This window comes from Phocoena phocoena, chromosome 11, assembly GCF_963924675.1.
Source record: "Phocoena phocoena chromosome 11, mPhoPho1.1, whole genome shotgun sequence".
NCBI lineage: Eukaryota > Metazoa > Chordata > Mammalia > Artiodactyla > Phocoenidae > Phocoena > Phocoena phocoena.
In genome coordinates this window covers 74801696-74945874 of record NC_089229.1, presented here as the reverse complement: position 1 = coordinate 74945874, position 144179 = coordinate 74801696, and the positions used below count along the sequence as shown (strand labels likewise).

The following is a 144179-nucleotide window of genomic DNA, read 5'->3' as shown; positions in this document are numbered from 1 at the left end:
TAGTAGGATTGCTGGGTCATATGGTAGTTCTATTTGTGGTTTTATAAGGAACTCCCATACTGTTCTCCACAGTGGCTGCATCAATTTACATTCCCACCAACAGTACAAGAGGGTTCCCTTTTCTCCACACACTCTCCAGCATTTCTTGTTTCTAGATATTTTGATGATGACCATTCTGACTGGTGTGAGAGATATCTCAATGTAATTTTGATTTGCATTTCTCTAATGCTTAGTGAGGTTGAGCATTATTTCATGTGTTTGTTGGCAGTCTGTATACCCTCTTTGGAGAAATGTCTATTTAGGTCTTCGGCCCATTTATGGATTGGGTTGTTTGATTTTTTGTTATTGAGTTGCAAGGGCTGTGTAAAAATTCTGGAGATTAATCTTTTGTCAGTTGCTTCATTTGCAAATATTTTCTCCCATTCTGAGGGCTGTCTTTTGGTCTTGTTTATGGTTTCCTTTGCTGTGCAAAAGCTTTGAAGTTTCATTAGATCCCATTTGTTTATTTTTGCTTTTATTTTCATTTCTCTAGGAGGTGGGTCAAAAAGAATCTTGCTGTGATTTAAATCATAGAGTGTCCTACCTATATTTTCCTCTAAGAGTTTGATAGTTTCTGGCCTTACATTTAGGGCTTTAATCCATTTTGAGCTTCTTTTTGTGTATGGTGTTAGGGAGTGATCTAATCTCATACTTTTACATGTACCTGTCCAGTTTTCCCAGCACCACTTATTGAAGAGGCTGTCCCTTCTCCACTGTACATTCCTGCCTCCTTTATCAAAGATAAGGTGACCATATGTGCGTGAGTTTATCTCTGGGCTTTCTATCCTGTTCCATTGATCTATCTTTCTGTTTTTGTGCCAGTACCATACTGTCTTGATTACTGTAGCTTTGTAGTATAGTCTGAAGTCAGGGAGCCTGATTCCTCCATCTCCGTTTTTCGTTCTCAAGATTGCTTTTGCTATTCGGGGTCTTATGTGTTTCCATACAAATTGTGAAATTTTTTGTCCTAGTTCTGTGAAAAATGTCAGTGGTTGTTTGATAGGGATTGCATTGAGTCGGTAGATTGCTTTGGGTAGTAGAGACATTTTCCCAATGTTGATTCTTCCAGTGCAAGAACATGATATATCTCTCCATCTATTTGTATCATCTTTAATTTATTCAGTAGTGTCTTATAATTTTCTGCATACAGGTCTTTTTTCTCCTTAGGTAGGTTTATTCCTAGATATTTTATTCTTTTTGTTGCAATGGTAAATGGGAGTGTTTTCTTGATTTCACTTTCAGATTTTTCATCATTAATGTATAGGAATGCCAGAGATTTCTGTGCATTAATTTTGTATCCTGCAACTTTACCAAATTCATTGATTAGCTCTAGTAGTTTTCTGATAGCATCTTTAGGATTCTCTATGTATACTATCATGTCTTCTGTAAACCGTGACAGATTTACTTCTTGTTTTCCAAATTGGATTCCTTTTAATTCTTTTTCTTCGGATTGCTGTGGCTAAAACTTCCAAAACTATGTTGAATAAGAGTGGTGAGACTGGGAGACCTTGTCTTGCTCCTGATCTTAGTGGAAATGTTTTCAGTTTTTCACCATTGAGGACGATGTTGGCTGTGCGTTTGTCATATATGGCCTTCATTGTGTTGAGGAAAGTTCCCTCTATGCCTACTTTCTGCAGGGTTTTATCATAAATGGGTGTTGAATTTTGTCGAAAGCTTTGTCTGCATCTATTGAGATGATCATATGGTTTTTCTCCTTCAATTTGTTAATATGGTGTATCACGTTGACTGATTTGCGTATATTGAAGAATCCTTGCATTCCTGGAATAAACCCCACTTGTTCATGGTGTATGAACCGTTTAATGTGCTGTTGGATTTTGTTTGCTAGTATTTTGTTGAGGATTTTTGCATCTATGTTCGTCAGTGATATTGACCTGTAGTTTTCTTTCTTTGTGTCATCCTTGTCTGGTTTTGGTATCAGGGTGATTGTGGCCTCATAGAATGAGTTTGGGCGCGTTCCTCACTCTGCTATATTTTGGAAATATTTGAGAAGGATACGTGTTAGCTCTTCTCTAAATGTTTGATAGAATTCGCCTGTGAAGCCATCTGGTCCTGGGGTTTAGTTTGTTGGAAGATTTTTAATCACAGTTTCAATTTCAGTGCTTGTGATTGGTCTCTTCATATTTTCTATTTCTTCCTCGTTCAGTCTCGGAAGGTTATGCATTTCTAAGAATTTGTCCATTTGTTTCAGGTTGTCCATTTTATTGGCATACAGTTTCTTGTAGTAATCTCTCATGATCTTTTGTATTTCTGAAGTGTCAGTTGTTACTTCTCCTTTTTCATTTCTAATTCTATTGATCTGAGTCTTCTCCCTTTTTTTCTTGATGAGTCTGGATAATGGGTTATCAATTTTGTTTATCTTCTCAAAGAACCAGCTTTTAGTTTTATGGATCTTTGCTATTGTTTTCTTCATTTCTTTTTCATTTATTTCTGATCTGATTTTTATGATTTCTTTCCTTCTGCTAACTTTGGGGTTTTTTTTATTCTTCTTTGTCTAATTGCTTTAGGTGCAAGGTTAGGTTGTTTATTTCAGATGTTTCCTATTTCTTAAGGTGGGCTTGTATTTCTATAAAGTTCCCTCTTAGAACTACTTTTGCTGCATCCCATAGGTTTTGGGTCGTCGTGTCTCCATTGTCATTTGTGTCTAGGTATTTTTTTATTTCCTCTTTGATTTCTTCAGTGACCCTTTCGTTATTAAGTAGTGTATTGTTTAGCCTCCAGGTGTTTGTATTTTTTACAGATCTTTTCCTGTAATTGATATCTAGTCTCATAGCGTTTTGGTCGGAAAAGATACTTGATACAATTTCAATTTTCTTAAATTTACCAAGGCTTGATTTGTGACCCAAGATATGACCTGTCCTGGAGAATGTTCCATGAGCACTTGAGAAAAATGTGTATTCTGTTGTTTTTGGATGGAATGTCCTATAAATATCAATTAAGTGCATCTTGTTTACTGTATCATTTAAATCTTGTGTTTCCTTATTTATTTTCATTTTGGATGATCTGCCCATTGGTGAAAATGGAGTGTTAAAGTCCCCTACTATGAATGTGTTACTGTTGATTTCCCCTTTTATGGCCATTGGTATTTGTCTTATGTATTGAAGTGCTCCTATGTTGTGTGCATAAATATTTACAATTGTTATATCTTTTTCTTGGATTGATCCCTTGATCATTATGTAGTGTCCTCTTTTGTCTCTTCTAATAGTCTTTATTTTAAAGTCTATTTTTTCTGATATGAGAATTGTTACTCCAGCTTTCTTTTGGTTTCCATTTGCATGAAATATATTTTTCCATCCCCTTACTTTCAGTCTGTATGTGTCTCTAGGTCTGAAGTGGGTCTCTTGTAGACAGCAAATATATGGGTCTTGTTTTTGTATCCATTCAGCCAATCTGTGTCTTTTGGTGGGATCATTTAGTCTATTTACATTTAAAGCAATTACCGATATGTATATTTCTATTCCCATTTTCTTAATTGCTTTGGGTTCCTTATCGTAGGTCTTTTCCTTCTCTTGTGTTTCTTGCCTAGAGAAGTTCCTTTAGCAGTTGTTGTAGAGCTGGTTTGGTGGTGCTGAACTCTCTCAGCTTTTGCTTGTCTGTAAATGTTTTAATTTCTCCGTCAAATCTGAATGAGATCCTTGCTGGGTAGAGGAATCTTGGTTGCAGGTTTTTCTCCATCATCACTTTAAATATGTCCTGCCACTCCCTTCTGGCTTGGAGAGTTTTTGCTGAAAGATCAGCTGTTAACCTTATGGGGATTCCCTTGTGTGTTATTTGTTGCTTTCCCCTTGCTGCTTTTAATATGTTTTTTTTTTGTATTTATTTTTTGACAGTTTGATTAATATGTGTCTTGGCATATTTCTCCTTGGATTTATCCTGTATGGGACTCTCTGTGCTTCCTGGACTTGATTAACTCTTTCCTTTTCCATATTAGGGAAGCTTTCAACTATAATCTCTTCAAATATTTTCTCAGTCCTTTTCTCTTCGTCTGGAACCCCTATAATTCAAACATTGGGGTGTTTAATGTTGTCCCAGAGGTCTCTGAGACTGTCCTCAGTTTTTTTCATTCTTTTTTTCTTTATTCTGCTCTGCAATAGTTATTTCCACTATTTTATCTTCCAGGTCGCTTATCCGTTCTTCTGCCTCAGTTATTCTGCTATTGATCCTATCTAGAGTATTTTTAATTTCATTTATTGTGTTGTTCATCATTGTTGTTTCATCTTTAGTTCTTCTAGGTCCTTGTTAAATGTTTCTTGCATTTTGTCTATTCTATTTCCAAGATTTTGTATCATCTTTACTATCATTATTCTGAATTCTTTTTCAGGTAGACTGCCTATTTCCTCTTCATTTGTTAGGTCTGGTGGGTTTTTATCTTGCTCCTGCATCTGCTATGTGATTTTTTATCTTCTCATTTTGCTTATCTTACTGTGTTTGAGGTCTCCTTTTTGCAGGTTGCAGGTTCGAAGTTCACGTTGTTTTTGGTGTCTCTCCCCAGTAGCTGAGGTTGGTTCAGTGGGTTGTGTATTCTTCCTAGTGGAGGGGACTAGTGTCTGTGTTCTGGTGGAAGAGGCTGGATCTTGTCTTTCTGGTGGGCAGGTTCACGTCTGGTGGTGTGTTTTGCAGTGTCTGTGGACTTATTATGACGTTAAGCAGCCTCTCTGCTAATGGGGGGGGGGGTGATGTTCCTGTCTTGCTAGTTGTTTGTCATAGGATGTCCAGCACTGTAGCTTGCTGGTCGTTGAGTGAAACTGCGTGCTGGTGTTGAGATGGAGATCTCTGGGAGATTTTTGCCATTTGATATTATGTGGAGCTGGCAGGTCTCTTGTGGACCAGTGTCCTGAAGTTGGCTCTCCCACCTCAGAGGCACAGCACTGACTCCTGGATGCAGCACCAAGAGGCTTTCATCCACATGGCTCACAAAAAAGGGAGAAAAAGTAGAAAGAAAGTATTGGTAGAAGTAGAAAGACAGACAGAAAGAAAGAAAGAAAGAAAGAAAGAAGGAAAGAAAGAAAGAAAGAAAGAAGGAAAGAAAGAAAGAAAGAAAGAAAGAAAGAAAGAAAGAAAGGATGAAAGAAAGGAGAGAGGGAGGGAAAGAGGGTGAAAGGAAGGAGGGAAGGAAGGAAAAAAAGAAAGAAAAATAAAGTAAAATAAAGTAAGATAAAATATAATAAAGTTATTAAAATAAAAAAATAATTATTAAGAGAAAAAAAAAAAAAACAAATAAACGGACTGATGGAACCCTAGGACAAATGGTGGAAGCAAAGCAATACAGACAAAATCTCACACAGAAGCATACACATACACACTCACAAAAAGAGGAAAAGGGGAAAAAATCAAATCTTGCCCTCAAAGTCCACCTGCTCAATGTGGTATGATTCCTTGTTTAAAGGAGGGAAGGAAGGAAAGAAAGAACTAAGATAAAGTTAAATAAAGTTATTATAATAAAAAGTAACTATTAAGAAAAAAAAAAAAAAAAACAAAAACAACGGACAGATAAATCCCTCGGACAAATGGTGGAAGCAAATCTATACAGAGGAAATCTCACACAGAAGCATACTGGTACACACTCACAAAAAGAGGAAGGGGGAAAAATCATAAATCTTGCTCTCAAAGTCCACCTCCTTAATTTGGGATGATTCGCTGTCTATTCATGTGTTCCACAGATGCAGGGTACATCAAGTTGATTGAGAAGCTTTAATCCGCTGCTTTTGAGGCTGCTGGGAGAGATTTCCCTTTCTCTTCTTTGTTCTCACAGCTCCCAGGGGCTCAGCTTTTGATTTGGCCCTGCCTCTGCTTGTAGGTCGCTGGAGAGCATCTGTTCTTCACTCACACAGGACGGGGTCAAAGGAGCCGCTGATTCAGGGGGTCTGGCTCACTCAGGCCAGGGGGAGGGAGGGGCACGGAGTGCGGGGTGAGTCTGCGGCGGCAGAGGTTGGCATGATGTTGCACCAGCCTGAGGTGTGCCATGCATTCTCCCAGGGGAGTTGTCCCTGGATCCTGGGACCCTGGCAGCGGTGGGCTGCACAGGCTCCCCGGAAGGGGGGTGTGGATAGTGACTTGTGCTCACACAGAGTCTTCTTGGTGTCGGCAGCAGCAGCCTTAACGTCTCATACCTGTCTCTATGGTCCGCGATTTTAGCCGTGGCTCGTGCCCATCTCTGTAGCTCCTTTAAGCTGCGTTCTTAATCCCCTCTCCTCGCGCACCAGGAAACATAGAGGGAAGAAAATGTCTCTTGCCTCTTTGGCAGGTCCAGAATTTTCTCCGGACTCCCTCCCGGCCAGCCGTGGCGCACTAACCCCCTGCAGGCTGTGTTCACACCTCAACCCCAGTCCTCTCCCTGCGCTCCGACTGAAGCCCGAGCATCAGCTCCCAGCACCGCCTTCCCCAGAGGGGGGGCAGACAAGCCTCTCGGGCTGGTGAGCGCTGGTTGGCACCGATCCTCTGTGTGGGAATCTCTCTGCTTTGCTCCCCACACCCCTGTTCCTGTGGTCTCCTCTGCAGCTCCGAAGATTTACCCCTCCGCCACCCGCTGTCTCCGCCCATGAAGGGGCTTCCTAGTGTGTGGAAACCTTTCCTCCTTCACAGCTCACTCCCACTGGTGCAGGTTCCATCCCTATCCTTTTGTCTCTGTTTATTCTTTTTCTTTTGCCCTACCCAGATACGTGGGGGGTTTCTTGCCTTTTGGGAGGTCTAAGGTCTTCTGTCAGCGTTCAGTAGGTGTTCTGTAGGAGTTGTTCCACGTGTAGATGTATTTCTGTTTTTTCTGTGGGGAGGAAGGTGATCTCCACGTCTTACTCTTCCACCATCTTCCCGGAAGCCCCCATGCTGTCTGGATTACTGTAGCTTTGTAGTATATTCTGATGTCAGGGAGCCTGATTCCTCCAGTTCCGTTTGTCTTTCTCAAGATTGCTTCGGCTATTCGGGGTCTTTTGTGTTTCCATACAAATTGTGAAAATTTTTGTTCTAGTTCTGTGAAAAACGCTGGTAGTAGTTTGAAAGAGATTGCATTGAATCTGTAGATTGCTTTAAGTAGTAGAGTCATTTTCCTAATGTTGATTCTTCCAATCCAAGAACATGCTATATCACTCCATCTATTTGTATCATCTTTAATTTCTTTCATCACTGTCTTATAATTTTCTGCATACAGGTCTCTTGTCTCCATAGGTAGGTTTAGTCCTAGATACTTTATTCTTTTTGTTGCAATGGTAAATGGGAGTGTTTTCTTAATTTCACTTTCAGATTTTTCATCATTAGTGTATAGGAATGCAAGAGATTTTGTGCATTAATTTTGTTTCCTGCTACTTTACCAAATTCATTGATTACCTCTACTAGTTTTCTGGTAGCATCTTTAGGATTCCCTATTTATAGTATCATGTCATCTGCAAACAGTGACAGCTTTACTTCTTCTTTTCCAATTTGGATTCCTTTTATTTCTTTTTCTTCTCTGATTTTTGTGGCTAAAACTACCAAACCTATGTTGAATAACAGTGGTGAGAGTGGGCAACCTTGTCTTGTTCCTGATGTTAGTGGAAATGGTTTCAATTTTTCACCATTGAGGATGATGTTGGCTGTGGGTTTGTCATATATGGCATTTATTATATTGAAGAAAGTTCCCTCTATGCCTACTTTCTGGAGGTTTTTTATCCCAAATGGGTGTTGATTGTTTTCAAAAGCTTTCTCTGCATCTATTGAGATGACCATATGGTTTTTCTCCTTCAATTTGTTAATATGGTGTATCACATTGATTGATTTGCTTATACTGAAGAATCCTTGCATTCCTGGGATAAACCCCACTTCATCATAATGTATGATCCTTTAAATGTGCTGTTGGATTCTGTTTGCTGATATTTTGTTAAGGATTTTTGCATTTGTGTTCATCAGTGATATTGGCCTGTAGTTTTCTTTCTTTGTGACATCTTTGTCTGCTTTTGGTATCAGAGTGATGGTGACCTTATAGAATGAGTTTGGGAGTGTTCCCCCTTCTGCTATATTTTGGAAGAGTTTGAGAAGCATATGTGTTAGCTCTTCTCTAAATGTTTGATGGAATTCGCCTGTGAAGCCATCTGGTCCTGGGGTTTTGTTTGTTGGAAGATTTTTAATCACAGTTTCAATTTCAGTGCTTGTGATTGGTCTGTGCATATTTTCTATTTCTTCCTCATTCAGTCTTGGAAGGTTGTGCATTTCTAAGACTTTGTCCATTTCTTCCAGGTTGTCCATTTATTGGCACATTGTTGCTTGTAGTAGTCTCCCATGATTCTTTGTATTTCTGCAGTGTCAGTTGTTACTTCTCCTTTTTCATTTCTAATTCTATTGATTTGACTGTTATCCTTTTTCATTTTTGATGAATCTGGCTAATGGTTTAACAATTTTGTTTATCTGCTCAAAGAATCAATAATTTTATTGATCTTTGCTATTGTTCCCTTCATTTCTTTTTCCTTTATTTCTGATCTGGTCTTTATGATACTTTCCTTCTGCTAACTTTGGGGGTTTTTTGTTCTTCTTTCACTAAGTGCTTTAGGTATGCATTTTGGTTGTTTATTTGAGATGTTTCTTTTTTCTTAAGGTAGGCTTGTATAACTATAAACTTCCCTCTTAGAAATGCTTTTGCTGCATCTGTTAGGTTTTGGGTCATTGTGTTTTTATTGTCATTTGTTTCTAGGTAGTTTTTGATTTCCTCATTGAGTTTTTCATTGATCTCTTGGTTATTAAGCAGTGTGTTGTTTAGCCTCCATGTGTTTGTATTTCTTACAGATATTTTTCCTGTAATTGCTATCTAATCTCATAGCATTGTGTTTGGAAAAGATACTTGATATGATTTCAATTTTCTTAAATTTACCAAGGCTTGATTTGTGATCCAAGATATGATCTATCCTGGAGAATGTTCCATGAGCACTTGAGAAGAAAGTGTATTCTGGTTCGTTTGGAAGAAATGTCCTACAAATATCAATGAAGTCTTTCTTGTTTAATGTATCATTTAAAGCTTGTGTTTCTTTATTTTCATTTTGGATGATCTGTCCATTGGTGAAATTGGGGTATTAAAGTCCCCTACTATGATTGTGTCACTGTCGATTTACCCTTTTATGGCTGTTAGCATTTGCCTTATGTATCGGGTGCTCCTATGTTGGGTACATAAATATTTACAATTGTTACATCTTCTTCGTGGATTGATCCCTTGATCATTATGTAGTGTCCTTCTTTGTCTCTTCTTTGTCTCTGTCCATTCAGCCAATCTATGTCTTTTGGTTGGAGCATTTAATCCATTTATGTTTAAGGTAATTATTGATATGTATGTTCCTATTACCATTTTCTTAATTGTTGTGGGTTTATTATGGTAGGTCTTTTCCTTGTCTTGTGTTTCCTGCCTAGAGAAGTTCCTTTAGCAGTTGTTGTAAAGCTGGTTTGGTGGTGCTGAATTCTCTTAGCTTTTGCTTGTCTTAAAGTTTTTAATTTGTCTGTCAAATCTGAATGAGTTCCTTGCTGGATTGCATAATCTTGGTTGTAGGTTTTTCTCCTTAATCACTTTAAATATGTCCCACCACTCCCTTCTGGCTTGCAGAGTTTCTGCTCAAAGATCAGCTGTTAACATTGTGGGGATTCCTTTATGTGTTGTTTGTTGTTTTTCCCTTGCTGCTTTTAATATTTGTTCTTTGTATTTAATTTTTGATTGTTTGATTAATATTTCTTGATGTGTTTCTTCTTGGATTTATCATGTATGGTAGTCTCTACACTTCCTACACTTGATTGACTAATTCCTTTCCCATATTAGGGAAGTTTTCAACTATAATCTCTTCAAATACTTTCTCTGTTCCTCTCTTTTTCTCTTCTTCTTCTGGGATCCCTATAATTCAAAAGTTGCTGTGTTTAATGTTGTCCCAGAGGTCTCTGAGACTGTCCTCTCTTCTTTTCATTCTTTTTTCTTTATTCTGCTCTGCAGTAGTTATTTCCAGTATTTTATATTGCAGGTCACTTATCCATTCTTCTGCCTCAGTTATTCTGCCATTGATCCCTTCTAGAGAATTTTTAATTTCATTTATTGTGTTGTTCAACTCTGTTTGTTTGCTCTTTAGTTCTTCTAGGTCCTTGTTAAATGTTTCTTCTATTTTCTGCATTCTATTTCCAACATTTTGGATCATCTTTACTCTCATTATTCTGAATTCTTTTTCAGGCAGACTGCCTATTTCCTCTTCATTTGTTAGGTATGATAGGTTTTTGCCTTGCTCCTTCATCTGCTGTGTGTTTCTCTGTCTTCTCCTTTTGCTTAACTTACTCTGTTTGGGGTCTCCTTTTCACAGGCTATAGGTTCGTAGATTCCATTGTTTTTGGTGTCTGTCCCCAGTTGCTAAGGTTGGTTCAGTGGATTGTGTAGGCTTCCTGGTGGAGTGGACTAGTGCCTGTGTTCTGGTGCATGAAGCTGGATCTTGTCTTTCTGGTGGGCAGGTCCATGTCTGGTGGTATATTTTGGGGTGTCTGTGTCCATATTATGATTTTAGGTAGCCTCTTTGCTAATGGATGAGGTTGTGTTCCTGTCTTGCTATTTGTTTGGCATAGGGTGTCCAGAAATGTAGCTTGCTGGTTGTTGAGTGGAGCTGGGTCTTGGCCTTGAGATTGGAGATCTCTGGGAGATTTTCACCATGTGCAATTTTGTGGAGCTGGGAGGTCTCTTGTGGACCAGTGTCCTAAACTTGGCTTTCCCACCTCAGTGACACAGCCCTGACACCTGGCTGGAGCACCAAGAGCCTGTCCTCCACATAGCTCAGAATAAAAGCGAGAAAAAAGAGAAAGAAAGAAAGAAGAAGAGAAAATAAAATAAATTAAAATAAATTTATTAAAATAAAAAATAAAGTATTATTAAGAAAAAAAATTTTAGTAATAAATAAAACAAAAACCAACCAACCAAACAAACAAAAAAACATGGACAGACAGAACCCTAGGACAAATGGTAAAAGCAAAGCTATACAGACAAAATCACACACAGAAAAATAAAGATACACACTCACAAAAAGAGAAAAAGGGGAAAAAAAATATATCGTTGCTCCCAAAGTTCACCTCCTCAATTTGGGATGATTCATTGTCTATTCAGGTATTCCACAGATGCAGGGTACCTCAAGTTGATGGTGGAGATTTAATCCACTGCTCCTGAGGCTGCTGGGAGAGACTTCCTTTTCTCTTCTTTGTTCGCACAGCTCCTGGGGTTCAGCTTTGGATTTGGACCCCCCTCTCCATGTAGGTCGCCTGAGGGCATCTGTTCTTCACTCAGACAGGACAGGGTTAAAGGTGTCGCTGATTTGGGGGCTATGGCTCACTCAGGACCTGGGGAGTGAGGGGTACGTTTGTAGGGTGAGCTTGCAGTGGCAGAGGCCAGCATGACGTAGTACCAACCTGAAGTGTGCCATGCGTTCTCCCGGGGAAGTTGTCCTTGGATCACGGGACCCTGGCAGTGGTGGGCTGCACAGGCTCCCGGGCGAGGTGGTGTGGATAGTGACCTGTGCTTTCACACAGGCTTCTTGGTGGCTGAAGCAGTTACCTTAGGGTCCCATACCCGTCTCTGGGGTCCACACTGATAGCCGTGGCTCGCGCCCATCTCTGGAGCTCCTTTAAGCGGCGCTCTTAATCCCCTCTCCTCGCACACCAGGAAACAAAGAGGCAAGAAAAAGTCTCTTGTCTCTTCGGCAGCTCCAGAGTTTATCCCGGACTCCCTCCCGGCTAGCTGTGAGGCACTAGCCCCTGCAGACTGTGTTCACACAGCCAACCCCAGTCGACCGAAGCCCGAACCTCAGCTCCCATCCCCCACCCATCCCGGTGGATGAGCAGACAAGTCTCTCAGGTTGATGTGTGCTGGTCGGCACTGATCCTCTGTGCAGGAAACTCTCCGCTTTGCCCTGTGCACCCCTGTTGCTGCATTCTCCTCCGTGGCTCTGAAGCTCCCTGCCTCTGCCACCCGCAGTCTCTGCCTGCTAAGGGGCTTCCTAGTATGTGGAAACCTTTCCTCCTTCACAGCTCCCTCCCACTGGTGCAGGTACCATCCCTATTCTTTTGTCTCTGTTTATCCTTTTTTATTTTGCCCTACACAGGTATGTGGGGAGTTTCTTGCCTTTTGGGAGGCCTGAGGTCTTCTGCCAGAGTTCAGTAGGTGTTCTGTAGGAATTTTCCACATGTAGATGTATTTCTGATGTATTTGTGGGGAGGAAGGTGATGTCCGCATCTTACTCTTCCACCATCTTGAAGCTCCTCCTCCCACAATTAATTTTAGAACATTTTCATCTGCTCAAAAATTAATCCTGTTCCTTTTGTAGTCACTCCCAGTCTCCTCATCCAAGGCAGCCCCAGTCAACCACTAAACTGCTTTCTGTCTCTATAGGTTTGCCTGTTGTGTACCTTTCATATAAATGGAATCATTATAATACATTATCTTTTGTGATTGGCTTTTTTCAATTAGCATAACGTTTCCAAGATTCACCATGTTGTAGTATGCACCAGTACTGTATTTTTATTTTTTGCCAAATAAAATTCCATATGTGGATATACCACATTTTACCTTTATATTCGTCAGTTGACAGGCATTTGGATCATTTCCTCTTTTTTGCTTATTATGAATAATGCTGCTATGAACATTCATGTACAAGTTTTTGTGGACATATGTTTTTATTTCTTTTGTGTATATATTTAGGTGTGGAGTTGCTGGGTAATGTGGAACTTTATGTATAACATTTTGAGGAACTGCCAGAAATTTTCCAAAGTGTCTGGCCCATTTTACATTCCTACCAACTGCCAATGAGGATTCCAATTTTCCTACATTTTTGTCAACATTTGTTCTTATCTGTCTTTTAAATTATAGACATTTTAGTGGGTGTGAAGTGGTATCTCATGGTTTTGATTTCTATTTCCCTGATGACTGATGTTGCTAAACATCTTTTCCAGTGCTTATTGGCCATTTGTACATCATTTGGAAGAAATGTCTTTTCATATTTTTTGCCTGTTTAAAAAAATGGGTTTGTAATTTTTATTATTGAGTTATAAGAGTTCTTTATATATTTATTAATAAGATCCTTATAAGATATATAACTGGCTTATAGTTTCTCACATTAAGTAAGCTGTCCTTTTAGGCTCTTGATGGTATCCTTTGAAGCATAAAAAGTTTTAATTTTGGTGAAGTTCAGTTTATTATTTCCTTGATTGTCAATGCTTTTGGTTTCATATCTCAGAAACCATTGCTAAATCCAAGGTCAAGAAGATTTACCCCTATGTTTTCTCCTAAGAGTTTTATCATTTTAGCTCTTACATTTATGTGTCTGATCCACTTTGAGTTATTTTTTTGTATATTGTGTGAGCTGGGGCTCCAGCTTCATTTATTTGGATGTGGACATCCATTTGTCCCAACACTATTTGTTACAAAGGCTATTGTTTCCTCATTGAATTTTTCTGGCACCCGTGTCAGAAATCAGTTGATCATAAGTGTGAGTGTTTATTTCTGGACTCTAATTTCTGTTCCATTGATTTATATGTATATACTTAGTCAGTTATCACAGTTTCAATTTTATTGCTTTCTTAAATTAGTTCGTATGTAGTTTTTGTTTGCAATGATACATCCTTTCAAGATTAAAAATTATACAAAAGTGTACACAGAAATTCTTCAGTTTTAAGGTTTCCAGTCAACATTTTGTTACTAAGATTTATCTATGTCATTGGTAACAATAATTCAGTTATTCCATGGTTATGTATCATTTTTTGTTGAATATGCCATACTTTTAAAATCCATCACTTTTCTATAGGTGTGCAGGTCATTTCCTATTTTAACCCCCCCCCCCCCATTTTGTACAGTGTTTCAATGTCAATTCTTGTTCCTATCAACTAATACACATGGATGAAGTAGTTTCCTCTGGGTATATACTCAGGTGTGGAATTGCTCCAACCTGGATATGTCAGTGTTTAATAGATACTTCCAAATTGTTGGGGTTTTTTTTTGTTACTCTCCAATCAGAAATGTATTGGAAATTCTATTGGTCTATTGGTCTTCAGAGTTGGGATTGTGAGACTTTGTGAGTTTGTCAATTAATGCCATATTACAAGCTTGATTTACATTTCTTTGATTAATGAGGTGGAGAATATCCATAAGTTTATTGCCATACATATTTCCTCCTCCATAAAATACCTCTCATGATTTTCATGTTTTTGCCCATTTTAAATTGGGTTATTTAAGCCCTTATGATTGATTTGTAGGATTTATTTATACAATTTGCAGCTCTTTCTTAATCATATGTGTTGTAAATATCTTATCCTTAATTTGTAGCTTGACTTTTCACTTTTTAAAGGTAATTTTTGATAATGAAAAGTTATTTAAGTTTTTTTTTTTAATTGAGGTGTAATAGACATATATTAGTTTCAGAGGTACAACATAATGTCTTGATATTTGTAATGTATTACAAATTCTTCACCACAATAAGTCTAGTTAACATCTGTCACCACACATAGTTATATAGGTTTTCTTGTGATTAGAACCTTTAAGATCTCAGCAACTTTCAAATATACAGTACAGTATTAACTATAGTCACCATGCTGTACATTACACACCCATGACATTGATTTTATAACTGGAAGTTTAATATCTTTTGATTCCCTTCATCAGTTTGACACCCCTTTACCACCACCCCACACCTTCCCCACCTCTGGCAACCACCAATCCCTTCTCTGAGCTTGGTTGTTGTTGTGTGGTTCTTTTTTGTTTGTTTTGGTTTGGTTTGGCTTTAAGATTCCACACATAAGTGAAATCATATAGTATCATTTACCATAATATCCATGAAGTCCAGCCATGTTGTCACAAATTGCAAGATTTCCTTCATTTTTTTATGGCTGAATTATATCCATCTGTCTGTCGATGAACACTTAGGTTGTTTCCATATCTTGGCTATTGTAAATAATGCTGCAAAACATGGGGGTACATGAACTTTTCGAATTACTGTTTTTTCTTTGGATAAAAACACAGAAGTGGAATTGTTGGATCATATGGTAGTTCCATTTTTAAGTTTTTGAGGAACCTCCATACTGTCTTCTATCATGGCTGCACCAATTTATATTCCCACCAACAGTGTATGAGTGTTCCCTTTTCTCCACATTCTGGCCAACACTAGCTATTTGTTGTCTTTTTGATGATAACCATTCTAACAGGTGTGAGGTGATACATCATTGCAGATTTGACTTGCATCTCTCTGATGATTAGTGATGTGTGTGTCTTTTCATGTCCTTTTTGGAAAATTGTCTGTTCAGGCCCTCTGCCAATTTTTTGATTGGATTTTTTGTTTTTTGCTATTGAGTTATATGATTTTTCTCTATATTTTGGATATTAACCCTTTAGATATATGATTTGCAAATATTTTCTCCCATTTAGTAGGTTGCCTTGTCATTTTGTTGTTAATTTCCTTTGCTGTGCAGAAGGTTATCCTTAATGTAGTCACACTTGTTTATCTTTGTTTTGGTTGCCATTGCTTTTGGTGTCAAATTACTTAATGTAATACAATTGGTCTTTTGTTTTAATTTGAACATATTTTGTGTCTTAAGAAACCATTCCCTCCCTCTAAATATTTTATAATAGAATTTTGAAAGTTTTTGTTTGATATTTAATGCCATTTGAAGTTGAATTTAGTACGTGAACTGAAAAGGGGATTGGTATTTATTATGTTTTTCCCTAAAAATAATCATTCTTACAGCTGCCAATTATTAAATAAATAATTCCATTTGTTTTTCCACAACCTTGTATGTCCCTTTTGTCACATATCTAATTTCCATATGTATTTGACATATTTTTACTCTATTTATTTTGCCAATTTTTCTATCCTCACACAAGTGTCACACTCTTTAAATTATTATAAGTTCAGAATAAACCATATTTTTAGAGTAAGTCTCACCTCTTCCTCTTCCTCTTTCTCTTTCTTTTTCAGCAGTATGGCTGTTCATAGACCTTTACTTTTCCATACACTTTTAAGAATCAGCTTGTCAAATTTCATAGAAAGAAAAATTTTAAAACTCATTGGGGGGATTTCCCTGGTGGTCCAGTAGGTAAGACTCTGTGCTCCCAAGGCAGGGGGCTTGGGTTTGAGCCCTGGTCAGGGAACTAGATCCCACATGCATGCCACAACTAAGAGTTTGCATGCTGCAACTATGAGCCTGCATACCATAACTAAAGATCCTGCATGCTGCAACTAAGACCCAGCACAGCCAAAATAAATTAATTTAAAAAATAAATATTAAAAAAAAAACCTCATTGGGATTTTAATTGGAGTTGTTTTGAAAAGTTGAGTTGGTTTAGATCAATTTGGAGGAATTTTAAATCTTTACATTTTTAAGACTTTCTATATTTTTCCTTGGCTACTTTTAAGAAACAACATCTCAGCCAGGTGTGCCTATACCAAGATCATGAAGATATACTTGGTCTTTCAGAAGTTCTATAGGTTTAAGATTTATATTGAGGCCTGATGTATCTGAATTTAACTTTTATGTATGATATGAGGCAGGAGTCAAATTATTATTTTTTCCTTATGGATTTGCAATTGATCCAGTACAATACTTTTCTCCTTTAAAATTCATTTAGGGATTTGTGTAAGGACATGGGATGTACAGAGTTGCATTTCTAGTGGTGGATCTAACAACACTGGATAGTAGAGAGTGACAGCTGTGAGAATCTGGAGGTTTCTAAACCAATTATCAAGATTTATAAAATGTAGATAACAGGGTTCATGGCCTGAACCAGAATAGTGCCAATGGAAATATAATTTTTATCTATTTAAAAAAATTTTCTTAACATCTTTATTGGAGTATAATTGCTTTACAATGGTGTCTTAGTTTCTGCTTTCTAACAAAGTGAAACAGCTATACATATATCCCCATATTTACCCCCTCTTGCATCTCCCGCCCATCCTCCCTATCCCACCCCTCTAGGTGGTCACAAAGCACTGAGCTGATCTCCCTGTGCTATGCAGCTGCTTCCCACTAGCTATCTATTTTACATTTGGTAGTGTTTATATGTCCACACCACTCTCTCACTTCATCCCAGCTTACCATGTCCTCAAGTACATTCTCTAGGTCTACGTCTTTATTTCTGTCCTGCCCCTAGGTTCCGCATGACCATTTTTTCCCTTAAGATTCCATATATATGTGTTAGCATATGGTATTTGTTTTTCTCCTTCTAACTTACTTCACTCTGTATGACAGCAGACTCTAAGTCCATCTACCTCACTACAAATAACTCACTCTCGTTTCTTTTTATGGCTGAGTAATATTCCATTGTATATATGTACCACACCTTCTTTATCCATCCATCTGTTGATGGACACTTAGGTTGCTTCTATGTCCTGGCTATTGTAAATAGAACTGCAATGAACATTGTGGTACATGTGTCCTTTGAATTATGGTTTTCTCAGGGTATATGCCCAGCAGTGTGATTGCTGGGTTGTATGGTAGTTCTATTTGTAGTTTTGTAAGGAACCTCCATACTGTTCTCCACAGTGGCTGTATCAATTTACATTCCCACCAACAGTGCAAGAAGGTTCCCATTTCTCCACACCCTCTCCAGAGTTTATTGTTTGTATATTTTCTGAGGATGGCCATTCTGACTGGTGTGCAATTATGATTTGCATTTCTCTAGTGATTAATGATGCTGAGCATCCTTTCATGTGTTTTTTGGAAATCTGTATATCTTCTTTGGAGAAATGTCTGTTTAGGACTTCTGCCCATTTTTGGATTGGGTTGTTTGTTTTTTTGATATTGAGCTGCATGAGCTGCTTGTATAGTTTGGAGATTAATTCTTTGTCAGTTGCTTCATTTGCAAATATTTTCTCCCATTCTGAAGTGTGTCTTTTTGTCCTGTTTATGTTTTCCTTTTCTGTGCAAAAGCTTTTAAGTTTCATTAGACCCCATTTGTTTACTTTTGTTTTTATTTCCATTTCTCTAGGAGGTGGGTCAAAAAAGATCTTGCTGTGACTTATGTCGTAGAGTGTTCTGCCTATGTTTTCCTCTAAGAGTTTTATAGTGTCTGGTGTTACATGTAGGTCTTTAATTCATTTTCTGTTTATTTTTGTGTATGGTGTTAGGGAGTGTTCTAATTTCATTCTTTTACATGTAGCTGTCCAGTTTTCCCAGCACCACCTATTGAAGAGGGTGTCTTTTCTCCATTGTATATTCTTGCGTCCTTTATCAAAAATGAGGTGACCCTATGTGCATGGGTTTATCTCTGCGCTTTCTATCCTGTTCCATTGATCTATATTTCTGTTTTTGTGCCAGTACCATACTGTCTTGATTACTGTAGCTTTGTATTATAGTCTGAAGTCTGGAAGCCTGATTCCACCAGCTCAGTTTTTCTTTCTCAAGATTGCTTTGGCTATTCGGGGTCTTTTGTGTTTTCATACAAATTGTGAAATTTTTTGTTCTAGTTCTGTGAAAAATGCCAGTGGTAGTCTGATAGGGATTGCACTTAATATGTAGACTGCTTGGTGTAGTATAGTCATTTTCACAATGTTGATTCTTCCAATCCAGGAACATGGCATATCTCTCCATCTGTTCATATTATCTTCAATTTCTTTCATCAGTGTCTTATATTTTTCTGCATACAGGCCTTTTGTCTCCTTATGAATGTTTATTCCTAGTTATTTTGTTCTTTTTGTTGCAGTGATAAATGGGATTGTTTCCTTAATTTCTGCTTCAGATTTTTCATCAGTAGTGTATAGGAAAGCAAGAGATTTCTGTGCATTAATTTTGTATCCTACTACTTTACCAAATTCATTGATTAGCTCTCACAGTTTTCTTGGAGCATCTTTAGGATTCTCTATGTGTAATATCATGTCGTCTGCAAACAGTGACAGCTTTACTTCTTCTTTTCCATTTTGGATTCCTTTTATTTCTTTTTTTTCTCTGATTGCTGTGGCTAAAACTTCCAAAACTATGCTGTATAAGAGTGGTGAGGGTGGACAACCTTGTCTGTTCCTGATCTTAGTGGAAATGATTTCAGTTTTTCACCATTGAGAATGCTGTTGGCTGTGGGTTTGTCATACATGGCCTTTATTATGTTGAAGTAAGTTCTCTCTATGCCTACTTTCTGGAGGATTTTTATCATAAATCGGTGTTGAATTTGTCAAAAGCTTTTTCATATTTTGAGATGATCATATGGTTTTTGTCCTTCAGTTTGTTAATATGGTCTATCACATTGATTGATTTGTGTATATTGAAGAATCCTTGGATCTCTGGTATAAACCCCACTTGATCATAGTGTATGATCCTTTTAATGTGCTGTTGGATTCTGTTTGCTAGTGTTTTGTTGAGGATTTTTGCATCTATGTTAATCAGTGATATTGGCCTGTAGTTTTCTTTTTTGTGACATCTTTGTCTGGTTTGGGTATCAGGGTGATGGTGGCTTCGTATGATAAGTTTGGGGGTGTTCCTCCCTCTGCTATATTTTGGAAGAGTTTGAGAAGGATAGGTGTTAGCTCTCATCTTAATTTTTGATAGAATTCACCTGTGAAGCCATCTGGTCCTGAGCTCTTGCTTGTTGGATGAATTTTAATCACAGTCTCAATTTCAGTGCTTGTGACTGGTCTGTTTATATTTTCTCTTTCTTCCTGGTTCAGTCTTTGAAGGTTTGCTTTTCTAAGAATTTTTCCATTTCTTCCAGGTTGTCCATTTTATTGGAATATAGTTACTTTAGTAATTCTCATGATCCTTTGTATTTCTGCAGTGTCAGTTGTTACTTCTCCTTTTTCATTTGTAATTTTATTCCTTTGAGTCTTCTCTGTTTTTTTTTTCTTGATGAGTCTGGCTAATGGTTTGTCAGTTTTGTTTATCTTGTCACAGAACCAGCTTTTAGTTTTATTGATCTTTGGTATTGTTTCCTTCATATTTTTTTCATTTATTTCTGATCTGATCTTTATGATTTCTTTCCTTCTGCTAACTTTGGGGTTTTTTGTTCTTCTTTGTCTATTTGCTTTAGGTGTAAGGTGTTTACTTGAGATGTTTATTGTTTCTTGAGGTAGGATTGTATGGCTATTAACTCCCCTCTTAGAACTGCTTTTGCTGCAGCCCATAGGTTTTGGGTTGTTGTGTTTTCATTGCCTTTTGTTTCTAGGTATTTTTTAATTTTCTCTTTGATTTTGTCAGTGATCTCTTCATTATTTAGTAGTGTATTGTTTAGTCTCCATGTGTTTGTATTTTTTACAGATGTTTTCATGTTAATAATATCTAGTCTCATAGTGTTGTGGTCAGAAAAGATCCTTGATACGAATTCAATTTTCTTAAATTTACCAAGCGGTTAATTTTTGACCCAAGATATGATCTATCCTGGAGAATGTTCCATGAGCACTTGAGAAGAAAGTGTGTTGTGTTGCTTTTGAATGGAATGTCCTATAAACATCAACTAAATCAATCTTGTTTAATGTATCATTGAAAGGTTGTGTTTCCTTATTTATTTTCATTTGGATGATCTGTCCTTTGGTTAAAGTGGGGTGTTAAATTCCCCTACTATGATTGCTTTACTCTTAATCTCCCCTTTTATGGCTGTTAGCATTTGCCTTATGTTTTGAGGTGCTCCTATGTTGGGTGCATAAATGTTTACCATTTTTATATCTTCTTCTTGTATCAATCCCTTGATCATTATGTAGTGTCCTTCTTTGGCTCTTTTCATAATCTTTATTTCAAAGTCTATTTTGTCTGATACAACAAGCTGCTACTCCAGCTTTCTTTTGATTTCCATTTGCATGGAATATCTTTTTCCAACCCCTCATCTTCAGTCTGTTTGTGTCCCTAGGTCTGAAGTGGGTCTCTTGTAGACAGCATATATACAGGTCTTGCTTTTGTATCCACTCAGGCAGTCTATATCTTTTGGTTGGAGCATTTAATCCATTTACATTTAAAATAGTTATTGATATGTATGTTCCTATTACCATTTTCTTAATTGTTTTGGGTTTGTTAATGTAGGTCTTTTCCTTCTCTTGTGTTTCCTTCCTAGAAAATTTCCTTTAGCATTTTTTTTTAAAGCTGGTTTTGTGGTGCTGAATTCTCTTAGCTTTTGCTTCTCTGTAAAGATTTTAATTTCTCCATCAAATCTGAATGAGTTCCTTGCTGGGTAGAATAATCTTGGTTGTAGGTTTTTCCCTTTTGTCACTTTAAATATTTCCTGCCACTCCCTTCTGGCTTGCACAGTTTCTGCCGAAAGAGTATCTGTTAACCTTATGGGGATTCCTTGTATGTTATTTGTTGTATTCACCTTGCTGCTTTTAAGATTTGTCCTTTGTATTTAATTTTTAATAGTTTAATATGTGCCTTGGCATGTTTCTCCTTAGATTTACCCTATGTGGGACTCTCTGCCCTTCCTGGACTTGATTGACTATTTCTTTTCCCATATTAGAGAAGTTTTCAACTATAATCTCTTCAAATATTTTCTCAGTCCCTCTCTTTTTCTCTTCTTCTTCTGGGACCCTTATAATTCGAAAGTTGGGGCATTTAATGTTGTCCAGAGGTCTCTGAGACTGTCCTCTCTTCTTTTCATTCTTTTTTCTTTATTCTGCTCTGCAGTAGTTATTTCCACTATTTTATATTCCAGGTCACTTATCCGTTCTTCTGCCTCAGTTATTCTTCCATTGATCCCTTCTAGAGAATTTTTAATTTCATTTATTGTGTTGTTCAACTCTGTTTGCTCTTTAGTTCTTCTAGGTCCTTGGTAAACGTTTCTTGTATTTTCTGCATTCTATTTCCAACATTTTGGGTCATCCTTACTATCATTATTCTGAATTCTTTTTTAGGTAGACTGACTATTTCCTCTTCATTTGTTAGGTATGATGGGTTTTTGCCTTGCTCTTTCATCTGCTGTGTGTTTGTCTTCTCATTTTGCTTAACTTACTGTGTTTGGGGTCTCCTTTTCATAGGCTGCAGGTTCGTAGTTCCCACTGGTTTGATCTCTGCCCCAGTGGCTAAGGTTGGTTTAGTGGGTTATGTAGGCTTCCTGTTGGAGGGGACTTGTGCCTGTGTTCTGGTGGATGAGGCTGCATCTTGCCTTTCTTGTGTGCAGAACTGCATCTGGTGGTGTGTTTTAGTGTGTCTGTGACCTTATTATGATTTTAGGCAGCCTCTCTGCTAATGGTTGGCATTGTGTTCCTGTCTTGCTTGTTGTTTGGCATAGGGTGTCCAGCACTGTAGCTTGCTGGTCGTTGAGTGGAGCTGGATCTTAGTGTTGAGATGGAGATCTCTGGGAGAGCTTTCCCTGTTTGATATTACATGGAGTTGGGAGGTCTCTGTTGGACCAATGTCCTGAACTTGGCTGTCACCCCTCAGAGGCACAGGCCTGACACCTGGCCAGAGCACCAAGATCCTGTCAGCCACACGGCAATGTATGTGGAGTGTTGCTTGCCTTTTGGGAAGTATGAGGTCTTCTGTCAGTGTTCAGTAGGTGTTCTTTAGGAGTTGTTCCACATGTAGATGTATTTCTGTTGTATTTTGGGGGAGGATGGTGATCTCCACCTCTTACTCCTCTGCCATCTTGAAGCTCTCTTCCAAAAACTAATTTTTAAATGAGATATTATTAGCAGGATTCTATGCTCCTTCTTTTCCCATCTTTGCTCTTGTTTCATCAGGTCAGGGTAAATTCAGTATCAGAAGAGAGTTCCTTCTTCTTAGCAAATTGATCTGCAGATAATGCTATCTTATGGCACTTGAAAATATTTACCCCATTCATGGGTTTTAGGTATTAATGATGAGAATTATGTTGGTGATAAAACTAGTGCTACTATTTGCATAGTGGTTTACATGTTATAAAAATGACATATACTTTAACTAATTGGTAGATCAGGCAGATACAACTGATCTCAATTTAGGGAAGAGTAAAGGTAATAAAGTTTATACATCTTTCATCTTGGTGATTTATCTAAGAGGCACAAAATCCAATTAGCTCTCTTTTTTATTTTTAAAGTGTTATACTGAAAAGCATGAAGTTGCTTATGCTTGTAATTTGAGGCCCAAAGATCTAGATTTGAAGCCCAGTCTCACCATCTACTTTGTGACCTTGGGCTTTCACTTAATCTTTCTTAACCACAATCACCATCTCTGTAAAATTGGAGTGATACAACCCACATGACTTTGGTAAGAATTAAGAAACAGCAAATGTGAAAATATTTTAAAATTGTGTAAATATAAGCTTTTACATTTCATGATATGCAGAAAATAAAAGCCCAGACTTACCATTTGATCAAAGCTGTGCTCTGCAGTTTAAAAAAAAAAAAAAATCTCCCCAATTCTTAACTCTAGATTTTAATTACTGCTTCTGGTTAAGGTACCTCTATAGCTTTCAGTATGCTTTTTCCTTGTTATTCACTAATTTAAGGTGGTTAGATTCATGTGCTGCTGCAGGCACCATTTACATAGAGTAGTGTGATCAATACCTCTAGAAGTTGTACAATTTGGTGGCCTGTTTGTACCTTGTGTTCTCAGTATAATTCTTATCTATTAGTTCCTTTACATCCTGGTTTAAGTTCCTGTCACTGACTCAAGTCTACCTTCTCATTTAAGGTACAATTTTCAGTCATATATATCCTGGAAATTATAAAAAGCAAACAAACACCACCTCCCCTCAAATCTTGCTCATGAAATGCATACAAGCTAAACAATTAGACTTGCTAAGTTCATTCACAGTTGGGGTTGATTCTGTCCACATAATTTATACTTGTATGTAGAATTTTGGATGATTTTTTTTTCATTTGAAGGAAAAATGAGGTTAAAAAAACATGAAAACTGTTTGGCAAGTGTCCTATTGTGGTTACAGTTCACAGTTTTGGTTTTATTTTCTATAGACATTAATGGATATATCTTCCCTTCATTCTGTATTATTTTATGAAAGTGGATAGATTTGAAACTGTTCAACTCTAACATAAAAATTAATTTAAAAAATAGCATAAATAATGGCTTATCCATGAACTGGATGTCCTTAAATTCTTTCAGATACACTGGTAGTGACAGCACAAAATGATCTAGTATACTGTCAAGATAATAACTCCTGCTTTTTAAGATAAAACATGGTAACTTTTGATTGCACTTTGTATCTCACATATATTTTTATTTTATATTTTTCATTTGTATAGATTGTATAAACTGCCTTTACAGAGTATAACCTAATATTATATGCCTTCAGCTTTGCAGAATGGAAATCAGTTTGAGATGTGGTCCTATGAAGAATATGTTTGCATTAAAAAAAAAAGGAATAAAAACCTCTAAAAAATGAATAAAGGGCTTCCCTGGTGGCACAGTGGTTGAGAGTCCACCTGCCGATGCAGGGGACGCGGGTTCATGCCCCGGTCTGGAAAGATCCCACACGCTGCGGAGCAGCTGGGCCCGTGAGCCATGGCCGCTGAGCTTGCGCATCCGGAGCCTGTGATCTGCAACGTGAGAGGCCACAACAGTGAGAGGCCCGTGTACCACAAAAGAAAAAAAAAAAAGAATAAAGAAGACAATTCCAACAGAAGAATGAGAAAAGTCTTAAGCAATAAAATTCAAATTTCCAATCAAAATATATGAAAAATGTTTAATGCCACTGGATAAAAAAGAAATAAAATTAAAACACTGATGAAATATCATTTTTGTTGTGTTTAAATTGGCAAAGATTCAAATAATAATAATGCCAAGTACTGACTAGGGTAACTGGAAACTCTCATATATTGTTAGTGCAAATATAAACACTTCCTGGGGAGACATTTAGAAATACTAACAAAAAGTCTTTAAGAGTTGCCATTTGACTAATATTTTTAAGAAGCAACTTAAAAAACTAATCTAAACAGCTTAGATTTCATGTTGGTTCCTCAAACTTTTTGGATGTAGGAACTTAAGCAAGGCCAGACAAGTCAGATCATTGACTTCATTATCCTGCATTCTAAACAGAGGCATAGACTTGTTTATTTGCTTCTTCTTAGGAGTTGTATTTTTTTTTAAACAGTGACTCTAGGTACAGAGCATCTGTTTTATCAATGATTATGATTTCCTTTGATTCACTGCTGTGTTGCTTGCTTAAAACTAGTTGCTGTATGTATAATCCTTATGAAAATATTTTTGAAAATCTGAGGTAAAACAGAACCAAACAAAATAACTGGTATTCCCAACTACTGAATCACCTGCTAAGTTATTTATAGGGAGTTTTTGCAGATGAAAAAAATGTAGCTAAGATGTGTAAATGGCATTTACCTCTCTTAACACTTGACTAATGATTGTTTCATTATACCTTAATGGAAATAATCCAGGACCTTAAGTTTATAATTTTGTTAAAATAATGATATGTATTAGTGAGGTTTTTAAAGTATATTCAGTTGCTCTAGTTACTGAATTACTGATAAATGAATTACTCTGCTCTCTAATAAGTGCCAAAAATAATGACTATTAAAGAAAGACTTAGCAACATAAAGGTCTCAAAATTAGATCTGAAAAAGATGTTTTCTTCAAAGGCAAGAAAAAATAATTTATAATCACTTTATTTTTCAAAATACATATGAAACAGTAAAATTATATTTCAAGTGCTTTCCCTTTTTCTTTTACAAAAGTAATCTCATAAACTGTACACTTCACAACAGCTTTGAGGTTTCATTGTTTCATAATTCATCTGAACCTAACAAATATGTTCACACATTTTAAAGGAGACATTGTAAAAATACTGAAATGTGTAACATCTTTTAAAGGTGGTTGCAAAACATTTGTTCTAAGTAATACAATTATATGCTGTCAAATTTCACAAATGGCTGGTTACCATGTACAAAAGCCAGAAACATGAATTTCAAAAGATTAAAAAATTTTTGTTCTATAATACAGAAGTCAAATATTTTGATTTGAACAAAGGCTACATATTATATCACAAACTTCAGTTAAAAAGCCACCTTATGAACAATGACTGAAGGGTACAAAAAAAATCAAATATGATGGATCCAAATTATTCAATATCATGTATGAAATGAAGAATTTTCATGTATTCTGCCAGTTTAGAATAACTGGCAAATATTTTGGAATATTCATTAGTGGAATCATCATATTTACAGTGTGAGATATTTCTATTTGACTTCTTCATTCTTCAATGAGGATCTCACTTCATGTGTTCCATAATTTATCTATATTTTGCAGATGAACCCAATAATTTATCTCAATTGGAAGGGTCAATAAAAAGTTAATGACATAAACTTAAGTTGGACTTTTTGTTTATAAAAAAGTATAAATGCAAATATTTTGTATATATAATTGAAATCCACCATCCTGTACAGTAAATAGGGATCCTGTGCATAGCAGATGAAAATCACAACAAAATTTCTGAAGAAAATGATCTATTTTTACCCTTTTATGACAAAATCAGGCATAGTTTGTTCTTTGGAGAGGGTATTCATGACCCAGTTGAGCTTCAAAGAAATCATCATCAGTTTGAGATTAAAACATTTCCATATAAATACTATCTGCAGCTTTAGATCCATTAATGGCAAGTCATTTCCAGTGTTTCAGAAGAGATAAAAATAGGACTATTGTAATCAATTCTCCTTATAGAAGTGTTTTTAAATCATTTCAAGCATGAAGAAACCTATCTTTTCTCATATATATCTTCTACTTATTTTTTCAATCACCATTTCTAATATCCAAAATGTTTGCATTCAATAATCTTTAAGTCCCACCTCAGCCCTTAATTTACTGCTCTCTTTTTAAGGTCTCTACAGCATGATATTATCATGCTATTAAGTCAAACCCTGGTTACCAATCTTCATAATGAACAGGGTGGAAATAAAAACAATTTCTTGCTTTGATGAGAAAACCTTTGAACTGAATACTAATTAATTGCCACTGTTCAAATGTACATCCTTTTGGTTAACTGTAATTGCCAGATTACAGGTATTACCAATGCATCTTTAACTAAATTTCTGTTCACTTTAATATAAGATTGAACAAATATAGGAAGTCTTTTAATGAAATAGAAAATTCTTATCTTAAAGAGTATCACTGAATAACATATTGGAAACATTTAGTTTAATTAACTCTCTTTCCCATATAAAATAAAAACTCACTAGTTTCTTTTAAATAATGGGTCTTAGTAGGTTCAGATGAATCACATCCTGAGCCATATCACTGAGTAACTATTAAAATGCTATGCCATGGGTTTTTTGAACAGTGTTAGAGAATTTACTTTCTCCTAAAAGTTAAAATACAAAGGTGGTTTTTGATTTTGCATTCAATATCTTTATTTCCATATGCTTTAACATCTGCATTTAACTGCCATTTAGTTATATAGATTCTTAATTTAAATTATTTTACTTTCCATGCTTTTGTATCATTTCTTTTTGGCAGCCTACAAACTACAAAAGTTTAAATCAATTAAAGTACATCAGAACAACCAGAGCTGCTTCAAGAACAGATTTAGTTGGACGATGAATGATTTTCTTAAATCCTCATCACCTCTAGTTTTCTTTCTTTCATTTTTTAAAATTATCAGGTAATTAAATTACTTGGTCATAATTGCAACTAAAGTGGCAAAAAAATCATATGGAAATCCATTCCATGAAAATATATTTGAGATGATATCAAATATTGTTTTTAAAGAGGTAAAGAAATAACAATGTTTTCAATGTTAAGATTTTGTGTCCCTTTATTTGCAATAGTCTCTGGCTCTTCTGATAACTCATTCTGAAATGAGTTATATTTTGTCTCATGGATAGTAAAAGTTGAGAAAGAAGTGAAAGTTTGGATTTTTCATTTTTGAAGCAATTAATCATTAAATTAAAGCCTTAAGAGGCTGATAGTTTTTATTGCATTTGCAATTTTAAAATAACAGACATTACAGAAGAATAAAGACAGGTGTCAATTAAATATCACAACCAAGTAGGTTCAAACATATTTTGCTTTTATCTAATACCTGAGTCAGTAGCAATCAGTTGTGAGCTCCCTCCAGTAACTAGAACATGCAATCACTCCCAAAAACTGCATAAGAATGTGGGTGCTTGGTTCTGTGTTCCATCTCTAGTTCCTTGGAACTAGTCCTGATGATATTTTTTACTGAACTATGAATGTATTAACATCATAAGTTTTATATGTAAAATAAAGTACTAGAAACAGGGCTGACCTGACAAAAAAATTTAAATTGTCCATAAAAGTATTAAGAAACCAGGGTAAAAAAAGCATCAGCTGTTCAGATTTTTGTGAGAAGATTATATACTCCACAAACATTAATATTTTTTCATACTCAATTTCCTCATTCACCTGATTACTTAGTGAATCAGGTAAAATAAACAAAACCAAAAAGAACATCAGTATTGTTATGCTAATTAGTCAACACTTGTTCCTTTTTCTTAGATTTATGTTTGGCAAGTCCCTGAATAAGTCCCTGGAATTAGGTATTCATTATATACCTAAATTGTAACTTCATAATGTGTCAGTGCTGTCATTAAAATGTGGTGTTCCACACAAATTAGTGGAGGATATCTGTAACATCAAACCTTACTTTAAATACTGAAATGAAAAACATTCCATCTTCAACCACAGGTAGAAAGAGGATAAGTTATGTTTGTATGGATGCACGACTGTGCAGAGTGTTGGTGTATTGTATTGAAAATGGTAGAATTACATTTTTATAATATGAACTACCATTTTAAATGATGCATGAGATCTGAGTTACTAATTTTCTCTCCTTAATCTCTCAAAGATTAACAAATGCTCAGTCATGGTGAGTTTATTCTAATCCCTAGGAAACATTAAAAAAAATTACCTTAAACATTTAATCTACAATAGCCATATTAACGTCTCCTGTCTGGCTGATTGTTTGCATTTTTCATCATAAACATTGACTTTATCTCCATAGGAGGCAAAGAAAAGCATGAATATAAAGCCCTTAAAATATATTTTCAGGTGAAAATAATTATGATACTAAGGAAATAGAATTGCTAATTAATTGTAAGTTGCAGCAATACCTATAAACAATTGTCTCCAAATATGTTATTTCATTGAGTCTTCCCATTTGACAATTTTATTTTCCAGTAAAACAAAGACTTACAAAATGGAAGTGTCATCCTCATTCTGTCTATAGCAAGTGGTTCTTTTAGGCTTGATAAGGTAACCAGGTATGTCCAACAGGTTTCTTTAGTTATTTTAAATTAGAAAATGTTAACCAGGAATAGTTTTCATTAAGATGGCACAAGCATTTTTGAAAAATTTTAGGGAACTGTGTTTGACTTTAAAATGTTAATGTGTAAAATAGTTACATCTTAATTAATAGTAATACCATCATATGAGAGATGCCAACATACAAAATTTCAAGATTTTTGAAACTTTGTATTTTTAATATTTAAAAATAAAGGATTTTACTAAAATCAAAACTTTGTAATTGCTGATAAAATTTTCTCATTCTGATGAATATGTTTTTATAGCCTACCTGCAGATTTTCTTGCTTTTCAGTTTTTTTTGGGGGGGTGGGGTTTAACCTTCTCTCTTGGGATAAGCTTGAAATATGCACTATCTATGGTACACATCTCAAAAGTAAGGTTGGGGGTCATTCAATATAGATATATTCCAATAAGGCCCAGAAACAAGACAATAAAAAGTTGACATGATTTAAAAGAAAGTTCTGTCATGTAAAAACATTTGCATAGTTTTTACGACTAGTGACCTGATCCTTGATCCTTATGAAGGCAAATGCCTTTCACAAAAGACTGTGGGTCTGGGCCTTAAGAATTATTTATTTTTATTAAATGTTCAAGTTGTATTATTTATGGTATAGTTTTATAATTTGCTGAAAAATGTCATTTTTTTCTTTAAGAAAATACCCACTTCTAAAAATTACTTCTGTTTGAGTTTAAAAGTCCCCATTACTCTGTACAATCCAAACGACAATGAGCACAGACATTTATTGTACCTTTGGTGTCAGTATGCCTATCAGAAATACAGGATCTATGTGATAGCTTTATGTCACAAAATAAACATGTCACAGTACTTGAGAACCTTATGAAGACTCATGAGTTCTGATTCTATTCACTTAGGAATACTAATGCTACATTTGAGATTAAGAGTAATAGAATTTTTAAAATAGGAGTTAAATAGTGCTACAGATGTTTGAACTAATGTAACTTTAAGACAATAGAATATAGTAGCCCAAATAGCTTAATCTCCGTTTTCCAGCTACTAAATATTACTCCTTAAGTTTATACTCAAAGAGGTTCTTCAAATTATAGTTTTGTTTCTCTATATATTAAAGAACAAGCTTGAAAGGAAAAGTTTTGAGTTTAGCAGAGCCGAACTTCACCAAGAAAAGATTTTGTTGAGAATGAAAGAATATATTATCAGATAAGTAATATTAATTTGATTATTCAAGGATTTAATGCTGTGAGTAAAGTTCAGAATTTCCCTTAAAGTATATATAGAAACATGTGCACAGCTAGAAATGAACATAGTTTTAATAAAGTCAAAACCATACATATGTGACATGTGCTTCTTTATACAATAGCAGCATTAACTATTTAATTTTAGATAAGTATGGATTATTTTCAAAAAATGTATTCTTTGCTTATGCAAAGAATTTACAACTCAGTGAAAACATTCTTTGTGCTAATTGGCATATGACACAAAGAATAAAAAGCCTTATGTAAGGACCATTTGTATTCAAGTAAAATACATCAAGATGTCCAAAGTTAATAAACAGACAAAAAAGGTAAATAAAAATTGCACATCATTTGTTCATTATCAGGATATATTTTAAATGAGATCAAATCTTCCACTTTTTTTTTTTTTTTTTGATCTGATGAGTACACGGTCCTGGGTCCTTATTATAATGGTCTTATTTTGAAAGCATTATGGTGTGGAAGGTGGTTTGGGAGATGGACAGGATCCTTGACTATCAAAACTGGTTGCCCGACCAGGTAACTGAAAGATAATAATTTCATAATATATGATCTAGTGTAAAAAATAATAAAGTGGGTAATTGTTGTTACCTTTTAATAGTGAATATTCACCCCTGATATGCAAGCCTCTGAAGAGAAAATGTACATAACTCCCCATGCCTTTCAGAACTCACCTTCTCAGGTATCATGAGGGGACACAAACATCTAACAGAGATGTAGGTAGCGCATGGTACATAGATGGCATGCAGAGCAACTGCAGATTCATTTCACATTCTATCACAGGATTTTAGTTCTTATTGTAAAATAACTAATGGTTTACTACAGTCGGGGGCAATTGCTGGGTAAGAACAAGAAGGTTCAAGACACAAGAGACTGCATTCCACTTGCTCTAAGGCAGGAGGTGATTTTTATAGGAGCAATTAATGAGATGAGAGGGACTGGGAAAATGGGAGCCACGAGTGATAAAGAATAATTTCTCATGGTCTTTAAATATTATGTGTCTTTTAAAAGTTTAATTACAATAGAATAAACTTTTGTATCTAGGTACAAGTAGCCAGATTTTCCAAGTGATGCTTTAGTCTCCTCTTACTAACTTACTCAGCTCTTGAATAATTGTTCCCTTCTCATTTTAATCCCTGCTGTGGCAACAAAACATAATTACACATGTACCACATGTACACTTTCCCACAATTCAAAATCCAGCCAGTTGTTAGGTCTCCAGTCCCTATGTTCTGTTTGATCAGTGAATGTAGGTACAGGAGTTGGAAAAAAAGAAGCTATTTGCTAGAGAAAGTATATTTACATAATCTTTTTGGCCCACTTGTCCTCTGATAGTGAGCTGCTAGAAAAATATATCTGGGATATTCTTCTGAGGCCCATATTGTAGCTTATTCTTCCTATATATTCTACGATGACTGAAAAATATTCACAAGTTCTCAGACAAAAACACATGCCTATTTCATAGCTCCTCTTCACCATATAAATGTATAACTTCTTATTAAACAGTCATAAGTATAATATGCCTTGGGTCATACAACATCTGTCCTTTCATTAGTTAAAAGTTGTTGGCCACATTATGTCACTTCTCCCTACATCATTCCTATGAACTCCGTAGGGGTGGGCATTTCTATTTTCATTAAATATGGGAGAATGTAGCTGCAGACAGAGTACGTGGTCTGCCTAGGATTAGACAGCCAGAGGAGGAGCAAGGGTTAGAATCCATGTCTCCCTTCAGTGTGGTTCTCTGCCCAGAAAAATTTACTCTCATGTCTAGATTCTTAGATTTAATATTCACTTTTCAAACTTTACATGAAAACAAAGATGAGAATCAGGAAATGGATAGTAAAGCAGTAGACTATACTTTAGACAATACACATTGTTGAAATGAAACAACCTTCTCAGGACTCGTTGAGCTATTACTTAGGGGAAAGTGCTGTGTGAATGTGCATTTGCATGTCTGTCTGTCTTTTATGATTTACATTAAATGATGAAGAGAGGTAAAGATTTGGAACATTAATATAATAAATCAGATATCTTTTCTATGGTGACAGTTCACCTCTGTTGTCTGAGCATGTGCTGTTTATACAGTGTTCATCGAATTTTCCCTATAGAGTATTGAGTAACACAGCCAAGGTCACATTTTTGTGACTAAGCTGAGCTTAGAACCAGGGCTCACTGACATTTAATTACACTGCTCTGTCTCTCCTATTCAACCCTGTGCTTAGTGACAGAACAAGAAGCAGAACCTTATCCATGGGAGAGATGGCAATGTATCCTTCACTTACTATGTGGCTATCATAACTTTTTATTAAATTGCATGAATTCCACCCTCTACCATACAACCTTTTATCAACCTGCATTACCTCTCAGTTAATCAGGTCATATAAATGATTTATTTTGAGACTCTTCTCTATTTATTTATTTTGAGACTCTTCAAGAGACTCCCATAGTATCTGACAACTGCCTTCATGGCTAAAAATCCTGATAGAAACTGGTATTGATACTTCTTCTGGTTAATATAACTATTAATATTAGTTATAATTAGAGCAAACACTGTGCCATACTCTGTACTAAGCACTCAGCATTTTATTTAGTTTTACTCTATGAGTTTACTGCTATTACAGAGTGTAATATGTAGTCACACAGCAGAGCCAGGCTTTCAACTCAGACAAAAAATATTTTTAAAAATCTGTGAACCGTTTTACTTCCTGACCAGAGTCAGTGGATGTATATCTGTCCCCTTACATAGATGAGCTGTATTAGGTGATAGTACCCCTATTTAGGGATTCTGGAGAAGTTTAGGTGAGGTAGCTGTTTTCACAAAAAAGAAGCTGGAAAATTCAGTTTCCAGTTAGTAATGAATTTACTTGATTGCTCCACCACTCACTGATATGAGTTTTCAGACAATGCAAAGAAAATAATAGGCTTGCAGTTTTTATGGGCTTACTGTAAAGGAATATCAAATTCAGAAAGTTTAGTGGTTTTTAAAAACCAACAAGGCACACAGAACTTTTCATACTGGATGATAGAGTCTGTGGGACAAAAGCAAGAACAATATCTATTTTAAAAAATAGGTGAATATATAAAACATTAGTGAAGTGTTAGCAGATAAATAACATTTAAGCAAGAGATAAAGAAGAGAGTAGATGTGAGAGAGTCCCAGAGCTTACCTCCAGCAAGGGGTGCCAATGTGTTATTGGTTTTCGGTGATAGGCCAGCATTTCATTCCAGTGGTCTCGCCCAAGACCCTCAGTGTCCAGTCCTGTTCTACACACTCCTATGACTTCATTGTGTCCTACCCTATGATTTGGAGAATATTTTGCTTTCATTCCAACATTCAAAGATAAGTTTCACACACCTTAAACAGAATTTTAAACTTATGATTAAAAGAGTAGATTTTGTGGTAAATTCTAGATAATTTTACATATTAAACTACTTCAGATCAAATGAAAAGTCTTAAGTAGGCTAAAATTTACTAAACAGGATCAGCATTCAAAAATGAATCTGTAAAAGGATCACACACAAACCATTTTTGTGCTCTGTAAATTGAGAACATTTCACAATAATAAGAATAGTGTGAATGAGAAATGCCAGCTGGCCCTTACCTATGTGATGAGTTTCTTTCTTGGTAGCAGACCTATTAACTTTAAGTGATGTAACTCTAATCTCCTTCTTTCCAAAAGGTTTAATGTTTTATATTGATGCCTACATTTCTTACCAAGAGCTCAATACCCACTTTCTTGTATAAATGACCATAATTAATTGATTCTAAATGATATGTCAGTGAACATTACTGCTTGTATTACAATTAAACAGGACAGGGCTACATTTTGAACCATGGCATTTGACTTATTATTGCATAGTATCAGAGCAACATTCTTATTTTCTATTCATACTTTGTTTTCATAGCAACAAATCAAAATAATAATGATATTAATATTTTTTAAGAGCTTGTTATGTGCCAGACACTGTTCTAAGTAATTTAAATGCACTGACTCACTTAATCCTCACACCATGACCATGAATATCATTATCATCATCTCATTTTACAGACAAAGAAATTGAACACCCAGAAGTTAAGGGACCTGCCTGCCTTTGTACATTTAGTAAGAGACAGAGGCAGGACTTGAATCAAGACAGTTGACTCAAGCATACATATGGTAAGCTGCTTTTCAAGAATGGAATGGAATTTAAAGGCATTTTCTTGAGGATTATTTTGACATACATCTATCTATAAGGAAAGTTTTGAGATGATTTTAGGACATTTCATTACTTTCTTCCTGTCACTGATGTATTAATAGATATGTAGGCTTAGTATCTTTTCTTTTAATATGAAGTTTCCCAAAAAAGCATATTTTAGAAATAACTTTTAATCTTTCTATTATATATATTGTCAGGGTCCATTTCCCTAAAATTATTTGGGTGACGAATCCTCAATTGTATTTATCTGCAATCTATGCTGTGAGAAATCAATAGGAGTAATTTTTTGGTAAAGCAGAATAAGGGCTTCTGATGAAAACATTACAACATTTTTAAAGTTTGCCATTTTAACTAATTCAAGATTTCTCTCTCTCTCTCTTTAAATTGTATCAACTTGTTTTGTTAACTGTGATATAAACTAATTTCAAATAGATGGTATAAATCATTGTATTTTTCAGCGCTTCATTTTTCTAGCTCTCATTCAGAGGATACCATTTTTAATGTCTCTATGTTATAGGGTCTTGGTTACTGCCATTTGCATAATGATATAAAATAGACACTCTTTGAATATTTGTGTATGTGTATTCTGTCCCACTTGTGTTATCATTAGAACAAAATAAGACATTGCCTATGTGCTGATAATTTTGTAGGTTAAACATACAGGATTCCTTTCTGAAAGTCTTATAAATATAAAAAGCAAAACAATAAAAAGAAGTATATAGCAAGGATCAAGTAAGATATATAAACCTTTAGTAGGACAAAAGTTCAGAGGGAGAAGAGATTGGTTAGCCAAGAAAGACACAGAAGTGGTGCCTTGAGCAGGGCTGTAAAGCATGGGTGAAATGAGATACACAGGTATCTCGTGTAAACGAGATATCTCGCATACACGAGATACCTGTATCTGAAATGTTGATACAGGGCAACATTTCAGAAAAGGAAGGAGTGGGTGCTGCAGCAGGAAGAAGCTTCAGAGCTTCAGTAGGGAGTTTGCCATTTATTTTGTGAAAGGAGAAGTAATCAAAGTGTGTGAACTGAAAGAACTATCCACAAAGCAATGATTTAAGACTGGTGTGAAAGCCTCAAGGCATAACGCTATGGACACTATTCACCTTCTACCGTTAATACTCACTGCTCACAGCTGCACATTACACTGATGTTTTACAAATGGAAAAGTGAATTTCTAAGAGATAACTTGCCCTTTCACAGTGCTAGTTAATGATAGAGCTCAGTATCATGATATTCATATTCCAGCCCAGCTGGGAAAGCAAAATACGTTGATTGTAATTTATGTTGTTACTGTAAAAGACTTCACAAAAGTGCTTCCTATAATGTATCCCATTCTTTCACCATCTGCAGGTATCCTGTCCTTCAACTTAAGAATGATGTCTTTTGGAAAAGATAAAGGATAAATAATAACATAGAATAAAATTAATTTTGAATGAATAATTTTTATTCATTCCAGTTTAAATTAAAACTCTTGTAGCAGTAAATAACCTGAAAAGCTGAATTTGGTCTGCATATGACTAAATGTAGCTGTTACTCAGTGAGTAGAGGGATGAACGTACCTGTCATAATCCATGACTGCAATGGAGAGGCTGACCTGGTCCACATTCTCCGGAGGGATATCAAAAATAATGGCCTCATTGTACACAGGGTTTAGAGTGTTTTTCTTTGTAGTCGTTTTCCTCTTTTTTAATCTTCGACCCTCACACATCAGAGACACTTTGACATAAGGATCTATCACGGGAAGGCAATTTTATTAAAATGAAAGTAATAGTACAAATCATAAATAAAACTGTGGTTAATTGTTACTAAATAAGAAAAGTAGTGTATTAAGCCCTTTAGTGTTACCGGTTTTAAATTCAAATGGCATAATTGGGGGCAATAGACTCTCTAGGACTTCTTACTGAATGGACTAGAAAAGAATTAACTTGATCACTGTGTTTAATACAACAGAGAAAACTCACTAGTTTATCAAGAGCCAGTCTAAACTATAATGTGTCTTTTAGTCAGAGCTATTTGAGGACATGTTTTGTCCCAAGTGATTTCTAGGGAATGTAATCCTAACAAGTAAAAATAATTGTATTAAATTTAATTTCCTTCAAAATGATTTAGAATAAGAAGGCTAAAATTTATGAAAGAGCAACATTGTATCTAGATAAGTATATATAATCACAGTGAATTGAAATTAGCAAAAACTATGTGGGAATTGTCTTGAATTGTTGGAAAAAGTACTAATCTTAGTAACTTTTTAGTCATAGTGCTTGATAAAGAGTTTGATTGAAGAAATGATCACTACAAATCATTTATTAAATGCTCAACAGTATACAATGAAAAGGTGATATTTGGTTTACATATGTTCTCAGGGAAGTTTCCTCATATGAATTGTCTGTATAATGTCAACTGGAAAGATAAAATTTTAGTCGGGCTATATTTTTATGGGCCAAAGAGGTCAACTAATTGTTAACAAGTTCTGCCTTAGCTGACTGATCTCTACTTTCTTACCCCTGCCACCTTAAGTAGAAAAACTGTTACAGTATTGTAGAAAATTATACAATATTTATCAAAAGTTTCTTTAAAAAGCCTTACTTCTTGTATCTTTTTTATAAAAAGGAGGCATGGTTTTGGGAGAGAGTATTGGCATTGGGGTGAGTATGCTAGGTGGTCAAAACAATCAGTGTCTGCTCTACCTTCATTTTTTTTTTCATTATAGTTACCCTCCAACTGTAGCACCACAACCATCTTTTCTCTCTTTCCATCAATGTAACAAAGCAACAAAACTTATTTCCTTAGAATAAGCCAAAAACATGGCAACATTAATTTATTTGAGCAAATGAATGAAATGGATGATTTTTAGGCTCTAGAAAAATGTTTCTGTATATTTCATAAGCATTTGTATCAAGGGGGAAAAACACATTTTATGGCTGGAAATAGGGTATATAGAGGAAAACAAGGTAAAAGGGAAATGTTCAATGGCTGTTTCCTATTTATTTATTTATTTTAACATTTAATTTTATACTGGAGTACAGTTGATTAACAATGTTGTGTTAGTTTCAGATGTACAGCAAAGTGATTCAGTTATACGTATACCTGTATCTACTCTTTTACAAATTCTTTTCCCATTTAGGTGTCCCATAATATTGAGCAGAGTTCTCTGTGCTATACAGTAGGTCCTTGTTGGTTATCCATTTTAAATATAGCAGTGTGTACATGTCAATCCCCAAATCCCTAACAATCTGTCCCCCCAACCCTTCCCCTCTGGTAACCATAAGTTCATTCTCTAAGTCTGTGAGTCTGTTTAAATAGAAATATAGATCAATGGAACAGGATAGAAAGCCCAGAAATATACCCATGCACCTATGGTCAATTGATCTATGACAAAAGAGGCAAGACTATACAATGGAGGAAAGACAGTATCTTCAATAAATGGTGCTGGGAAAATTGGATAGCTACATGTGAAAAAATGAAATTAGAACATTCTTTAGCACTGTACACAGAAATAAATTCAAAATGGATTAAAGACCTAAATGTGAGACTGGAAACTATAAAACTCTTAGAGGAAAACATAGGCAGAACACTCTCTGACATATCACAGCAATATCATTTTTGATGCATCTCCCAGAGTAATGGAAATAAAAACAAAAATAAACAAATGGGACCTAATTAAACTCAAAATCTTTTGCATAGCAAAGGAAATAATAAATAAAATGAAAATATAACCCACAGAATGGGAGAAAATATACACAAATGATGTGACCGACAAGGGATTAGTCTCCAAAATTTACAAACAGCTTGTGAAACTTAATAACATCAAAACAAACTGCCTGATCAAAAAACGGGCAGAAGAGCTAAATAGACATTTCTCCAAAGAAGACATACAGATGGACAAAAGGCACATGAAAAGATGTTCAACGTCACTAATTATTAGAGAAATGCAAATCAAAACTACAATGAGATATCACCTCACACCAATCAGAATGGCTAACATCAGAAAGTCCACAAACAATAAATGCTGGAGAGGGTGTGGAGAGAAGGGAACCCTCCTACACTGTTGGTGGGAATGTAAATTGGTACAGCCACTATGGAGAACAGTATGGAGGTTCCGTAAAAACTAAAAATAGAGCTATCACCTGATCCTCCAATCCCACTCCTGGGCATATATCCAAAGAAAAACACGGTCCAAAAGTATATATGCACCCCAGTGCTCATTACAGCACTATTTACAATAGCCAAGACATGGAAGCAAGCTAAACGTCCATCGACAGAGGAATGGATAAAGAAGATGTAGTATATATATACAGTGGAATAATACTCAAAAAAGAATGAAATAATGTCATTTGCATCAACATAGATTGACCTAGAGATTATCATACTAAGAAGTGAAGTAAATCAGACAGAGAAAGAGAAGTATCACATGATATCACTTATACGTGGAATCTAAAAAAAGTGATACAAATTAACTTATTTATAAAGCAGAAACGGACTCCTATTTACTTTTCAATGTTTTAATAATAGGAAATATGTTCTAAGGAAGAAGCTTATTTTTGTGATATAATTCTATGTATGAGCTTCCAGGCCTAGGCCTCTCATTAACAATGAGAACGAGTCCTAGTTTATTGTTTGCTACCCCCATCATGTCTCTGATGACATTTCTCTACTAGTGACAAGGACAATTTACTGGCTCCTTAGTTGATTCACAAGGCTGTTGTGAGAATTAATGAGGTGATGTTCTCAAAACATGCGCTCCCCTGATGAGAAGCTTCATATAAATAAAAAGTAGTCTTGCACCTAATTACAACTTTGATGTTGTTTGCTTGTCTTGAAATTTGGTTCTCTTTTGATACATGGTAGAAAGAGTAAAATAAACAATAATTTGCAGTGTTCTGTTTAAGTTCGTCAGCATTTACTTACCTATGACCTTTTCACCAAAATGATTGTGGAATTTATTTGCTTTTTTTCTATCTTTATATTTCAACTATGCATTGCAAATTAAAAAAAATGAATAGAAAATTCATGACATAGTTCAAAAATGAGATAGAGAAAGATGTGCAGTGAGAAGTCTCCCTCCCATCTGTCCCCATACCTCTCCACCACTCAGTTTTTGTGTATCACTCAAGTATTTCTTCATGCAAATATTAGCAACATGCTATATATTCTAAGATTCCTCATTCTTACATAGGAGGGAGCATGATACCCATATTTATACTGTACCTCTTTTTCTTTTTTTTCTTTTTTTGTGGTACATGGGCCTCTCACTGTTGTGGCCTCTCCTGTTGCGGAGCACAGGCTCTGGACGCGCAGGCTCAGCGGTCATAGCTCACGGGCCCAGCTGCTCTGCGGCATGTGGGATCTTCCTGGACCGGGGCACGAACCCGTGTGCCCTGCATCGGCAGGCGGACTCTCAACCACTGCGCCACCAGGGGAGCCCTCTTGTACCTCATTTTTTATTCACTTAGTATATCCTGGAGTTCTCTCTACATTAGAACTGAGAGTTTCCTCATACTTTTTGTGATGCAAATTTAGTTTATTTCTTTGTTCTGAAGAACCAGAAAGTTATAGATTCTACTCCCCATGTCATCTTTTACTATATCTCCATTACTATTTCTTATTTGTTTAATTCAACAAATGCTACTGAACTCCCTACTCTGTCTTTATCATTTTTTCTTCCACAGAGCTGTGCCAGAGTTTACCTATTAACTTACAAATAACCCTTCAGAACTGTGGTGATTTAAATGAAGGGATTAAAGAGAATGATGTGATTTTACCTCTTTAACAAAGTTAGCACAAGAGAAATTTCTTCAAGAATATCTTTAAGAAACTTTAAGGAGTATTTATTTACTTTATTATTTCTTTCAGTCCCTGTTGTTGTCCAAATTTTTAGTTAGAAAGGTGGTAAGAGAGCAAATGCAAATGGTGGTCTTGGAATGTTGTTATTTCTTTGCAGATCAGGTGAGGGAGATAAATTCAGTCTAAATATGTCTTCCTAGGACTCTTACTTGTAGAGTAACACAAGTTTAAATTGAATAGCTTAAAGTCCAAGGATATTCCTTTATAAGAAACTGACTAGTTGGAAGCAGGGAAGTGTATAGTAAATAATGCATGTTTGAGAAAGAACTAAATCAGTAGAGAAATAAATAAAAATAAAAACCCAAGTTCAAAGTCTATCTATTTGATAATACTTTTTAAAAATTTCATAATGATAATGTAAACTAAAGAGGTGTTTGGAGCACTTTATTTGGTAATCTCTTTTTTCTACTTTTATAGTGTCCCACGACAGACAAATGAACTCAGTAATTCAAGAGCCATATATAACTTTGTCTATGTAGAATATTTTATTTGGGAATGAACCCACTAGCCAATTGTGTGCATACCTGATGAGCCAGTGATATCCATAGCTTTCAGATTTCTGCACTTGATGACTGTCAATGTCATACGTCCAGCAGTTGGCAAATAACAAAGGGAAAACATGATTTCACCCAGGTCTATACTTTCCTAGAAAGGCAATTGGTAATGTTAGCAATTTCATATACCAGATATTGAAAACAAAATATAATAGAGTGAAAAATCGCTTTAGTGGAATATTTGAATGCCATTTTAAATTGTTTTATTGAGGATACAGATTGCATTGCAAAAAAGCTGTAATAGAGTAAGAAAAAAGAATATATCCCAGTTGCTCATTTGATATATCCACTTGTATTTCTAATAGGAAACTCAAACTTAACACAGTCAAAATCAAACTGCTGATTGTATTCATTCCCAATCATCTTCTGAAACCAATTCCTCTGTCATCTTTCCAAAATCAGAAAATGATATCATAATTCACCCAAAGGCTGTAGGCAAAAACCTAGCAATCACTTTCATTCTTCTTTTTCTCTCACCCTTAACACATCGAACGCATGTCTTGTCTACATTATCTACAAAACATATACAAAATTACTGACTTTCTTTTCAGCTCTATTACTTTCATTGAAACCAATATCACTTCTTGCCAGGATTAATTCAGTAGTCTCTAAAACTGATCTCAAAAGCAAAGTGATCACTTATGAAATGCAAATCACATCATTTCACTTTCCTGCTTAAAACCATCTAAAGGCTCACAACTATATTGGAATAAAATTCAAATTCTTTACCTAGGCATATAAATGGGGTAATTATAAATCCTGGTAATCTAAGAAATTCCAAATTTATACCTACTGCCCTGATATAATTATTAAGAATGTCTATTTCCATTATTAAATATGTGTTTGTTTAGATAATACATTACAAAGTCATACATATAAGGAGGCCCCATGTGATCTGGACCCACCTATCACTCTATTAATCTCTTGCCTCTCCCTCAGCTCACTCTTATGCAGGCACAAGAGATTTTTTTCTGTTATTCAATCAAATGACATTTGTTCCTGCTTTTGACCTTTGCATTTTCTTTTTCTCTCTCATATCTTTACATGGCTGACTCCTCCTCACCATGTAGGACTCAGCTCAAACAGCGTCTCTTCAGTGAGGCCTTCCCTCTTCCTATCCTATACCCACCTCATTCACATATCCTTCACATTTTTTTCATAGCACTTCTCATCACCAGAAATTACCTTTTACATTTATTTTTTGTTTCCCCAATTCCAATATATAAGGTCTAGGAGAGCACGGCTCTTATTTATCTTATTTTTACATCTTAATGAAGGTACATAGCTGGCTCTCCGTGCAGTTTTTGAAGAAACGAAAAGATTATTAATTAATCTGGATAAAAGCTGACCTGCTTTGTTTCATTTGTAAAATAAAACTGTCCACAGTACTCAAGTATAGATAAATTTGCTGTGTGTGGCTGCATAGATGGTGGACAAATGAAAATGAGTGTGAACAATGCACATTTAGGATGCTTTTCAAAGAGCTGTTTAATGGAATTAAATCAAATTATTCCTGGTAAGAGCTGGAGGAACTGGGCTCTGGGACTTCAGACTATACTACAAAGCTACAGTAATCAAGACAGTATGGTACTAGCACAAAAACAGAAATATAGATCAATGAACAGCATTGAAAGCCCCGAGATGAACCCATGCACATATGGTCACCTTATTTTTGATAAAGGAGGCAAGAATATACAATGGAGAAAAGACAGCCTCGTCAATAAGTGGTGCTGCGAAAACTGGACAGCTACATGTAGAAGAATGAAATGAGAACACTCTCTAACACTATACACAAAAATAAACTCAAAATGGATTAAAGACCTAAATGTAAGGCCAGACACTATAAAACACTTAGAGGAAATCATAGGCAGAACACTCTATAAAATAAATCACAGCAAGATCCTTTTTGACCCACCTCCTAGAGAAATGGAAATAAAAACAAAAATAAACAAATGGGACTTAATGAAACTTAAAAGCTTTTGCACAGCAAAGGAAAACATAAGGAAGACGAAAAGACAACCCTCCGAATGGGAGAAAATATTTGCAAATGAGGTAACTGACAAAGGATTAATCTCCCAAAACTACAAGCAACTCATGCAGCTCAATATCAAAAAAACAAGCAACCAATCCAAAAATGGGCAGAAGACCTAAACAGACATTACTCCAAAGAAGATATACAGATTGCCAACAAACATATGAAAGCATGCTCAACATCACTAATCATTAGAGAAATGCATATCAAAACTACAATGAGTTATCACCTCACACCAGTCAGAATGGCCATTATCAAAAAATCTAGAAACAGTAAATGCTGGAGAGGGTGTGGAGAAAAGCGTACCCTCTCGCACTGTTGGTGAGAATGTAAATTAATACAGCCACTATGGAGAACAGTATGGAGGTTCCTTAAAAAACTAAAAATAGAAATACCATACGACCCAGCAATCGCAATGCTGGGCATATACCCTCAGAAAACCATAATTCAAAAGGACACATGTACCACAATGTTCATTGCAGCTCTATTTACAATAGCCATGACATGGAAGCAACCTAAGTGTCCATTGACAGATGAATGGATAAAGAAGATGTTGCACATATATACAATGGAATATTACTCAACCAAAAGAAGAATCAAAACTGAGTTATTTGTAGTGAGGTGGATGGACCTAAAGTCTGTCAAACAGAGTGAATAAGTCAGAAAGAAAAAAACAAATACCATATGCTAACACATACATATGGAATCTTAAAAAAGAAATGGTTCTGAAGAATCTAGGGGCAGGACAGGAATAAAGATGCAGACATAGAGAATTGACTTGAGGGCACAGGAAGGGGGAAGGGTAAGCTGGAACGAAGTGAGAGAGTGGCATGGACATACATACACTACCAAATGTAAAATAGATAGCTAGTGGGAAGCAGCCACATAGCACAGGGAGATCAGCTCAGTGCTTTGTGACCACCTAGAGGGGTGGGATAGGGAGGGTGGGAGGGAGACACAAGAGGGAGGAGATATGGGAATATATGTATACATATAGCTGATTCACTTTGTTATACAGCAGAAACTAACACAACATTGTAAAGCAATTATACTCCAATAAAGATGTTAAAAAAAATAAAATAAAGTGACATCCTTCAGATAAAAAATATATATACATATTCCTGGTAAGACAAACTGTGGTAGATTTAATATGGGGGGAAATAAGTTTCTATGCATCCAGGTCCATAAAACTGTTTTTTAAAAATTCTTCATGAAGAATTATTAACATTTATTGGACTTATCCTTACAGTTTAACTTCTGATTTATGTAATTCCCATTTCTTTATTCATGGTCTAGAAGTAGTAGAGCTCAGCAATTAAGAGTATAAATTTTAGAGTCAGTTAAACTTGAGTTGATTCCTGTTTTCTGCTTCTTGGCTGTGAGATCCTAGGAAATTTAATTAAGCTTTGAATCTCTGAAACTTCATTTTCAGATTGTGGAAAATGCTGTCTCCCCAGGGGTTTTCAATTGAGATAATGTAAATAAAGTCCAAGGCACACAGTATCTGGCATATGATAAGGCATGCTGTTTTGTTCATTGCTATCACATGGAGCAGGGCCTTACACATATCAGGTGCTCAGTAATACTGGACAAGTGAAAAAATAATAAAAAGCATTATTTTTTGAGAAAAAATAGTAAGAAAATAATTATTTTAAAACAAAAGTATATCCAAATGGGTCTCCTCTGGGCTGTTTGATTGCTGCAGATCCAAAATAGCGAGAAAGATCCAAAAGGATAAGAGGCCTGAGAAAAAACAGGAAGAGTACAACCTCCTTCTAGTACTCATTCTTTTCATCACCAAGTAAATATTAAGTATTATTTGCTAAGTGCACTGGTAGGTGCTATAGATACCAAAATAGAAATGGCATGATTCTGCCCTTGAAGATCTCAGTTGAGGAGGAAGAGAGTAGGCTATAAAGAGCTAAGAAAAGAAGTCTGAATTTTATTTTTATCTGATTCTTTATTTCTCTTTCTCTTTTTCCAAGTGTTTCTTTAGGCTCAGTCAATGGACTGAAGTTCTCTATCTGGTAGCCATCCTTCTTTCCCTTACTGGACATTTCACCTCCCTGGAACTATCAATCAGAGTAGGCATATTTTGTTGAAAGCTGGTAAAATTTAAGGGATCCCTTTATAAATGTAGAACAAGATACCAGTCCCACCAAGAAACATGGTGGGGATGGTGATGGAGAAGCTAGGAAAGAAATAGGAGACATGATCTCAGAGATGAAATACTTAGAAGTCAACAGGAAATGAACTACATATAAGCAGAAAAAAGTACACAAACATCTAAAGGGATTAGTAAATACAACATTTTCACATGTCTGACAGATATGGTTTTATTTTTACACATCACACCATCTGTAGAAGTAATTTTTCTGTTTCTTTAGATGTATCACATGTTTACTGGCTGGAACAAAGAAAGTTTGCTATCTTTAGTCTCATCTCTCAAAGATCCTTTCTATGAATTCAGTTTCTACATAATTTTGACTATTAATGAGTATTGGCAAATATAAAGAGGTTAAACTGGGGAGTGACCAAAGAACTAGCCTAAATAAATTGAAAGCAAAGAGCATGATTAAAGGACATCTCTGAGCAACTTCGTATGACAAGCTAGTTGGCTTTTTGTTACAGCAGTAGTAAGAAATCTACTTAAATATTTAAATTCCATATAGTCAGGAGTTTTAAGGAAACTAGAATGATGAACTGAGTAGGGAAAATTAATGTAGAGTATGCATGCATAATAACTGCACAAAAATTTGAATCTTCATTAGAATAATTTTTTTTTCCTTCAGGAAGTATGAATGTGAAAGAACTAAAACTGCCTACATATGGAAAAGGGCAAAATACTCTCTAGGATAAATACTAATATCCTTCAACTTTTTAAATCTGGAAGAAATATAAGAGATAACTATGAGAAATGAATTTAACGAAGGTAATGGCTGTATGACCTTTAAAAAGGTCCCATCACAAAAGTAACATCAGAACTCCAGATTCTGGTGACAGTTTTCTGAGCTACAATGTGCACTGATTTCAGTACCCACCACTGAATCTGTCTGTGTGTTTATAGCTCACCTCCAAGAATGAGGTTGAGTTTTATTTGCCTCTGTCTGCCCCAGATCACTGAAGTTTATAAGGAAAGTCTTAGTTTGAACAATCTGAACCCTCTAATGCCCAGCAAAGAACCAGGAAATAAATTGAAAGTTCTCTGAACATACAGCATAAATATAACAAAGTTATGCAATAAAATTCTCTTATATAAGGAGACTACATCTTCTCTTATTCAACACCCATTTACTACTATTTTAGACAAAATTCTAAGAAGAATGTTTAATTGGTATATCAGTCTATAGCAGTTCAAAACACACATGTGAAATGTAAAGATGGGGAAACTAACAGCACTAGGTCTAGCAAAGGCAGAGATAAATGATAGCTACAAAGACACAAAGCGTATAAAAAAGAAGCAAATACTGTATTCTAAAAAGGATAGCAATCTAGAATCATTTTGTATCAAGGGTAACTAACACTAATAACTACTCAGTAACTTAAAAATGATATTTTATTACAGACTGGAAGAGTAATTGATGTTCAAAATGATGACTGAGTCATCAAGCTAGGGATAATTATCCTATATGTTTTGTTTAAGAAGGTAGAGAAGTTTACACTATTTTTTAGAGTTATTTTTATCTAAAACCCTTAAAATGTTTGAAGTGATAATTTTGGCTTAAAATGAGAAATGCTTTGAGTTTCTGAAAATTTTATTTATGGGTAATCTCATTTACTGTAATTCGATATAAAAATGAAATTCCCATATTAACCTTTGAACAACTTTTGTGCCTTTGGGCAAATAATTATTTGAAAGCCTACTATAAAGTCTAGAATATCATGTTTCATAAAATTTCTTTCAAGTAGGATGACTTTTATTTCATTCTTATACACACCAATGTAATTGGTGAAACATTCACAGTGACAATCTTCTGAATCCATACTTGGAAAAAGGGCTCATGAAAAAAAGCTAACACTGAGGTTAGGTCAGGCACTATATATTTGATTTCTTCAACCTGGTTCCACAGACATAGAGCTGCGGAGATAAAGATCATTTTCTGATGACTGGCTACAGTCAGCCTCACAAACATATTCACAGTTATAAAGTTTTTACATGTACTGTCTCTCCAAAATTAAAATGAAAATCATTGGAAAGATAAATTGATATGCAAATAGTTGCATTACATATCTTATTTCAGGACTAACTGAACAAATAGTGAGCTCAAGATATGGAGAGGAGGCAGTTTAAAGGCTCAAAAACTAGTTATTATAATAACCAAGGGAAGCACTCCCGGAGGGAAATAATCATTACATTGGGCTTTGAAGGATTAAAGAGATTGGATTTTACAGGGGAAAAGAGGAATGAAGCTCTATGTGTGTACTACGATTAATACTCAGAAATAAGAATGGGCAATTTATGTTGAGAAATATGGATTTTGGTGACTTGTTGGGGGAGGTTTAAGGCTAGATGCAGTTGGCTTGGTGACTTCTCTGGGCAATAGGGATCCAAAGATTTTGTAACATGAAAGACTGGGAGCTTGGCAGAATGGAAAGGGCATAGGTTCCTGAGTCAGAAAAGCCAGAGTTGAAATCCTATATCTTCCATGTACTACTTCCCAAGCACATGGCAAAAATACATGACCTCCTTTAACTTCAGTTTGATCACAAGTAAAATGGGGATAATAACATCTGCCTCGCAAGGTAGGTATCATGCATCTAAAATGCCTGGTATGAACAGACACTCAAAAAAAATAATGATGCTAATGAAAAGGATAGTTTAAAAAATGTTTCTTTATTTTGAGTAGGCTAGATTAGGATGGAAAAAGACAGAAGAGAGGGACCATTGAAATAAACAGGCATAGGAAGGTGTTGGCTGAAGACAGGTTTGAATTCGGAGATATATTAGGAAGAATCACCAAGACTTATTAAAAAATCTTTAAATGAACAATTGGTTGCCATGGTGACAGCAGTCATCACATCCACCTAGCACCCTAAATGCAGCCTGCCTTCCTCATTTCCTGGTTGGTAAGAAAACATTTTTTCTCACATCGTTAAATGATACGTTATTGGCTAAAATGAGCTTCTTCATTAAGTTACTAAATTACTTCATGAAATGAAGCTACAGTGAAATGAAGACTCAAAGTGGGTCTTCTGAATTCAAACTACAGTAAAATACTTATTTCTCTCTGACCCACACCTCTCATCCACCTGAGAAAATCATGGAACTTAACCTCAATCAATCCATTTAAACCCCATTTGGCCTCAGTTTCTTTGGTATAAAATGAGGGTGTTCAAAGAGATAAACTAGTTTATTTTCCAGCTCTAAAACTTTGTAGTCTTAAACACCAGTAAAATGAGGACTAAATAGTATACATAGCTCAGATATATGTTCAGGAATGTATGGACAGGCCCTTTTAGTCTTTGTGTGCTACAGAGCTGGCAAAGCCTCGTTGGAAAGACCAGAAAGGATCAACTGGTGCCAATAGCTTGATTTCAAGTTCAAGAATAAGTGGTCATAAAACATGGCTATCAATTAAATTTCCAGACAATGTGGCTTAGATGAGGAAGGATCCAATCCTTAAGGCAGAGAGCATAGGGTTGATTTTGTTGGAGATTCGTGAGAAAAGACCATACTGGACAATTAATGTGCAGTGTCATTTATATTGTCCCCTGGCTTTGCTAAAAATTTCAATCGGATTGTGTTTAACTCTCTGATACGTGTTGGGCACACAGGACCTACAATACAGTCCATATTCCTCAACATGACACATTTGGTCCCTAACAATTTTGTCCCTATGTTTTTTCTACCTTCGTTTTACAAATTTCTTGTTATACACAACAAACCCCCAAACTCTGCACTCCAGCTGTATCAAATACCTAGTCAATCTGTAAACATTCATTCATTTATTAGCATGCTTACGTTTATTGAGAACATCCAAAATGGCACACACTCTTCTAGCATTGAGGGAACACTGATGATCAAGACAAAATTTTCCTCCTCATAGGGCTTACATGGGATTTTAGACAAGTCACATAACCTCTCAGAACACCACACAATTAACTAGGGGACAAACTGGAATTTGTCTGCTTGATTTTGAAGTACATTTTTTAAAACCAGTGTTGTAAGCAATTTTAAGAGGGATTCTTAAGTTCTAATTATGAGAATAGAGATGAAAAATACTTCATTCTTCCCATGAGGATCTAGGAGGACTTCAGGGGTGGGTGACTTTTAATCTGAATCTTGAGGAATGATTAATGGTAAAGGGAATTAAAAATAGAGGGAGCAGCATATAAAGAAGCTGTGGGGTGAGGCTTTGAAGTGTCTAAGCATGACCAGAAGGTAAACAGAGATCACTGGCTCAGGATCCCTTCTCAGGAATACTTACTCAGATCAACCCAGATTTTCTCTGCAGTCAGGATGAGATCCATTTTCATGGCTAATAATAATTACCTGGAGAGGTTGCATTTAGATTTAAAGGGGATAATAGACAAAGATAATGTATGCCACGGGTCCAGTTTGCAGACTGACACATAGTAGATGCTCAAAAAATACTATTTTTTCTTGTTTATAACAATCTTTCTAGGGTCAGTGACTGGTATAAGGTTGATGCTCAATAAACAAGCATATTGAATGAATAAATCATAAAAATATCAGGCCAGGTCATGACCTCAGGGACAGCAGGGACATCTACTGTTTGAAGAACTGAAGACTACTCAGTAATCAGAGATCAACTGAGCAAAGACACTGTTCATGAATGTTGAGGGCTTTGTGAGTGAAACCCCTAGAAGTGTGCAAGGGCATGTCCATATATGGCTCAAAACACTTTTGAGCCATTTAAAGGCACACTAAGGTTTGGGGGGCTGAAGTTACATGATACTTATCTACTAGTATTATTGAACTTATTTCTTTGTAGATCCCTCTACGCTAGTGTGATCTGGTATTATGTTTGCTATAATTTTATAGTGCATTGGAATTTCAGAATTAAATGTATCCCTAAGGTGGACAAATTCCTTCATTTCTTTGTACATCTGGACATCTCTTCCACTCAGCCAGCACAAGCAGTCTAGTGACTATGGGAAGCAAACAAGAAGGAGGAAGAAGATTTTTGAAAGAATAAAATTAGGGAACGTAATTAACATTATAATCCTTTTGCAGTTTCTAGCCCACTTCCCTCATTTTCCTCCAAAGAACCAAAATTTTCACACAGCACTTCCTCCCTGCCCTTTCTATTTCTCCCAGTGATGCTGATTAAACCAGATTTCATCATGTTCAATGAATGTGGGGAAGAAACAGCCAGAGGAGAGTCCTATCACAAAACCTAGTTACATTCCTGGATTTTTCCCATCATCTCCACTTAAAAATAGAGAAAATGCTCACCTGGTGTCCTTTAGCAGGATCTGCTAGTATTTCTGCAAGAAGGAAGGAATGCCTTTGTATTAAGCATATAATATTAAGCACTGTGCTTGGCCATGGCACAAAGATAAGGTGAAACATTGCTGATGTCAGGGCAGGAATGGGCAGAGAGTGTGGCAGTGTTAGAGATGAGACCATTAGAAACCCTACTGAGCATTAAGTGCTTAATGGTCACAACCAAGAACTATTATTGCCGGGGATGCTATTTAATAGTGCTATTGATTCTTCTAAGTGGAAGAATTCTTTTCAGCCCTCAATCTAAGCAGGAAATAACTCTACCTGACACACTGGTTTAGCTCTTATCCTATCCAACACAGCCATAGACTTAGGTACCAGGAGTCATTAAGTGCTCAGGTTGAAGAGATAGAGCTGAGGCCTTAAAACAACCTTTCCTGGGTTTAACAAATCAAGTCTTCTAACCATCTGCATAATAAGGACCCTGAAGCAAACAGGTGGTAGCCTCATATAGACACTGGGACAAGAAGAACTTGGGACACAATAAGAGGATACAAATTTGATAAGAACTCCTCATTGTACTTGGTTAAGAGATATCATAAGTTTCTTGCTGAGAGGAACTAGAGACTTATTCTCAAACCTTAATCACCATTTATAGATGGGGCATAGAAACTTGTGTAGTAAACTGTGTACTGCAGTCCTTAGAGTGTTTGATGCTTTTAAATATCATTACAAAATTCCTAATTGAAGGAATTCCTCTCAGTATTGCTCTATGTAGATACTTGAACTGGATGGATTTTAAAGAATAAGAAATTGGTTTACTTGGTTCCTCCCCTCCCCCACAAAGTCTATTCCCCACATAGTAGCCAGAGACCTTATTGATAATAAATGAAGCCATGGCTCACCTCTAATCAAAAGCCATCAATGGTCTCACATGTCACACAGAATAAAACTCAAAGTTCTTTCCATGACTTGAAGTCTCTAGATGATCTGGCCCTCATCTATCACTCTCATCAGAGAGGCCTTATCTGACCATCCTATGAAGAGTGGCCGCACCTAATTGCCACTTCTTGTCTTTTACCCTGCCTCATGTTTCATATAGCATTTCCATTCATTGGACATATTAATATTTCTTTCATTATTACCTGTCTCCTTTTTCTACAAAGTAAGCCTTTTTAGATTGGGGACATTTTATGTCCTAAAACATCCAGAAAAGTGCTTGGTAAATAGGAGAACTAAATAGAAATTTTTTGAATTGATAGATTTAAGATCCTTGGTCTACAAATAGGCATAGCAGGTAACCAGCCTGTGTTACAAAAATGTTCTCCTAGTCATTATTTTTCACTGGATGGGCAATATATCATACTTGTTTCTCTATAAATAAATAGATTATAAATGAAAACATTTTCAGTATACTTGGTATGATAACAGCCCATTTGGACATAATTTTCTGCTTCTGGTTATCTAAGCTCTTCTCTAGGCTGTTATTTCATAGGTGTCTACACTTGTAAAGGATCCCTTTACTTACCATGGGGTGTGGAGTTATGCATAGAATATATAAAAATTTTAAAGTACTCCAAAAACATAAATAAAATTGGTATTCAGTCAGTAAGATCCTTGGTTTAGTGAACTAATTAAATTTATAGAAAGACTTAATGCAGTGTATGCCATAGCACAGTCTTTTATAACTTGTCATGTTTTATTCAATTTAAGATTGAGGATAACAGTAAAGAATATCTCATTCATTTAAAAAATTGTGATGGTAATACATTTAAGAAAGTTAAATATTAAGGTAAGACATTTAAAACATGGAAGGAATTGGGATATTAGTAACCAAGTGGATAACAAATAGCTGTTTTCTTTGTTTGCAAGATTACAGCATGTTGGGGATAACTGACAATTAGCAACTTTAAATTTTACAGGAACTGCATATTTATTATCTTATTTTATTTTCAAAATTATTCCTGTGGGGTTGATGTTATTATAAGCCTCTTTTTTTTTGGTTGTGGAAACAAGTTCAGAAATGTTAAGCAATTTCCCCAAAGTGATATGACTTGATGGTAGCAAATCCATGATTCTAAAGGGCACTCACTTTGAGTTCCTGTAGTTTTCTGCTTTCCTCTGTGACTTTCCCAAATGGAAATACTGCTTCCCATTTTACTAGCCAGAAGAACAAACTCAAATTTGTTTTCATGGCCTTAGATTTCAGAGCTAGCGAATGAAGTACTATATTTCTTACAAAATTTTGTTAAAAACTAGAAAATCAGTTACCTGAATTTTACTAAGCTATTTAATGCAGTCTATCATAGAGGAAGAGGAGAATATTTTGAACATTCACATTTAAAAATCAACTGCTTATCCTTTTCACTATGTAAGAGAATGTTAAAAATTGAACTAGTTAAATGCAAGAGAAAAAGGAACAGTTTTAACTCAACACTACCTGTAGAATTACACTAAATTCCTAAAACTTGCAACAGACTCACGTATATTGCTAGGACATCATGGGGATAAAAAGCTTCTCTCTATGTCCTATAACCTCCAAGCATTACAATACAGAAAGAAACAACTGATCCAATTAAATTATACTTCTAATATGGATTTTTCACCAATTACATCTAAGAAGAAAATTAGCCTAGAAATTTCCTGAAATAACACTGATTCTGACTGCTGTTTTGAATAAGGCCAAGAGTCATTGCTTAGTTCTTCATGCATTTTTGATAAAAGTTGTTAATAAGATGGATCTGACAGGATTATAAATTTTAAAGGTTTTATACATATATTTTTATCATAAATATCTTTTTAAAATGTCTTCAATTTATGTATTTTGAGATTTTAATTTTGTAAACCAAAAGTGAACTTCCATGTTAAAAAAATTAATTCTTTTCATATCTTTTTAGCATGTTTCAAGCATGGTAAAAATCTAACATAGTTCAGGGCAAACTACACTGAACTAAGAGTTTAAATCTAGTTTTGAACCTTCTATTAATCAGTTGTGTGAATTTAAGTGATTTTATTATCACTGGACTTCCATTTCTTAACTATAAAATGAAAGGATCACTTGAACTCTCTACAAATTCTAAAATAATATGATAATAAGATCTAGACTTTCAAAATCCTACTCAGAACATACCCATGAACTTTTATGTTAATATAAAAAGACTTCTGACTTATTATAAGTCTCATGCGGTTTACTCTGAGAACAAAATCTCAGATCACTATTTAACACATATTGATTTTACTTATATATAATTCTTCCAACCTAGATATTTATTATACAACCTAAAAGTAACAAAATTGGAGAAGTAAGGAATGCAGGAAGCACATATACTTATATGGAGAGAAAATAGTGTAATAGAAGAACAATGGACAAAAATTAAAATCTGCTTTTTAAATTTACTATCATAATTAATGGTCACAAAGATCACCACTAACAAGGAAAGGTTAAATTATATTCAGTAGTTTCTACTTAAAAAATAGGGATGTGTAGAGCATTTTATGTGTTTCTAGGTTATATTTCTAAAGAAACTGGATGCACAAATATATGTTTTGAGACCTATAAAATTATCATAAATTGGGGCAAGTTTTAGACTATTCTAAATAAACGATTATTATTAACACTGAAATATTGATTTTTAAAAGGCAGAAATTCAGTTGCGATGAAATGTGAAATTCCAGTGTAAGGAAGCCCTTAGAAATTCTCAGTGTAAAAACGATTAGAAAATGTTAGGGTGCCTGCCAGCACCGCCTTCCTCACAGTAGAATCAGATCTTAGGAATGGCCGCTGCTGGTGTCTATGTACCCAGGGTGAACTGCAGCAGTAGCTTTCTTCCCTAGGAGACTCTCCAAGGCCAGCAACCGTGTGGCTGACAGGATCTTCGTGCTCCAGCCTGGTGTCAGGCCTGAGCCTCTAAGGCAGGAGAGCTGAGTTCAGGACACTGGACCACTAGAGACTTCCCAGCCCCACATAATATCAACTGGCGAGAGCTCTCCCAGATATCTCCATCTCAGCGCTAAGACCCAGCTCCACCCAATGGCCAGCAAGCTCCAGTGCTGGATGGCCCATGCCAAACAACTAGCAAGACAGGAACACAACCCCACCCATTAGCAGAGAGGCTGCCTAAAATCATACTAAGTTCACAGACACCCCAAAATATACCACAAGATGCAGTCCTGCTCACCAGACAGACAAGATCCAGCCCCACCCACCAGAACACAGGCACCAGTAACCTCTACCAGGAGGCCGACAAAACCCACTGAACCAAAATCACCCATTAGGGGCAGACACCAAAAACAATGGGAACGACGAACCTGCAGCCTGTGAAAAGGGGACCACAAACACAGTAAGTTAAGCAAAATGAGAAGACAGAGAAACACACAGAACATGAAGGAGCAAGGTAAAAACCCACCAGACCAAACAATAGAAGAAGAAATAGGCAGTCTACCTGAAAAAGAATTCAGAGTAATAATAGTAAAGTTGATCCAGAATCTTGGAAAGAGAATGAAGAAAATAAAAGAAACATTTAACAAGGACCTAGAAGAACTAAAGAGCAAACAAATAATGATGAACCACACAATAAATGAAATTAAAAATTCTCTAGAAAGAATTCACAGCAAAATAACTGAGCAGAAGAATGGATAAGTGACCTGGAAGATAAAATAGTGGAAATAACTACTGCAGAGCACAATAAAGAAAAAAGAATGAAGAGAATTAAGGACAGTCTCAGAGACCTCTGGGACAACATTAAATGCACCAACATCAAATTATAGGTGCCCCAGAAGAAGAAGAGAAAACAAAAGGGTCTGAGAAAATATTTAAAGAGATTATAGTTGAAAACTTCCCTAATATGGGAGAGGAAATAGACAATCAAGTCCAGGAAAAGCAAAGAGTCCCATACAGGATAAATACAAGGAAAAACATGCCAAGACATATATTAATGAAAGTATCAAAACTTATATACAAAGAAAAAATATAAAACCAGCAAGGGAGAAGCAACAAATAACATACAAGGGAATCCCCCTGAGGTTAACAGCTGATCTTTCAGCAGAAATTTTGCAAGCCAGAAGGGAGTGGCAGGACATGTTTAAAGTGATGAAAGGGTAAAACCAAGATTACTTTACAGAGCAAGTATCTCATTCAGATTCTATAGAGAAATTAAAATTTTACAGACAAGCAAAAGTTAAGAGAATTCAGCACCACCAAACCAGCTTTACAAAAAATGCTAAAGGAACTTCTCTAGGCAGGAAAGACAAGAGAAGGAAAAGACCTACAATAATAAACCCACAACAATTAAGAAAATGGTAATAGGAACATACATATTGATAACTACCTTAAATATAAATGGATTAAATGCTCCAACCAAAAGATATACACTGGCTGAGTGGATACAAAAATAAGACCTGTATATACATATATACTGTCTACAAGGGACCCACTTCAGAGCTAGGGACACATACAGACTGAAAATGAGGGGATGGAAAAAGATATTCCATGCGAATGGAAATCAAAAGAAAGCTGGAGTAGCAATTCTCATATTGGACAAAATAGACTTTAAAATAAAGACTATTACAAGAGAAAAATGACACTACATAATGATCAAGGGATCAATCCAAGAAGAAGATATAACAATTGTAAATATTTATGCACCCAACGTAGGAGCACCTCAATACATAAGGCAAATATGAACAGCCATAAAAGGGTAAATTGACAGTGACACAATCATAGTAGGGGACTTTAACACCCCACTTTCACCAATGGACAGATCATCCAAAATGAAAATAAATAAGGAAACACAAGCTTTAAATGATACATTAAACAAGATGGACTTTATTGATATTTATAGGACATTCCATCCAAAAACAGCAGATTACACTTTCTTTTCAAGTGCTCATGGAACACTCTCCAGGACAGACCATAGCTTGGGTCACAAATCAAGACTTGGTAAATTTAAGAAAATTGAAATCATATCAAGTATCTTTTCTGACCACAACGCTATGAGACTAGATTTAAATTACAGGGAAAAAATCTGTTAAAAATACAAACACATAGAGGCTAAACAATACACTACTAAATAACTAAGAAATCACTGAAGAAATCAAAGAGAAAATCAAAAAATACCTAGAAACAAATGACAATGAAAACACGACAACCCAGTACCTATGGGATGCAGCAAAAGCTGTTCTAAAAGGGAAGTTTATGGCAATACAATCCTACCTCAAGAAACAAGAAACATCTCAAATAAACAACTTAACCTTACACCTAAAGCAATTAAGGAAAGAACAAAAATAACCCCAAGTTAGCAGAAGGAAAGAAAACACAAAGATCAGATCAGAAATAAATGAAAAAGAAATGAAGGGAATGATAACAAAGATCAATAAAACTAAAATCTGGTTCTTTGAGAAGATAAACAAAACTGATAAACCGTTAGCCACACTCATTAACAAAAAAAGGGAGAAGACGAAAATCAATAAAATTAGAAATGAAAAAAAAATAACAGCTGACACTACAGAAATATAAAGGATCACGAGAGATTACTACAAGCAAACATATGCCAATAAAATGGACAATGTGGAAGAAATGGACAAATTCTTAGAAAAGCACAAACTTTCAAGACTGAACCAGGAATAAGTAGAAAATACAAACAGACCAAACCCAAGCACTGAAATTGAAACTGTGATGAAAATCGTCCAACAAACAAAAGCTGAGGACCAGATGGCTTCACAGGTGAATTCTATCAAACATTTAGAGAACAGCAATGACCTATTCTTCTCAAATTCTTCCAAAATATAGCAGAGGGAGGAACACTCCCAAACTCATTCTGCTTCGCCACCATCACCCTGATGCCAAAACCAGACAAAGATGTCACACACACACACAAAACTATAGCCCAATATTACTCATGAACATAGATGCAAAAATCCTCAACAAAATACTAGCAAACAGCATCCAACAGACATTAACAGGATCATACACCATGATCAATTTTTTTTTTTTCCCCAGGAATGCAAGGATTCTTCAATATACGCAAATCACTCAATATGGTACACCATATTAACAAACTGAAGGATAGAAACCATATGATAATCTCCATAGATGCAGATAAAACTTTTGACAAAATTCAACACCCATTTATAATAAAAACCTCCAGAAAGTAGGCATACAGGAAATTTACCTCAACATAATAAAGGCCATATATGACAAACCGACAGCCAACATCGTTCTCAATGGTGAAAAATGGCAAACATTTCCTCTAAGATCAGGAACAAGAAAAAGATGCCCACTCTCACCCCTATTATTCAACATAGTTTTGGAAGTTTTAGCCACAGCAATCAGAGAAGAAAAAGAAATAAAAGGAATGCAAATCGGAAAAGAAGTAAAGCTGTCACTGTTTGCAGATGACATGATACTATATAGAGAGAATCCTAAAGATGCTACCAGAAAACTACTAGAGCTAACCAATGAGTTTGGTAAAAGAGCAGGATACAAAATTAATGCACAGAAATCTCTTGCATTCCTATACACTAATGATGAAAAATCTGAAAGAGAAATGAAGGAAACACTCCCACTTACCATTGCAACAAAAAGAATAAAATACCTAGGAAAAAACCTACCTAAGGAGACAAAAGACCTGTATGCAGAAAACTATAAGACACTGATGAAAGAAATTAAAGATGATACAAACAGATGGAGAGATATACCACGTTCTTGGATTGGAAGAATCAATATTGTGAAAATGTCTATACTACTTAAAGCCAACTACAGATTCAGTGCAATCCATGTCAAACTACCAATGGCATTTTCCCCAGAACTAGAACAAAATATTTTACAATTTGTATGGAAACACAAAAGACCCCAAATAGCCAAAGCAATCTTGAGAAAGAAGAATGGAGCTGGAGGAATCAGGTTCCCTGACTTCAGACTAACCTCTAAAGCTACAATAATCAAGAAAGTATGGTACTAGCACAAAAACAGAAATATAGATCAATGAACAGAATAGAAAACCCAGAGATAAACCCATGCACATATGGCCACTGTACCTTTGATAAAGGAGGCAAGAATATACAATAGAGAAAAGATACCCTCTTCAATAAGTGGTGCTGGGAAAACTGGAGAGCTACATATAAAAGAATGAAATTAGAATACTCCCTAACACTATACACAAAAATAAACTCAAAATGGTTTAAAGACCTCAGTGTAAGGCCACACAATATCAAAATCTTAGAGGAAAACATAGGCAGAACACTCTATGACATAAATCACAGCAAGATCCTTTTTGAACCACCTCCTAGAGAAATGGAAATAAAAACAAAAATAAACAGATGGGACCTAATGAAACTTACAAGCTTTTGCACAGCAAAGGAAACCATAAATAAGACCAAAAGACAACCCTCAGAATGGGAGAAAATATTTGCAAATGAAGCAACTGACAAAGGATTAATCTCCAAAATATACAAGCAGCTCATGCAGCTCAATATCAAAAATACAAAGAACCCAATCCAAAAATGGGCAGAAGAGTAAATAGATATTTCTCCAAAGAAGATATACAGATTGCCAACATGGGAAAGGATACTCAACATCACTAATCATTAGAAATGCAAATCAAAACTGTAATGAGGTATCACCTCACACCCATCAGAATGGCCATCATCCAAAAATCTACAAACAATAAATGCTGGAGAGGGTGCGGAGAAAAGGGAACACTCTTGCACTGTTGGTGGGAATGTAAATTGATACAGCCACTATGGAGGTTCTTTAAAAAACTAAATATAGAATACCATGTGACCCAGCAATCCCACTACTGGGCATATACCCTGAGAAAACCATAATTCAAAAAGACACATGTACCACAATGTTCATTGTAGCTGTATTTACAATAACCAGGACATGGAAGCAACCTACGTGTACATTGATAGATGCATGGAAAAAGAAGATGTGGCACATATATACAGTGGAATATTACTCAGCCATAAGAAGAAACAAAACCGAGTTATTTGTAGTGAGGTGGATGGACCTAGAGTCTATCATACAGAGTGAAGTAAGTCAGAAAGAGGAAAACAAATACTGTAGTCTAACACATATATATGGAATCTAAAGAAAAAATAAAATGGTTCTGAAGAACCTAGGGGCAGGACAGGAATAAAGACACAAACCTAGAGAATGGACTTGATGACATGGGGATGGGGATGTGTAAGCTGGGACGAAGTGAGAGAGAAGCACTCACATATATACACTACCAAATGTAAAATAGATAGCTAGTGGGAAGCAGCTGCATTGCACGGCGAGATCAGCTTGATGCTTTGTGACCACCTAGAAAGGTGGGATAAGGAGGGTGGGAGAGAGACACAAGAGGGAGGGGATATGGGGATATATGTATACATATAGCTGATTCACTTTTTTATACAGCAGAAACTAATACAACAGTGTAAAGCAATTATACTCCAATAATGATGCTAAAAAAACCAAAAGATTAGAAAATTTAAACAATGTAATGGTTCTTTTTGTGGTTGAAGGCCTTGTCTTATGATCAAGAATTTAATGGAGTAATTTAGCTTCCCTAAAGGTAATAAACACACGAAACATCTTAGACACATGGCATGGTCTAAGAACGTTACAGGAAATTAAACTGTTTGTAATCAAGAATCATTTCCTTTCTTTGTGGTATCATTCAAGGATACAAGAAGAAACAAACGACACACACAAATTAGAGTAATTCCAGAGGGCTTAATGATGGCCCCATCTACAGTGATGTGAGCAGGAAGTATGGAAACCACAAGAGATGGTGTGGTGCCCCGGTGCGGGTAAGAGTAGAGGTGGTAATGACCCCTACGTCTGAAAGGGCAAGGGGGTGGGGACACTTACCTGAATTCAGAAAGAAGTGGTAATAAGAATAGCCTAATTTGAGAGGAACGGTACCCTCAGATAAAGGACATAGCCATCCTGAGGCAATCTCTCAGAGAAAGAGCTAAAGAGAATACATATCCAAATGTCATTCTCCTTCTGTCCTAACAGCTCTTGCCAGAACTCAGAGAGCAGAGTTTGCAGACAAATAGGCCAGCCACTTAAGGCACCAAACAGGGTGAAGAATATTGGAAAGGAACATACGGAAGATAACCAGTGTCATTAAATCTTGAGGTTTCATAAGATACACTTTATAAGTGCATGCAGAGGTTGGTGAGGGGAAAAAGAGGAGGAGACATGCACAGTGGGAAAGGAAGAGTCAAGTCAGGTGGGAGATGAGGGGCATGCTAGGTATCAGTGTGAGTATATATATCATAAAAGAAGAAATAGTATCTACTCACTGAATCAGAGCATATAGTAACTAAACAGATTTAAATTATCTCTCACACAAAACTTTCCAACCTAAATAGAAAAGCATACCACCTAAAACTATCTTCACTATTATAATAGGACATAGCCATTTTTAGCACCAAGATCTTCTTTCCTGTTTAATATGTCAACTACAACAACCAAAATCATATTCCAGTGATATCATTCTGTTTATACTTCTTGGCTGGTAATGTATACTGAGCATTTGCAAACGTCTGGCTCTATGCTAGGCACCTATTTAGTCTATTAAACAAACTATGGTTCACCTTCTCATTATCCCCATTTTGCAGATAAGATAATTAAGACTTAGAGAGATCTAGTAACTTGCTCAGAGACATACAGATAAATGACACAGCAAGGATGCAAAGCCATGGTCAGTTTGTTCCAGAATCCACAACAATGATTATATTAGCCTTTTATTAGCAGTTTAAGTATTACATTCCTGTAATATTCATTACAGCATTCTGCTGCACAAAACAAAAATTCAAAGTTAATGCATATCTAAAAGTTAAATTTTGAATCATAATATTTGAGGTTGTTTAAAAAGCAAGATGATTTTTTTTGCCTATATTCATAGCATCTACATAATTTCCAATTTAAGTTCCTACATTGTTCTAAATGTAAAGAGTGCAATTGCCATGTAGCTTGTCTACCATTCATGGGCCTCTATCTCTCTCTGTCTTTCTCTGTCTCTGTCTCTGACTGTAGTTAAGAGGAAGTGAAGTCTAGTCACTAAAGAACTTAGGCTTTGGTGATTTATTGAAAACAAAATATTTGTGAGACAAAGTCCCTTTTAACAGTCTGTTGTTAAAAGTTGAGTAGGGGCTTCCCTGGTGGCGCAGTGGTTGGGGATCCACCTGCCGATGCAGGGGACGCGGGTTCAGGCCACGGTCCGGGAAGATCCCACATGCCGTGGAGTGGCTGGGCCTGTGAGCCATGGCCACTGAGCCTGCGGGTCTGGAGCCTGTGCTCCACAATGGGAGAGGCCACAACAGTGAGAGGCCCGTGTACCGCAAAAAAAAAAAAAAAAAAAAAAATGTTGAGTAGGTGTTGGGGTGAAGGGCAAAATGGCAGGATAAGAAGATCCTAAGCTCACCTTCTCCCACAGACATACTGAATCTACACTTTACATATACAGTATTTCCTCCAGAAGACCTGAGGACTGATTGAACAGCTACTGCACATAGAAAGACCATATAGAAATGGGTAGGAAAGACAGAGACATGGTATCTGTGGGACCCACACCCTCATTGCAGTAACCTGCAGTAGGGAGGGATATTGCTGAGGGGCCCAGGCACATACTCACCTGTTCTGGGATACCGTGAAAAAAATGGCCGTTTAAAGAGCATCTAAACTATATGAGAAGAAAATCCATTTACTAATCCTAGAGATTCTGCCAAATGAGCAGGGCACTACTGGACCCCTCTCTGGGGTCAGAGGTACCAGGGACTCACCATTGTTTGAGTCCCTCTGGGACTCCTCCCAGCCCATACCCACTCCAGCACCAGCACCAGCCATCCTGCCAAGGTGACATCCAGTGTAGCACTCCCAAAGTACTGCCCTCCAGACTGACCTGAACCAGCTTCAGTGCCCCACCAAAGTGGCCACAGGCACAGCACTACCCAGAAACCACACTTGGCCTGGACTGCTCCCACTCCAGCCAGCCTATCAAAGCCACTAGGCACAAGCAATATACACAGGAGATTCAGACACACAGGCAACTCCATCAAGACTGTAGAGAATTAGCTGTTTTGCCTAATTCATAGAAACAAAAACTAAAGTCAAACAAAATGAGGAGACAGAAGAATATGTTCTAAACAAAAGAACAAAATAAAACCCCAGAAAAAACCCTGATGAAATGGGAACAAGTAATTTAACTGAAAGAGTTCATAGAAACAGTCACAAGAATGTCCACCCAACTCAGGAAAAGAATGGGAAAATTCAGTGATAACTTCACAAAGACTTAGAAAATATAATAATGAATCAATCAGAAATGAAGAGTACAATAAATGAAATAAAAATACACTAGAGGAAATCAACAGCAGATTATATGACAAAGAAAAACAAGCAATATAAAAGATAGAATAGTAAAATCACCCAATCAAAACAGCAAATAGAAGAAAGGATTTTCTTTTTTAAATGAGGAGAGTTTAGGGGACCTTACCTCTAGGATAAAAATTAAGCATTATAACATTTACAGAGTTCCCAGAAAAAGGAGAGACAGACAAAGAGACGGAAAATGTATTTGAAGAAATAATGGTTGAAAACTTCCCTAACCTGTGCACATCCAGGTATAGGAAGCACTGACAGTCCCAAACAAGATATCCACACCAAGGCATATTATAATTAAAATGGAAAAAGTTAAAGATAGAGAATGATCAAGTTGGATTCATTCCAGGGATGCAAGGAAGGTACAATATACACAAATTAATCAATGTGATACACCATATTAACAAAACAAAGGATAAAAATCATATGATCATTTCAATAGATGCTGAAAAACCATTTGATAAAATTCAAAATTAATTTATGACAAAAACTCTCATCAAAGTGGGCCTAGAAGGAGTATACCTCAACATACTAAAGGCCATATATGATAAACCCATAGCTAATATCATACTCAATGGTGAAAAGTTGAAAGCATTTGCTTTAAGATCAGGAACAAGACAAAGATGCCCTTTCTTGCCACTTTTATGCAGCATAGTACTGGAACTTCTAGCCACAATAATTAGTCAAGAAAAAGAAATAAAAGTCATCCAAATTGGAAAGGAAGAAGTAAAACTGTCACTGTTTTCAGATGACCTGACACTATATATAATGTCAAAGACTCCACCAAAAAAGTAGTAGGACTAATAAAAGAATTCAGTAATGTTGAAGAATAAAAATCTAATATACAGGGGCTTCCCTGTGGCACAGTGGTTGAGAGTCCGCCTGCCAATGCAGGGGAAACGGGTTCGTGCCCTGGTCCAGGAAGATCCCACATGCCACGGAGCGGCTGGGTCCATGAGCCATGGCAACTGAGCCTGCGTGTCCAGAGCCTGTGCTCCGCAATGGGAGAGGCCACAAGAGTGAGAGACCCATGTACCGCAAAAAAAACCCTAATATACAGAAATCTGTTGCATTTTATACACTAATAACAAACTGTCAGAAAGAGGACTAAAAGAAAAGCATCCTATTTAAAACTGCATCAAAAGGATAAAATATCTAGGAATAAATTTAACCAAGAAGGTGAAAGATCTTTACTCTGAAAACTCCAAGACTTTGAGGAAAGAAATTGAAGACAATACAAATAAATGGAAAAATATACTGTGTTCATGAATTGGATGAATCAATACAATTAAAATGTCCATACTACCCAAAGCAATCTACAGACTCAGTGCAATACCTATGAAAATACCAATGGCATTTTTTACAGAACTAGGACTAATAACACTAAAATTTTTATGGAACCACAAAAAACCTTGAATAGCCAAAGCAATTTTGGGAAAGAAGAACAAAGCTGGAGGTATCATGCTCCCTGACTTCAAACTATTCTACAAAGCTACAGTAATCAAAACTGTATGGTGCTGGCACAAAAAAAAATCAATGGAACAGAATAGAGAGTTCAGAAATGAACTCACACTTAGCTAGGCAATTAATCTACATCAAAGGAGGCAAGAAAATACAATGAGATAAAGCTTCTTCAATAAATGTTGTTGGAAACCTGGACAGCTACATTCAAAAGAATCAAATTGATTCTTTATATGGTGATCACACCATATAAAGAAATAAACTCCAAATGGATTAAAGACCTAAATGTAAGAAACAAAACCATACAAGTCCTAGAAGAAAACAGGCAGTAACTTCTTTGATATTGGTTTAGCAATATTTTTTTGGATGTGTCTCCTCAGGCAAGGAAACCAAAAGCATAATTAAACCAATGGGACTAGATCAAACTAAAAAAGCTTTTGCACAGGGAAGGAAACTATCAACAAAACAAAAAGGCTGCCTACTGAGTGGGAGAAGATATCTGCAAATCATATATATTAAAAGGGGTTAATAGCCAAAATATACAAAAACTCATACAACTCAACATTGAAAAAGCAAACAACCTGATTAAAAATTGGGAAGAGGATATGAATAGACATTTTTCAAACGAAAACATACTGATGGCCAATAAACACATGTAAAGATGTTCAAAATCACTAATCGTTAGGGAAATGCAAGTCAAAAACCACAATGAGATACCACCTCACACCTGTCAGAATGGCAATTATCGAAAGACAAGAAAAAAATTTTTGGTGAGGACGTGAAGAAAAGAGAATACAATGCTGGTGGAAATTGTAACTTGGTGCAACCACTATAGAAAACAGTGTGGAGGTTCCTTTAAAAAATGAAAAAATAGAACTACCATATGGGCCAGCAATTACACTACTGGGTATTTATCTGAAGAAAACAAAAACACTCTTTTGAAAATATATATGCAACTCTATGTTCATTGCAGCATTATTTACAGTAGCCAAGATATGGAAGCCACCTGTTTTCATTGATAGATAAATGGATAAAGAAGATGTGGTATATATGTATACAATGGAATACTACTCAGTCATAGAAAAAGAATAAAATCTTGTCATTTGCAATAATATGGATAGAACTTGAGGGTATTATGCTAAGTGAAATAAATCAGAAAGAGAAATACAAATACCATGTAATTTCACTCATATGTGGAATCTAAAAAACAAAACAAACACAACAAAACAGAAATATACTCACAAAGAACAAACTGGTGGTTGCCAGAAGGGAGGGACAAATAACCGCAAAATTTATATGGAACCACAAAAGACCTAGAATTTCCAAAGCAATGTTGAGGAAAAATAACAAAGCTGGAGGCATAACCCTTCCAGACTTCAGACAATACTACAAAGCTACAGTAATCAGAACAGCATGGTATTGGCACACAAAAAAAGACAAAGATCAATGGAACAGAATAGACAGCCAGAAATAAACCCACATGCCTACAGTCAATCTTCAACAAAGGAGGCAAGAATATACAGTGGAGAAAAGACAGTCTCTTCAGCAAATGGTATTAGGAAAGCTGGACAACCCCATGTAAATCAGTGAAATTAGAACACTCCCCCACATCATACACAAAAATGAACTCAAAATGGCTCAAAGACTTAAATATAAGACATGACACCATAAAACTCCTAGAAAAGAACATAGGCAAAACATTCTCTGACATAAGTTGTAGCAATGTTTTCTTAGGTCAGTCTCCCAATGCAATAGAAATAAAAGCAAAAATAAACAAATGGGACCTAAGCAAACTTATAAGCTTTTGCACAGCAAAGGAAACTATAAACAAAATGAAAAGACAACCTACGTACTGGGAGAAAATATTTGCAAAGATGCAACTGACAAGGGCTTAATTTCCAAAATATACAAACAGCTCATACAACTCAAAAACAAAAACAAAAACCCACTCAAAAAATGGGCAGGAGACCTAAATAGACATTTCTCCAAAGAAGATATACAAAGAAGACAATAGGCATGTTCTCCACTATGGAGAGCAGTATGGAGGTTCCTTAAAAAACTACAAATAGAACTACCATATGACCCAGCAATCCCACTACTGGACATATACCCTGAGAAAACCATAATTCAAAAAGAGTCATGTACCAAAATGCTCACTGCAGCTCTATCTACAATAGCCCAGAGATGGAAACAACCTAAGTGTCCATCATCGGATGAATGGATAAAGAAGATGTGGCATATATATACAATGGAATATTACTCAGCCATAAAAAGAGATGAAATTGAGCTATTTGTAATGAGGTGGATAGACCTAGAGTCTGTCATACAGAGTGAAGTAAGTCAGAAAGAGAGAGACAAATACCGTATGCTAACGCATATATATGGAATTTAAGGGAAAAAAATGTCATGAAGAACCTAGAGGTAAAACAGGAATAAAGACACAGACCTACTAGAGAATGGACTTGAGCATATGGGGAGGGGGAAGGGTGAGCTGTGACAAAGCAAGAGAGAGGCATGGACATATATACACTACCAAACATAAGGTAGATAGGTAGTGGGAAGCAGCCGCATAGCACAGGGAGATCAGCTCGGTGCTTTGTGACCGCCTGGAGGGGTGGGATAGGGAGGGTGGGAGGGAGGGAGATGCAAGAGGGAAGAGCTATGGGAACATATGTATATGTATAACTGATTCATTTTGTTGTAAAGCAGAAACTAACACACCATTGTAAAGCAATTATACTCCAATAAAGATTAAAAAAAAAAAGAAGACAATAGGCATGTGAAAAGATGCTCAATATCGCTAATTATCAGAGAAATGCAAATCAAAACTACAATGAGGTATCATGTCACATCAGTCAGAATGGCCATTATTAAAATGTCTACAAACAAATGCTGGCTAAGGTGTGGAGAAAAGGGAATCCTCCTACACTGTTGGTGGGAATGTAAATTGGTGCAGCCACTATGGAAAACAGTATGGAGTTTCCTTAAAAAACTAAAAATAGAGGCACCATATGATCCAGCAATCTCACTCCTGGGCATAATCCAGAAAAGAGGAAAGCTCTAATTTGAAGAGATACATGCACCTCAATGTTTGTAGTGGCACTATTTACAACAGCCAAGACATGGAAGCAACCTAAATATCCATCGACAGATGAATGCATAAAGAAGATGTGATATATATATATATATATAGATAGATATACACATACACATATATACACATATAGTGAAATAGGAATAATAGCCATAATAAAGAATGAAATAAAGAGATTGTCATACCAAATGAAGTAAGTCATACAGAGAAAGACAAATATTATATGCTTTCACTGATAAGTGGGATCTAAAAAATAGTATAAATGAACTTTACAAAACAGAAATATTCAAAAAAATAATATTTGATAGACCCTTAGTTAGAAGATAATAGATTCAAGCATTTTATAGCTATAAACCAGGTCAATGTGGTTACACACACACACACACACACACACACACACACACACACAACTTCCTCCCTTGAGAATTCCTAAGTGTCTAGAACATAGTTGGTGCTGAAAAAAATGTTATTTGAATAGATGAGTAAATAAATAAATATGCAAAATGAAGTGGTTCTGTTCATAAGAAGGAAAGCTTTTCCTTATCTATGTAAACTTTCAATGGATTCTTGAGTGTGTATAAGAAAACTACATTTATATATTCAAAATACATTAGTCGTTATTATACAGAACTTTTTGAAAAAATGTTAATTAAAATCTGAATAACATTATTCTCGCATAGTTTAAGCTTAAAATGTATATAAAGGAATATGTTGCAAATCATTCCTTCTCCATATTCATCCAGCTTCTACTATTTTTGCCAATAGGTTAGCAACTATTATTAAATTCTTGTGTCTCCTCATATAGAACTTTTTTTTGTATATATAACTGAATATGAATATATATTTCTCTTTCCCATTACAGAAGTAGAGGCATAGGGTACACACTGTCCTCCAATGTGATTTTTCCCTATGTTGAAGATATTTATGTTAGTTGAAGAGCTGACTGGCTTGCCATATTTGTAATATATAGCTCTAAAGTGAAAACTAATTTTTTGCACAGAATAAAGACACGCCTTTATTGTTTTCTTTTCATTCAACCTGAAATTTTTTAAAAAACTGCTAATTCCTGATAAAAATATTAACCCCTCTTGCATAGAAATAATTTATTGGTAATAAAATTATAAATACATGATACGTGCCTCTTGTTTCAACCATTTAGGATTTTTAACAATAAATTTAAAATATTTCTGGTTTATTTTACATATGAAATTGTGCTACACACTGAATAATTTTTGCCTACAGACAGTAGTTAATGTCAACAAATATAACCAAGCATATCAAAAGGTACATCATTGCACTGTTCTTTTTTTCTTCTGGGAGATTTGTACTAACATACATTCTTTCACTTGGCCTTATATGCAAATATGCTAAGTTATTGATTCAACAAGTATTTAGTGAGGGCATATGACTACATTACTTTCTTTCCTTTCTCCTTTCTAGAACATTCTATAATTTCTGTGTGAAATTACTTAAAATTAAAGATGTGTGAGTAGGCAAAGACAGTTTCTTAAGCAAATTTCAACTCACATTATTTTTTTCATTTTTATTAATCTGAGAATATAAAATTGTTTAATAATTTTTCAAAAGCTTAAGAGAAGTTTTAATTAAATACTACTTTAACCATAAAGATGATGCTAGTGTATATTGTGAACTTTGGTCCCGTAGTCAAGAAATTTAGGTTTCATCACTATCTTTGCAACAAAAAAGTCATAAACTGTATCTAGAACAGTGTGTGGCTCAGTGTTCCAGTTAAAGAGAAACGTCATTTGACTAGAATAATTTAATAATACATTTTATTATCTGCATACTTCCTTTCATATCCAGAATACTGAAATGAAAATGTCTATGCTGTGGTAGGCAGAATAAAGGCATCCCTAAAGATGGCTGCTTCCTAATATCCTGACCTGAGTATGCTACCTACATGGCAAAAAGGACTTTGCAGATGTAATTAAGATTATAAACCTTGAGATGGGAAGCTTATCCTGGATTGCTCACGTGGGCTAAATCTAAACCAAGGAATGCCCGTGACTGCTAGAATCCGGAAAAGGCAAGGAAATGGACCACCCTTAGAGGCTCTAGAAAGGAACAGAGCCCTGCCAATACCTTGATTTTAGTCCAATAAGACCTATGTTGGACTTCTAACCTACAGAAATATGAGGTGATAAACTTGTGTTATTTTAAGACACTACATTTGTGGTAATTTTTACAGCAGAAATAAAAAATTAATACTTCAAGCACATGGGAGAGTTGAAAATAAAATTGAAGAATTCATTAATATTTACCATAAAAAAACAGTTTATGTTCTATTAGCAGTCAAAAATTGAAGCTTCCACAAGGGATTCTTACTGTTTTTTAAGGACCAGTATGGAATACAAAAACTTATGAATGTAAAAAAATAATCCACTGTCAATCACCTATAAAATTATGTAAATTTTTAGACTTCATTTAGGGGTTACTTACCTGAACCCAAATATATGAACAAAAGAGTTTTTTATGGTAATGTTTGTTGCATCCCTAGTACTTACAGTACATCAAACACAGAGTAGGCAATCAGCAAATATTTGTTGAATGAATAAAAGGACTAATATAAGATTGGCGAATCAAGAGAAATAACCTAATAATTAATTATTATCTGCATTTGTAGAATTCTACAGAAGGTGTCATATATTTAAAACAGTAAAATTCACTCTTCACCACTTTTATCCCTGTAGGAATATAAGTAATAAAGTGAAAAAAAAATGAAATCAAAAGAGCCCCAATGTGCCTTTGAAATATAATCCAGTTTGTTCCCTAATAGATTATCACAGTGGAGACTGAAATAAAAACCCAATAATGAAAATTTAATAACCTAAATACTGGTTGTACTTAGTAAAACATTAATAAGGGGAAAATACAAAAGGAGCTATTTTGAATTTTAAAAAGTTTTCTTATTTTTTAAATAATCCCTGTCACTGTCCAAAACTTCAACATTTCTAGTTTATAATTTGTGGTAAAACTTAGACAAAAGATGTTAAGACAACCTGGTAGTAAAAAATTAAATGCCTTTATTTAAAAACTAATAAATGAAAAAAATTTAGCAATCTAACCTCTAAAGAGACCAGTTCCCTAATTGTGTTTCTCCAATTCTATTCTGGACAAATAATCTTGAATAAAAAAGAGATTTATGAACTACAAATAGAATTACCATATGACCCAGCAATCCCACTACTTGGCATATACCCTGAGAAAACCAAAATTCAAAGAGAGTCATGTACCAAAATGTTCATTGCAGCTCTATTTACAATAGCCAGGACATGGAAACAACCTAAGCGCCCATCATCGGATGAATGGATAAAGAAGATGTGGCACATATACACAATGGAATATTACTCAGCCTTAAAAAGAAATGAAATTGAGCTATTTGTAATGAGATGGATAGACCTAGAATCTGTCATACAGAGTGAAGTAAGTCAGAAAGAAAAAGACAAATACCATATGCTAACACATATATATGGAATTTAAGGGAAAAAAATGTCATGAAGAACCTAGGGGTAAGATAGGAATAAAGATGCAGACCTACTGGAGAACGGACTTAAGGATATGGGGAGGGGGAAGGGTGAGTTTTGACAGGGCGAGAGAGAGTCATGGACATATACACACTAACAAACGTAGTAAGGTAGATAGCTGGGGGGAAGCAGCCGCAAGGCACAGGGATATTAGCTCGGTGCTTTGTGACAGCCTGGAAGGGTGGGATGGGGAGAGTGGGAGGGAGGGAGACGTAAGAGGGAAGACATATGGGAACATATGTATATGTGTGGCTGGTTCACTTTGTTGTAAAGCAGAAACTAACACACCATTGTAAAGCAATTATACCCCAATAAAGATGTTTAAAAAAAAAAAAAAGAATAAATACTTCTGGATAGCAAAAAAAAAAAGGGATTTATGTATAGAGAATGCAACAAATTTTTAGTCTAACAAAATTTATGCCTAATTCAAATGTCCAACAATAAAAGAATGGTTAGGAAAATGGATCATATATTTAAACATCATGTACTAAAACATATATAGAACAAAAAAAGTGAGTGTGAAAAAATTTAAACTTGGTTTGATCTTAATTATTTTAAAACATTCATAGAAAAAAAAGTAGAAAGAAATATGCTAAGTTTTTACATATAATTCATGGCGTTATGGATTATTTAATTTTATGTTTTTTACCCTGTTTCTAAAATTTTCAGTATTAAATTATTTTATAATCAGAAAAAGCATTTTGTAATGAAAAGGAAAAGTTCTAATGTAAACAATTACTTCCTGATCATTCAGCATTTCAAATGCTATAATCTTATCAATTCCACAAAATCTGAAGGAATGGACTGTTTTAGACCAAATCGAGGAGTTTCCAGTGGCATCAAAGTATGTTTTAGGTTTAATCTGAGGAACAAAATCATCTTAAATAATGAAAGTCAATAATAACTATGAGGAAATTGAGTGCTGATAATAGGTTACAGATAAATATTTTACAAGAGAAAAAGCCTACTATTTTTGGCAAATTACCAGAAATGTCCAATACAGTGAAGTAATGAATTTCCCCAAACAGGAAGTGTAGAAACAAAGGTTAGATGTTGAAGGAAAAGATTATTTTATTTATACAATCACTAATGTTACCTAGTGTTAAGTGTCTGAATTATTATGTATGTATGTAATCACATACTCTGTTTGCAGGTCTTTAGGACATAAATTCCCTAATTTGTAGAACTAATGTGGGTAAAAATTAGTTTTATATATCACTGCAGGTCAAATAAAAAGGAATACATTGGTGGAATTATAACTTACTGTGGTAGCACAATGAATATCTTTCCATACTGTGGCTTCCCTGGAGAGATCAGAGGCTTCAAACAAATTATCAAAAATCACTTCCCCAATCATGTCATGTCTAGAAAATCTGTCAAAATCATACACACCGAAATGTAGTTTTCGGTTGCTTAGTTGATCATATGCTACAGGAAACTGAAAAGTTTCATCAAACACAGGATTTAAAGTTTTTCTGTGCACACGGGTCTGAAATTTCTTTTTCCTATCTGGAAGAAGATACATCTTCACGTAAGGGTCAGAAGTTCCTGTGAAGTCTTTAGCAGGGAGATCTAAGGCTTTGATAATTTTAACAACTAGAAGTTCATTTTCATAATCATACTGGAGGGTGAAGTTAAGCTTCCCACAGGTCTTGACATCTTCTTTCTTGTTGCCCTCAGAGTCAACTGATTTCTGTTTGTAGAGCTCTGGTTTTATTCTCCCAATGCTGGTTGTTGTTTCTCCTCTTTGTAAAATGGGTTCTGTGCCCATGCCAAAATCAACACTGGAAACCTGCATTTGCCTTGGTAGGTGTCTTCTGAAGGAATTGTGTCTGTACACACACACATACACACAAAATCGTTTAAGTAGATCATTTTGATGATAATGTTATATACAGTGGCATATAAACTCTACCCCACACCCAGGATAATGGGAGCATTATATCTACAGCAATAAACAGATGGATACACACACACACACACACACACAAACACACACACGAGTTACTTTTGAAAAACCAGGAATGCAAAATTCAAAGAAAAACTCTCCTAGAATTATAGAAACACCTAAAACACACATTATGTACATTTTTATGAGCTTTTGGTATCTTTATGTACCATAATAAGCACAAAACTTTTAAACACAATTGTAAAGAAAGATGATTACCAAAAAAGTTCAATATTCTACAAAATGTTACCTGGGTGTATCTAGGTGTAAACATTATGTAAACAGATCATTCAGATGGCTGATTTCTTTTCATCTGGATATTTTGGTCTTATGAATTTCCCATTTTAGTGATGACAATATTAAAAAACATAAGTCCACATATTCTTATGCTGTGTTATTTCTAATACTTAAGATAACTAGATGAATGTGTATTTTTCAAAAGAATATATAGTTATGACAGAAAAAAATGAGTACATTTTCCTTTTTTCAACATGGAGTGGGCTTCAGAAACTCTTAAGGATTAAAAGACTGTAGAATTTTAGAGTTTGGGGCTAAATAATAGTTCTTAAAATTCAAACTGAATTTCCTATACTCACTGTTACTATTTATCTCTCCAACATTTCCAGAACATTAGGTATATCAGCTTACTAATGGCTCATAAATGTGACTTGCATTAAGATCTGCTTCTCATAGTTTCTCCATGATTTCTAGCGTGAGCTATGTCAACTTATGTGTTTCCTCAAGGTCTGGTTCCAGGTCTTTTGTTCTTTTCTCTTCTCAATCACTCCATCAGACTAATAATCAGTTTTGGGGCTATAATTACTACCTTTAATCTGGTGATTCCCTAGATATATCTCAGATAGACAAAATCCTAGTTCCATATCTCTTTGTCTCGAAGGGGGACTTCTAAACAAATGTCCTAATTTTGCCCCAAACTGAAGCAAACTAATTATTTTCTCTATTTTGCTTTCAAACCAGTTCACTCTTCCACAATCTCTGACAATAGCTCTAAAATTTTTGTCAGTCACTTATGCTTGGAATCCTGCATTATGCTTGTTTGAATCACTTTTCCTTTATTTCATGGGATTTGCTTAATTTTCTAAGTCCTGTTGATTTTTTGCTTTGAGATATCTCATATAATTGTCCATTCTACTCTATTTCCATTGCTATTTGGTCCATATCCTCATCATCTCATACTTTGCTTTCTACAGGAGCCTTCAGCTTGGCTTTCCTTCTTTCATCTCTCTCTTAAATTCAATGTCTCTCCAGCACTTACTTCAAAATCCTTTATGCTTGTTGTTATACCTTTTTCCACTTGATCATAATTGAAAAATTATCTCTATATAAAGAAACAAACTAGGATAACTTTATCTCAGATGAGGGAATAAGCTCCTAATTAAAACTATACTGAATTTAAGACCCAATATTTTAGTTTCAGTACCTAAGTGAGTATATATGTAAAAGTCTTTACTAAGTTACTTAAAGCTTGAAGTGATCTGTTTCCCCAGATTGATCCTCAGATTGATCCCATTTTAATGCATTGAACATGCTATGAAATGTATTTTGATCCTGAATCTATTCCAGATATACAAGATCAGGGCTTAAATTAGGGTCAGGGAACCATCAGGGAGCATTTAAGAAATAATAAGAATTTAGAAAGGAATACCAGGTAGTATGTGTCGTTGTGAATTATTAAAGAGGTCTAGTATAATCCAGTTAATACATTAAATATTCTTGAGAGATTTAGAATATTTTACTAAACAATCTAATATTTCTGCCAAAATCACTTTCACTTATGCAACAATTTTAAATTATTTTTTTTTGTGTGAGCAAAAAGCCCCCAAGAAATTAATTCCTTTTTTTAAATAAATTGATCCATAATTTCACCTCCCTAATGCTTTTCAACATAGTAAAATTTAAGCTTCTATCCTCTCCCTAAAAATTCAATAATTTATTTCTTATGCCACTGAATCTAAATGGGCAGCTGTAAAGCCCCTTCTAACAAGAATCAAAAAGCAGTAACATTTTTGTTCTAGTAAGCCAGTGCCCTAATTATAGAGTAAATAGTTCATGTTTTAAGTCACAGTTTAGCTAGTCAGTTAAGAGAAGCTTTAATTATTACAATGTTAAACTATTGCCATGACAACACAGATCCTCTTTATCTTCTTGAATTTTTTTTTCTCTTTTGGAATGAAAGTGGTAAGTGTCTATTTAGTCTCACACAAATACCAACCAATTAAAGTACAGGCCATTTGACTGTTACTGACCCCACTCTTACCCTTCAAACCTAGGAAGGCACCTCATAAGTACTCTTCCAGATGGAGAAGGAAAAACTTTTCCCACCCTACCTGAAACATCTGAGAGTAACTACTAGATATAGTCAATATTATGCCATAGGAATAAAATGTATTAATATGGTAATTTTCAAGTATTTTTTTCACCAACAGATCCTTTCTTTCAAACAAAATCAGAGACCAGAAGTTCAACACGTACGGACAGAGCTGCTTTGGTTAATGTGTGAGTAGAGTCCTGGAATCTCACTGGAAACCATGCCAAGTTTTCCACACTACCCAGGAGAAAGCGCTTGAAGAGCATTACACTGAGATGAGATTTAAAAAATGCTGGACTGAAATCAGACTATAGTTTGGTCCCAGCCTCCCTATGGAGTAACAGCAACTTTGGGCAAGTCACTTCACTTTTTTGATGTGTACTTTCCTCATCCATAAAACCGTCCTTTCATAGTTGTGAAGGTCAAATGAGATATTACAGATAACTTTGAAACCTACCATTTTTCATACTGCTAATAATTATCATTAGAGTTTAGTACACATGGAGCTGAAGGGCAAATGCCATAATGAACTCTCTGGTTCTGACAATCTCAAATCTAGGTTTCCTGTTTGGGGATACAGAGTTGGCACAAAGTCATTCTTGTGTGAGCATGTCCTGGTCTATCACCCTGGACAACAGATTCCCTCTGACTCTCACTTCTCAGCTGCAGCAGTTCTTTCTTCCTTAAGTGGGAAACCTATATCCTCCTACTTTTACTTGCAGTGTCTTTACTAACTATTAAATTTATCTTAGGTACTGCTTGAGAAATAAGAGGTGTGTTTTATTTGTGTTTTATTTGTTTATTCAATATATTTACAAGGAGTTCATCTCTCTTTGTTTTAATATTAATAATATTTATATAGGAAACTATCACCATATATTAAAAGTTGTAACCCTGTTTTATAGCTAAGGAGGCTCAAATAATAAGACTAAATTAATTTTCTGGTAAACAAAGTTTTCATCTTTATTTGTTTCCTATTTTTTCCATTCAATTTGAAACAATGACAAGAGTGACTCATTCAGCACAAAAATATCTGAGCATATACCATGCAGGGCACTACATATATGAAGGCAGACTAAGTTGTATAATATACCACAAGGAAGTTTTGAAATTAATTCATTGTCTGATGTCAGCACAATCCTCTATATCTTTAATCTCTTCTTTAAATGTTCTTCTCACATTATTGCTTAGTAGAAGCCTGATTCTTCCCCAAGGACACTGTTTGCTCTGTGCCCCTCTCATGTGGTGGTTGATATTTTTGCGATAATCCTTGTTCCATTGGTCCTAGAAGTGAAGTTTTCCATTCCTCTTGTCCTTCATTACCACATTCACATCATTCTCCCTGAATACACCACTCCAGGCTCTAAAACTCAAGTCAACAGATCATATCCCCATTACCACTTATTGTTAGTCATTTACTAATACTCAAATCACTCCCTTTAAAGTGATTTTAATCACTTGGTTCACTAACTCTCTTTGACAATGTTTTTGCTTCGATTTCTAGCAGTGAACAAGTTTCTTCCAACTACTTGGCCTCTAGGTTCTTTTAATTTCTCTCCTCTAATGATGTTCTGTATTTACCTCAGTTACTACCATGTGCATAGCCAGATTTCGTCATTATTATTAGCTGCAAACTCTCCACAACCCCAATTTCACATATGCTTCTCTCTGAGCAACACCTCTTTCCAGCTCACACCCTCTTATACTCAAATTCAAATAACTTTTCCAACTCACAAGAACCTCCAATACATTGATTCTATCACTATTTCATAATCCCTAGTTCCTTGATGTCACTTTTCCCTCTTTATCCAGTTTCATTTCCATTGTTAATCAATAGAGCTACTCTCACACATACATTCCCAATTCTCTTGTTGCTCTCTACCTTCTTAGTTGCAGGGCAAAACCACAGTCCTGGTTGAATTCAACTTTCCATCATTTCTATACCTGTACCTGTGCAAGTGAATACAACTCGAGAGGAACATAAAAGAACTCGCAATGTTCCATTTTAAATTCATGACCACATTCCTCATTAAACCCTAACACTGAACAACAAACCATTCTCCCTCTCAATCTGCTAGAATCACAAGACTATTTCACACCTTCTCACCTTTCTTCAAACCTCTAACACCTTCCTCATTCCCAATCTCAATTAATGACCTTACTTCCTATTTCACTAATGAGGTTGAAGCAAAGAGCAGAAATCTTCCACCTCATCAACCCTGTTATCAGCATCTGTATCCATATATTTTACCTTTCTGATATGATTAATTACCCATGCTATTATCTAAAGCCAATCCCTCCACTTGTATATTAAATCCCATTTTCTCTCATGTCACCTTCAAGACTACTCCTCTTTGCTTCCTGCATTATTAATTCTGCCTCTTTGATGTATTATTACCATCAGCACAAGAGGATACTGTTATTTCTGCTATCTTATAGGAACCTTCCATTCACTCTACTTCCTCTCTCTGTACTGCTGTTTCTCTAGCACATTTGAAGCAAAACTCCTTGAAAGAGTTGAGGATAGTACATCCACTGTCCAATTTATCTTCTCCCATTCTATATAAACTCACTCTAACTAGTTTTTCACATACCAATTCTGACATGATAGCTCTTGAAAATGTCAATAATGTCTCCCCGACATTGCTAAACTCAGCGGTCAATCCATGGTCCTCACCCCACTTGACCTTACAATAGTCACCTGACAGTTAATCACTCCTGATTGTTTACATACTCTCTTCACTTGGCTTTCAGGTTATACCCTCCTGGTTTTCCTTCTTTACTAGTCTCGACTTCTCAGTCTACAATGCTGTTCCTGATGTCTTAATATTGGAGTACTTCTGGGATTCATCTCTGGTTTTCTCTTTCTTATCTACACTCACCTCTCTGATGATATCATCTCCTGGCTTTGAACACCATCTCTATGTGGACTCCAAGTTTACGTATGTTTCGCAGATTCTCTCCAGAATTCCAGAGTTATTATCTGGTTGCTTACTCAATTTTTCCACTATGATTTCTAACAAAATCCTTAAACAGTTCCATATCTCCTGTTTTTGGCACCCAAACTCACTCCATTCACAGCCTCATGTTTATCAATTTTATCTTTCCAGATGCTCAGGCCAAAACATGCAGTCATTCTTGACTCCTCTTTTCTTACTCATATGCCCAAGCTAATGTGTCATAGTCCATTTGTTCTATCTTCAAAGTATATCCTGAATCCAGTCAGGGTATAGATATATGTATCCATCATTAACTACCATCTCCTTGGTCTGAACCAACATCACTTCTGGCCTGGATTACAGCCTCCATAGTGTTCTTTCTGCTTCTATCCTTTGGCCTCCTTCAATGTTTATACCCAAAACAACAGAGTAATCCTTTCAAAACAAGTTAGATCATGGCAGTCCTCTGATTAAAAACTCTCTGGTGGCTTTGCATGTTACTCAGAGTAAAAGCCAAAAGTGGTTTGGGTCCTACTACCTCTCTGATTTTTCTCCTAGCATTCTCCACCTGGTTCTCTCTGCTACACCTACACTGACTTCCTTGCTGTGGTTGGGACACAAAAGGCAGATTCCACCTTCAGGACGTCTGCAGTGGTTGCCTCCTCCACAAGGAAAGTTCTCCACAAACACCAGCATGGACCACCCTTCCATCTCCTCATTCAGACCTATCAACCCCTTTATTTTGCACTATTATTTTCTACAGAACTTATGATCTTCTAAAACATCATGTAACTGACTTAGTTATGTTGTTTGGTTCCTCTCCACAAGAATGCAGGTAGGAAATTTTGAGTTTTGTTCCCTAATGTGTATCAAACGTCTAGAAAAATGCCTGGCACATAACAAGTGTTCTATAAATACTGTTGAATAAATAAGTCAAAAATTTTCCCTGAAGAATTTAGCCATATGACTAACAATCCAATCATAATAAAAGCTGTTTCGAGAAAAAACTGGTTTTCTTCTCAATTATGCAATGTAATGCTTAAAATTAATTTAAGTAACTTATCTTTATTCTATTCAAAGAATTGACAGGAAACTTGTTTTTAATAGTAATTAAGGAAATGAATGTTCTTATTCTGTAAATACTTGTCCCTTGGCCTTTCACCATGTTAAAAAAAAAGTTTACAAATCATAACAAGAGATGATAAGCAATTACTTTTGATCCAGCATATATTTAAAGGAATAGAGTATGAAGTAATTAGGTTGGTAGTTTTTGATCTACAAATAAAGTTCTGAGAATATAATATTTTATATTAAAGAAAAGAAGTAATATAAAATGAAGCCTAAATTAAAAAAACTCACAATAACTACTTGTCAGAATAATAAATCCAAGAATATTTTGTTTGGTATTGCTAGGTCCCTATAAGGTCTTTTGACCTTAATTATGTATTCTAGCTCTAAATTTCTATGCTCAATTTGTCATTTAGGCCTTCACTTACTTGGAAGTATGTTGCTGGCTATCATGAGCCTCTCTCCTAGAGAGGTCAGCTAGGATTTGAAGAAAAATGTTGTAGTCCTCCAACTGAGTTGACCTACCACCCTGGGTCCCTCCTGTTCCTCCACATCTCCTTGAGCATACTGTAAAGTGTGTATTGAAATCACTTGTTTCAGATGTACCTTCCATCCCCAACCCTTCTACTAGTAGTCTTTATAATAGTATAACTAAATATTATTAATCTTTTCATGAATTTCATAATAAACACATGCTGGGATTCAAGAAGTGTCTGTTGGAGTTTGTATGAAATACTTTACTACAAGATTCTTGTGACTAATAAAAGTCAACTTCCCAAGAATTATTTGTACTATGAAGAAGAAGGTCCTAATCAATTTATAATTAGTGCTTGTAAAGAGGAGATAATATTTATCAGTGCCAGAAAACAAACTGTCCAAGTTTGAATACATTTTATAAGGTTTTATCTCTGACCTTGGATCAAAGAGCCACCCCATTTCAGAAGTTAGTTTATATACCAAATACATATGTTTCATAGTGGAGATTATTTAACCACCTCAAGCACTGGCACGGCATGTTTTATGAACTTTTATTTCAAGGAGTTAAATCTCAGGTTCTCTATTGTTCTGGCCAAGCACTGCTTCTTGATATCCTAGCTGGTTAAATACCATTTAAATTCTTCCTTTGTGTAACATCTTGTCTTCCACTCCTTACAGTATCTTGGAATGAAAATTGCAATTTTTGCTATCTTTTGAGAGGGACTTAACTTTTTAAAAAATCTTAAAGAAAACTATGCACTCTAGTATTACATATTTTTATGTAATTCTTCATTTCTCTTTTAACAATCTACATCGAGTGCTCTTTCTGACTTTATGTGTGATGATATTAAGAATTACTTTTCTAAGCAACCATAGCTAATTGTAAATCCATCAGCACATATGAGTCAATGATTTCTTTCCATGTCATGCTTTTGTTCATGTTCAAATGGATCTGTCACTAGGTTTCCAAATTATTTTCAGTAGGTACTTAGAATCCTCTCTAACAGTGGCTAACCTACATAATTTCTCATCCTCAACAAATATTTTGCTGCTTACAATTCACCTCATTTCACACTATTAATGAATGCACATTCACTAATTAATTAGTGAATGCACACTATTAATGAATGAGGAATTGGTCCTCATACTCATCCTTGGGAGTATACCATCATTAACCTTCTCCTAATATTAGCACTGTTTATCTCACCATCTGATGCTGTCTTTAAAGGAGCAAAGTGGAGAGATCATCAGTCAATCCAAATCATTCACTTGATGCTTATTATGCACCTACCCAGTGAAGAAATTAGGAGCACATTAAAGTGGGTTATACAGACTTGTTCTTTGAGAAATTAACATCTCAGGTCTGGCACACAGCTAGAGTTCAACATTAAGAAAATAAATAATTGCTAGACTGTAGCTATGGCTTTAAAGGACAATAGCTTATAACTGGACAGAAAAAGATGCATTTTCCTTAAAGATCTTATAGTAGATAAAAAAGAGTTTATCATTCTAGACAAGGGAAGCAGCATAAGCAAAAGCACAGAGGCAGAGAGTTGAGGTCTACAGGAGGATGATAAAAAGACCAAGCACCCTTCTAACTGGCAACCATGAAAGATCCATTGGGATAGATAAAATGAAGTCATCAAATTCATTTACTGATTTTTAAAAATTCAACAAATATACCCTGAGTTCCTACAGTTCTTTGTCTAGATATCAAGATCAGTACAGAAATAAAATTGGCAGGTTTTCTGCCTAAGAAGGCAGTGTAGAGCTATATGTGTGGGGCAGTATGGACTCAAAATGTTATAAGATTTTTATCATGCCTGAACTACTATATTACTTTCAAAATAGATGCCTTTTTCTATGGTCTGTCCTACAAACTGTTGTCAAATTAATTTTCCTAAAACACAGCTCTTTATCCAAGGGACTCTTTTGCTGCAAATATTTTTGACAGGACAGACCTTGAACAATTTTGGCCATGATTCCAAGGCCTCCTCAGACTTTAATTCCAGCTGACTTTATCTTCCATTATTCCTCCACTGACATCTATTTTCTGATCAAGGCAACGTACCTGCTGTTTTCATGATAAGATTTGCTGTTCTGTGTCTTTTCACATAAAATATTTCCATCTGGAATGCATACCCTTTTCCAATTGTCTTTATGTGAATTCCTAGTTTCCTTTGGTCTCAGTTTAATGGGACTTCATGCCTCAGCTAAAAATGATTTTTCTAATTATCTTAATTCCACATTCTCCACCACATAGTTTGCACTTGTAGTTCCTTATATTGAAGTTGGTATCTTATCTCTCTGCATTATGTTGAGGAGTTTTTTCCAGTTCACTAGAGTTTGCAGAGTGGACAGAATATGTAGAATACACTGACTATACCTAAAAGTTATATCTGCTGACTGTATCTACTGAGTAAGGCTATTGGATGAATCAACAGTCAATCAAGACAGATGTGAGAATAATGTTAATAATAAGAAAAACACAGACGTCTGTTGGGTTGTTTGGCTGCCAGCAGGTTGATGGGGCCGAATGTCCGGGTATTTGAAAAGCAAGATGAGAACTTGGGAAATGTGGCAGTTTCCAGCAATGCTGTTAACTAATCAAGATGCTGCTTAAGAATAGTGACAAATAAAACTTGAGAGGATATGTCATCTATTGTCTGAGCCAAATAAAATGGAGTCCCAACACCAGACTAGAGCTGGGATATATTAGTAAGGTGAGGAAACCAAGCATTAAAGTTAAATTTACTGTGTGTGCGTGTGTGAGTGGTGGGGTGGTGGGCAGGGGGCAGTTCTGATGAAAAGTTAGCATTTGAGCAGAATAATCTGATTTATAATGATGTGCCCTGGATCTCTCTGTCTGCGTAATAAACTCAGCAATTTCCCCTTCCTTTCTATATAAAGGTAATTTTTAGTATGATGAAGTAATTATATAGATGAGGGGTTTTGAGAACTAGGAATAATCAAGTTTTCTACAAGGAATTCATTCCAAGGCCAAACAGATTAAACTCATGACTCTTGTTATTCATGATAAGCACATATAATTCCACATTTCTAACTGAGCAGAATGAGCAGGAAGTGGCCCTCATTCTCCAACCTCCAAACTACCTGTCCGCAGCAGACTTTAACCATCTTTGGTTGCAAAAATCCATATTCCCTTGGCTTTAACTCTTAAAACATGTTCCATCAATCTGGATAAATCTGAATTCTAACTTTCACCAGCTTCATGGCTTTAGGCAATTTAAAAAATCTCTCTGGGCTTCAGTTAACGCACAAGTAATGGGGATAATTAATAATACTTACTTCATACAGGCTGGCAGAGGATTATCAGGAAGGATGCCTGGCATAGTGACTAAATTGCAGGCACTCAAAAACAACACTTTTTTTTCTTCCTTCTTCAGCCACTCATAAACAAGGAAATTCAAAGAGGTCAATGAAATTATATCAAAGTTCTAGCAGAACTATGAATTTGTACTCCACTTTTTCTCTTAAGAAAATATGAGATGTACATGTACAATCCAATTTTTAAGATTGAGAGAAAAGTTCTTTTTTCTGATTTCTTCAATTTCATGTAATAACTGAGAAATCCAGGGCTAAAATGACCTGTTGTCATTCCCTATTGCATTTCATTTCTAGAAACCAATTCTGCAACCAAAACCAAGTCTTCACACATGTGTTCTCAGTATGTATTCTTTCATTCTCCCCTAGCTAGGGATAATCAGATAAGCTGTATGTTTACATTCAGCAGATAATATTTTGGAGATAGTACTTCATTTTTCTGAGGTTTCCAAAAAAAAATCTGCACAAAGAAAGGCAAGGTATTTTCATAGCTTACCTCAATTTGTTTTCATTAATTGAGTGTCCTTATGTAGGGTGCATTTATCAACTAAAAGAGTTGAATAATTCTGAATACTAAGTTGATATATTGTCAAAGCCATTATCAATATTTTTAAAAAATGTTTTGTAGGTTAATTGATCATTTTTACCCTGAAATTTCTGGGTATGTTAAGGCTTTATTAAATACCATAGTTGGCCACAGTTTTCAGTTCTGATAGTAATGACAATCAAGTAACCAACCACATGAGATAATTTTGAAGCAGTTTTTCCTATAAATATAAAGAAGTGACACATGGGATAATTATTTTACAGTTAAATATCCATAAATAAATTTAAATGAATGTATACTGGATTATAAAAATGAGCCCAAATGCAGTGCTCAGGAAAACTTGTCAACATAATAACTAAATATGAGGCATACATTGGTTATAAAATTTAAATAGCTCAGAAAAGTATAAGACCTCCATCCATCCTCCTTACCCCAAAGTTTCTCATCCCTGAAGTAACAATTATTCTTACTCATCCCTCTGGAATTTATTTCAGAAAGAAGACAAGTTATTTATAGATACAATCCTTTTTTATTTTATAAAAGATATATTGAATATTCTTTCAATCCTAGTAGCAAGCATGACCCATGAAGTTTTTCAACTTGATAGATTTCCAAACCCACAAAAAGTATGTCATGTCAGAAAGATTGGATGCATCTTTGATTTAGAGAAGTAGGAAGGTAAGATTAGGAAGTCAATCAGTTAGCAGATAACAGCACTCACCCCCATTGCTATTGATTTTTACCCTGTCCTAGTGTAAAACTAGTTGCTACTTCTGGGAATCAGAGAAACACTGCTACTAACATGTTTTTCATGTTAAAGATTGAAGACCATGCTTAGTAGAAAAAATGTTTTTTCACAAGAATCTTTTTCCCTTTACAGTTAACACAATTCAATACACACCACAGCAAATTATTTTCCTTCAAGCAAACTTCTGCTGATTTTTCCAGGATGAGTTAAAATGCACTTCCTTAAAATGTATCTCCTTAAGGAGATCTCCCTCTTCCTTCCTTTCATGTACACGCCTTGCTATGCTCGATACTCACCAAAGCTCTTGTGGAACTTACCATACTCTCACCAGTATAAGAGTTTGGTCTATGTGAGTTCAAATAAGCAATGAAATTTTCCAGCAGTTTATGGGGTAGGTGCTAAACAACTGTAGACGAAACATTAGTCTCTGTTACTCAGTTTTGACTGTGAACTTGTGGATGATTTCATGAAACGCATTGCAAATGGCTGTTTTCTTGATATTTATTGGTTGTTTTAAACTAAATTGAAAGACTGCAAATAGCAATGATCAAACAATGATATTTCAAAGGAAAAAGTCAATAAATAATAATCTCGGGCTTCCCTTGTGGCACAGTGGTTGAGAGTCCGCCTGCCGATGCAGGGGACACGGGTTCGTGCCCCCGGTCTGGGAGGATCCCACGTGCCACGGAGCGGCTGGGCCCGTGAGCCATGGCCGCTGAGCTTGCGCGTCCGGAGCCTGTACTCCGCAACGCGAGAGGCCACAGCAGTGAGAGGCCCGTGTACCGCAAAAAAAAAATGATTTTAAAATCATTTTAAAATCATCAATTAGATGATTTTAATGAGAGCTCAAATTCCAGTAAGCCCCTTTCATGGTACTGCTCTCTGTTTGGCATCTTTGTCCTTAATTTCTCTCTCTTCATCCCTATTTATTCTGTCCTGCCAATTCCCTCCTTATTCTATTATCTGTTTCCTGTGTCTTTCTCATTCTCCTGTTTGTCTTTTCTTTTCTCCTTTCCCACCTCAGTTTTTCTCTTAGAAAATCACATACAACACACACACACACACACACACACACACACACACACACACACACAATAGTTTTATATATTTGATCTTTCCTTACCGGGATGAAGATGTAGGCTCAGTAGTTTGTCTTTGCACACGTGCGTGTTTAATTAAATGTTCTGTTAAAGCAGTTTGGACTTCTGCTGTGATATCAGGGGAAGTGTGGCTGATTTTTATTGCAGGTTCAATAGGTTTTAGTGCTGGTTCTCCATTTTCTTTAACCTCTTTTTTCTCTTCAGTCTCAAAAACTTCAGTGGGAGCACTTGACATGCTCTGTGGAAGGGTACTGACATTGGAAGTCACAGGTTTGCTCTTCCAGCAAGGCCAGCACAACTTCCAGAAGACAAAAAGTGAAACAACCAACAAGGCCAGGCCACAAAAGCTGACAACAACTGCTAACAGGCTGACTGAAATATCTGGAAAAAATTACAATGTAAAGAAATATTAAGTCATTGACAGCATATGTAATAGGGCAGCAACAGTGGGATAATTTGATATTATGGTTATTATTAATAGTTTGCTGATTTAGAGTTTCAAAAATTTACTTTTAAGTATCTTTGTAGGGAGGAAATATTAATAATTATGTTTGGAAATTCTCAAAGGAGACAAAAATTTATTTCCCAGAAAGTTTCCAATTGTATACAAGAAAAGCATGATATGTGCATATCATTTCCAAGTATAGTACAAACGTTCCAAGAGTTTGCAAAATGAAGGTTAACTACATGCAACCTGCCTTGAAGTCATGAAGCTTAAGATGCTCTGAAACTGTATACAACTAGAAAGGCTTCTGTTTGCTTCATGTTGGATCTAAAGATGCAACCTTTTTACTCTCTAAGCAGGTAATGTTAAATATTTGTATAAACTGCTTTCTGTGGTGTAAATGAGAATAACACATTACTAATAGAGAATGGGTACACAATTATTTGTAGTTTCAAACTCCATAGGTCCTTTCTAATAAGCTTTCCTGCTCCTAATTTCTAAAGTCCAAAATTGGTTGATGATTTCTTATCTAAGTATCTTTAAAATATTCTTATTTAAAAATAATTACAAGGACTTCCCTGGTGGTGCAGTGGTTAAGAATCTGCCTGTCAATGCAGGGGACACAGGTTCAAGCCCTTGTCTGGGAAGATCCCACATGCCACGGAGCAACTAAGCTTGTGTGCTACAACTACTGAGACTGTATCTACAGCCCATGAGCCACAACTGCTGAGCCTGAGTGCCACAACTACTGAAGCTCTTGCTACTAGAGCCCATGCTCTGCAAGAAGAGAAGCCACCACAATGAGAAGCCCATGCACTGCAATGAAGAGTAGCCCACTCTCCCTGCAACTAGAGAAAGCCCATGCACAATAATGAAGACCCCAATGCAGCCAAAAATAAGTAAATTAATTAATTTTTTAAAATTAAAATAATTACAAAATTAATATATGCTTACTATGTAAAATAATTAAAAGGGATATAGTAAAAAAAAAAGTTAATGATTGTATAAATAAACAAATGGCAGAGAAGAAACAAATCTCTCATACAAAAGCATGCCAAAACATTTATGTGGATATTCTGCCCTCAAGGAAGTGGAGCATAGCTCTCCACTCCTTAACTGTGGGATGCACAAAGTGACTTTCTCCTAAAGAGTACTTGTGTGGAAAGGGGCAAAAATGATGTAACTTTACACAGAAGAAATCTGAAAAATACTAACCTCACCCAGGTGATCAAAGGGAACCATCAACAGTGACAAATCATGTTAATACCCTTGATAGGATGTGATGAATATGGCACTTTATCTTTGCGGTCTTCCTCCCCAAACCAACAACCTGAATCTAATCATGAGAAAAACAGAAGACAAATTCCAGTAGAGGGACATTCTACAAAAAAAACGCCAATGTTGTCCAAAAAAAAGGAAGTCTGAGAAACTGTCATAACCCAGAGACTAAGGAGACAACTAAATGCAATGTGGTATCCTAGATGGAATCCTGGAGTTAAAAAAAAAAAAAAAAAAAAAAAAGGGACATTAGGTAAAAACTAAGGAAGTCTGAATAAAGTATGGACTTTAGTTAACAGTGTATCAATATTAGTTCATCAACTGTAACAAATGTACCATACTGATGTAAAATGTTAATAATAGGAGAAACTGGGTGTGGGAAATATGGGAACTCTGTAGTATTTTCCCAAATTTTTCTGCACATCTGCAATTGTTTTAAAAAGTAAAAGCGTTAAAAAATGTTAAGAATATCCCCCTACCCACTTCCATTTTCACCTTCCTAAAATAACCAATGTTAGCAACCTGGTGTTACAGCACTCTTAAAGTTTGGAAGACCAAATAGATTTCCCATGAGGGGAAATTTTTCTAGATTTATATAACCTTATACTTTTCTTTTACAACTTTGTTTAGCATCAGTGCCAAATATGAAACCAATTTCTTTTGTTTCTTTGTTTTAAATAAAGATGTTAGAAATATGTTATACGCTTAATTGTGTCTGTCCCTCCATCCCCTCCAAATTCATAAGTTAAAGTCCTAAACCCCAGTACCTCAGAGTGTGTATTTGGAGATAGAGGCTTTTAAATTAGTAATTAAGGCAAAATTAGGTCATATGGATGAGCCCTAACCCAATATAATTGATGTCCTTATAAGAAGAGCAGATGAAGACAAAGACAGTCACAGAAGGAAGACCATGTGAAGACCCAGGGAGAAGGCAGCCATCGACAAGACAAAGAGAAGAGGACTCAGAAAAAAATCAACCCTCCTGACACCTTTATCTCAGACTTCTAGCTTCCAAAACTCTGAGGAATAAGGTTCTGTTGTTTAAGCCACCCAGTCTGTAGTACTTGATTACGGCAGCCCTAGAAAACTAAAGAATAAATCCAATTTCCTTTAACCACCATTGTAAATCCAGGAGGTCCCACCCCTCCTACAAAGCAACCACTAACCCCAGTTTGGTGTGTGTCTGTCCAGCCCAAGCACTAATAAAAACAAATATCTCTTAAGTAACTATAAAATATAGAATTATTTAATACAATTTTTTAATATAAATGGCTACTGCATATTTCTTTATTCAGTTTGCTTTTTTTTTATTCAACAATACTTGAGGTCTAACTTCATGTCACAGCATTCCATAATACTTCATCATGATGGATATTTGGATTATGCCCACTGTTTGCTATTACAACATAGTTACAATGAGCATCCTTGTACTCTTGTCCCTGTGCATATTTGTGAATATTTATCTAAAGTAAATATCTAGAAATAGAACCACAGGGTCACATGTTATGCACATTATTTAGCTTTACTAGGTATTTCCAAAAAGAACCCCAGACTGACTAACAAAAAACATCATATAAGTTTACTAGTTCCTACAATTTCAGAGAAATATTGTTGTATTTTAATTTTCACTGACCTGATGGGGAAATGATAGGTTGTTTATTTCTCTGATTAGTGAGATAAAGTGGTTCTGGTTAAACTCTCAATTTGTAGCTGATGGAAATCCATTAAGAAATTGAAATAATTCCAAGTTTTTATTGCTACTTAATTATAAGAATAAAAATTAATTTTGACATGCTATGATACATAGACACTAATATTTTCCTTTATTTTTCAATTGCTAGCTAAAGCTACATTGAATATATTTTCCATTTATATTCCATTGGTGAGGAATGTGTGATCATATTTTATATTTTGTAGTTTATTTTTACATTTTAAAATTATCCATTAGCACCATACCTTGAAGGAAAGAGAAAAATTATAAAATGAATGTGCTTCCTGATTATTAACTACAGTTTTAAAATGGAGGAAGCCAATGATGGCTTCATAACCTTCTTGTATTTTCAGCTCCACTTACATTATATTTTTCTGGATATTTTAACTCAGTTAACTTCTTCAGTGGCTAACTTCTACTCAGTTGGAGCCAAAGCCAAGATATAAGGAAACTGCAGGACAATGTGGGATAGAGGAAAGGACAGAAACAGTTTTCAGTCTATAACTGAAAATGCCCCCTGTTTTTAGGTTCTTTGACCCAATTTCAACTTGTGTGTGGGGGGCGGCGGAATTCCCACACCACTAACAATTCTCTGGATACCAACTGGGTGTTCTTACAGTTCAACTCAATTCTGACACCTGCCTACCAGAGGTAGCATTAGATTCCACAGGTTAAGGGTTCAGTCCTGCATAACTGCCCCCCTCCCTTCCGATGCCAGTAGCAAATCCAAGTTGTTATCTGTAGTTTTCTGACCAACCGGCAAAAAATTGGAGGTTCCCACGACCCCTCCTTGGGTTTGATCAATTTGCCAGAGCAGCTTACAGAACTCAGGAAACTAATTTCTTTACCAGTTTACTATAAAAATATATAAGGATATATTATAAAAGGATTACCAGTTTATTATAAAAGGATATAACTCAGAAATAGCCAGACGGAAGAGATCATAGGGCAAAGTATGGGGAAAGGGCATGGAAGCTCAGAGCACAATATTCTCAAATTTCTGCATGTACAACCCAGAAGCTCTCAAACCCCATCCTTCTTGGTTTTTATAGAGGCTTCATTACATTGGCATGATTAAGTAAATAATTGGCCACTGGTGACTGATTCAACCTCCAGCCCCTTTCCCTTCTCAGGAGGTCAGCAGGGGTGGTCCTGAAAGTTCCAACCCTCTAGTCACATGGTTGATTCTTCTGGAAAACAGCCCTCATCCTTAGGTGGGGTCCAAAAATCACCTCATTAACCTAACAAGACATGGCTCTCATCACTAAGGAAATTCTAAGGGTTTTGGGAGCTGTGTGCCAGGAACTGTGGAAGAAGACTAAATATATATGCACAATATCACCTCTCCCTTCTCACTAATGTGGTTCATAAAATACTTCATCCAAACCAAGTCACTTTTGAAAGTGAAAGGCTGTACTATCAACTGTACCAGAGCAGCGGGAATCAAGTCATATTCTGGAAACTTAGTAAATGGTCATCTTACTTCTTTTAGCCTAACATCCTTCCAAATTACCCAATCTGGTCAAATCTAAACTTTGCATGGCATTCCACAGTGTCTTTGTGATTTGACCCCTGGCTATTGACCCAACTTCATTCTTCTGCCACTCTCCTACCTATTCTCCTTCTCCTGACCACAAGTTACTCTCTCACGATTTTTGTTCGGACTGTTTCAAATAGTTCCAGGGCGTTTTTTCCTCCTGTCTGGGTGCCTGGCAAATTTGTATTCATGCTTCAAAAATTAGATCCAGTAGTACCTCTTCCCTGAAGCTCTCTCTGCCTCCTCTGTCCCTAAGGGCCTTTAAAGCACACCCACTACCATAGCACTAATAATAATTTATTGGCCTATAATCTTTTATCCCAAACACTTAGGACATGATGGTTTCAAAAATTATTTTCTTTTGGATATTGGAAAGGTAGTATGGTATACATTATCTGGGATAACATCTAGTAACCAAACACATTAATATATATGTAATGAAATGTATGGATCAGTCACACTGAGTGGGATCACTGAAGACTGTAAGCAACTTAATGCCAACTTAGGTAAGGTGTTGGTGCCAAATTGGACAATTTTTTAAAAATTTTATTTATTTTTGGCTGCTTTGGGTCTTCCTTGCTGCACACAGCCTTTTTCTAGTTGCGGTGAGGGGGGGCTACTCTTCGCGGCAGTGTGCGGGCTTCTCATTGCGGTGGCTTCTCTTGTTGCAGAGCTTGGGCTCTAGGCCCGTGGACTTCAGTAGTTGCAGCACGTGGGCTCAGTTGTTGTGGTGCACGGGCTCTGGGGTGCGCAAGCTTCAGTAATTGTGGCTTGTGAGCTCTAGAGTGCAGGCTCAGTAGTTGTGATGCACGGGCTTAGTTGGTCTGTGGCATGTGGGATCTTCCCTGACCAGGGATCGAACCTGTGTCCCCTGCATTCGCAGGCAGATTCTTAACCACCACGCCACCAGGGAAGTCCCCAAATTGGACAAGTTGCAAAATAATTTTCAGGTTTCAGAGGTTTGGAGGTTTCATAATTGTGGACAAGGAATTGTGGATATCTATTTATTTTGCTTCTCCAAATGCTCCCATCCTACTAATACACTTACTCCTTTTATTTACCTTTTTATTTTTAGTGTCTAGTATATATCACAAGGTCAAAAAATATTTATGGAGTTACTGAATACACATTTGGGGAATTATCTGAAAAGACACTCAAATGTCTGTGAACTTCAAGATGGCTAAAAGTTGAGTGATATGCAGGGAATATGTAGAAATTCTTATACTAGGAAAATAGTATAATATACTGTGAAACCATTTAGACCTGGGTTAAAATGTCAACTCCACCACTGTGTGACTTTGGACAAATTGTTTAGACTTTAAGAGTCTCAGTAAAATGGGGGAATTTATATTTATTTCATAGAAATGTTGTGAGTTTTATATAAGGAAATGTATGTAAATTATTTAGCATCATAATTTGCATAAGTGCAACAATAGGTTGCTACTATTGTCAACTATTTTTTTTCTTTAAACAAGAGTACCTAGGGGAAAAGAGGCATAGGTATGGATTGAGTATGGATTGAATGGTGATTCACAGATTAGTTAGAAGAGAAACACATCTTCTAATGCTATTTAGTACTGAATGCATTTAGTACTTCTAATGCTATTTAGTACTGTGTGAAAAAAACACATCTTCTAATGCTATTTAGTACTGAAAGGAGTGAATTTGCTTATAATGGAGACCAAAATTTCTAAGTAAATATTAATGTTTCAGGAAGTTAATAAATAACATTCTATTTTCCTACTCAGTTGTGCTCAGAGAAACAGTTCAAGCAGGTAGCAATTAAAAAAAAAAAAGTGAATATCAGCTTAGGTCCATTAGAAAGTGGATTTGCTAATATATCACCTTGAATTAACTAGACTAGCCCATACAGTCACAGTCCTGGCTGGACAACCACATGTGTTCCCCATGGGTACTTGACCCTATAAAATTTACTACACAAAGGAGTAGAGAATATTTGTTTCCTGAGGATATCAAGGTTATAACTCAAAGAAAAGGGGGAAACATGTAAGTCATTTCTTAGGGATGGGGTAGGCCAAGATTCCATGATTATCCTATCTTGTAGCTCCTTCCATCCAGAAATGTAAAGCAAGGGGGGAAGAGATTTCCCCACAACAGCAAGAAGTGAAAGAAGTTGCATCAGTTAGAATTTTATTGAGAAAAATAAAACTAAAATTATAAAAAGAAGCTTATTGTATTACACACTTTTTACGTTGCTTATTATTGAAATTATGACTAATTATTAAAAGTATTTAAAAACAAAACCAATAGTTTAATTCTTAGGTCTTTATGATTTTTTTTTCAACAAAATTTGTTTAACAAGATAAAAAAAGAATCTGACTCTTCAAAAGATTAAGGGAGGATCTGTGAGAATTTATAAAGTCATCAAAATGTTTAAAATGAGTTTTTATGATTCAGTATTTAGCTATGACATGAAGGATGTTATGAGTTTGGACTTAGTTCAAATTCAAATAAGTAGTCCCAGGAACATTTTTAAGTCAAGGTATGAAATGGTTGAATATGTATATCAGAAATAACCTGCTGGCTAGGGAGAAGATAAGAGTGGAGGCCAGCTAGAAGATGAAAAAATAGTTAACAGATTATAGTAGTCATCCACATGAGAGATTATAGTGGTTCTGAACAAGGGTTGCTGAAATGGGAAACAGAGCACATTGGGAAATCAAGGCTCTAGTGAAAGAGTGTGAAGATTGAAGGACAAGAATGTGATTCACTGGGAGACAAACAGGTTGTTGAAGTGAGGAAGACAATGACTTCAGCTTCGGCTGTGCTGGGTTTGGAGTACATACCCAACATGCAAATAGAAGTTTTGAGTAAGCTGTTGGTCACTGCAACTCAAGATAAAATTGAAGAACTTTCTTAAATAGTAGAATCTGAATCCATGAAAGAGAAGATAAAAGCCCCTTAACAGATCCCTGACGACACCGATAATAAAAGAAAGATAACTTTAAAGAACAAAGAGCCTGCATAGAAGACTGGGAAAGAGTAGAAGTATGAAAAAAAATGAGGCCAATATGCTTTCACAGAAGTTTAGAGAATATTTTAAGAAGTGGTAAACAGCATAAAAAGTTAAAGTAAGTTCAATTAAAACAAAGGTTGGTAAGTATCCATTAACTTTAACAAGTAGGTCTTTAGTGCATTCAAGGAGACTACTGAAGCAGAGACTTAAACAGATGAATGTGGTTTAATGAATGAATGGGAATGAGGATGTGAATTCTGTGAGTGTAGATAGTTCCTTCAGGACATTGTATTTAGGGAAGAGGGAAACAGTAGCACATGGAATTGATGATGTTTGGATGTGCAATATTTTAGCATATTTTAAAATTTATGGGAAGGAATCAGTAGACAAGAAGAGATAGAAAATTAAGCAGAATGAATAATTAATAGTAAAGTCTCATAAAAGGTGACCATGGGTGGAGTCTGAAGCAAAGGTGAAAAGATTGGATCATGTCTTCCTTTGTAAGAAAACAAGGATGGGCAGGAGACCTTCAAGATGGCAGAGGAATAAGACATGGAGATCACCTTCCTCTCCACAAATACATCAGAAATACATCTATATGTGGAACAACTCCTACAGAACACCTACTGCATGCTGGCAGAAGACCTCAGACTTCCCAAAAGGCAAGAAACTCCCCGCGTACCTGGGTAGGGCAAAAGAAAAAAGAAAAAACAGAGACAAAAGAATAGGGATGAGACCTGCACCTTGGGGAGGGAGCCGAGAAGGAGGAAAAGTTTCCACACACTAGGAGGGCCCTTCACTGGCGGAGACGGGGTGGTTGGTGGGGGGAACTTTGGAGCCACTGAGGAGAGCACAGAAACAGGGGTGCAGAGGGCAAAGCAGAGAGATCACCACACAGAGGATCACTGCCAACCAGTACTCACCAGCCAGAGAGGCTTCTCTGCTCACTTGCTGGGATGGGTGGGGGCTGGGAGATGAGGTTCCAGCTTTGGAGGTCAGATCCCAGGGAGAGGACTGGGGTTGCCTGTGTGAACACAGCCTGAAGGGGGCTAATGCACCACAGCTAGCCAGGAGGGAGTCTGGGAAACAGTCTGCACCTGACCAAGAGGCAAGAGACCATTGTTTCAGGGTGCGTGAGGACAGGGGACTCAGAGCGCCACCTAAATGAGCTCCAGAGAAGGGCACGAGCTGCGGCTATCAGCGCAGACCCCAGAGATGGGCATGAAGATCTAAGGCTGCTGCAGCAGCCACCAAGAAGCCTGTGTGCAAGCACAGGTCACTATTGCACCTCCCGTCCTGGGAGCCTGTGCAGCCCACCACTGCCAGGGTCCCATGATCCAGGGACAACTTCCCCGGGAGAACACATAGTGCACCTCAGGTTGTTGCAATATCACACTGGCCTCTGTCACCACAGGACTGCCCCGCATACTGTACCCCTCCTTCCCCCCAGCCTGAGTGAGCCAGAGCTCCCTAATCAGCTGCTCCTTTAACCCTGTCCTGTCTGGGCGGGAACAGATGCCCTCAGTTGACCTATACACAGAGGCAGGGCCAGTACAAAGCTGAACCCCAGGAGCTGTACAAACAAAGAAGACAAAGGGAAATTTCTCCCAGCAGCCTCAGGAGCAGCGGATTAAATCTCCACAATCAACTTGATGTACCTTGCATCTGTGGAATACCTGAATAGACAATGAACCATCCCAAAATTGAGGCGGTAGACTTTGGAAGCAACTGTAGACTTGAGGTTTGCTGTACGTGACTGACTGGTTCCCAGTTTTATGTTTATCTTAGTTTAGTATTTAGAGTTTATTATCATTGGTAGATTTGTTTAGTGATTTGGTTGCTCTCTTCCTTTTTAAAATTTATTTATTTTTTTAAAATATAGATACATATATTTAAAATTTTTTTTCTCTGTAAGTGTGTATGTGTATTCTTCTTTGTGTGATTTTGTCTGTATAGCTTTGCTTTTACCATTTGTCCTAGGGTTCTGTCTGTCAGTTTTTTCTTTTTTCTTTATTTTGTTTTTACTATTCTTTTTAGTGCTTGTTATCATTGGTGGATTTGTTTTTGGTTTGGTTTCTCTCTTCTTTCTTTCTCCCTTTATTTCTCCCTTTTCTCCTCCCTTTCTTCCTCCCTTCCTTCCTTTCCCTTCCCTTCCCTTCCCTTCCCTTCTTTTCCCTTCCCTTCCCTTCCCTTCCCTTCCCTTCCCTTCCCTTCCCTCCCTCCCTCCCTCCCTCCTTTCTTTCCCCCTTTTCTTCTGAGCCACATAGCTGACAGAGTCTTGGTGCTCTGGCAGGGTGTCAGGCCTGTGCCTCTGAGGTGGGACAGCTGAGTTCAAGACATTGGTCCACCAGAGACCTCCCAGATCCACATAATATCAAATGGTGAAAGCTCTCCCAGAGATAGCCATCTCAATGCTAAGGCTCCATTCAACAACCAGAAAGCTACAGTGCTAGACATCCTACGACAAACAACTAGCAAGACAGGAACACAAAACCACCCATTAGCAGAGAGGTTGCCTAAAATCATAATAAGGTCACAGACACACCAAAACACACCAACAGACATGGTCCTGCCTATCAGAAACATAAGACACAGCCTCATCCACGAGAACACAGGCACTAGTCCCCTTCCCCAGGAAGCCTACACAACCCACTGAAAAAACCTTAGCCACTAGGGGCAGACACCAAAAACAACAAGAACTACAAACCTGCAAGCTGCAATAAGGGGACCCCAAACACAGTAAGGTAAGCACATGAGAAGACAGAGAAACACACAGCAGAAAATGAGCAAGGTAAAAACCCACCAGACCAAACAAATGACGAGGAAATGGGCAGTCTACCTGAAAAAGTATTGAGAGTAATTAATAAAGAGTATCCAAAATCTTGGAAATGGAATGAAGAAAATACAAGAAATGTTTAACAAGGACCTAGAAGAACTAAAGAGCAAACAAACAATGATGAACAACACAATAAATGAAATTTAAAATTCTCTAGAAGGAAACAATAGCAGAATAACTGAGGCAGAAGAATGGATAAGTGACCTGGAAGATAAAATAGTGGGAATAATTACTGCAGAGCAGAATAAAGAAAACCAGAATGAAAAGAATTGGAGAGAGCCTCAGAGACCTCTGGGACAACACTAAATGCACCAACATTCCAATTATAGGGGTCCCAGAAGAAGAATAGAAAAAGAAAGGGACTGAGAAAATATTTAAAGAGATTATAGTTGAAAGCTTCCCTAATATGGGAAAGGAAATAGTCAATCAAGTGCAGGAAGCACAGAGAGTCCCATACATGATAAATGCAAGAAGAAATATGTCAAGACACATATTAATCAAACTATCAAAAATTAAATACAAAGAAAAAATATTAAAAGCAGCAAGGGAAATACAACAAATAACATACAAGGGTATCCCCATAAGGTTAATGGCTGATTTTTCAGCAGAAACTCTGCAGGCCAGAAGGGAGTGGCAAGACATATTTAAAGTGATGAAAGGGAAGAAATTACAACCAAGATTACTCTACCCAGCAAGGATCTCATTCAGATTCGACGGACAAATTAAAAAACTTAGAGAAAAGCAAGAGCTAATAGAATTCTGCATGACCATACCAGCTTTACAGCAAATGCTAAAGGAACTTCTCTAGGCAGGAAACACAAGAGAAGGAAAAGATCTACAATAACAAACCCAAAACAATTATGAAAATGGTAATAGGAACATACATATCGGTAACTACATTAAATGTAAGTGGATTAAATGCTCCCACCAATAGACATAGTCTGGCTGAATGGATACAAAAACAAGACCCATATATATGCTGTCTGTAGGAGACCAACTTCAGACCTAGGGATACATACAGACTGAAAGTGAGGGGATGGAAAAAGATATTCCACGCAAATGGAAATCAAAAGAAAGCTGGAGTAGCAATATTCATATCAGAAAAAATAGACTCTAAAATAAAGACTACTACAAGAGACAAAGAAGGACACTACCTAATGATCAAGGGATCAATCCAAGAAGAAGATATAACAATGGTAAATATTTATGCAACCAACATAGGAGCACTTCAATACATAAGACAAATGCTAAGAGGCATAAAATGGGAAATTGACAGTAACACAATCATAGTAGGGGACTTTATCACCCCACTTTCACCAATGGACAGATCAACTAAAATGAAAATAAATAAGGAAGCACAAACTTTAAAGGATACATTAAACAAGGCCAATCTAATTGATATTTATAGGATATTCCATCCAAAAACAACAGAATACAATTTCTTCTCAAGTGCTCATGGAACATTCTCCAGGATAGATCATATCTTGGGTCACAAATCAAGTCTTGGTGAATTTAAGAAAACTGAAATTGTATCAAGTATCTTTTACGACCACAATGCTATGAGACTAGATATCAATTACAGGAAAAAAAATGGAAAAAATACAAACACATGTAGGCTAAACAATACACTACTTAATAACCAAGAGATCACTGAGGAAATCAAAGAGGAAATCAAAAAACCTAGAAACAAATGACTATGAAAACAAAATGACAAAAAACCTATGGAATTCAGCAAAAGCAGTTCTAAGAGGGAAGTTTATAGCAATACAATCCTACCTCAAGAAACAAGAAACATCTCAAACAAACAACCTAACCTTACACCTAAAGCAATTAGAGAAAGAAGAACAAAAAAACCCCAAAATTAGCAGAAGGAAAGAAATCATAAAGATTAGATCAGAAATAAATGAAAAAGAAATGAAGGAAACAAGAGCAAAGATGAATAAAACTAAAAGCTGGTTCTGTGACAAGATAAACAAAACTGACAAACCATTAGCCAGACTCATCAAGAAAAAAAGGGAGAAGACTCAAAGCAATAGAATTAGAAATGAAAAAGGAGAGGTAGCAACGGACACTACAGAAATACAAAGAATCATGAGAGATTACAAAAAGCAACTATATGCTAATGAAATGGACAACCTGGAAGAAATGGACAAATTCTTCAAAAAGCACAACCTTCCAAGACTGAACCAGGAAGAAATAGAAAATATAAACAGACCAATCAGAAGCACTGAAATTGAGACTGTGATTAAAAATCTTCCAACAAACAAAAGCCCAAGACCAGATGACTTCACAGGTGAATTCTATCAAACATTTAGAGAAGAGCTAACACCTGTCCTTCTCAAACTCTTCCAAAATATAACAGAGGGAGGAACACTCCCAAACTCATTCTACAAGGCCACGACCACACTGATACCAAAACCAGACAAAGATATCACAGAAAAAGAAAACTACACAACAATATCACTGATGAACATAGATGCAAAACTCCTCAACAAAATACTAGCAATCAGAATCCAACAGCACATTAAAAGGATCATACACCATGATCAATTGGGATTTATCCCAGGAATGCAAGGATTCTTCAATATGTGCAAATCAATCAATGTGATAAACCATATTAACAAGTTGAAGGAGAAAAATCATATGATCATCTCAATAGACGCAGAAAAAGGTTTAGACAAAATTTAACCCCATTTATGATAAAAAAAACCCTCCAGAAAGTAGGCATAGAGGGAACTTACCTCAACATAATAAAGGCCATATATGACAAACCCAAAGCCAACATCGTTCTCAATGGTGAAAAACTGAAACCATTTCCTCTAAGATCAGGAACAAGACAAGGTTGTCCACCCTCACCACTATTATTCAACATAGTTTTGGAAGTTTTAGCTATAGCAATCAGAGAAGAAAAAGAAAGAAAAGGAATCCAAATCGGAAAAGAAGAGGTAAAGTTCTCACTGTGTGCAGGTGACATGATACTATACATAAAGTATTCGAAAGATGTCACCAGAAAACTATTAGAGCTAATCAATGAATTTGGTAAAGTAGCAGGATACAAAATTAATGCAAGGAAATCTCCTGCATTCCTATACACTAATAATGAAAAATCTGAAAGAGAAATTATGGAAACACTCCCATTTATCATTTCAACAGAAAGAACAAAATACCTAGGAATAAACCTACCTAAGGAGACAAAAGACCTGTATGCAGAAAACTATAAGACACTGCTGAAAGAAATTAAAGATGATACAAACAGATGGAGAGATATACCATGTTCTTGGAAGAATCAAAATTGTGAAAATGACTATACTACCCAAAGCAATCTACAGATTCAATGCAATCCCTATCAAACTACAAATGGCATTTTTCACAGAAGTGGAACAAAAAATTTCACAATTTGTATGGAAACACAAAAGACCCCACATAGCCAAAGCAATCTTGAGAAAGAAGAATGGAGCTGGAGCAATCAGGCTCTCAGACTTCAGACTATACTACAATGCTACAGTAATCAAGACAGTATGGTACTGGCACAAAAACAGAAATATAGATCAATGGAACAGGATAGAAAGCCCAGAGATAAACCTACGCACATATGGTCACCTTATCTTTGATAAAGGAGGCAAGAATATACAATGGAGAAAAGACAGTCTCTTCAATAAGTGGTGCTGGAAAAACTGGGCAGCTACATTTAAAGAATGAAATTAGAACACTCCCTAACACCATACACAAAAATAAACTCTAAATGGATTAAAATCCTAAATGTAAGGCCAGAAAGTCTTAGCAGAAACATAGGCAGAACACTCTATGACATAAATCACAGAAAGATCATTTTTGACCCACCTCCTAGAGAAATGGAAATAAAAACAAAAATAAACAAATGGGACCTAATGAAACTTAAAAGCTTCTGCACAGCAAAGGAAACCATAAACAAGATGAAAAGACAACCCTCAGAATGGGAGAAAATATTTGCAAATGAAGCAACTGACAAAGGATGAATCTACAAAATGTATAAGCCGCTCATGCAGCTCAATATCAAAAACACAAACAACCCAACCCAAAAATGTGCAGAAGACCTAAACAGACATTTCTCTAAAGAAGATATACAGATTGCCAACAAACATATAAAAGAATGCTCAACATCATTAATCATTAGAGAAATGCAAATCAAAACTACAATGAGGTATCACCTCACACCAGTCAGTAAGGCCATCATCAAAAAATCTACAGACAGTAAATGCTGGAGAGGGTGTGGAGAAAAGTGCACTGTTGGTGGGAATGTAATTTGATACAGCCACTATGGAGAACAGTATGGAGGTTCCTTAAAAATCTAAAAATAGAACTACCACATGACCCAGCAGTCCCACTACTGGGCATATACCCTGAAAAAAACATAATTCAAAAAGAGTCATGTACCACAATGTTCATTGCAGCTCTATTTACAATAGCCAGGACATGGAAGCAACCTAAGTGTCCATCGACAGATGAATCGATAAAGTGGATGTGGCACATATATACAATGGAATTTTACTCAGCCATAAAAAGAAACGAAATTGAGTTATTTGTAGTGAGGTGGATGAACCCAGAGACTGTCATACAGAATGAAGTAAGTCAGAAAGACAAAAATAAATACTGTATGTTAACACATAAATATGGAATCTAAAAAAAAAAAAAAAGGGGTTCTGAAGAACCTAGGGTCAGGACAGGAATAAAGATGCAGAGGTAGAGAATCGATTTGAGAATACGGGGATGGGGAAGGGTAAGCTGTGATGAAGTGAGCGGGTGGCATGGACTTATATAAAGTAACAAATCTAAAGTAGATAGCTAGTGAGAAGCAGCCCTATAGCACAGTGAGATCAGCTCGGTGCTTTGTGACCACCTAGAGGGGTGCGATAAGAAATGTGAGAGGGAGACGCAAGAGGGAGGAGATATGGGGATATATGTATATGTAGAGCTGATTCACTTTGTTATAAAGCAGAAACTAACACACCATTGTAAAGCGATTATACTCCAATAGAGATGTTAAAAAAAGAAAAGAAAAGGAGGATGGTTCTGGAATCAGGTAAGTTTATAGGTATAGGCAGGAAGACAAGGGAATTCTTGTTTTAAGTACAATTTTCTCTGCAAAGTAAGAGTTAGGGTCAACTGCCAGTTAGTTTGGGATACTGGGGAATAATTTGGAATATTTAAACAGAGTGCGGAAAATCTGATATATGAACTTTAGAGAACAGGAGAAAATTGAATAGGAAAACAAAGGATGTCTGGTCAGAATTGAGGGTTCTTTTGAAATTGGAGACTAAGAGTGATACTCGTCTGCCTGGTTTTAAAACCTCCTAAATATTGTTTCTTTGGTGTAGGAATAGAGAAGCAGATGAATTTATCCATGAATGAGCACCCCCTACCCTCCCAGGAGAATGTGATAAACCTCAAAGGAGAAAATGATTGCGATGATGAAATGATGTATCGTAAGTATGATGCAATATTTGTTGACAGGGAATTCACACAGAGGTAGAAAACTGAATGGAGTTTCCAAATGAGAAAGATAAAAGCATAGCAGCTCTTCGTTGGGGCTCAGAATATTTAAATTTATAATTCTAAAATAGTACTGTTTAACATAATGACTAGTGTTTGAGCATGATCATAAAAGAAATGAGGTAAGGTGGAGAGGAGGAGAAGATCACTGGAGCAAAGGGGCCAACCATTCTGAGGCCAGGGTGATGAATATGAATGGTTTGCCTTCACACAGACTTTGAAATTGCCCATTTTAATGAGCAAGCTTGATGAGTAGGATCTCTCTAGCTCAAAATTTTAATGTCTCTGGATAATTAAAAAGAATCCATTATATGCCATTCACCCAATTAGATCTTGGTAAAATTAGAGTAAATGAAATTTCAAAAATTAGATTAGACTCAAAGATAATTAGGTTTAAAATTGCTCAAACTCTGATTTGACTACATACATATGCATAACTATTGCTTCCACCGATATGTATCTACTTATCTATCTGTCTGGTTGGCTGACTCTATATCTCTGACTGATTTGTAGCCATAAAGATCTTACTCTTTTATCATGTCTTAGTATCTCAAAATAAAGTGACATTGCTCTGAAAAAAACAGGAAAGACCACTCTCATCAGAAAATAGAATAAGCCAAAAAATGCTAATTCCTCAGAATCTTTTAGTAAAACAGAACTTTGCTAAAGTCTAACATTTGCATGGTCTTAATTACTATGGATTGTAAATACTGTTAGGTCTAATTACCTATTAACCATGCAGATGGCTACGATGCAGAAAAGCATAGGCCAATTTGTATGCTCTCAATTCCAATTACTACTGCCTTAGTTGATAATCTTATCTGTGTCTTTCTGCATCATTTTTTTAAATTTTAAAATTCTAGTTTTTTAATTTCTCAAAATGTACAAAGAAGTAATTTCTCAATTAATCAGAAATTATAATTTCTTGTATATTCCAAGTCTTTTGTTTCTTTGGTTGTCCTCATTTTTGCCTGATGACAGACCATGTTTATGACAACATTCTGCAGAGAACAAGAGGTAATAAAACTCAAACCAGCAACTCTTATTCAGAGAAAGCTGAGGAAAGCTGCCTCTAAAATGAAAATTTGGAATTATCTGTGAAGTTAACTTATTTATACTCTTCATATGGTGTTATTATTATAATGGGGCATAATTCTGATTTCTATAATAAGGGACCAAAAAAATACTGACTTAAACAAGATAGAAGTTTATTTCTCTCTCATTTAATTAATTGGCTCAGCATAAGAAAGCAGGGCAAATACATCAGCTTCAGGTGTTTGGAATCCTGGTTTCTTCCATATTTTTGCTTTTCTATTCAAAGGTTTTTGCTTTCTCGTTATAGTCCAAGATGGCAAGCTTAATGTCTACGTTCCACACAGCTGGATGAAGAATAACAAGCTTGTTACAATTGCTAATAGCCATTAAGTGTGTCATAGTTTTCTCTGTGTATGTGCTAAAGCAAATACATCAGCATCAGAAGTCGCAGAATGAGTCTAAATTGGCTTGGAAGAAAATACTGGAGAAAATAGCGAAACAGACCCGTAACCCTCATAAGCCAAACTTTTGTTGGGTCAGATGGGTTTGGCAACATTGCCAACATTCGACATAACTGTACAGCTAGCTTTAGAGCACAACAACACTAGATTTTATATCTTATGAATTCCTGCGTGGAAAAAAGTGCATCATTACTAGTCTTGACAGCATTCTTGATGGCAAAGAGTCCAATGACGAGAGGATAAACAAAGGTATCACCAATTCTCAATCAAAAAGCCATTCAGAAGATTCAGACTCAAAACTTTAATTTTTAAATTATTTTAACCTATATGTCTTTTATACTTTCCTTTTTATATTTGTACAAGAGTGATATATGATATTAAAAATTTATGTCTAACTTTTAGAAGTTTTTCCATAAGTATAAAATAAAAAATTCTATGTGATAAGAAAGCATAATTTAATTTGCATCCTTCTTTTTCCTTTTTTGGTATCATATAAAATAATGTTGTGTCTTATAATCAATAGCATCTTAGATTCAATAAAATATGGTATCAAGTATAGTACCAAATATCGTATTAAATTAGCCAAATTTATTGGCTAATTTGTTGACAGGGAATTCACACAGAGGTAGAAAACTGAATGGAGTTTCCAAATGAGAAATCTTTACATATATTCGTAATTGAGTAAATGATTTATAAATGATTTATAATCTGTGATTGTATGTTAATTCTACATTTACATTAACTTGAACAACTGTGCACAACATTTAATTAATGGTACCAGTACCATTCTTATTAGTCAAGTAACTTCAGTGAAAGTGTTTGCCATATAAATACCTACTTGCTCCCACATCTAAGAAATTGAAGAACACACATATGAATTTAGAATAATTTGTTTAAATGTTTATTTTAGAATTTTTACTACTAAATTAAAAGTAAAAGTGAAAATTTATAACATTAATGGATTAAATGTTTATTTAAAATATTTAAATTATGGTTAGGTCTATACAGTTGTGGTGCGACTATGAGCTTAAGTGGGTTTGATTAGCTGCATTTATGAGGTCTGCTTTTCAAGCAACAAAGTTTCCTAAAACCTCATAGGGATTTGGATATGGAGAAGCAATTAAAGACTGACCAGAAATGAACTCAAATGAAGTTCAAAAACTCTTATGTATATTCAATCACAGTATGTATGAAAAATCACATTTAAGGCCAATATATTGTTTTGTATTTTCCCTAAGCATTATAACATTAAGTTCTATTATATCAATAAATTAATGAATTTAGTGGGTGATCTATCTATTTAGGGGGACAGGGAGAATCAGTGGCAAAAAGACTGCAAAAATCTGATTTTCTAAAAAAATAGCACATGATGAACTTTCCAGTTTACTAGTAATGTTGGCATCAATAATGTCTCTAAAAAAACTATTCCAAAAGAGTAAATTAACTAGTGTTGCCATCTGCAGTTAAGTTTTTGTAAAGTTTACTAAAATATGGGATCTGTCGACTTAATTGCTTGATCCTCAAGGCAATAACACTGCTGCTGCTTCTGTTACTGCTGTAGTAGTAAATGGTAAACAGAATGGTGAAGCTGCTCCTTACTGGCATTAAAAAAAACATTAGGAGAATATCTTATTTATATATATGATTCATGACTTCTTTAAGGTAGAATAACTTTAGGATTACAGTCAACCCTCTGTATCCATGTTCCATATCCATGGGATCAAGCAACCACAGGTTGAAAATATTTTTTAAAAAAAGAAAAATTCCAGGAAGTTCAAAAAACCAAAACTTGAATTTGTTACACAGCCTACTATTTACATTGTTTACATTGTATTTACAACTATTTACATAATCATTTACATTGATTTAGGTATTAACAGTAATCTAGAGATGATATAAAGTATATGGGAGGAAGTGCTGTAGGTTACATGCAAATACTACATCACTTTATATAAGGAACTTGAGCATCACAAATTTTGTTATCTGTGGGGGCTCCTAGAACAAATCCCCCATGGAGACTAAAGGAGGACTACACCTGCACTTCTCTGCCTCTACACTTATATGAAGGAATCTAAAAATATACACAATCTGGAAGCTTGCAATTGTCACTGCAACCTTAGAATAACTGACACCATCTGGGCAGTGCTGAAAGTAAAAAACCACTGTACCATTCGATGTCCATGTCCTCCTACCAATAATGTGTTTCTCTTTAAACAAACGGTGAGTAGAAGGCTCGCCTACTGTAAGTGTGTTTACGTAGGGATCTTTAATAAAGGACACAAGTACATAAGTTATAAGAAAGTTTACTTTAAAGAACAAAGTGAAGCTGAGTGGCTAATTAATATAATTAAAGACTTGTAAATAATCTTTGATCCGTTTCATAGATATATATTGGTATTGGGAGTATATTTGCAGATTAAAGTATTGTACTTCTAATTGTTGCATAGATTTACAAATGGAAAGTGTAAAGCAATCTTGTGCATCTTTATATCTCATACACAACCTAGTAGGATGTCTTTTCTAGTGACAGCCATTGAATAAATATTCATATATTAAATTGAATACCCCATTTGAATAGTACATATTTTCCCCTAAGGGCAGAAAAATATCCATGTAATTGTTTTAGACTATGTTTTGTCCACTTTTTGTTCCCAAGGGAAAGTCCAAAAGGAATTAGGATTACAACTACTTCTTGTAGTGCTTAGGACGGGCTCAGAACCCTTTCTACAATTCATATACTGTGCTTTACCTTAAGCTGATAATTGTGTATTTATAAAGATTTAAGAGCTAGTGTTTGTTTTCCAACCTTCAAATTTTCCTCATTATCAATCAATTTGAGACCCAGGAAACCACTATTTGGTGTATGATCACAAGGGGTAGTGGTGGAAATCAGTAGTTTTATCCACAGTATCAAATGTTAAATGACCAAAGTACAGATCTTTAAACTTAAATACTTTCATTTCTTTCACTTCACCTCCTTCTCTTAGTCTTATCTTTAGCAAGTGTATCATCAAAGACATTTCAGAGCAACTTATCCATTCACCACACAGGATTTTAAGTTCACTCTATTTTGAGTGTTTATCTCATGCTTAGCTACCATGCACAAGACAAGCATATACACAATGTTCACCCAGTGCCTTCCAATAGTAGTTGAGTTTCATACATTCCTAGCAATTTAACACCTGATGAACAAATGGAAGACTCTGTTGTGTTTATAAAAATTCACAAAATGTCTACGTTTCCAGAATATGTACAGAAGCAATTATGTATCATTCCGCTCCAGGGCCCAAATAGCAACAACTCCTCAGGTTCTGCCAAGGGCATACAGAAGCCTCTCGTGGTTCCTATTGCCAAGATCAGAGAATTTTAAGAGTGCAAATATTCCACTTAAATAATGGTACGCAAAGACTAAACCACATCTCTCCTCCACCTCCATCCCCTCTCCCTTTGTCTTTGGTGGTAATGGATGAGGGGATCACTAACTGTGCCCTCTTTGCCTCCTCCCCAGCACAGAGCTCTCCACCTCACGTTCCACACTGAGCTACGGTCCAGCTCTTACCTGTTGCCTTGGTTACCCTCAACCCACGAAGCCCTGTCAGGTGACTAAAATGACGGGAAAGTACGGGGAAAGAAACAAGACCCTACAGAAGGAATGATAACCTTCCAGCCCGATGACGAAAATCCCCAACCAGTGTTCGTCTCCCAAAGCAACAAGTGACCCTCTCACAAGGGACTCTTAAAACCACGCGGCCAGCAACTCCCGGAATCCATCTCGCCCGCGTCAACAGCACAACAGGCTGCACATAGCGCAGGTCGTAAAAAACCCTTTCCCCCAAGCATGACCAAAACAGTGACTCTGATACGCTCCCCACACCCCTTTGAGAAAAATCTGTCACCTGAGACTTCTTTCCACCTCCAGATTTCTGAAGGTCGATGTGTTTCCTCCACCCCACCCCGTTTTTTCCCCCCAAGTTTCTTGAAGGAGCAGAGAGGGTGCCTGTGTTGGGGGGTATATGAGCACGTGTGTAGAAAGGATTTATAACCCTTTGCCTCTGTTCCACGTAAATCTGTATGTGCACTGAGCCTTACCTGTCGCGTCAAAAATGGGATCCATAATCCCTGCTGTTGGGCCAACGTCATGAAGCCCTATAAAGTTATATGTATTAAAGGGCTTTGCACACTGTCAAATGCTAGACAGCTTGCGGCCGCGGGTTATCCCTACAGGGATCCTTTCTGCTCTCGGGGGCCAAGGCAGCCCCATTTCCAACGCGGTTCTTTGCGTCCACGCCCGGATTCTTCCGCCTGGCCCCCTCCCCAAGCCGCGACCCACCACCCGCAGGACAAGCTAGGGCAACCAGAGTCCGGGTGGTGAATGGCCCCCGAGGGCAGCGCTCGGCTAATGGTCGGACGCCGCTCGCGCTCGCCCCTCCACTCCGGGAGGGAGATCGGAGGCGTGGGAAAGCTCAGAGAGAGGGGGTGCAGGCGCCTGGGAGCGAGAGACGGCGCCGGCGGGTATGGAGTGGACCAGAGAAGTGGAAGAAGCCGGGCAGATGGAGGCGAGGAGACAAAACCCGAAGAGTCCACGCTGGAAGTCACTAGGAGCTGACCAGAAGGAAGGAGCGAGGTAGGATAGGAAAGCGCGGCGTCCCAAAGGTGCGCCAGCGCCGCACTGAAGGCTCAGGACCCGGGAGCTTAGAGCCGAGAGGACGCAGGTCCCAGACGACTGGGAGGTCGCGAGCGGAGCCCTCCCCCAATTACCTGTGCTACTTCCGCCCTGGCTGCCCCTGTCCGTGGGGAAGATGCTTGAGCATTTCTCCCACTCCACCTGGCCCGCGAAGCACAGCTCGGTGACGATATGCAGCGCCTTCTGGCACAGGCTGCTCACTCCGTCCTCCTTTTGGAAACTCATCGTTTGGCCTTGTTTCCCCCAATTAGCCGTCCTTTCCCCTTCCCGTTACCTCTGTGCTGGCCCCTCTAGCGCCGTAAACCATAACCGGCCCTCGAGGACTTTGGCCGGAGAGCGCGCAGCTAAAAGGTGGCAATTTAGGAGCCCCATGTTGGCCCCATGGCGGGAGCGGAGGGCTCGGGAGAAGGGGGAGAGGCTGGGGCGGTAACCGGGGCGAGGCGGAGGCGGAGGCGGCAGCGGCTGCTGCGAGGTTTTTGCTAACTCTCACGCGGCGCGAACGAGCCCAAGCGAGCTGGAGAGAGACCCGGCATGGAGTGCGGAGGGGAGGGGGCGGGGGACGTAAAAAAACTAAAGCCCTCGACTGCTGCAGCGCTTGTGTTTCTGGCGGGTGCCTGAAGGGGGCGCTTCCAATCACAGCCTGGCGCCGGCCCGGTAACCCCCAATAGAACGCGCCGTCCCCCTTCTTTAGTCCCCGGGGGAAGGGGGAGACCATGGGGGAGGGGCGGCCCGGCTCCCCTGCTGGGTCGTCCTGCGGAGGCTGGGGATGCTCTTCTAGGGGCACAGGAGGGCGAGAAATCTTGGTTTTCTCTGTACCTTTTTCAGCCTCCGTACCCCAATCCCCTCTTCTCTCCAACGTGACTACGGATGTGTTCTATCCGGTTCTACTTTTCTGAAAAGTCATTCCAACTGAAAACAAACTGAAAAAGTTAAATTGAAAAAACGAGTAGATGAGTAATAAAGCTAGATGTCTATAGAAGACATCCCAGGAAAGCATTTTAAAAATGATTTCTAACTATGATTGTTTACAGACAGAATATTCAACCCAAGAGGTCTTTTTATTACTAGTAGTGAAATTCACCATGAGGTGCATTTACTGATTACCCAGTTCAGTTTTTCTTTATGCATAAACAAACTGAATAGTCAAATTTTAATTTATTGCCTTTTTAATTTTTTTCTTTATTAAACTTAGGAGATCACAAAACAAAATATGTTATTTGTATTAATATTCAGTTAGGATTCTGTCCACTACTCTGGAATTGGCAATTGAGACTGCATAACCTGAACCCGTTTATCACCCTTTCAAGTGACTTAAATACTGAAAAAGACAAGCCACAGTTGTTAAAGGGGAGGAGGGTTAATTTCAAATCTGTCACACACACCCCTGCTTAACCTGAGGAAATTGTTTTCAGGTGTTTATCTCAGTCAAGAAGATGACTGAGGGGCTTGGACTCATAATTCTCTAATGCAAATGAGTGATAATCACTAATGGAGCTAAAGCTACAAAATAATGCTAATAAACATGTGCCACAAGTTTACAGGAAATGCATTTACATTGCTTTTAAATTGTTTTCAGGCAGAGTTTGATCCCATATTATAACCTGAAGATTGATTTAACCTTTGTTAGGTAAGGATTCTTTACTTTAGAAGTGGAATATCCTGAATTTGTTCTTGTTGAGGAGGAAGAAATTTCCCCCTACCCATCTTGATTCTTCAGGCTGGTCTAAGAATTAAATTGATTTGAAACAAATCAACAGGAGAAAAAAAAATATATATATAACATGTATACAGTGGGAGAGACTCAGGAAAAATGAGTAACTCACCAAAATGGCTGCAGCCCTCACCTTAAAAGCCCTCTTCAGCTAAAGGCAAAAAAGGGTGTTGGGGGTAGTGGTTTGGTACCTGGAAGGGGAGGAAGGCAATTCACGTGGAGATGGGAAAGCAAATGCTTGGTAAACAAATGTGTTCTCGGCCACATGGAGACAAGAGAAATTTTAACAAAGAGACCTTGCTAGGTTCCTCCCAGTCTACACATCTAGTTCATACAATAGTTACCTATGATGATAGCTCCCTTCCTGGACAGCTCTATCTACATAATTTTAGGCAGCTGGGAGGAAGGTTGAAGTTTTCTTCCTGAGTCTTTTTGGTACTGTTGTTTTCAGCTCAAAATAATCTACATGCCAAAGAGACATTTTGGGGCAGCAGGTTTTGCTCCTGTAGAATAGATTGTTTTATTTTAAACTGTTTGACAGTTTGTGATAAATTATTTCCTCTGTAAGAACACTGGTAAAGCTTACTATAAATATTCAGCATAACATCCCAGTAGGGAGCATTTATTAGTTGAATCATTTTGACCTGATTCATAGGACAATTGGTATAACTAGGACTATTTTTATCATGAATTATGAGAAAGTAAAATCTGCAGGCTTCATTTTTTTTTTTAATGCACATCGATTTGGGGATTTTTTTTAGATCAGATTGACTGAAGAAAATAATTTCACTGTCATTTAAAAAAATCTTGAATATCCACTATGTTTAAAGATAAGTGTTACTGAACAAGGGCTCCTGTGCCCATGTTACAGAAAGCCAAACTCTAACAGTGGGTGTTTGCAGCAAAGTAAGGATTTATTTGCAGGGCACCAAGCAAGAAGAACAGGCAGCTTATGCTCAAATGGCTTTCAGGCAAGGGTTTTTAAAGACAGTGTTAGGAAAGAAGGTCATATGTTTTGTGATCAGCTTGTGGACATTCTTCTGATTGGTTGATGGTGAGGTAATAGGCTGATGTTTTGGAAACCTCAACCTTCTGGTTCCAACCAGTCTGGGGCCTACATGCTTGTGGTGAGCATATAGTCACCATCCTCCACCTTGGTGGGGGGGGGGTGTCTTAGTTTCTACAGAATAACTCAAAGATACACATCAGATTGTATATCTATCTTCAGGAGGAACTAGCAGTCCTGTGACTCTATTGTCCTAATCATTAACTGCTTGAGCCTTCTCTTTGGAACTCAGTGAAGACCTTGAAGACTAATGCCTTTTTTTTACAATCAAGAAATTGGGGGCAGAGAGGAGATTCTGTACTCAGGAAGGCCCCTCAGGGTCCTGCTGTAACAGATTTTAGTAAGGCCCTTTCTAGTTGTCCTTGCCCTCCAGTCCTCCACACTCTAGACAGACCCATATGAAACAACTTGTAATGTAATGCTGTGTTTTCATATTTACTATATGAGCTCTTGTGTGGGATGACCAAATCAGTGATTTTATACTACTTACTTGCTTATGTGGGGTAAGGCAGAATGTCTCTCTAATGACCCTCTTATGTTTGATTTCAGTGTTAAATATTATTAAGTAAGCAAATTCTGAAAATAACTTTCCTGGTATTTGTTTATGCTGTTCCTAATATTTGGTTGTTTATTACTATTCCTACTGCTGTGTTTCTACAACAAGCAGAGTTAATTTCACTTGGATATTCATTTTTCTGAATTCATTTTTCTGAAATACTTTTGCTTTCTTCTAAAATTAATACCATAAGGATTTGATTTATTTTAGGCCATCTAGAGATGGCATCTTTAGGCCATCTCACAGTTCATTAACAGGTGGGTCAAGTCAGGATTTTATGTCACTTATTAAAGCTCAGGTAAGAGTTTTGGGAAAGTAGAAACTGCAGTGGAAGTCATTTTTTTTTTCAATGATTAAGGATAAGATGACAAGAATTTAAACTCACAGTCTTTAAATTTCTTTGCCAACTATTTTAATAAGAGCCTAATAAACCATGCAATACAGATTTTCATATACTTCCTCACCAACACTCTGAAGGAGTTGCTAAAGTAGTAAGGAATGGGAGAACAGGTTAGGCTGACACTTACTGAACACCATTTGCTGTGCTAATGTGAGACATTGATAGTCAAAAAGTACAGGCTGTAAGGGTCTTTGTCACAGCTTCATTCTGAGTGACCTTTGCATTAAGTAGAGGAGGAATTGGTTTGGGGGGGAAGATCCTATGAGAATTCCTGTGTAAGCTAAACTAGCCTCTTGAGTGGTAATTTTGGATATTCAGTACTCCCTGATATCCCTGCTTGCTCAATGCTTTTCCAATTCTTTCTTTTTCCTCTTCCCATACCCCTTTCAAAATATGGAGGAGAGGGAGTTATCTTCTTAGGTAGAGATCTACCTGAGGTAAGGGGAACTTGTGAATCATTCCTGAAACTATCATTGACTGAAAAAAAAAAAAGCACAACCTAGAAGTTGAGAGTTACGTTTTATTTGGTGGATTTTCTGAGGAATTCAAGCCCAAGCCTGGGAGACAGGACTCTTAGATCACTCTGAGGGACCACTCCAAAAAGGTAAGGGAGGATTCAGGATATATAGGAGTTTTTGCAACAAAAACCAGGTAGTCTGAACATAAAAAGATTACTGTTAAAGAAAACCAGATAGCTTAAGTTAAGGAATTTAGCACTTTTCTATATATGGGAAGATGCAAGAGTCTGGGATCATTGAAATCATTCCTTTGATATGCACCTTAACTATGTGGGTCCAATATCCTGTGCTTTCCCATCCTGAGTCTCCTCAGGGTGCACCTTTGCGAGCTTTGCTGCAGTGATTGACTGCTTGATGGCAGGCATCCTGCTTCTATCCTGAGTTCCCTCAAAGGCTCACCTTTGGGGTGGCTGCAGTGTGATGGCTTGATGGCTGCAACACCCTTTGTTTACTGATATGGCAGTCAACATTTTTTTTCATTCAAATAATTTCAAATATTACTTGACCCCAAAGACAGGAAGTAAGAGAGTGAGCAAATATCAAAACAGCTGAGCTCACTCTGAAAATGAAGATCAGAGGCAAATATTACATTTTAATTTACTTAAATCTTTGCCACATTCCTTTTCTGTGTTCTATAGTAGCTCAGGTTCATAAGGGCCCAATTCTAACTTCCTGTACATGCTTGAGCCTTTTCTATGTTTCTTAATTTGGAGAATGGCATCATCATTCACACCCAAGTGGTGATGATGATGACCAGATTTCTGGCTTGCAGGCATGGGTATTGCTATTGAGAAGTCCTATTCTATTCTGGCTCCAGATCCTTTTAATCAATCTGATTCATCACTCTGGAAGATTTGGTGTCTTCTCTTTTTCCATTGTGTTCACTTTTTCATTTATCCTGACAGATATTCAGTGAACATTTCAGAGACTCAATTTTGAGAAATTCTATTGATTTATTCCTTTGATAATCCTTTGCTTTCTATTTTTCTATTTCTTTCTATTTCTTGCATCTGTCTAGAACTCCTTTATGTTGGAGTTTGGACCACCAGGATTGAATCTTTTATTTTGTTATTCTTCTGCTTTCCATCTCTACCACCCCCTACTCTTTGCAGTTGAAATTTTGGGAAATTTCCTTGACTTTCTTTTCTTTCTTTTTTTTTTTTGTGATACGCAGGCCTCTCACTGTTGTGGCCTCTCCCGTTGCGGAGCACAGGCTCCGGACACACAGGCTCAGCGGCCATGGCTCACGGGACCAGCCGCTCCGCAGCATGTGGGATCTTCCCGGACCGGGGCACAAACCCATGTCCCCTGCATCGGCAGGCGGACTCTCAACCACTGCGCCACCAGGGAAGCCCTATTTTCTTTTTTTTAAAAGAAAATTGAAGTATAGTTGATTTACAATGTTATGTTAGTTTCTGGTGTACAACAAAGTGATTCAGATATATGTATGTGTATATATATATTCTTTTTCATATTCTTTTCTATTATAGGTTATTACAAGTTATTAAATGTAGTTCCCTGTAATATATAGTAGGACCTTGTTGTTTATATATTTTATATACAGTAGTTCATATCTGCAAATCCCAAACTCCTAATTTATCCTCCCCCTTTCCACTTTGGTAACCATAAATTTGTTTTCTATATCTGTGAGTCTGATTCATGTTTTATAAATAAGTTCATTTGTATCATACTTTAGATTCCACATATAAGTGATATCATATGAAGTTTGTCTTTCTCTGTCTGATTTACTTCATTTAGTATGATAATCTCTAGGTCCATTCATGTGGCTGAAAATGGCATTATCTGATTCTTTTTTTATGGCTGAGTAGTAGTCTATTGTAGACATGTACCACATCTTCTTTATCCATTCATCTGTTGATAGACATTTGGGTTACTTCCATGTTCTGGCTATTGTAAATAGTGCTGCTATGAACATTGCGGTGCTTGTATTTTTTGAATTAGAGATTTATCTGGATATATGCCCAGGATTGGGATTGCTGGATCATATGGTAACTATTTTTAATTTTTTAAGGAACCTTCATACTGTTCTCCATAGAGGCTGCACCAATTTACATTCGTACCAACAGTGTAGGAGGGTTTTTTTTTCTTCACACCCTCTCCAGCATTATTATTTGTAGACTTTTTGATGATGGACATTCTTAACTATGTGGGGTAATAACTCATTGTAATTTTGATTTACATTTCTCTGGTAATTAGTGATATTGAGCATCTTTTCAGGTGCCTATTGGCTATCTGTACGCTTGACTTTCTTTTATGAACTTTCTATTAAATTTCTACAATTTCAGCTATTATAGTTTTAAGATATGCATACTTTTTTTTTTTTTTTATGCAAACCTCCAACATTCAGTGGAAGGGCAATTTGGGAAACACGTGTCTTTATTTTATTTATTTATTTGGTTGTGTTGGGTCTTCGTTGTTGCGCGTGGGCCTTCTCTAGCTGCATCGAGCAGGGGCTACTCCTCATTGCCATGCACAGGTTTCTCATTGCAGTGGTTTCTCTTGTTGTGGAGCTCGGGCTTTAGGCACGCAGGCTTCAGTAGTTGTGGCATACGTGCTCAGTAATTGTGGCTTGCGGGCTCTAGCATGCAGGCTCCATAGTTGTGGCACGTGGGCTTAGTTGCTCCGTGGCATGTGGGATCCTCCTGGACCAGGGATCGAACCCATGTCCTCTGCATTGGCAGGTGGATTCTTAAGCACTGCGCCACCAGGGAAGGCCCGATACTTTTTATTGATTGTTTTTGTTTCTTATTTAATGGACATATAGTCTGTACTTTTTTTCGGACCATGTTAACTGTTATATTTAACTTTCTTTCACTGCTTCTGTCTTGTGTCTTTTCCCTCTGAATAAATTCTTTTTGCTCTAGTTTTATTGAAATATAATTGATATATAACATAGAATAAGTTTAAGATGTACAACATATTGATTTATGTGTACATTGTGAAATGATCACCACATTTTAGTGTATCATGAACTGTAGCAATTTAAGTATTAAAATACCAAAAGTGTGGATTAAAGAATACCATTCCCTCAATAGAAAAGAGAAAAAAGAAAACTACAAATAGGGATTTGGACTTCGAGCTATGCTTTCATTTTGTGAAACTGGTATGTCAATAAACCAAAATTCATGCAGATCAAATGAGAGACCTAGAATTATCCATTAATGATTTGCAAAAAAATGGCTTGTCATCTATTACACTCTCATTTTAGTAAATGATCATCCAGGGGTTCTTACATCCAAAAATTTTACTACCTCTGAAATTTATTTGTTCTGTCACTAGAGAACTCTGACTAACGCACTCTCTTAATCTCATCTCAGGTGGTCTGTCTCCTAATCTTGATGAGCTTACTCTGGTCCCTTTATCTTGCCTAAGGTGGTTTCTTGGCTGCTCCTCTCTTGATTAGCATCTGCTTGAATCTGCCCGTTGGAACTCAGGGAAAGTCATGGAGGCTGGAGTCTTGCCTACAAAGAAATGGGGGACAAAAAGGCCTCCATGCCGAGGAGCCCCACAGGGCCTCACTTGGTTTCATTACCCCCTTTTCTTTGATACTCCTCAATCTTGAGGAGAACAGATGTTGGACAAGAAAGGAAACAGTCATTTTGGATAATAGAGATGTTAATCATAAACTCGGCAGAGGAAGTTGGTTTTAGGGAGACTTGATTTTAATCCCCATTTCAGTTTTATCTCTCCCAAATCTTTGAGGGAATGGGGTGATGACTGTTGTGACTACTTCCTGCTGAGATGCAGTGTAGTCCTGCCTAAATTTGGAGGAATAGATACTGAATTAGAAATATTTGAGTTCTAAGTCCCAGATCTAAGTCTTATATGATTAAGATCTCAGTCCCTTAGGAATAAGCCTGAAACCTGGTCCAGACTTGGCACTTTGGAGAGACTTATAGCCAGTTGTTTTCAAACCATTCCCTGTATGGGGAAAACCCATTAAGGCAATCCTGAAGACCTGGAAATAGGAAGCTGACCACATATCTAGCAGTTAAAATTATTGAAAGAATCAGTATATGAATCTATAGTTTTGTAGTAAAAGGTATGAGAAAGGATAAGAAAACAGTACTTTCATTCCATTTGTCAAAACAAACAATTTCACAAAGGGTGAGATGTCTGCTTCTTGGAGTCTGCTCACTGGCTGTAGGCAGGCTTGGCTGGTTCATCTCTGGTAATCTTCTTACTCCAGTATGATGTACCCACAGTTTTACTCCATGCAATTTTAGAGAAGCTTGACTAGTAATAAGAACATCATAGAGTCCCTTCCATTTTTCTTCAAGCTGCTGCTCAGGTCATTGCTCTTTTTCACACTTTCAGCAGCATCCTGTCTGCCAGCTTTGGAGGGATGTAAGGAAGTTTCCAGGTGAGGGGAGACCCAGATTCTGGCAGAGGTGTCACAACATAAGATGCTATCTTTTCTGCTTCCCCAAAATAATTTCTTGGAGGAGGAAGTCTAGGGTGGTCCAGGCAGGAGGAAGAGAGGAACATCCTCAAGGCAAAAGTGCTGTCCCTCTTCCACCATCTATTCCAACCTCAGAGTCCAGCTGCTGGAGTGGTGGACAGGGTATGATTGGGGCTCAGCCTTTCCAGGCAAGGGTCCAAGGTGATCTGGCCTTCAGGGACACCCCTGGAACCATCCCCAAGTTGGTCCCTTCATGGTTGCCAAAACCGTTACCCAAAGCTCAGCATCTCTGTACACTGGTGCCAAATCAAATCTTGAAGACAGAGTTTTGGGTGAAGTAGAAAAAGATAGCTTTATTGTTTTGCCAGGCCAAGGGAGACACACAGGGCTTCTGCCTCTAAAACTATGTGTCCCTGAATAACTTTTGTTTGTTTGTTTGTTTATTTGTTGTTTTTCATGTTGTGGGATTTTCTCAGGTGTCTGCTGATAAAAATGACTAGATGTAAATGCTCTCTATTTCTATTTAAGAACACTATAATATGGAGTTGAAATGCATTAATAAGGCTTACAACCAGTGAGCTTCACTGAAGGATGATTCAGCGTACTTTTGAAGTGGAGCATCCCAAAATATCAGAGAAGGACTATCTAATCTTTAATTAGAGATGTGGGATAATAATTAAAGTCTGTCTGCTTTTACTTAACCCTCCTTTTTCTTGTGCCTCAATCTGCCCTCTTGAAATCCTATTGTCTTGTTTCTGGAGTCTTTCTATCTCCAGGGAAAAACCCTTTTATTTGCAAGATTGGAGAGTTGTAATCACCTGACCACAAGAATTTTATGGATGCAGACTTGAGCCTCAAGACACTTAGAGAATTACACTAACTCCTAACCCCACCTTTTTTAGCCTTTCACCCTACCCCCAACTTCTGCAGAATCAGTACAAGTATCTTCATATTTGCATTTTTCTGAGGCTCTGTGAGGTGGTGCACTAACTTCTCATTTTTTATCTGCCTCTAGAGGTTTAATCTCCCTCTACTCAGGAAGGCAGTTACTACTCCACCTTCTTCTATCTTGTAAAGCTATTGACATTTTTTGTCAACTCCTGTGTCCTCTCCTATTCTTTTTGTCCTATTGGATTTATAGCCTTTCATTGCTGTATTGTCATTTCAGTGTCATTTCAAGAGGGGCAGGAAAACACATCTTCAATCCATCATGTTTAACTGTTTAAAAGGAAAGTTCTGATTATGTCATCCCATTGCCTTCCCATTGTGCTTTAGATATATAGAATACCTTGCACGTGGCCTGTAAAGCCCTACCTGACTTGACCTCTGCCTATTTTCTTTGTTCTCTACTGAATTCTTTGACTGTGCTTTCTTTTTATTCTCTATGTCATAATTTAAATTGAATAATTAATTTGATATAAACTCTAGTACATAGAGAACTTTTCTTCATTCATTACTGCTCTTTTCCAATTGCCTTGTGCTGTGCCAACAGTAACAGTCATTTGATAAATATGAATGAATGAATAACTTAATGTGTGTCATTTGTTAGCCCTATTGCCTTCTTTCTAGTTATCAGAAATAAAAGTCTTTAATTACCTGTTTCAGAAATACCACAGTAGAAAAGGTATTCCATGCAAATGGAAACAACAAGAAAGGTGGGGTAGCAATACTTATATCAGACAAAATAGACTTTAAAATAAGACTATAACAAGTGACAAAGAAGGACATTACATAGTGATAATGGGATTGAACCAATAAGAATATTTGATCATTGTAAATATATATGCACCCAACAGAGGAACACCTAAATATACAAAGCAAATATTAACAGACATAGGGAGAAAATGACAGTAACACAATAGGAGACTTCAACACCCCACTTACATCAATACAGATCATCCAAACAAAAAATCAATAAGGAAACACTGGCCTTAAACAATACATTACACAAGATGGAATATATATAGAGAGAGAGACAGAGAGAGACAGAGACAGAAGACACAGAGAGACAGAGACAGAGAGAGACAGAGAGAGGAGAATATTCCATCCAAAAGCAGCAGAATACACATTCTTTTCAAGTGCACATGGAGCATTCTCCAGGATACACGACATGGTAGGCCATAAAACAAGTCTCAGTAAACTTAAGAAGACTGAAATCATATCAAGCATCCTTTCTGATCACAACACTATGAGACTAGAAATAAACTACAAAAAAAAAAACTGCACAAAGCACAAACGTGGAGGCTAAACAATATGCTACTAAACAACCAATGGATCACTGAAGAAATCAAAGAGGAAATAAAAAATACTGGAGACAAATGAAAAAGAAAACATAATGATCCAAAATCTATGGGACCCAGCAAAACAGTTCTAAGAGGGAAGTTTATAGTGATAAAAACCTATATCAGGAAACTAGAAAAATCTCAAATAAATAACCTGACCTTAAACCTAAAGGGACTAGGAAAAGAGGAACAAACATAACCCAAAATTAGTAGAAGGAAAGAAATTATAAAGATGACAGAAGAAGTAAATGAAGTAGAGACTAAAAAAAAAAAAAAAAAAAAAAGATCAGTGAAACTGAGAGTTGGTTCTTAGAAAACAAATAAACAAAATTGATAGACCTTTATCAGGACTCATCAATAAAAAAGAGAGAGTGCAAATCAATAAAATCATAAATGAAAAAGAAGTTATAACCATGACCACAAAAATACAAAGATCATACGAGATTACTGTGATCAATTATACACCAATAAAATGGACAATCAAAAAGAAATGGACAAATTTCAAGAAATGTACAATAGCCCAAAACTGAATCAGGAGAAATAGAAAATATGAACTGACTAATGGCCAGTAATGAAATTGAATTGGTAATCAAAAAAAACTTCCAACTAATAAAAGTCCAGGACCTGATGGCCACACAGATGAATTCTACCAAACATTTAGAGAAAAGTTAACACCTAACCTCAAACTATTTCAAAAAATTGCAGAGGAAAGAATGCTTCCAATCTCATTTTATGAGGACAGCACCATCCCAATATCAAAACCAGACAAGGATGTCACACAAAAAAGAAAATTACAGGCAAATATCACTGATTAACCTAAATGCAACAATCCTCAACAAATATAAGCAAACCAAATTCATCAATACATTAAAAGGATCATACAACATGATCAAATGGGATTTATCCCAGGGATGCAAGAATGGTTTCATATATACAAATCATTCGATATGATATACAATATTGACAAATTGAAGAATAAAAATTGTATGATAATCTCAATAATTGCAGGAAAAGCTTTTGACAAAATTAAACATTTGTGATAATAACTCTCAACAAAGTGGATATAGAGTGAACATACCTCAACATAATAAAGGCCATATACAATAAGCCCACAGTTAACATTATATTTGATGGTAAAAAGTTGAAAGCATTTCCTCTAAGATAGGAAGAACACAAGAATGCTCACGCTTTTATTCAACATAGTATTGGAAATCCTAGCCACAGCAGTCAGACAATAAAATGAAATTAAAAGAATCCAAATGAAAGGAAAAAGTGAAACTCTCAGTGTTTGCAGGTGACGTGATACTATGCATAGAAATCCTAAAGAAATCATTAAAAAATCTACTAGCACTCATCAATGAATTCAGTGAATGCAGGATACAAATTTAATATAGAGAAATCTACACACTAACAATGAACTAACAGAAAAAGAAATTAAGAAAATAATCCCATTTACAATCTTATTAAAAAGAATAAATCTAAGTAGGGAGGTAAAATACCTGTACTTGGAAAACTATAAGAAACTGATGAAAGAAATGAAAGGTGACACAGGTGGAAGGATATGTCGTGCTCATGGATTAGAAAAAATGTTGTTAAAATGACCATGCTACCCAAAGCAATCTACAGATTCAGTGCAATCCATATCAAAATACCAAGGACATTTTTCACAGAACTAGAAAAAATAATCTAAAATTTGTGTGGAAACACAAAAGACCCCAGGTAATCAAAACAATCTTAAGAAAGGAGAACAAAACAGGAGGTATAATGCTCCCTGAGTTGAAAATATACTACAAAGCTGTAGCCATCAAAACAGTACTGGCACAAAAACAGCCACATAGATCAATGGAACTGAATAGAGAGCTCAGAAATGAACCCAAAGTTATATGGGCAACTAATCTATGACAAAGGAATCAAGAATATACAGTGGGGAAAAGACAGGCTCTTCGATACATGATATTGGGAAAACTGGACAGCTACATGTGAAAGAATCAAACTTTTGCACACTATATACAAACATAAACTCAAAATGGATTAAAGATTTAAATATAAGACCTGAAATGTAGGCAGTATGCTCTTTAACATTGGTCTTAGCAATATTTGTATGGCTGTGTCTCCTCAGGCAAGGGAAACAATAGGGAAAATAAGCAAATCGGACTACATCAAACTTAAAAGCTCTTGCACAATGAAGAAAACAATCAACAAAATGGAAAGACCACCTGCTGAATGGGAGAAGATGTTTGCAAATGATATATCCAACAAGGGTTTAATATCCAAGATATACAAAGAAGTCATACAACTTAACGTCAAAAAAAAAAAAAAAAACAAAACAATTAAAAAAATGGGCAGAATATCCACATAGACATTTTTCCAAAGAGGACAGACAGATGGCCAATAAACGCATAAAAAGATGCTCAACATCACTAATCAGAGAAATTCAAATCAAAACCACAGTAAGATATCCCCTCACACCTGTTAGAATGGTAGTATAAATAAATAAACAAACAAATGAATAAATAAGTTGGTGAGGATGTAGAGGAAAGGAAACCCTGTGCACTGCTGGTAGGAATGTAAATTGGTGCAGCCACTATGGAAAACAATGTGGAGGTTTCACAAAAAAATTAAAAATAGAGCTAAAGAAAATTAAATAGAACTATTTTTATGATCTAGCAAATCCTCTCCTGGGTAGTTATCTAAAGAAAATGAAAATACTAATTAGAAAAGATATATACACCCCTGTGCATTGCACATTATTTACAATAGCCAAGATATGGGAACAACCTAAGTGCACATCAATAAATGAATATATATATATATATATATATAGTTATGTTACTTAGCCATGAAAAAGAATGAAATCTTGCCATTTGCAACAACATGGATGGACCTAGATGGTAGTATACTAAGTATAATAAGTCAGACTCAGAAAGACAAATACTGTATGATTTCACTTATATGTGGAATCTAAAAAACAAAACAAATGAACAAGCATAACTAAACAGAAACAGAACTACAGTTAGAGAGAAGAAACATTGGTTTCCAGAGGGGAGGGGTATGGAGAAAGGAGAGAAATAGGTGAGGGAGATCAAGAGGTACAAGCTTTCAGTTACCAGAAAAATGACAGGTATGAAATGTACAGTGTGGGGAATATAATCAATAATTATGTAATATCTTTGTATGGTGACATATGACAATTAGACTTATTATGTTGATCATTTAAAAATGTACAGAAATATTGAATCACTATGTTATGGGCTAGGAACAAACATAGTGTTGAAGGTCAATTACAATTCAGAAACAAAGTGTAACCAACTAACTAACTCATAGAAAAAAAGCAAATTTGTGGCTAGCAGAGGCAGAGGGTGAGGGGAAGAGGAGTCGGAGGAAGGCAGTCGGAAAGTGCAAACTTCCAGTTACAAGATAAATAAGTACTAAGGATGTACTGTACAACATGATAAAGATAATTAATACTGCTGTAAGTTATAAATGAAAGCTATTAAGAGAGTAAATCCTAGGGTTCTCAACATAAGGAAAAGCATACATGTTTTTCTATTTCTTTAATTCTGTATCTATATGAGATGATGGAAGTTCACTAAACCAATTGTGGTGATTATTTCATCATGTATGTAAGTCAAATCATTATGTCATACACTTTAAACTTACACAATGCTGTATGGCAATTACATATCAATAAAACTGGAAGAAAAAAGAAATGAAACACCAGAGTATAGCAGAAACTAATAAACTGTTATATTCCCAGGGAAGTTGAGAGAATAGGTGTTAGAAGAAACAGCATGTGATAGTAGTGGAATATGTCCTTTGAGAAGAAAGAAGGTGGTCACTTGCATTTTAGTAACAATTCTAACTTTTGAGCACCTGCTTTGTGTCAAGACTGTTATACATTTTATTTTTTAATTTAATAATGATAATGTTAATTAAATAAATTATTAATTTATAAATAAATAAAACTAAACACTTTGTAAGTAAATAGTAACTCATATATTAACTCATTTAGAACAGTGACAGGCATAGTTTAATCTTTTCACATATATTAACTTAATTCTCACAACAAACTTATGAGATAGGTGCTATTTCCCACTTTACAGATGAGAAAGCTGAGCCACAGAGAGTTAAACTTGCCTTCCTTAAGCGATATAGCCATTAGTAGTTGAACCTAGATTTGGAGTAAGTCCTTAAGGTTGCAGAATTTGGGTTCTTAACTACTGCAGTATGCTGCTGCTTCTCACCTATCCTCATGAGATGCTTATAGGGTAGGAAAATGAGATTAAAAGACTATTAAACCAGGCAGGTGTATTTATAAAAGTGTATAATGATAAAAGTATGACCTTTCTCTACCTCTCCATTCACATTAGCAACCAATACTAGCCCCAATAGTTATACAATTTAAGAACTTAGCATACTTCTTGTCACATTCTTCTCCTCTCTCATATGATTTAATAAGTATATGGATAGACATGTATAAACAGATGTTCTATCATTGTCTATTTCCTAGAAAGGTAGAGGTCTTACCCAACTGTAATTAATGAAAATTCCTTCACTTCAACTGGGTAGCTTTAATTTTAAGTGACAATAAATTTTTCAATGTGATGATATACCATAATTTATTCAGCAATTTTCCTGTTGATGGAAATTCACTTTACTTCTAGTTATTCGTCACTATGGATCCCTCTATAATGCAGTGACACATATTGTAGCAGTGTGTGGTGTATGTTGCAGTGAACTTCCTAGATCCTTACATACTGAAAATTTCATTTATATTATCTAGGTTCCCAAAGAAGAGAATTCTGCTATATGAAATCACATTTAAAATCACATTTCTACCAGAAACATATAAGAATATAATTTTCTTTGCATCTCTTGCTTACAAAAATAGAGGTTACTACTTTAAAATTCTTGCCATTATTTTGAGTGTATTTCAAAGACTTCACTAAAAAAAAGAATTATATGGTCATTTTTGTAAATTTTTATATCATGTGTGTATAAATGAATTTAAATTTAAGTGTAAAACATTTTTATTTAAAAAAGGGATGTAGGAGTAGCCATTAATTATCTTTTAAATTAGTGATCTCAAAGCTTAGCATGTATCAGAATCATCTGGAGTGTTCATTAAAACACAAACCCTGGCCCACACTCTCAGAGTTTCTGAATCAGTAGGTCTGAGGTGGGGGTATAAAAATGTGCATTTCTAAGTTCCTGCTGGTCCAGGGACCACATGTGGAAAACTGTTGTTCTTTGTGGCCTCTTTAAAACCAAGAATTATTTCTAAGACTTTATACCAGAAGTAAGCCCCCAAATAGTCCCACCTAATTAATAGTCAAGTAACTACAAAATTTAGTAATATGATAATCTTTTTTAAAAAGTGATAAGACCCAATGTAGGCCAGATTTGGGGGGGAAATGGGTAATTGTGTACACTGCTAGTAAGAAAATAAATTGATATATATTTCTCTAAAATTAGTATTACATACTTTACTTAGAAATTCACTTCTAAGGGTTTATCCTAAGGAAAATATTATAAATGTGTTCACTGATTTAGCAACAAAAATATTTATTGAAACATTGTTTGTAATATTAAAAATGTTAGAACTGTCTGCATTTCTAAATAGGGGATTTATTAGATCAATTGTGGTATATCCATAAAATTGAATACAACTCAGCTATTCAATAAAAAATAATCAGATTATAGAGATGCACAAACTTACTGATTTATAAATATTAAGAATAAGCAACAAATGCTCACAGTGGTTATGTCAGATGGGCTTAGCAGCTATGATGGCTGGTGCTCAACACCTCTTCCAACCTCTTCTCAGATGCTTTCCTATTCTGTAGAGACTAGAAAGTTAGAAATTCCATTCCTTAGGCTCCATTGCAGCTTGGGCTCTGTATCTGTTTAACACCCACAAACCCCATGTTATTGCAGGAAATTTGGAAGGTGCAAGTGAGGCAGTAGATATACTTTTGTTACTTCCATTTCTTCTCACAAGCATAGTCATAGAATCATTTGATTTTTTGCTACATCATCAAAGGGGTCCCAATGTTTAGTCACTTGTAATGTGATTGTCAAGAAGCTGACCATGGGACATCCATTTTGCCGTTGTGTAGTATAGCATGCATAGAGTAGATTGTGGAACAGTTTCCTAGTCCTGGTAGTGATGGCATTATTTTGAATTCTAACTTCTAATCACTTAAGAATCAGTAATTCCCTGTGGTATGGCTCCGGCATTCTTTTTGACAGCACAACCTAGAATCTGTCTCTTTACTCTTTACAATAATTCTGTAAGCCATTTAGTATTTAGTAAAATCTCTTTTGGTTTAGAGTGGTGGAAAAGATTCTGTTCTCAAAAAAAAAAAAAAAAGATTCTGTTCTCTGTAATTGAACACTGAGCACTGATAAGATTAGTTTCATTCTGTATTATCTAATTATTTAACAACCATGTATTACTATTGAATATGAAAAGGCTATTTATATAATAATAATAATATTATTTAGAATGAACCTAAAGTTTACAAAGGGGCTTATTTTAAAATTACAATAATAGGGGCTTCCCTGGTGGTGCAGTGTTTAAAGGTCCGTCTGCCGATGCAGGGGACGTGGGTTCGTGCCCCGGTCCAGGAGGATCCCACATGCTGCGGAGCGGCTGGGCCCATGGGCCATGGCCGCTGGGCCTGCATGTCCGGAGCCTGTGCTCCGCAACGGGGGAGGCCACAGCAGTGAGAGGCCCGCGATCCGCAGGGAAAAGGAGAAAAAAAACCCAAAACATAAAATTACAGTAATATTTTGAACAAAGTATGATAGTTGAGTAGTTAAGAGTTTGGGCTTTAGAGGCAACCTAAATTTAAATCCCAGCACTGCCACTTCCTCCTTTAGCATTCTTGATCAATAAAGCTTCTAAAATCTCAGAATCATTTGCTATAAACCTGAGGATTATAATACTTTATCTATGATGTGACAATTAAATGAGATAATGTAGGTAAAGCTGAGATCCCAATGCTTAATATTTTACAGGAATTAAATAAATGGTGGCAGTCTTGCTGTCTCCCTTAAACTTTCATAGAGTTCACATTTTTCCATCCTGATTGTAAGAACATCCAAGCATCTCTTTTTATCAATGCTTTGCTTTGAACTGCATCTCATTATACAGCATCAAAATAAATTTAGATAAATATCCTACTATCATTTAAGTTAGATGCAAGAAACATGAAAATATTAAATGAAAATGATTTCTCCATGTGAGCCTATATTTCATTATCATTGACATTATTTAAGAAAACAAATTCTACTTTATAGTTAAGTAGTTTTAGAATTCTTTCAGCTCACCGATTGTTTCAAGGTGAAACAAGTGCTGGCCTGGTGTTCAAAATACAGCAACACATCAATATCTGATAATTAAGGAATTATTGTTTCCTTGCATTCACATGCATAACCCTTAGTAGCGTTAATAGTGAATGAGAACACAATTAATTTCCTAGGAATTTAAAATAGGAACATGCTTCCAAGTTGTTTTTATTCAAGTATCTGGAGTACATAGGGCAAATATTACCTTTAAATATACACCCAAAGATTGTGTGATTACAGATAGAACTCTGAAACTGTCAACAAGCTTGAAGCACCTTGTCTAGTAGAGCTATTTGTTTCTGCTAATGTAGTTGCAATCACTTTATTCTTTTACAGTGTTCAGTTGCCTAGAGAGAGGAATGTAATATGTGTCCACTGTATAAACAAATAGAAAACCACCTTTTATGAGGTTCAATCTTATCACCTTGTTTTTTTTCTTTTCTTTTATTTATTATTATTATTTGGCTGTGTTGGGTCTTTGTTGCTGTGCACAGGCTTTCTCTCACTGCTGCAAGTGGGAGCTACTCTTCCTTGAGGTGCACAGGCTTCCCATTGAGGTGGTTTCTCTTGTTGCAGAGCATGAGTTCTAGGCATGTGGGCTTCAGTAGTTGCGGCTCATGGGCTCAGTAGTTGTGGCACACAGGCTCAGTAGTTGCGGTGCATGGGCTTAGTGGCACACAGGCTTAGTTGCCCCACGGCATGTGGGATCTTCCTGGACCAGGGATCGAGCCTGTGTCCCCTGAATTGGCAGGCAGATTCTTAACCACTGCACCACCAGGGAAGTCCCTCACCTTGTTTTTATTAGTATATACACTAACAAACTGAGATGATATTAGTAAGTTTTAATTATGAATAAATGATAATATATATCATATATATACTTTTGTTACTCCCACCATTTCTTCTTTTTTTTTTTTTTTTAGGTTGTTTTTCTCAGATTTCTTTTTTTTTTTTTTTAAACATCTTTATTGGGGTATAATTGCTTTACAATGGTGTGTTAGTTTCTGCTTTATAACAAAGTGAATCAGCTATACATATACATATGTTCCCATATGTCTTCCCTCTTGCGTCTCCCTCCCTCCCACTCTCCCCATCCCACACTTCCAGGCTGTCACAAAGCACCGAGCTAATATCCCTGTGCCTTGCGGCTGCTTCCCCCCAGCTATCTACCTTACTACGTTTGTTAGTGTGTATATGTCCATGACTCTCTCTCGCCCTGTCAAAACTCACCCTTCCCCCTCCCCATATCCTCAAGTCCGTTCTCCAGTAGGTCTGCGTCTTTATTCCTATCTTACCCCTAGGTTCTTCATGACATTTTTTTCCCTTAAATTCCATATATATGTGTTAGCATACGGTATTTGTCTTTTTCTTTCTGACTTACTTCACTCTGTATGACAGACTCTAGGTCTATCCATCTCATTACAAATAGCTCAATTTCATTTCTTTTTAAGGCTGAGTAATATTCCATTGTGTATATGTGCCACATCTTCTTTATCCATTCATCCGATGATGGGCGCTTAGGTTGTTTCCATGTCCTGGCTATTGTAAATAGAGCTGCAATGAACATTTTGGTACATGACTCTTTTTGAATTTTGGTTTTCTCAGGGTATATGCCAAGTAGTGGGATTGCTGGGTCATATGGTAATTCTATTTGTAGTTTTTTAAGGAACCTCCATACTGTTCTCCATAGTGGCTGAACCAATTCACATTCCCACCAGCAGTGCAAGAGTGTCCCCTTTTCTCCACACCCTCTCCAGCATTTATTGTTTCTAGATTTTTTGATGATGGCCATTCTGACTGGTGTGAGATGATATCTCATTGTAGTTTTGATTTGCATTTCTCTAATGATTAATGATGTTGAGCATTCTTTCATGTGTTTGTTGGCATTCTGTATATCTTCTTTGGAGAAATGTCTATTTAGGTCTTCTGCCCATTTTTGGATGGGGTTGTTTGTTTCTTTGTTATTGAGCTGCATGAGCTGCTTGTAAATTTTGGAGATTAATCCTTTGTCAGTTGCTTCATTTGCAAATGTTTTCTCCCATTCTGAGGGTTGTCTTTTGGTCTTGGTTATGGTTTCCTTTGCTGTGCAAAAGCTTTGAAGTTTCATTAGGTCCCATTTGTTTATTTTTGTTTTTATTTCCATTACTCTAGGAGGTGGGTCAGAAAGGATCTTGCTGTGATTTATGTCATAGAGTGTTCTTCCTATGTTTTCTTCTAAGAGTTTGATAGTTTCTGGCCTTACATTTAGGTCTTTAATCCATTTTGAGCTTATTTTTGTGTATGGTGTTAGGGAGTGATCTAATCTCATACTTTTACATGTACCTGTCCAGTTTTCCCAGCACCACTTATTGAAGAGGCTGTCCTTTCTCCACTGTACATTCCTGCCTCCTTTATCAAAGATAAGGTGTCCATATGTGCGTGTGTTTATCTCTGGGCTTTCTATCCTGTTCCACTGATCTATCTTTCTGTTTTTGTGCCAGTACCATACTGTCTTTATTACTGTTGCTTTGTAATATAGTCTAAAGTCAGGGAGCCTTATTCCTCCAGCTCCTTTTTTCGTTCTCAAGATTGCTTTGGCTATTCGGGGTCTTTTGTGTTTCCATACAAATTGCGAAATTTTTTGTTCTAGTTCTGTGAAAAATGCCAGTGGTAGTTTGATAGGGATTGCATTGAATCTGTAGATTGCTTTGGGTAGTAGAGTCATTTTCACAATGTTGATTCTTCCCATCCAAGAACATGGTATATCTCTCCATCTATTTGTATCATCTTTAATTTCTTTCATCAGTGTCTTATAATTTTCTGCATACAGGTCTTTTTTCTCCTTAGGTAGGTTTATTCCTAGATATTTTATTCTTTTTGTTGCAATGGTAAATGGGAGTGTTTTCTTGATTTCACTTTCAGATTTTTCATCATTAGTATATAGGAATGCCAGAGATTTCTGTGCATTAATTTTGTATCCTGCTACTTTACCAAATTCATTGATTAGCTCTAGTAGTTTTCTGGTAGCATCTTTAGGATTCTCTATGTATAGTATCATGTCATCTGCAAACAGTGACAGCTTTACTTCTTCTTTTCCGATTTGGATTCCTTTTATTTCCTTTTCTTCTCTGCTTGCTGTGGCTAAAACTTCCAAAACTATGTTGAAGAAGAGTGGTGAGAGTGGGCAACCTTGTCTTGTTCCTGATCTTAGTGGAAATGCTTTCGGTTTTTCACCATTGAGGATGATGTTTGCTGTGGGCTTGTCATATATGGCTTTTATTATGTTTAGGAAAGTTCCCTCTATGCCTACTTTCTGGAGGGTTTTTATCATAAATGGGTGTTGAATTTTGTCGAAAGCTTTCTCTGCATCTATTGAGATGTTCATATGGTTTTTCTCCTTCAGTTTGTTAATATGGTTTATCACATTGATAGATTTGCGTATATTGAAGAATCCTTGCATTCCTGGAATAAACCCCACTTGATCATGGTGTATGATCCTTTTAATGTGCTTTTGGATTCTGTTTGCTAGTATTTTGTTGAGGATTTTTGCATCTATGTTCATCAGTGATATTGGCCTGTAGTTTTCTTTCTTTGTGACATCCTTGTCTGGTTTTGGTATCAAGGTGATGGTGGCTTCGTAGAAGGAATTTGGGTGTGTTCCTCCCTCTGCTATATTTTGGAAGAGTTTGAGAAGGATAGGTGTTAGCTCTTCTCTAAACGTTTGATAGAATTCACCTGTGAAGCCATCTGGTCCTGGGCTTTTGTTTGTTGGAAGGTTTTTAATCACAGTTTCAATTTCAGTGCTTGTGATTGGTCTGTTCATATTTTCTATTTCTTCCTGATTCAGTCTTGGCAGGTTGTGCATTTCTAAGAATTTGTCCATTTCTTCCAGATTGTCCATTTTATTGGCATAGAGTTGCTTGTAGTAATCTCTCATGATTTTTTTTTTATTTCTGCAGTGTCAGTTGTTACTTCTCCTTTTTCATTTCTAATTCTATTGATTTGAGTCTTCTCCCTTTTTTTCTTGATGAGTCTGGCTAGTGGTTTATCTATTTTGTTTATCTTCTCAAAGAACCAGCTTTTAGTTTTATTGATCTTTGCTATTGTTTCCTTCATTTCTTTTTCATTTATTTCTGATCTGATTTTTATGATTTCTTTCCTTCTGCTAGCTTTGGGGTTTTTTTGTTCTTCTTTCTCTAATTGCTTGAGGTGCAAGGTTAGGCTGTTTATTCGAGATGTTTCCTGCTTCTTAAGGTGGGCTTGTATTGCTATAAACTTCCCCCTTAGAACTGCTTTAGCTGCATCCCATAGGTTTTGGGTCGTTGTGTCTCCATTGTCGTTTGTTTTTACATATTTTTTGATTTCCTCTTTGATTTCTTCAGTGATCACTTCATTATTAAGTAGTGTATTGTTTAGCCTCCATGTGTTTGTATTTTTTACAGATCTTTTCCTGTAATTGATATCTAGTCTCATGGCGTTGTGGTCAGAAAAGATACTTGATACAATTTCAGTTTTCTTAAATTTACCAAGGCTTGATTTGTGACCCAAGATATGATCTATCCTGGAGAATGTTCCATGAGCACTTGAGAAAAATGTGTATTCTGTTGTTCTTGGATGGAGTGTCCTATAAATATCAATTAAGTCCATCTTGTTTAATGTATCATTTAAAGCTTGTGTTTCCTTATTTATTTTCATTTTGGATGATCTGTCCATGGGTGAAAGTGGGGTGTTAAAGTCCCCTACTATGAGTGTGTTACTGTTGATCTCCCCTTTTATGGTTGTTAGTATTTGCCTTATGTATTGAGGTGCTCCTATGTTGGGTGCATAAATATTTACAATTGTTATATCTTCTTCTTGGATCGATCCCTTGATCATTATGTAGTGTCCTTCTTTCTCCCTTTTAATAGTCCTTATTTTAAAGTCTACTTTGTCTGATATGAGAATTGCTACTCCAGCTTTCTTTTGGTTTCCATTTGCATGGAATATCTTTTTCCATCCCCTTACTTTCAGTCTGTATGTGTCTCTAGTTCTGAAGTGGGTCTCTTGTAGACAGCATATATAAGGGTCTTGTTTTTGTATCCATTCAGCCAATCTGTGTCTTTTGGTGGGAGCATTTAGTCCATTTACATTTAAGGTAATTATCGATATGTATGTTCCTATTTCCATTTTATATATTGTTTTGGGTTCGCTACTATAGGTCATTTCCTTCTCTTGTGTTTCGTGTCTAGAGAAGTTCCTTTAGCATTTGTTGTAAAACTGGTTTGGTGGTGCTGAACTCTCTCAGCTTTTGCTTGTCTGTAAAGGTTTTAATTTCTCCATCAAATGTGAATGAGATCCTTGCTGGGTAGAGTAGTCTTGGTTGCAGGCTATTCTCCTTCATCACTTTCAGTATGTCCTGCCACTCCCTTCTGGCTTGTAGGGTTTCTGCTGAGAGATCAGCTGTTAACCTTATGGGGATTCCCTTGTGTGTTATTTGTTGTTTTTCCCTTGCTGCTTTTAATATGCTTTCTTTGTATTTAATTTTTGACAGTTTGATTAATATGTGTCTTGGCGTGTTTCTCCTTGTATTTATCCTGTATGGGACCCTCTGTGCTTCCTGGACTTGATTAACTATTTCCTTTCCCATATTAGGGAAGTTTTCAACTATAATCTCTTCAAATATTTTCTCAGTCCCTTTCTTTCTTTCTTCTTCTTCTGGAACCCCTATAATTCGAATGTTGGTGCGTTTCATGTTGTCCCAGAGGTCTCTGAGACTGTCCTCAGTTCTTTTCATTCTTTTTTCTTTATTCTACTCTGCAGTAGTTATTTCCACTTCTTTATCTTCCAGGTCACTTATCCGTTTTTCTGCCTCAGTTATTCTGCTATTGATCCTATCTAGAGTGATTTTAATTTCATTTATTGCATTGTTCATCGTTGCTTGTTTCATCTTTAGTTCTTGTAGGTCCTTGTTAACTGTTTCTTGCATTTTGTCCATTCTACTTCCAAGATTTCGGATCATCCTTACTATCATTATTCTGAATTCTTTTTCAGGTAGATTGCCTATTTCCTCTTCATTTGTTAGGTCTGGTGGGTTTTTATCTTGCTCCTTCATCTGCTGTGTGTTTTTCTGTCTTCTCATTTTGCTTATCTTACTGTGTTTGGGGTCTCCTTTTTGCAGGCGGCACTTTCGTAGTTCCCGTTGTTTTTGATGTCTGTCTCCAGTGGCTAAGGTTGTTTCAGTGGGTTGTGTAGGCTTCCTGGTGGAGGGGACTAGTGCCTGTGTTGTGCTGGATGAGGCTGGATCTTGTCTCCCTAGTGGGCAGGTTCACGTCTGGTGGTGTGTTTTGGGGTGTCTGTGGCCTTATTATGATTTTAGGCAGCCTCTCTGCTAATGGGTGGGGTTGTGTTCCTGTTTTGCTAGTTGTTTGGCATAGGTTGTCCAGCACTGTGGCTTGCTGGTCGTTGAGTGAAGCTGGGTGCTGGTGTTAAGATGGAGGTGTCTGGGATATTTCCACCGTTTAATATTATGTGGAGCTGGGAGGTCTCTTGTTGACCAGTGTCCTGAAGTTGGCTCTCCTACCTCAGAGGCAGAGCCCTGACTCCTGGCTGGAGCACCAAGAGCCTTTCATCCACACAGCTCAGAATAAAAGGGAGAAAAATTAGGGAGAATTAGTAGAAGTATGAGTAAAGAAAGAAGGAAAGGAGGAAAGGAAGGAAGGAAGAAAGAAGCAAAGAAGGAAAGAAAGGAGGGAGGGAGGGAGGGAGGGAGGGAGGAAGGAAGGAAGGAGGGAAAGAAGGAAAAAAGACAGAAAGAAAGATGATACAGTAAAAATAAAATAAAGTATAATATAGTTATTGAATTAAAAAATATTTAGAAAAAAAAAAGCGACAGATAGAACCTTAGGACAAATGTTGGAAGCAAAGCTATACAGAGAAAATCTTACACAGAAGCATACACATACACCTTCACAAAAAGAGGTAAAGGGGGAAAAATCATAAATCCTGCTCCCTGAGACCACCTCCTCAATTTGGGGTGATTCGTTGTCTAAAGGAGGGAAGGAAGGAAGGAATGAAAGAAAGAACGAAGGTAAAGTATAATAAAGTTATTACAATTAAACTTAATTATTAAGAAAAAGAATTTTTAAAAAAAAGTCATGGACGGATAGAGCCCTAGGACAAATGGTGGAAGCAAGAGTATACAGACAAGATCTCACACAGAAGCATACACGTACACATTCACAAAAAGAGGAAAAGGGAAAAAAATCATAGATCTCGCTCCTAAATTCCACCTCTTCAATTTGGGATCATTCCTTGTCTATTCAGGTATTCCACAGATGCAGGGTATATCAAGTTGATTGTGGAGCTTTAATCCGCTGCTTCTGTGGCTGCTGGGAGAGATTTCCCTTTCTCTTCTTTGTTCTCACAGCTCACAGGAGCTCAGCTTTGGATTTGGCCCTGCCTCTGCGTGTAGGTCGCTGGAGGGCGTCTGTTTTTTCGCTCAGACAGGACGGGGTTAAAGGTGCCGCTGATTCGGGGCCTCCGGCTCACTCAGGCCGGGGGTTGGGGGATGGGGGAAGGAGGGGCACTGCGTGCGGGGCGGGCCTGCGGCGGCAGAGGCAGCATGACGTTGCGGCAGAGGCCGGCGTGACGTTGCACCAGCCTGAGGCCCGCCGTGCGTTGTCCCGGGGAAGTTGTCCCTGGATCCCGAGAACCTGGCAGTGGCGGGCTGCACAGGCTCCGCGGAAGAGGGGTGTGGAGAGTGACCTGTGCTCGCAAACAGGCCCCTTGGTGGCGGCAGCAGCAGCCTTAGCGTCTCCCGCCCGGCTCTTGGGTCCGCGGTTTTAGCCGCGGCTCGCGCCCGTCTCGGGGGCGCCTCAGCCGCGGCTCGCGCCCGTCTCTGGGGTTCCTTTAAGCAGCGGTCTTAAACCCCTCTCCTCGCGCACCAGGAAACAAAGAGGGAAGAAAAAGTCTCTTGCCTCTTCGGCCGGTGCAGGCTTTTCCCCGAACTCCCTCCCGACTAGTCGTGGTGCACTAACCCCTTCAGGCTATGTTCAAGCCGCCAACCCCAGTCCTCTCCCTGAGCTTCGTCCAAAACCAAAACCCGAGCCTCAGCTCGCAGCCCCGCCCGCCCCGGCGGGTGAGCAGACAAGCCTCTCGGGTTGGTGAGTGCTGGTCGGCACCGATCGTCTGTGCAGGAATCTCCCCGCTTTGCACTCCGCACCCGTAGCTGTGCACTACTCCGCGGTCCCGAAACTCCCCCCTCCGCCTCCCGCAGTCTCCGCCCGCGGAGGGGCTTCCTAGTGTGTGGAAACTTTTCCTCCTTCACAGCTCCCTCCCACTGGTGCAGGTGCCGTCCTTATTCTTTTGTCTCTGTTTTTTCTTTTGCCCTACCCAGTTACGTGGGGAGTTTCTTGCCTTTTGGGAGGTCTGAGGTCTTCTGCCAGCCTTCAGTAGGAGTTCTGTAGGAGTTGTTCCACGTGTGGATGTATTTCTGGTGTATCCGTGGGGAGGAAGGCGATCTCCGCGTCTTACTCTTCCACCATCTTCAAGGTCCCCCCCCCCACCATTTCTTCTCATGTTACTTTGAATGTGTAATTCCTGTATTCCTAAGTGATGCTCATGAGGATTATTTCTTGAGAAAATGTGTGCTCCTGAGTTGCAGGTAACTATCTGAGATTCTTTTCTGCTTTAACTAAAGAGAATGAGAAAAGGAATGCCTCCTTAAAACCTCTTCTTTTAAATAAGAGCTTGTCACTAATTTGAGAGAAAACTTGTTAATAAGTACAAGAACTATGTTCGTTCATTTATTCACTCATTCAGTATCTATTTATTGAGACCTACTATGTAATAGTCTGAGTGCTGGAGATACAGCAGTGAACAAAATAAACAACAGATATAAATGATGCAGCCCCTTTGGAAAACATTTTGGAAGTTCCTAAAAGTGTTTAACATTGGGTTACCATATGACCAGAAATCCCATTCCTAGGAATACACCACCAAAGAACTGAAAACATATGTTCACACACAAAAATTGTATATTGATATTCATAGCATCATTATTCCTAGTAGCCAGAAAGTGGTAACATCCATCAACTGATGAATGGATAAACAAATGTGGTATATCCTTATAGCATAAACAAAACTGGAATTGACTCTAAAAAATTATTACAAAATAAGTTCTCTTCTTCAGTTAATTGGTGGGTTTCTCACATCTTCTGGGGAGAAGTATGATTCTTTAGGGGAGAATTTAGTTGTTTACAATCACTTGTAGCCTAAAAAATTTAAGATGTTCAGTCTTGGTTTAACCCATTCACGATTATATTAAAAGAAAATGATAAATCCCTTTAAATTTTTTTTATAATTTTTATATAATTAAAAATTTCTTAGATACTATAATACTATATGCTTGACTTCCAATAAAATGTACTAGAATACATAGAATAAGATCCCTTTAAAAGACATTTGCTTAAGAAATTTTACTACTTTTTAAATTCTACTAAGTAGATTTTGAGGAAACATAAAGACAATTGTTAAAATGACAAGCTTGGAAAATAATTTGATTATAGTATAGAATTCAAAGGTTTAGCAAAACTTGTCAATAGTCTAGATCCTATAGAGAATATCTTCATAAGTAAGTTGTAAATACAAGTAAGAGAATTATTTCCATTTGTAATTCATGTATTTTGTCTTAATAGTCTGTTATTTGTTTTGTATAAATCATTTAAAAAATACATTACAAGAGTGACAACATGGAAAATGGCAAAGCAGGGAGCTCACTCCACTGGAACAATCATTAAGCTGGCAAAACTGACAAAGAGAATTGGAGCAAGGTGGCAGAATAGAAGTATATGGAGCTCACTGCCCGCCTAAAAACATCAAAAATACATCTATGTGTGGAAAAGTTTTCACAGGGAACAAACTGGAAACTGGGAGAAGAATACCTATGCAACCAAAGCTCAAAAAAGACTTCCATATAACCAGGTAGGATGGAAAAGAGATATAGCATCAGAACCTCTACCCCCAGAAAAGATCTGAAAGGAAAAGATGGTCTACATGGGTGGACCCTCATTCTGGGGAGTGAGCAGGTCAAGCCACAGACTGAGCATCCCATTTGCCACATGGTGTTCCAGAGATCTACACAGAGGAGACATGGCTACTAGGAGAACTACTGGGACAGATTTAAGGGCTGGAGAAGCCTAGAGCCCACTTACAAAGAGGGTGCAAGTGCTGGCTTGCCAACAAATAGGATGGAGAGAGCTCCACACTAGTGGCTGCTGCCTCGCCACACTCTGCAATCCAAGTGGGGCAAACACCTCAGCCTGCTCATTCCACAACACAGCTTGGCACGGGATCTGGACCAATTGGGCTCAGGAAAAGATTTGGTTTAGCTTTGCAGAACCAGCCCGGGTGCCTGGGGTGTAGTCTGGGTGGAGTAGCAGCAGACATTTTTGACATTTACTGGAGGCACTCTGACCAGTAAGCTGTGGTCCCCACTCCCAGTCAAGTAAATGCTCCAGTATCACCCACTCAATGCCATACAGCACGAGGTCTGGAGCAGACAAGCTCTGGAAGAAGGCTATCTAGGGACACAGATTGGGAGCATGGGGTGTGTGTGGTCTATGTGGGGCAGTGGTGGCCATTGTTGGCTCTTACTCACACCACATCTTGGGAACCGCCCCAATCAGCACCACATTGCTGTCCTGTTCCCAGCTGAGTGAATGCTCTGGTCCTGCCCACTTCATGCTACAGCTTGGTGCTGCATCTGGGGCAGAAAGGCTCTGGGAGAAGACCTGATTTAAGGATTCGGAGGAGGCTCAGGGTCCTGGTATGTGGTTCAGGTGGGGCAGTGGCAGCCAATATTGGTGCTAGCTCAATCAGCATCCCAGAAACAGCCCAGATCCCTGACAGCAGTGCAGCCAATTCAGTTCCTACTGCCACAACACCCTGATCCCCAGCCCTAGCCTGGTGAACACTGTGGCCCCACCCACTCCATGCCATAGCATTTGCAGTAGCTCTGGGACAACCAAAACAGGTGAAAGTATGTGACCTTGGGCTGTGTTTCAGCAGAGCTGTGGATTTCTACATACATGGTGCATCAGACCTCTGTGAGCACATGAACCTCACTTCAGCACTCCCCTGCTTTGGGGCAAAACACAAACTCAAAAGGAACAGAGCCTGCTCAAACCTGACCCTCAGGGCTTCTGCTATAGCAAGTAGGGAGCAGGCCTCACCTCTAAGAGGGTAGCAACAACCATGGAGCAAAAAGCAAGTCCCACTTCACACACTGTGCAAGCTTCAGGTCTTCTGACACCAACCACATCCACTGTCAAAGTGATAGAGGCCAGCATATCCTGAGGAAAGATATGGCTGGTGTCCACATCAAAACCAGCCCTGATACCAAAGACATTCAACACATGCTGTCTATGCAGGGGTGCTCCCACATAAAAATACCTCTTCAAGACCACAATAGATAACTGTTACTATTAAATTCATAGAGATAGAGAAAGATAGGTAAAATAAAAAAGCAGAGGAAATACTCCCAATCAAAAGGCCAACAGAAATCCCCTGAAAAAATCAAGAGATAATTAGTCTACCAGACACTGAATTAAAAAGGTGGTAGTAAAAATGTTAACTAAATTAAGAGAGATTATTGACATAAAAGCAGATCTTTTAAACAAGGAAATAGAAAATATAAAGATAACTCAAACAAAAAATTGACAGTTAAATCATTCAAGAAGCAATGAATAGCCAACTAGATGACACAGAACCATGAATAAGTGATCTGGAAGACAGAATAGTGGAAATCACCCAATCAGAATAGCAGACAGAAGACAAATCAAAGAAAATGAAAGTAGCACAGGTGATCTATGGAATAATAAAAAAACATGCCCACGTACATGTAATAGGGATTCTAGAAGGAGAAGATACAGAAAAGGGGGCTGAAAATGTATTTTAAGAAATTATGACTGAAAACTTCCCAAACGTAAAGAAGGAAACAGATATCCAGGTACCAGAAGCACAGAGGGTCCCACATCAAGACATATCATAATTAAAATGGTAAAAAAAAAAAAAAAAAAAAACAGATAAAGAGAGAATTATAAAGGTAGCAAGAGAAAAACAGAGTCAATTTTAAGGGAAGCCCCATAAGCTTATCAGCTGATTTCTCTGCTGAAAATTTGCAGGCCAGAAAAGAATGGCATAATCAAAGACCTGAAAGGGGAAAACTGGCAATCTAGGTTACTTTACCCAGCAATTTTATCCTTTAGAATAGAAAGAGAGATAAAGAATTTCTCAGACATACAAAAACTAAAAGAATTCAGCAATACTAAACCTACTCTAAAAGAAAAGTTGATGGGTCTTCTCTAAATGGAAAAGAAGCAAGAATCTACAGGAAAGGGAAAATCCCAAGAGAAAAGGAAAATATATAGTAAGGATTGAGGATCACTTAAATAAGTCAGCAAATAGATTAAAAATTGAAAAAAAAATGTAAAAACAACTATAGTTACAATAAAGAGTAAAGTGATACACATGAAGATATAACATAGGACATCTAAAACACAAAATGTGGAGAAGGGGAGTAAAAAATGTAGATCTTTTAGAATGTGTTTTTGAAATTATGACTATCAGTTTAAAGCAAGTAGATATAATTATGGGTCAACATATATGAACCCCACATAACCACAAATCAGAGACCTACAATAGATACACAAAAACGAAAGTAATCCAAGCATACTACAAAAGTAGTACAAAAGTGTGGTTTGAAAATACTCAAACCACAAAGGGAAAAACAAAAAGAAGAGCAAAAGAACAAACAAAAAATACCTGGAAAACAGGAATAAAATGGTAATAAGTACATACATATCAATAATTACTTTAAATGTCAATAGACTTAGTGCTCCAATCAAAAGACATAGGGTGGCTGATTGGATTAAAAAAAATCAATAACTTGCAATATGCTTCCTACAAGAGACCCACTTCAGGGCGAAAGACACACACTGAAAGTGGGGAGATGGAAATGACATATGGAAATGACAAGAAAGTGGGGATAGCCATACTTGCATTGGACAAAATAGACCTTAAAAACAAAGGCTATAATGAAAGACAAAGAAGGGCAGTATATTGCCATTTGCAGCAACATGAATGGATCTAGAGATTTTTATACTAAATGAAGTAAGTCGGAAAGAGAAAGACAAATACCATATGATATCACTTATATGTGAAATCTAAAATATGACACAAATGAACTTATCTACAGAACAGAATCACAGACATAGAGAACAGATTTGTGTTTGCCAAGGGGGAGAGGCAATGGGGGAGGGACGGATTTGGAGTTGGGAATTGACAGATGCAAACTATTATAGATAGAATGGATAAACAACAAGGTCCTACTGTAAAGCACAGGGAACTATATTCAATATCCTGTGATAAACCATAATGGAAAAGAATATGAAAAAGAATGTATATATATGTATAACTGAATCACTTTGCTGTACAGTGGAAATTAACACAACATTGTAAATCAACTATACTTGAATAAAATAAATTTTTTAAAAAGGGTATTATATAATGATAAAGAGATCAATACAAGAAGAGGATATAACACTCATTAATATATAAGCACCCAATACACAAGAACCTAAATATGTAAAGCAAATACTAAAAAACATAAAGAGAGAAATGAACAATAATACAATAAGAGTAGGAGACTTTTAACGCTGACATAAACTGACAGATCATGCAGACAAAAAATCAACAAGGCAACAGAAGTCCTAAATAACACAATAAGCCAGTTGGACTTAACTGATACCTACAGTCACTACATCCAAAAAACCAGAATACACATTCTCATCAAGCATGCATGGAATGTTCACTAGGACAGACCACATGCTAGGTCACAAAAAAAGCCTCAACAAATTTAAGAGGATAGAAATTTATATTAAGCATCTTTTCTGACCCTAGCTGTATTAAATTGGAAATCAACTACAAAAAGAAAAAAGGGAAAAGAAAGAACATATGGAGAATTAACACATGCTACTAAAAAAAAAAAAAGGTCAATGATAAAATCAAAAGATAAATCAGAAAATAATTAGAAACAACAATGAAGACACAAATTTACAAAATCTATGGGATGCAACAAAAAGTTTTAAGAGAGAACAACATTACAATACAGGCCTTCCTCAAGAAACAAGAAAAATATCAAATAAATATCCTACCCTACCACTTACAAGAATTAGGAAAAGAAAAACAAACAAAATCAAAAGTCAGCAGAGGGAAGGAAATGATAATGATGAGAGAGATAAGAAATAGAATAGAGATAGAAAATAAGCAAAGATTAATAAAACCAAGAGCTTTTATTTTTTAAACGTAAAAAAAAAATTATCACACCTCTAGCCAGGCTCACCAAGAAGCAAAGAGAGAGGACCTACATAAACAAATTAAGACATGAATGAGGAGAAATAACAACTGATACCACAGAAATACAAAAAAAAAAATCATAAAAGAATACTATAAACTGTTATGCCAACAAATTGGTCAACCTGGAAGAAATGGACAAATTTCAAGGAATACACAGCTTCCCAAGACTGAATGAAGAAGAAAAAGATAAATTGGACAGACTGATCACTAGAAGTGAAATAGAATCTGTAATTTGAAAAAAAAAAAAAAAATCCCTGCAAACAGATGTCCAGGACTGGATGGCTTCACTGGGGAATTCTACCAAATATACAAAGAACTTATACCTACCTTTCTCAATCTATTCCAAAAAATTGAAGAGGAGGGAACACTTGCAAATTCATTCTATGAGGCCACCATCATCTTGATACCAAAGACAGATATAGACACTACAAAAGAAGAAAATTACAGACCTACATCTTTGATGAATATAGATGCAACAATTCTCAACAAAATATTTGCAAACTTAATCTAACAATACATAAAATTATCATACATGATGGTCAAGTTGGATTTATTCCAGGGTCACAAGAATGGTTCAACATATGCAAATCAATCAATATGATACACTATATTACAAAAGGAAAGACAAAAAAACATGATCATCTCAAAAGACCTAGGAAAACATTTGACAAAATCCAACATCCATTAATGAATAATAAAGACTTTCATCAATGTGGGTATAGAGGAAATATAATAAAGGCCATTTATGACAAACCCACAACCAACAAGATACTCAACAGTGAAAAGCTGAAAGTCTTCCTGTGAAATTCAGGAACAAAACAAGGATTCCCACTCTCACTACTTCCATATAACATAGTATTAGGAGTCCTAGTGACAGCAATCAAACAAGAAAAGGACATAAAATTATCCAAAGGGATGTGAAGAGGTAAAACTGTCAGTATTTGAGGATGATGTGATACTCTATATAGAGAATCCTAAAGTCTCCACTCAAAAACTATTAGAATCATTAAGTTAATTCAGCAAGGTTGCAGGATACATAATTTCTATACAGAAATCTGTTACATTTCTGTTAAATACTCTAATAATGAAATATCAGAAAGAGAAAGTTAAAAAAATCCTGATTAAAATCACATCCAAAAACAAAAACAAATGAACAAAAACAAACAAAAAAAACCTAGGAATAAACTTAAGCAAGGTGAAAGACGTACACGTGGAAAAGTATAAAATATTGATAAAGGAAATTGAAGATGATTCAAAGAAATGGAAGATACCCTGTGCTCTTGGATTCAAAGTATCAATGCTATTAAAATAGACTGTACTACAAAAAGCAATCTACAGATTTAATGCAATGCTTATTAAAATACTGAGGACATTTTCTCTGAACTAGAACAAATAATCCTAAAATTTATATAGAATCACAAAATACTCTGAATTGCCAAAGCAATCCTGATAAAAAAAAAAAGAACAAAGCTGGAGGTATAACTATCCCATACCTCTGAGAAAGTTATGCTTTGGTATCCCATACTACAAAGACATAGTAATCAAAGCAACATGGTATTGGCACAAAATCAGATATATAGATCAGTGAAACAGAATAGTGCCCTGAGATATAAACCTACACATCTACAGTTAATTTATTCAGACATAGGTGGCAAGAATATACATGGAGAAAAGATAGTGGTGCTGGGAAAACTGGACAGACGCATGTAAAACAATGAGTTTAGAACATTATCTCACACCACATACAAGAATAAACTCAAAATATTTTAAAGACCTAAACATAAGACATGAGACCTTAAAACTCCTAGAAAAGAACATAGGCAAAACACTCTTTTACATAAATTGTAACCATATATTCTTAGGTCAGTGTCCCAAGGCAAAAGAAATAAAAGCAAAAATAAACAAATGGGACCTAATCAAACTTAAAAGCTTTTGCACAGCAAAGTAAGCCATCAACAAACAAAAGGACAACTTATAGAATGGGAGAAAATATTTGTAAATAATGTAACCAATAAAGGATTAATATCCAAAATATATGACCAGTTCATAGTAAATACTTAAAAACCAAACAATACAATTAAAAAATGGGCAGAAGACTTGAATAGATATTTTTCCAAAGAAGGCGTACAGATCACTGACAAGCACATGAACAGGTGCTCAGCATTGCAAATTATTAGAGAAATGCAAATCAAAACCACAAGTTATCATCTCATATCTGTCAGAATGGCTATCATCAAAGTCTGCAAATAATATGTTGGAGTGGATATGGAGAAAAGGGAACACTCCTATACTGTTGGTGTGAATGTAAATTTGTGCAGCCACTGTGGAAAACAGTATGGAGGTTCCTCTAAAAATTAAAATAGAACTACCACATGATTCAGCAATTCCACTCCTGAATATATATCTGGAAATAATGCAAACACTCATTTGAAAATATACATGCACACAATGCAACAGATGATTGGATTAAGAATATATATATCTTCTTAATATATATGTATTAATATACATATATGTATATATATACACATATATATTATTCAGTGATTAAAAAGAGAAACATTGCATTTTCAGCAATGTGGATGTACCTACTGGATATTATGCTTAGTGAAATAATTCATACCAAGAAAGACAAATACTGTATGATATCACTTATATGTGGAATCTACAAAATAAAAAATGAATTGCAGGGCTTCCCTGGTGGCGCAGTGGTTGAGAGTCCGCCTGCCGATGCAGGGGACGCGGGTTCGTGCCCCTGTCCGGGAGGATCCCACATGCCGCGGAGCGGCTGGGCCCGTGAGCCATAGCCGCTGAGCCTGCGCGTCCGGAGCCTGTGCTCCGCAACGGGAGAGGCCACAACAGTGAGGGGCCCGAGTACTGCAAAAGAAAAAAAAAAATGAATTGCAATACAAAACATAAACAGACTCACAGACATAGAAATTAAACTCATGGCTATCAAATGGGAGAAGGAGAAGGGTGAGGGACAAACTAGCATTATGGTATTAACAGATTCAAACTACTATAGATAAAATAGATAAGCCACAAGGATTTACTGTATAGCACTATACCCAATACCTTATAATAACCTATAATGGGATATAATCTTCAAAAACTGAATCACTATGCTGTATACCTGAAACTAATACAACCTTGTTAATCAACTACACTTCAACTAAAAAAAAAAAAAAAAAAAAAAAAAATCCTTGACAGAATAAACGTTTTTAGAACCCTAGAAACTAATGAAAATTTTATAGCAACTAGAGAAATGCTTAGTGGAGGAAAACTTTGCTAAATTTCAACATTTAAGGAAACCTTTGTCAGGTCACTAGCTGAATGTTGAGATAATGGAACAGAGAATTCAGTGACTATATACAACAAGGAAAACAAGTTTTTGCTAAAGTAGCTTCAAGAAGTCACAAAACAAATGGACAACTGCACCCCTCAACAGGCAACAGCAGAAAACCTTAGGGAGGGAGAAAATCTGACTTCCAGAGTTTCCACATTGTAATATTCAAAATATTGTTTTTAACAAAAAAATTACAAGGCATAATAATAAACAGGAAACTATGG

General features: G+C 36.5%; 1 protein-coding gene across 1 annotated transcript; it reads right to left on the bottom strand.

The window, feature by feature from the left end:
• Positions 1-30810: 30810 nt before the first annotated feature.
• On the bottom strand, positions 30811-108480 carry SYT10 (synaptotagmin 10). The gene is made up of 7 exons (XM_065887257.1): positions 108002-108480; positions 85458-85815; positions 72198-72765; positions 40988-41108; positions 36182-36353; positions 33587-33716; positions 30811-30939 (listed from the first exon to the last, which is right to left on the bottom strand). The coding sequence occupies exons 1-7, from the start codon at positions 108150-108152 to the stop codon at positions 30868-30870; spliced, it is 1572 nt and encodes a 523-aa protein (XP_065743329.1). The 5' UTR covers positions 108153-108480; the 3' UTR covers positions 30811-30867.
• Between the last annotated feature and the right edge of the window lie 35699 nt (positions 108481-144179).

Excerpts from the sequence above, each read along its gene's own strand:
- SYT10 (XM_065887257.1), bottom strand. The coding sequence starts at position 108,152 with ATGAGTTTCCAAAAGGAGGACGGAGTGAGCAGCCTGTGCCAGAAGGCG. Across the intron at positions 85,816-108,001 it reads CCAGGGCGGAAGTAGCACAG|ATATTTCAGTCAGCCTGTTA; the intron begins GTAATTGGGGGA and ends AATTTTTTCCAG. Across the intron at positions 33,717-36,181 it reads GCAGTCATGGATTATGACAG|GGTAGGACACAATGAAGTCA; the intron begins GTACGTTCATCC and ends TCCAAATCATAG.